This window comes from Pezoporus flaviventris, unplaced genomic scaffold (genome assembly GCF_033815535.1).
Source record: "Pezoporus flaviventris isolate CSIRO_AGI_PZ_B2104156 unplaced genomic scaffold, CSIRO_AGI_Pfla_v1 ptg000013l, whole genome shotgun sequence".
NCBI lineage: Eukaryota > Metazoa > Chordata > Aves > Psittaciformes > Psittacidae > Pezoporus > Pezoporus flaviventris.
The window spans coordinates 20,739,949-20,882,388 of NW_026892561.1; the positions used below are offsets into that span (position 1 = coordinate 20,739,949).

The 142,440-nt window shown below is 42.7% G+C and overlaps 1 protein-coding gene across 4 annotated transcripts; it reads left to right on the plus strand.

Moving 5' to 3' along the window:
- The first annotated feature begins 667 nt into the window (after nucleotides 1-667).
- Nucleotides 668-66,986, plus strand: RGL1 (ral guanine nucleotide dissociation stimulator like 1). Of its 4 annotated transcripts, XM_061452098.1 has the most exons (18): nucleotides 668-758; nucleotides 1,763-1,873; nucleotides 21,383-21,591; nucleotides 32,748-32,825; nucleotides 41,944-42,128; nucleotides 45,278-45,402; nucleotides 46,115-46,330; nucleotides 49,983-50,086; nucleotides 51,225-51,309; nucleotides 53,632-53,721; nucleotides 55,228-55,314; nucleotides 56,053-56,085; nucleotides 57,370-57,491; nucleotides 58,308-58,397; nucleotides 60,488-60,692; nucleotides 62,689-62,925; nucleotides 64,206-64,320; nucleotides 64,982-66,986. In XM_061452098.1, the coding sequence occupies exons 1-18, from the start codon at nucleotides 732-734 to the stop codon at nucleotides 65,167-65,169; spliced, it is 2,307 nt and encodes a 768-aa protein (XP_061308082.1). In that variant the 5' UTR covers nucleotides 668-731; the 3' UTR covers nucleotides 65,170-66,986. The 4 variants fall into 4 exon arrangements, with proteins under 4 accessions (XP_061308082.1, XP_061308083.1, XP_061308084.1 ...); XM_061452099.1 differs by lacking the exon at nucleotides 32,748-32,825; XM_061452100.1 differs by lacking the exon at nucleotides 1,763-1,873 and having other exon boundaries at nucleotides 677-758.
- Nucleotides 66,987-142,440: the final 75,454 nt, after the last annotated feature.

The following is a 142,440-nucleotide window of genomic DNA, read 5'->3' on the forward strand; positions in this document are numbered from 1 at the left end:
ACCACGACAACGTAAAGTACTGCCGCTCACAGCGGTGACGGGCTTTACCATAATGTTTTACTTCCTTGCGTTCAAGCTTGTACTTTTTAATTAAGTTTGGCTTAAACTTCCTGCCTTCTGTGCATTTTGCGTTTCTCTGTGTGCTGGAGCAGTTCAAAATCCGGCAGCAACGGCAGGGAGCCCCCAAAACACGGCCCTCTGCTCTCCGCACCTGCCCCGGCCCCCCGCAGGCACAGGGCACCGCCGCTCACCCCCTGCCGTGCCCGGGCACCAGTCGGTGCGCTGCTGACACAGGGGCGATGGCTGGCGGAGCTGGCAGAAGGCCCTTCCTCCGTGCCGCGTCCCGCTGGAAGCCGCGCAGGATGAGCAGCACCTTGTCCCTCTTGTGGGGACACCGCGAAGGAGGCTAGGTGAACGCCCCACTTCCGCCGGCACCCCGAGGAGCTGCAGCCCCGCTGCGGGTCCCGGCGCCAACTGCTGAATCCGCACTAACTTCTCGGCCGGGCTTGCCCGCGATAAACAGGAAGCCCCTCGGCAAGACCGAGCCGAGGCGTGGCCTGGCCCGGCCGCCCGCCCTCCTGTCTCCCGCGCCGCGGAGCCGAGGGGCCGCCCGGCTCGGCCCGGCCCGGCCCGGCCCGGCCCGGCCTGGCCCGCGGCGGCCGCTGACACGGCGGAGCGGCTGCGGAAAAGCGGCGGCGTGGCCCATCGAGGCGCACGGGAAGGCGTCGAGAATGAAATTGCTGTGGAAAGCTAAAATGGTAACCGGTCGTCCCGTTCCCTCTCCCCTACCCGCGGGGTGCCGGTGCCGGAGGGGCGGCCGGGTGCGTCGCCCGCTGCTTTCCGGAGCTTCGCTGGAAACGCCGTGTGTTAATCGCCTTTCTGCTCTTCCTCGCTTCCGAGTGATGCTTATCTTCGCGAGTACCTCTGTGTGTGTGCACTTACAGAGGATGGAGAGAGGGGTCCAGAGGTGGAAGTTGGTAACCCCTCAGAGAAGCTCAGATGAATGTTTCTGTCCGCCTTGCAGCAGCTTGCGCTCTTTTGTACGGTCAATAATCTAGGAAGTGAGAAGTCATTGCAGCAAATGCTCGGTTAAAGTTTGGAATACTTTCTCCCTCCCCCCCCAGCTTTCTGTTATTTGTGAGTTTTAAAGCCTCGACTCTGGAAAGTTGTCGTTTTTTTGTTTTGTTTTGTTTTTTTTTTGTTTTTGTTTGTAGCTTGAAATAAGAGCTTTTGGAAAAGCAAACCACAAGCGCTTTAGGTCCCTCTTGTCAAAAAAAAAGAAGGGGTTGCTGTATTTTAAATGCTTGTTAGCTTCAAAGTTTAAAGGCTGTCTAAGTAATTCAACAGTTTTAAAAAGCACAATTCCTTCCATAAATGAAAGGCCAAAGAGATTAATTGCTTTAGAAAAGGGAGAAGGGGAGGGAGAAAGAGAGAGGGAAGAGAAGACTGCTAATCAAAGCCAAAGTATTTCCTTAGAAAAGCCTTTATACAACTATTTAAAATATGTGCTAGTCTAGGAAAAACAGTTAAATGGAAAGTCAGGGTGTCTTGATAACACAGAAAAGCACAGCTTGCCATGAATATCTTCAGTATTCCCTCAATCTGAAAGTATCCTGTATTGCTTCGATTGTTCTATTTACTTTGTGCAGCCCATTTTGTGCCCTCAAATCTGCATGAAGCAGTAGAGCACCTGGTATAGATTGTGGTTAGCAGAAGAGGGAAAACGTTCCTTTCTCTTCTTTCTTTCCCCTTTTCCTGGCAGAGCACAATTCAGGACAAGGGTGAACAGGTAGAAGAGGGAGCTGTTTACCATGTCACCCTGAAAAGAGTGCAGATTCAGCAGGCTGCCAACAAAGGAGCAAGATGGCTAGGGGTAAGTAAAGCTGGCACAGTGGCATTTTGGAAGGCTGTTCATGGACTTTGGAGCCTGCTCCAGGGAGCTGAATTCCACATGCTTTGTTAGGATATTAACTTTTAGCACTGACTGCTCTCACTATTTAAAAAAACACCAAACACTGAAGCAGTGAGGAATGAGCTATTGAGGCAGGTGGGGCTCCATAATGCTCGCAAATGGTTTTCCTATAGGAGTCCTTTTTTCAAGAAGGAGTAAGGAAGAGACCTTCACTCTGCCTCTGGAGTTGTTATTGGGGTAGGTCGCAGGAAATGCAGCCAGGAACAGGAGTTCCTCCAAGCCTATGTGCCCTGGAGGAGGCCTATAGAGACTGTATCTCCACATCTTAAATGACTGCTAAGCTTTCAGAACCAGTCCTCAAGCATCAGGTTTCTTGCTCTACTGATGGATGACATAGACTGCTTTTCCTTTGAGTCTTAATCCAGAGAACAGAGAAATACCATGCTCCTTCATAGCTAGTGCTGCCATGTATAGTTAGCCACTGGTTACATGTCAAGAGTGGATTTTAGACGCATGGGTGGTTTTTTTTTTCTTTCTGCTTTCATTTTTTTGGCCACAGCTGAACTTCTGGCTCTGGGTTTGTTCCTACAGAGATTGATTCAAAACATTATTTGTCTCAGGGTTCCTTTAATCCTGTAGCATTGGGTGTATAGCAGAACATACTCTTCCAAACTGTAAACAAATTGCTGTAGAAGGGTGCTTTTAAATACTTTAAAATTTCTGAAAGGGGAAGAGCTGAAAAGTACCAAATCTATCATTAAATATTTTTGTGTTTTCTTAACAGTGATATTATTTGATAACTAACTTTTCTGAGAACTTTGTGGTGTTTTAAAAATAGATTTTGAATGATTGTCCTGTACTGCATGTGACTGCCAGTTGGCTTCTAAACACCTTTACAGTCACATACATTAGAAGGAAGCTTCTGTTTGAGAATTCCATCAGAAAAACATTACAGAAACTTCTAACTTGTTAGAAGTTAGGATCTAGCCTTCTCCTGGACTTGAACAATATGTCAAAAAAGAGGTTTTAGCTTGTTTTGGCTTTTGGTGTTGGTTTTTTTTTTTGTTTGTTTATTTGTTTTCCAACAGTGGCTTCCTAAAGTATGGGTTGAGATATAAATGGTGCCTGGAAGCATCAACATTTTAGGAACATGCAAAACCTCACATTTTCTCTGAGCCTGCTCCTGTTCTCCTTTATGCCCTTCTGAGCCAGATGTGTGATTTCTTTTTCATCTTGCTCAGAGGTCCTAGGTGTTCTGTTCGACTGTATTTTCCTGTGTAACCAGCAGGCCAGGACTTGACTGATCATTGTCCTTGCTGCAGCTTACTTTTTGTTTCTTAATTTTTACCATATGTTAGTCCCTTTTGGCTAAATCAGACTCTTTGGAATCAGGTTCCTGCAGTCTGTCCTGACTGCCCAGACCAAGGCCAGGTTGTCGTGCTGTCTGTATGTTTGGCAGAAGCAGAAAAGCAGTTCCCAAGGAGCTGACAGGCTCTGTACAGAAACCAGGTTGTATTATTGTCTGCTCCAAATGGTGTTTTGTCTGGGGAACTGTTTTGGAGAAAGAAGAAAGATGGGGTGTGCTCCCATTGACTTTGCATGGTGGAAGATACCTGTCAACTACTGGAGACCCACAAAGTAGATACATAGGAGATTTCAGAGGGGACTAAATTACTTTACCTATAGGTGTGTATATAGCTATCAAAAAGAAAGCTTTGGCATCTCATTCAGCTTGCCTTTTGGCTTTGCATAGGCCTTTTCCTCCTGTTCTTTCCTTCAGCTGTGGGCATAATAGTACCATATAGTACTGTAGCTTATTAATGACTTCTTATGGAATATTTTTCTCCTTACTTCCTGGTTCAGGCACAGGTCTCTGCTCCAGGGATATCCCAAGTAGCCGTCTTCAATGTAGTCATCAGCTGGGTAATAGACACTGCACGTAGAACAGGCACTCAAAAATGAAAACTGAGCTTTAAAAAGGAAGCCTTTCCCAATTCCAAATACAGAATGCATAATTAGAAGGGTAACTGGCTTTGTAGCACAGTGTGATGCTCTCAGTTGAGTTTAAACCTCTCATTCCAAGCTGTCAAAGGGTGACAGCTTGACAGTGCATTAATCTTGCAGAGTAATTAACACTTAGTTAAGGCTGTAGGATAATTCTGCAAGGCCACATGGAACTAGAAAGACACAGGCAGCCTCCCTTCCTATAAGGCTGTGCAGAGGCATCTCTTGCTAATGGTAATTATATTAAGTGGAGCAGCAAGAGCTAAGGGAGGCCTCTTGAGTAAAAGTTGCTGGAGACTGCACTGTTCTGTTTTGGCACAGGTTGTGTGTGACTGTTTCAGAATCTCATAGCTAGCCAGTTTATGTATGAAAACTTGCCTTTGGTGTACTTTCAATTTACCTGTGATACAGAGCAATATATGACTTTCTGTGCTATCATTGATCTCCACTGAGAATTCCTCCTATAGCCAGGATGCCTGTCTTTTTAAACTAGGTTTCTTGGATGTTAAAGGTTCTCTCTGGATTCTGGTACCTTAACTATCTTGCTAACATCACCAAATACTATCTTGCTTTATTTTGAAGAAGTAAGTGAAAAGGATAACAAAAGAATCACCTTGCTCTGCAAAAAACCTGGCATTTTCTTTCTGAATGCTAGATCTAGGTCACTTGTTGGGTTAAAGAAGAGTTGGCAAGGAATGTGGCTGTGTGTTGTTGGAAAGCCTGGGAGTAGCAGCATACAGGCTGGACTGAGATGCTGTAAAGGGAATAGCCCTGGAGAAACCATTAGTTCTACAGTTTGGGTTTTGATGGTTTCATTTAAGAAACAGGCTGGAGCATTGCGAGCATGTTAGTCACACTTGTATGTAATCTTGGGAAAGCTAATTAAAAATATGTGTGTAAATGCATGCTTTGAACTTGCATCTTTTACTACTGCTGTAGTAATCTATTTTATAAATAAATAAATAGCTTACTATAGCCAGCACTGTAAGGAGGTATATACCTGTGTGAAGAAATGAGCACAAAGTGATCAGATCATGGCCTATCCCCTCGAAGAAAATGGGATTACCTTGTGTGAAAGGGGTAAATGAATGCTAACTCAGTGTGAAACCTGCTGTTGCTTGTCTTTATGCAGCCAGTGTGTAGTATGTTCTAAACCAGAAGCAAAACCTGTGTGATGTCTTAATGTTATCACCCAGTAATATATTATCAGAGCTTATGTATAAGACCTTTTTTTTTTTTCTCTCCTTTTTTTAACACCAGAAAAAGTGTCCCACTTGTGTTTTAAATGTTATATTCTTAGCAGAATGCTTAGACAGCAGCAAAGCTGCTTTTGTCCACTGGATGTGGACCAGTTTGATAGACCATTCTTTGAGCTTTGGGATGATACTCTAATTATGTTTTATTTGCATACTTTCTATGTCTCCTCATAGTTAACACAGATACATCTAGACCTAATTCCCGAAGGGATGAGCAGCTGACCAGTAGTTACCTCTAAGGAGTAGTCATGCTTTGCCCCTGCAGTCTCCCGGAACCTCTTTTGTCCTTGATTCACCCTCAAAATGCTCTTTTTTCATGTTCAGTGGCCATGCAAGCTCTCAAGAAGTGACCTGTAGTTCTTCATGGGTTGTATGCTAGGATGTAGGTTTACATTTGGGCCTGAATAATAAAGTCTGTGTTATGTTAGAAGAAGAATTCTATGGAGATATATGAGGAGATGTTTTTTTTTTTTCTTTTTTTTTTCTTTTTTTGTTAATGACATTTTAAAGGTATAGTGAGGAATTCTGTGTTTTGGACATAGAAATCCATTTGCTGTTTATGAAATCCCTCTACCTTGACCAGAATGAAATCATGCTTGGGCCTGAATACAGCTGCACTGTAGTCCAGTTCGGCACCATGCCACCAATAATTTAGGGACCGGAAGGAAAGTAAAAACATGTAAGTGAAATGATAATGATCTTACATTCTTACAGCATCTTTCATCCAAATAACCCTGAAAGTGTGGCCACAAATTTTCACATAGACCAACTATGTGAAATATGTTGTAACATAACATAGTACAAAAGTATGATTTGAATGGGGCTTAAAATTCAGCAGCAGTGCTGTTGCCTGGGATTTCATAGAGTTCCCCTTCATCTGGGGAGGTGGGAAAGAGAAGAAGTGATTCTGGTACAATGTGATTTCAAAAAGGCTAGGTTTTGAGGTTGCTGAAGAGTTTGAAGAATTAGAAAAAGGGAGAGATGAATTAGCTGTTGAAGTTGCATGGTTGTATTTATTTAGTGGCTTCATAGTGCTATCACATGGGTATCTTCTCCACACGTGACATGTATACTGCAAGGAGCCGCTGTTTATCAATACACAGCAGCACATTGAAACAATTTAGCACCAGAAGTGGATCAATTAAAAACACCTGGGGAGAAGACCCGGACTTCTGAGAGTCCAGAGATCTGTGGACGCATTCACAAACCATGTGACAGCAGTTGTGAAAGCAAGCCCAAATATTAATCTGTAGTTGGGAAAAAAGTAACACTTAGAATAGAAAATACTATTAAGGAGGTTACAGTAGCACCTCATGGATTCCTGATGCTTGTTCCCTCATCTCAAAGGTAAAAAACTTAGAAAAGGGATTCACAGATAGGAAAGGATTGCCAGCATTTGAAGGCACTGAAAAGGTGAGGACTGTTAAGTCTGTGTCTTGGTGCAGCTAGGGTTGAAGTGCAGGTTTAACATCTGTTAAATACTCATAGGATTGAGGCTTGGTACTGGCATTGAATAGGAGGGTGTAGCGAAGGCATTTAAACCGGAGAGTGGAGAAGGGATGCTTTATCTCCAGGGAGTATTTGGCGCTTTTGGAAGCAAGGGGGATAGGAGAAATGTATAATTTTACGCTGCATGTAATTAACCTGAAGGACTTGCTCCTGGAAGAAGTAATTGAGTCCAACTGAGCCTAGAAGGAGTCAGGAACGATTAGACATTTCTATAAATTATGAGAACAAATGCATTAATACTATATGAGATTTAAAATAAAGGACATGTAACTTTTTGTGATTTAGGTATAAAACATCTGCAGCTGATCAGAGTCTTTTCCTTTAGACTGGTGTGTTACAGCTGTTACTTCTTCACCTTCCTCTATAGCATCTGGCCATTGTTTGAGGGAAAAACTTCTAGTTTAACTTAAAATGACAATTATTAAGTGTTGCTGTTTATAGAGTCCTGGTTTCAATTTGTTTGCAGCAAATACTTAATGAGGCAGAATGGGATTGAACACAGGCACTCATAAAAAGAATCATGAGAGCTTTAATGTCCATAAGATGTCAGGACATTGCGACATAGTATGGGAGTTTGTTGTGGGCCGGTTTTCCAGCAATCCTGTAGTCTGCTCCTGGTCAATGAGAGCTCTGGATGCTCAGATACTGCTTTTTTTTGTGTGTGTGTGAAGCAAACGTTTGTGTCCTCGCTGTTTTAGACTCTGCAAATATAGGAATCATGTGGGTTGTCCTTTGCTTTACCCCATTCAACTTCATAACAGCCACTTTAAAAATAAAGCAGCTAGAACAGAGTATGGTACTCTACATGTGGTCTCATCAGACCTTTTATGCACTGGAAGAATAATGTCCTTTGACTTGCTTTGGTACCCTTTATTTATGCTTTGCAGAATTGTTGGCTTTTTGTTGCTGCTTCCAAGTGTTGTTCTGAATGATTTAATTTTCTGCCTACTCTAACCCGTCAGATCTTTTCTCTGGTCTGTGTGCCATGCTGCGACCTTTGAGGGTAGTACTTTCAACAGACTGTTTTGCTGGCCTCTTATATTTCTCGACATTTAGTTGCAAAAGCCATCTGTTACCCATCAGAGTGTTGCTACCCTTTAGCAGCGTTGGCAATTGAAATAAAACTTTGGCAACCCCTGCATTAGGTGTGAAGCTTTCTGCCATTTTGTGTGGTAGCAGTCACTACCCTTTTGCTCTGTCAGGTTACTGGGTTACAGTCTGATGGAGTTTTTACTTGTTCCTCTTTGCTACCAATTTGTGTCCAAATACCAATTTATGTCCACATTTTTGCAGTCATCTCTGTGTAGCTCAGCCCTGCATCAGTGCAGAAGTTATTGCATACTGCAAGCACCACTGAAACTGGTGGTGGTTGTCCCTTTGTCTCCCATGACTTAAAACGAAATCTTCATTGAGAATAAACTGTTCGATCCAGGTGATATTGAGCACATTAATTATTATGTATAGTGGTCGTGTCATACAAATTTAAGGATAATTATGATACTGGATTTAGAAATGTACAGCAAGTCAGGAGTCCCATGTTCGGTATTCTTTGGCTAGTGACTCACCCTGTAGCTTAAACTGACCAATTTATCTTTTGGGCTTTTCATGTTCTCACCTAATATACTCACTATTCATTTTCAGATCTAGTGATCTGAGGAGCGTAGAAGCAAACTCTTGTGTTTTGACACAAATGTAGAGTATTCAGATCTGTGAGAGAGAAAACTCTTCTGCTCTGCTGGACAAGCAAGAAAAGTTGTAGCAGAGCAAGATCCTCCTGATATGCCCTGTGATTCTGTTATCCAGTCTTCACTGTTGAAATCTGGGAGAGCAATATACTCTGCTGCTTACAGGTGCAGAGACTTGGCTCTTCTAATCCCTTCTGTGAAGAGAAAGGGTGTTGGATGAGACACTAGAGTTTACCTCCTTCCTAAAACATTCCAGCAGGACCCCAAGGATGCACCATGCAGCACGTGGAGAAGCGCCTCTCCTGTGGAATGAGTTGCTGTGCCTGAGTGGATTGCAGTGGCTTTCAAGTTCTTCATGGGTCTCCAGCACGTGGCCTGTGGACTACAGCTAGCAATGCAGCTACTGTGCCACAATGGCACCAGTAAGGTGTAGGCATTTCAAATGCTTTTGCGGAATGATCCTGTTATTCTATTATTTTCTTTCACCTGTTTCCCTTTTATGTTTTTTCCCACCTTTTTGTTCTGAAAGCAGTTTAAAGAATTATTTTCTTTTCCCGTTCCACCCCCTACAGTGCTATGAACAGTTGTCTTTTTCCTTATGAAAGCTCAACCTTTCTCCTAGTCATTAACTCTTTCTTCCTTTCTAGGGAGTCCATGGGCTCTATGTGTAAGTAAAACATGTTTTTATTATAAAGTAGCATTTTATATTGAAAGGTCTCAGAATGATTAAATATGGAATGGCTGACAGCTTTGAGATGTGTTCAGATTATCATAGCTATTGGGCTTTAAACTGGAGATTTGTGATATATTCCATCTATTAGCTTAGACTTCCTGGTATCAGTAGCTCCTTCCAACTCTTAAAAATAAGTGGTCTAGAATTCTGAGTATCTGTATATCCCAAAGCAGAAATAGATTGTCACATGCTTAAAAGTTATCTAGGGTTTTATTTCTTCCTATATATAGTTTATGCCTCACATAAACTTGCATAAAAGCTTGCATGCATTGAATCATATTGAATTTCTCTTTTTGACTCGAATCAAGCACAGAATGTCCTTCAGTTGGTTTATAGTATTCATGTGTATAGAACTCATTAGATGAGGTTCATAATGTCAATGCTTTATTGGTGTTACGATGCAAATGGCAAGTCAGTAGACTACTCAGGATTAACAGTTATCCTCAGTGTGAAAGAGATTAGTTAACTAAATACTCTTGAGGTCCATTTGGAAGTCAGTGTAAATATTACATGCAAATGCAACAAGAAAATTATTATGAAGATAGGCCCACATATCCTTTTTCTGTTTGTTTGGTTTGTAGTAATCTCTGTCTCTACCTGCAGTGCATTTTGTACTTTTAGAGTAGAAATCCTTTAGGGCAGGGATGGTCTTCCATTTTGACATGGCAGCCATTGTGCTGCAGCTGGAAATGTTTCATAAGTAACAATAACGTATTTCATTTGGAAGTCAGATCTTATGCTTTTGCATCCCTCCCATTGAGTGCGTCAGATTGATTTTGGCTGTGCTTTCAGTCTGCTGGCTTCCTGTAGCAAACAAAATGTGAATGAACTCTTGCACACTTACTTAACCGTGAGGCTTGCATTCTTTATGCAGAACCAGTCATTTTGCTCAGAAAACACCAGGTGGCCATAAGGTTAGAACAGGACAGAGAGCAACAAAGTTATGCTGTTAATGGCTGATGAGTAATTAAATAATAACCCCTCATAAAAAATCCCTCAAAACCAACAGCAAAACAAAACCAACAGCAAAACAAAACCAACTTAGGCAGTAAACATGAACAATTTGTTTTATCTTACAGCCTGACGTTTTTTGCTCTTTCTTCCTCCCTTACTTGTAAGCTATACTTATTTTCATTCTCGCTGGATACTTCCACATAATTATGTGTGTGTTTTGATTTGTGTCCATTGACTAAAGATTGAAGTTCAGCTTCAACATAGTATTCTTAAATGTCTGCAGCAGGCTCAGTGCCAACTCACGCAACCTGTGCTACTTTCTGCTCCATCAAAAGAAATGGGTTAATTGCTGGGTGCTGTAGTTACAAGAATGCAGTAATTTGTGTACATATGCAGTATGTTTAGTTGCCATATGCTTATGCAGTTTGTCATAGAACACACAGAATTTGTCATAGAGAATATACCTGTAGAATTAACACAAGGATGTTGCCGTTTAAAGGTGTAGTACATACAGACCTGTTACACGTAGACACTCTATGTGTATGTATACAAGAGAAGAATCCTAAGAGATTCCTAATGAGGTGCCCTGTTATGTCTAGATAATATAGTAGAAATACAGTTTGACCTGAACTACTGATTGAAGTAATATTTTTGGACTCTTTCAGCACTGAAATCAATGTTCACACTGGTAACTTATAATATTAAGTAACATTAGTTTACTATAACTTCATTTTCTACTCGGGCCCCACCCTGGAAAGATCTCTTAGTTTTAAAACAAAGGGTAGTAAAAAGCACAGCCATTGAAATGAAGTTTATAATGCAGCTTAAGTATGTATTCATGCTGTGGTCATGAAAATGGTTACTTACTGCTAAATTCTTTCATTTATGAAAGATTAAAAAATCTTGGCAATAGAGATTGCTCACAATAATCATTATGAAACATGGTACAACATTTCCTGGATATTTTTTCTTCCACAAAAATGCCTTATGTTTCCAGTTCAGTTTATTTTAAAATCTGAATCAGTCTTCTGCAAAATATTTTCTTCTCTGTCAGAACGCATTTAATCTCCTCACACCTACAGTTTTCCAGCTATTTGTACTATTATAATCTTCACTTTTGTGTTGTTTACACTGAGTGCAGTAGAAGTTTACACTGATTTTTCTGAGTCAGTACATTTTTAATTTCTGTGTATTGCCTGATCAAGCTTTACAGTGCAAAAAGAAAGCCAACAATATGATCAGGGTGAATAAAAGCATTTTGGGTTATGTAATGTGCATTCATGCTACTATTATGCAACAGAATAATTACTTGCGGTATCCTTAAATCCATTTTGAGTTCAGCAGTGTTGCCTGCTGTCTCATACAGGACATTCTTTGTTTCTGCTGACTGTGCAGAAAGTGATGATGAGCTCCACAATTAAATTACCTTCCTGGAAGAGGAAGAAAATAGCGTGACTTTTCACAGGAGCAGTATCAGAGTTTTTGACTACCAGCAGCACACATACTGGTGGAAAATGGTCTTTGGGTTTCTAAATAGTCAGTTTTTTCATGTTGACATATAATTTTCATAAAATGATGTGACTCTTGCCATGTTAAATCTGCCTGTTATTTTTAATATCAGTCATCCCTTCTCTTTGCTATACTTGGCATTTAATAAAAAATATCAGCATATTTTGTTTTAGCATTTTTCATGAAATAAGCATGGCAAATGGCTTTGCTGACCAGTGTTTCACAAACAGAATTTGTATAATAACTTTTCTGTGATATTTCTTATTCTAGAGTTGTCATCTTTAGCATTTAGCTTATAAATATGAAGGTAATTGCAGATTTTCAACTTCAGTGCAGTGGTGATGTTATTGGGCTAATACTATAGCAGTATCAAGTGGCATAAAAATTCAGTTGTACTGGAAATAATCCTGTGATGTCTAGCCTTTTGCCAAAGTAATCAAGGGCCATTTAACAATAAGGTGGGGAATGAGGGAGGTGATAGGGGATGCAATATTAAAATTCCAATTATGTAGTTATTTCAGCATAAGTGTTGAGGTGGATGAGATCATGAGATGAGTCTTGGGATAGGGATAAAGCTTTCACTTTCAAGGCAGACTATGAGTTATTTGTGGGCTTGGATGATGACTTTAGCAGCTGTATTTTTTATATCTGGGAGGATATTGATATGGATGGCATGGGGAGAAAGTCCAATGTTGTAGGCCTTTGAAATCTCGATTAGTTTAAATTAGGTGAAAGTATTTTTTTGTAGAGGCCACAGTGTTGTCAGATGTCACTGAATCAGGTAACCTGACTTGTAGCTTATACAGTCTGCCTTGTATAAAGTTCTTTAATATTTGCATACAAAAGGAGTCCTGGAAGGACAAAAAGGAACTAATACGTGCTTTTAGGTCAGCCTAGCTTACTGAAGTGCAGAAGGTAGGTCCTGTGTGTTCATATTTGTTAGAAATGTTCTTAAAGTTGGAAAGTTGACATGGCATTAAGCATTTTTGCCATACTTTCAGAGTTTAGTTAGCTCTTCTGTAGGAGATTTACATACTAATAAGTGAATTCCATTTAGACACTAAGTGAATTCCATTATGTGTATTCAATGCGGCTGTTTACAATACATATCTGTGTGTCATGTTGTTTAACGAAAATCCCACAGTGATTTTTGATAGTGTTTTCAAAGTACTTGTTCATATGTGGGTTTGTACTACTCTTCGCTTGCTGTGTCCTTAGTTGTTGGCTTATGACAGTGTTCTGCCATCGCTGGGTAACAGTACAAAAGCTAAGGCCATGTGAAGGTCTCTTAGGTCTTGTACATTGAACACTCTGGTTTCTCAACCCTATATTACGATCTAGACTGACTGGTACTGTGTTGACACTGGCAGGTGACTCCTCCAAAGATTGTAAGATAGGTGGGGAGGAACTGGGGAGAAGTGTTCGTGTCAGTAAAAGACAGTTTGTTTTCAGGCTTCCAGTAGACCTTAAAAAAAACTGAGCTGGGATCTGGCCTTTTGAGCTGAATGCACGTATTTGTCATGGTTTTAGTTGCCATCTTTAGCTTCCGCTGCCTGCTTTTTGGAACAAAACTGGATTGATTCGGTGGCCCTCTACATCTGAGTCTAATGGACTCAGTGTAGACATGATATTTCTTAGTTTAATAGAGTATGTGTCATCTATAGACTCTGAAGTGCCTTCTAGAGGATGTCAGTATTAACCTTCCCTTCCATAGGTGGAGAATCTGAAGTATATGGAGGTCTCGTATATGGCTCTACCACTTGTGGCTACTATCACTGTGGCTTCAATTTCCAGAGTGCTAAGACTCTCTTGAGCCACTTTTGAGGACCTCCAGGGAGGGACTCTTCCTCCTGCAAGACTGTAATCTGAAGGGCCAAACTCTAACATCTGCAGTTAACAGTTGTTCTGCTTGATCATGCCATGTTTTCAGATAATCATACTTGAAGCTTGCATTCTGTATGTAAATATAGCATTGGCTGTGCTGTGAGCTTGAACATTTAAGTATTCCTCATATGAAAGGCACAGTATACCTATCACTGTATTCTAGTCAGGATTAACTGAGAGCTATTGACTGTTTCAGAGTCAAGTGAAATATCTGATCTGTCTGCCACCTTTTTGTACTGTTTTTCCCTGCTCAGCACCCCTTCCTTTCTCCTTTATGGTTCCTAGTAAATAACTCACGTGGGAACTGTAAGCAGGCTTTGCCACCTATGAATTTCCAGCACAGCCTGGAAGCAGGGATAGTGTGGCAAGGAAGAGAAGATAAGGGTTGTTAGCAGAAACAGTAATTATTAGTTACTGTTTTAGGGGCACAGAACTGCCCCAACTGCCTATTTTCCCCTTTTAGGGACCCTCAATAATCCATACCTGTAAAAGCTTTTGTTAGTTTTGAGTTAATCACTGACTGTTTTATGCAAATCCAAAGACTCTGTGAAGAGCTTTTCCTACATGGAGACACTATGTAACACTTGTCTCTTGTGTAACACTATGTAACATTTGTCTCCAGGAGTCAAAATATTGTTACAAAATGGGCTGATTTTTCTGCCGAAATGGGCAATAAAACCTGCTTCCTTGCCTTCACTTTGGTGCTCTATTAACTTAGCTGTTATTTAGAGTATCTATTTACTACTCAGTTTGGTGATTGGACATTTGGTGTTCTTATGCACTGAAGAGAGGAGGATGCAGAGTTTTACAAAAGTAATTCTTTGGTACAGAAGGGCTTTGGACAGATATTTAATATTGGACATGTTTGCTGGGCTAGAAGAGTGTTTCTAGAAAATGTCATTTGATGATAGCTGTTCGTCAAAAAATGCAAGATACCCGTGGCTGAGCGTCTTACCTGACTTACTGGTTTCTGTTTCTTACTTTTCTGTTTTAAATTAGAAACTAGCTGAAGCTTCAATGTCTGACTAAAACCACAACAAGGAATATTTATACATACTGACGTATATGAAAATAATACATCTCTGGCACGTTTAAGAGAGACCAAGATTGTGGTGAACTGTAGAACTGTGGAGCATGACAAAAATGAGAAGGGCTTAGGTTATCTGATGTTTCAGGTTCCATGAAGAGTAAGTCAGACAAGAGAAGAGGGTGGGAGGGCTTGTCTTGATTTTGTTAAAAGTCTTTCTAGCAAGAGAGGTGAGAGTCAGTATGAGAAAGAGCTGTTTGTAGGTAAGAAGCAATGAAAAGGTAAATGCATAAATCATACAAGATAGATAGAGATGGAGATTTGGGGCTAAGATGTTAGGGCATTGCTGCATAGTGAACTTCTCAGAGGACTTATTCTCATTGAATAATATGGCTACATTCCTTTGCTGCACAGATGCTTCTAAGAACTGGGACAAAGTCAGAGGAAGAATTTGTGTTTCCATGGCTGACCAAGTTCCATTTTTAAGAGCTGAACAATGCCATTTTAATTTAGACCACTTTGAAAATTCAATTTCTTAATGCACCTGCCTAAACTCTTTTAAATACAGGCAGTGGGAAATGATGTGTAAATTCAGCTTCTTTACTTTTGCTTTGATTCATTTAGAGCTAGTCCCAGGTAATTCACTGATATCCAAATGAGTCTAAATTTGCATAACTTCAGAAGGTGTGAGAACGCACAGCTCAGCACCATGGTATGCATGTTGTTTCTCATTTTCTCCCAGAGTGGCTTTAAGTAGCTGCAAGATGCCCGAGTAAACTGAGCAGCAGCATTTGTGTAAGAGGCTTTTGCATTTCCTTTTTTTTATTTTTTATTTCTCTTAACCTCTAAATCTGACCTATAGTTTTTATTACTGCTTGCCAGCTCTTCAGGCAGATACCAGCCAGGCTGTGAGCTGTAAGGATTGATCCTGGAAGCTCTGGATTGCTGCCGAGAGAGGTTATTTATGTTGTAAGAAAGAAAAGGAAAAGGGTGGAAGTTTGGAAATCCAAGAATACCCCTAGTTGTCAGATCATAGGAAAAGTCATAAAGCTGTTCTGGCTTCTGAGATTGGTGCAGTCAACATGCAGAATTCTGATTTTACAGCAGCATCCAAAATGGGGAAATGGGAATTCGCAAAGTGGAGACAGCTCCATAGTGATTTCATTTCCAAGTGTACTGTACAATAAGAGCAGGCACTCTTGCAAAGGCAAGTGTCTATGCTGCCTGGAGTCTGCAGGCTGCAGGAGATGCTACCTCTGCCCACCCAAATCCTGCATTTCAAGCCACCATTTCCTAGACTGGAAATTCTGCTTTAAATTGAGTCCTGTCTCATGCAAGCTGTTTTCCAGGCTGACAGTTCTGCAGAGTGGAGCACAAGGACAGTGATAGGATGCAAGGCTCTTTTAAATACTATCAGCATTGCAAACTGATTGCAAGAGGAAGCATCGATAAGTATAGCTAGGGGCCTTCCCTAGCAATAGTTAAAATACTTCTGACTTCATTTGATAAACTTAGTCCTGTCACTATTTTCTGTGGGGATTTTGCTATGGAATCTGGTTGTTCTTCAAACAATTTTTCTGTTTCATCTGCCCTGCTACTTTCTTTCAGTGATGTGTTACTGCATGTTAAATGAAGGTTTTTCTTCTCTTAGGTATTACATCTGGCATTATAGATGTTTTTATTTCTGGAGCTTTTGAAGTTACTCATTCCATTATTTGATTTATTTTTTTTTCCCTCCCTTCTTTCCCCTTCACCTTCCCAAGGATGAGTGTAGTTAATTAAAGGCTTATGCTAGAGAATAGCGTGTATGGAAGTAATATCCAAATAATGAGGGTAAAATGACAAAAAAATCTAATTCCTATGTTCAGAAGGTTTAAGGTTATTTGCATTTTCACAGTTAGGCAAAGAGTGAAATGAAGCAGTTACTCTTTATTAGAGTACCTTGGTTTTAGTTAATTTATCAGTTACTGCACTTCAGGCAGTTTTATTCCAGCACAGGGTGTCTGTCCCTGAAGTTAATAAAAATAGCTAGAGTGGAAAACTCCACATTTGGAAAAGCTGTAAGTTTCAAGGAAAGTGAAAAGCTTTTGAAGATCTGTCAAAATCAGTAGAAACTGTGTTGCAGAGAGACGAGTTTCACTATCTTGAGAGTACTTTTGCAGAATTCCTGAATAAAACAAGTCTTCAGGAAAGTGGTAATGTTTTAAATGACTAAGCCTGAAGAATATTTGGTATCTCATTTACTTCTTCTTCATCCCAGTTGTTTTCTTTCAGTACTTTATTCCAGTCTGCCTAATGAAAAACTATTGCCTTGGTTTCATTCCACAATTCTTGCTTTCAGAATCTCAAGGGATAATATTTGCATTGGAGAGAAAACACAAGCCAGTGGGTTTTTTTGGTAAAAGCAATAGTTTCAAGTGATATTTATGAAGTAGTGGCTGCAATTCTGTATGTTTCTATTTGGGTAGAAGCCTCCTTTTGTACTGTTCAGAATTTGAACTGTCTTTTTTGTTTTTTTAATCTTGAGTTTCTGCTCCCTCTTGCTAGGATGTATCATTTATTTAGGGGATGGTGGAGTTTCTAATTTATAATCCCATTGAATGTCCCCATGTAGAATTTGTACCTTTGGCCCATGGGGCTGTGGAATGCAGGTCTGTATTTTAGCTTTCAAACTGAGTGAAATACCTGGCAACTTTGGGACGTATACAGGTTCTGCTTTATTTTCCTGTCATTGGTAGGCAAAATGGCCAGAGATAAGCATCTCTTTTCCAGTTTTTGCAGAGAAGAACTGATGGGAAATGGAGATTGGGTATTGAAGGTTGCACATGGTGTCTCACCAGATTCATGAAGGATTGTTGCTTTTACACACCTAGTAACAAGCTATCTTGGTAACGAGCTGCTTGTAATTTAGGGCATGCTTCCTCAAACCCTGTGTTGGTGGCCACTGCAGAGAGAAGATGTCTGTTGGATATTATGCTGATAATCATATCTTTTCCTCATCCTGCAATTGTGTGTGTGGCTATCCTGCACTTTCACAATGCCTTGATGAGTCAGTGAGACTGAGTGTGGATTCGGGAGCCAGCCTGTATAGGGCAGGGTCAGGCTCTTGATTATAACCAGCTTGGAACCAAATTATAGCTCCTTCAGTACAGGGCATCTGCATCTGATGTTGGAGTCAGTTTTGGAGGAACGTTTTAGTCTGGATGTGTTTCAGTCTGCATGGAGCTCTCATGTTTCAGCAAGAGCTGTATATGTGGGTAATGTTTTGTGCTGCACAGCTGCAAGATGATTGTCAGAGTGTGCCCCTTATAAGGTCCAGCATTGCAGAGAATTAGTAAAGATAATAGAATTACCGTAGATCATCAGTACCTGCACAGCCTCAAAAAACAAGGACTTACAAGATTATACCTCACTTCAACCTTTCTACGTTTGCTTTTGAAAGATGCTGTCTATCTGGTTGGAAGGTATTTGCTCATTAGTTACACTTGCAGATTATCAAAGCTATCATCTGTTGCCTGAAAAATCAAAATAATACTGTATAAAAATACGAAATAACTCAGACTCTAAAACGTCGTATCTGTTTATGGTTAGCCTTGTAGAGGACCAAGAAAATCTTACTGAAGCCCTGAGATGTTGGGGTCTGACATCTTTGTTAGACTTCTGGACATGTTGAAGGAGATGAACAGAAGGTGCTGGAGAGCCTTTTCTGTTATTCTGATACACAAAATGGTGTAGAAGTTCTGGTGCCATTAATTGGTACCATGTAACAGTGATCACTGTGTGCCACTGTCAAAGCTTGCAAAGAGCTTTAGGAACATCTTTTGATAGCAGTATTCCTCTGAGAAGCCAGCACAAAAGCAAGCATTAAAACTCGCTTGCCTTTGGGTAGCCTGGTTATGTCAGTGAAGAGATGGCCTCTTGATTAAATCCAGACAGAGCAGTTTCCTGCTAGCATGCTAACTCAGCCCACAATGTCTTATTCTGAAAGTCTGTTATTGACCTCATCTGCCAAGTCCTTTTTCCTTTCAAACTTACAGGCAGAATTGCTAAAATAATACAAACACAAACAATCCCAAAAAATTTCCTAAAATGATTTCTAGCAGTTTAACTGACAAAACTCAGTTTTAGATTTTGAGGGTTTGGGATCGTTTTTTGTTTTGCCCTCTTTAAAAAAAAAAAAAAAAGGCATTTTTTAAACATGCTCTCAGCATGATGTCTTGGGGAAGTTGCAGTGTTGCAATTAATGGAAAATATTGTGCATTTGTCAATCTTGGCAACAGATTCTGCTGTTGTTTGGTACAGTCACGTAAGTGAGTGTTTTTTACACGCACTGAGTAGAATATGGCTGTAAGTCAATACACTGTGAGTGGGCCAATCTGTTGGAAAGAACATTAATAGTTAAGTACAGTGGTGTTGACTTTCTTCCCTGTTTGAAGGTGGTTGTGTTGTCTAACTAGTAATACAAAAGTATATTTTAATTGTAAGATGAAAAGTCAGCAATAAAGTTGTTCTTTTGGTTTTTTTGGTCTTTTTTTTTTTTCCAATCAGGTTTTGCTTAGGGAAAATTTGAGTGGAGAAGATGTATAGTGGTAGTAGCAATATATCCTTTTAGTATTTCTGTAATGGTGGTGTTATATATGTTCCAGATACACCTTTAAGTCAGGTATGTAACAGACTATACACTTCTAAAACAGCTTTCCGATCCGCGGAACAATATTTTGCAAGTTATCCTGGTGAAATTAAATTCTTTTCCTGTGGGGTTGCACTGGGGTAACAGTGGGGTTTGGTGCAGTAGCACTGTGCATTGCCTTGCCTATTTGTAAAAGGCATTAATGGGTTCATGACACAAGGCCAAGTTAGTTTGCGATTTCACAATCAAACAGATGTAAATTAGCAGTGCTTCCAGAATTTGTCTTACATCTTGCACGCAGGCATGTTTTCCCTTTATCAGCTGGTGTGTTTCTGTAGCTGTGGGGTGATCAAGGGTGGGCAACTAGTCTGGGTTAAACTTGACCCAACCAAGTGAAATGAAAGGCTGTGTTCTGGCTTGGCCACTTTCTAAGCCCAGTTTGCTGTAGCAGGTGGGCAGAAAAAGGCCTCTGGGCATGGCTTGTTTCAGTGACTTAACTGAAAAATGTCATTTTACAGTTGACATGTTGCTGCAAATTTCCTAGGACCTTTGCTTACATACTGTGTCTACACTCTTTATGGTCTGTTGACGAGGCCTTGTGTCTTGATCCTACAAGATGTTCCTGCTCTTCCAGGGCTTCCTACAGACACAGAGGCACTTCTCTGCCAAAAAATGCCTGTACCCAGGCCCACTTATTGTTAGAAAATCAAGAATATTGATGGATACTGATATTATTCCTGTTTTTTTCTTTCCCTGTCTAGTTTTTGTTAAATGCAGACAGCAGGTTGCATTTTAATGACTAAGATAGACTGCTGTGTGTTCATACCCAATGCAATTTTATTTCCTGTAGTATTTTTCTACTGATGTATTTAACCTAAAAAGATTCCAGTTGTTTTTTTTTTTTGCCACAGTCTTGAAATATTTCATGATGGTCTGATTTTCCTTTTGCATAATGCCATTAATCCTAGCTAGGTACACGGCTTGCCTTAAAATACCTTCTAAACTCAGTAAATGTGGATACTTCAAAAATATATTTAATTCTTTAAGATGACCTTTCAATAGTTTATTTACATAAATCATAGTGATGTCTGGGGATTGTTGAAAGGGTTTTTCTTTTCTCTCATGTTGCAGACACTTGAATAGGCTTAATCCATTTCCTTCTCTGGAGGAAAAGGCCCTTTTTCTAACTGGAGTTCCACTGGTGCTGGTGATACGCGATTATAGTGATTAAATAGTGATTATTCATGCCACGTATTTGTATCAAAGCAAAACCGCAGATGCATCACAGCACATTTTCCTCAAGCTGATGATGTAGTATGTCAGTCACTAACAGCAACAATGGGAGGGCAACTGCACACCTCCCCCATGCTGCCTATGTAGAGTTCAGCCTTTCCTACATCAGTGGTCTGAAAATGCCTTCCCAGAGGCAACTCAAAAGGTAGAGAGGAATTTTCTGTTAGGCTGCTCTTCTTGATGTTTTCATTTACAGTCCCATATTTAAAGCTTTTTTATCACACCTACTTAACAAATAAGTATTTAAACTACCCACAAAAATCATCTTCTGAACTGCCCTCTGAATAGTGGTAGAATTTAAGGGAATGTTTCCAGCTGCTTCAGACTTAAAGCAGGATGTAAGCGTTCAAGCCAACTGTTTAAAATGCACACACACCCCCAACACCAGACCCTAGATTTGTTGACAAATATTGAACCTACTGGAAACTTTAAGAGAAAATTGAAATGTTATAATGGCAGGTTTGCAAGATGACTTTGGCAAACTCCTTGCAAAAGTATGATGAAGTGTTTCGCATCCAGATGTGTTCATGCCCTTACATTCTGTGTGGTGAGCCAAAGTTGGTATTTTCAGCAAGGGAATCACAAGTGCCGATGCTACAGTTGTGGTCAGTTTTCATGTTTATTCAGAAGTTAAGTGAGACCCTGGATTACCACTGTTGTTCCCTCCAGTAATATTATTCTTTGTGGTATAATGGATATTCTTTTAGATACTAATATATGATAGGATCATAAAATAACTTGATAGCAGTCAGGCTATAAAGTCTTATGTGGAGCATGTCAGAGAAGTATCTTAAAGATAAACTTACTAAAAGTCTCCATTATTTGATAGAGCATTTGGTGTTTGGAGAGCCAAAATAATGTAGTAATTAAAGATGTACTATTCCTCTGAAAAGATGGAATTTAATCTGTGTTTCATTATGAAGGCCTTGTCAGGGATCTGGCTTGTGTCTGATTGTTGTGCTTTGTTTTTTTTTTCGACTTTGTAGGTTGAAGAAGACCAGTTACCTCCAGAACACACTGTCAGCCAGTATGAAACATGCAAGATCAGGGCAATAAAAGCTGGAACTTTGGAGAAACTTGTGGAGAACCTTCTGACAGCTTTTGGGGATAATGATTTTACCTACATCAGTATCTTTCTCTCAACATACAGAGCTTTTGCTTCTGCTAAAGAAGTATTGGAACTTCTCCTTGACAGGTAAGAGCCAGTATAATGAAAACTAAGCCATTGTTTACATGATAGGGGGATGCTGTCAGGAACTCCTTCCATTACAATTAGTGCACATGAACTTAATAACCTGATGGACAGATATCAATAATACTGCAAATTCCACAATTTCCACATAAACATGAAGTGCGTAAAGGCGTGTTGCCCACATCCCAACTCTCATTAAAGCATAGTTGCCAGGTAGAAAGTATGCTGTGTCTGACTGTTAAGAAACCAAACTGGAACTGACACAAGAAATTAATATTGTTTCCTCCTCCCCTCCCCCCCCAAAAAATGACCCAGAATGCATGGGCTGTAAATCCTATAGGAATCTAGAACAGCTGCTTATGTTTTGCTGGATACTGATATTTCCAGACCTAATTCTGCTTTTTGGGGGCTGCTGATTTTGAACAAGGATTGTCCAGCCATAAGCAAGTTTTCACTATACCCTTCTATTACTTCACATGAGCGTGCAGTCATAATTTTTTGAAGATAGCACAAGAACTGCTTAATGTTCCTTAGTACAGAAGAGCAGCATAAGAACTCACAGGTTTTAACCTTGGCTCTCCCCACTAGGCAGATAAGGAACCAAGGTATAGATAAGTTATCTGTGCTCTTCTTTCGTATTTGAAAAGCAGTATAGTACTCCTTGCTTTAAATGAGTGTTTTGTGGCTCAGTTCATAGCAGTGTTGAAATGCCTAGCTGCCAGCCCTGCTGTGGTTGTAGTAATAGCTGTGGTTGCTCAAGTGTAGCAACTTCACAGTCAGGAAAGAACTCAGATGAGGAAAGAGCAGCCATCCTGGTAAGCAGACTGTACAGTGAGGTTTACTACTGTGAGCTTTACCTGTCAGTCCGTACCAATTCAGATGCAGAACAGGAGGAGCAATAAAAATTGCATATATGAAAGAATATAAAAATGTTGAGGAATTCCTTCTTTTGAGCAGGTAATTCTTTCTATGCCTTCAGCTTTGGTTTCTAAATATTTGACATACGTATCTTTGAAGAATAAAATAGGAAAGGACATCAAGTTTGTGTGGATTCTAATAACTTTAGAGAGGAGCTGACTTCCCAGTGACAGTGTGTCATGAGATCTCTTGCTGCCTAAGCACGTTGATTGCCAAAGAGAATCCAAGAGCTGTATGCATATACACAGTGACTTTCAGCCATTAATCTTTCATGTATGATTTATTTTACTTACTTTCATGAAGATGCTGTTTTAAATGGAAAATTCTGAATGACTAGAATTTGCATCTTTTGCAAGGATGCTTTGCCCCAAGCGGCTATTTTTTGTATTGTTCCCCTAATAGTGCAGTTTTTCTTGCTCTGTATTGGTGGGTTGCCAGACTGCTCATTTGTGGTTCTTCTGTGTTAATTGATGTGTATCTGGGGAAATTTTCTTTCTGTAAATTTTCTTTTCTGTGACACCTTGCAGAGAGCTTAAATAATGTGAATCAGTCAGTCAAAGGTGGCTCTGAACAGGATTGTACACAGGAAGCTTTTCAATTAAAGGCGCTTAAGTAGTCTTAAGACAACTAATTCTGTCTTGAAGTGCATTCATATATCCCCTTTAGATTGCCAGGAAGCATATTTATGTGCATTCCTCGACATGGCCAACGTAGTTTTGATTTTTAGCAGTTCCATTCTTACTTCCCTCTTATTGAGGTACCTCAGGAATGCAAACAAATGTCCCACCTGAGACTGCGGCTTCATTTTAAAACTCACTGTCCAAACATGGCTAGAACTTTTTGCAACAGACCCCACCATGAAGACACTCTGCTGTCAACAGATAATAAAGAAAAACAGTGAGAGGAATACACTAGGATGCAAATATTTAGGAGGAGGGAGCATACTGAAGTAAAGCGAGAGTAGGTTTTTAAGTCACAGGGACAGTTTTGGAATTCCACCGAAGTTTTCACATGTCCATATTTTTACACTTTTATATCTGGTTGTTTTTTGCTGTTCTTAGGAGGCAGAAGACTGTTATGCAAAGAGCAATTCATATATCACACTTACGTAATTTGTATGATTATAAAAGATCTGACAAGCAAGTTTAGAATCTAGTATCAAATCTGTTAAGCTGGGTAATCACCAAAGCGCTGTTTCTGGGGAAAAGTATGATTATAAAAGATCTGACAAGGAAGTTTAGAATCTAGTGTCAAATCTGTTAAGCTGGGTAGTCACCAAAGCGCTGTTTCTGGAGAAAAGTTCTTGGTGCTGGAAGCTGTTTTGGGTCCTTGGTGTGGGCTGGCTCTTTCGTTGTTTCAAAGCCCCTGGTCAGGACTAGGAAAGGGGTCTTGTAGCTGTTGGGCTGGTTTATTCTGTGTGTTTCTGCACAGAGGACTTTGTGTGTCCTGTGTATAACAGGATAGGTGGTTATTTCATGTGCAAGTATCTGGAGCTCTTGGTTGCCTCATCTGGTTGGATTCAGTAGGTGCTTGTAGGGATTCACTAGCCATTAAAATGTTCAAACTCTGTTAGGCTGCACTGTCCTAAGGATAATGAAGAAGTCACTTGGGTTTCTTGCTTTTGCCCTGAAATTTGTAGAGTCCTCTAGATAAACTGTTCTGTTTTCTTCCCATATTTTCCCCTAGTAAAAAGGATCATAGCAAGCTAAAAATAGAAATGTACAAAATTAATAAAACATTGAAATTATAAAATCAGATAATCAAAGATCAGGAATTTAAGAGTCGGAGAAACTCAAGATCTTTATGAAATTCATCATGTGCTTTAATTTCTGTATTGTTTTCTTGGAAAGCATGTGTTAATAGGATTATAAAAACAGCCTGAAGAAAGTACTCATTCTCTCAGAATCATTGGTCATGAGACACTTAAACTCTCTGGGCTCCTGTGAAAATGCCAGCTCTGTGCAGTAAAGGTTTCTGTAAATTGTATAGCTGGTGCAATTTAGCTCAATTAACTCTGCAATTAAGTTCTTTATATTTTCATATCTGGGAATTTCATCTGTCATATTACAACTGGATTGCAGCACAACAGAAATGGCAAGTCTGACTTGAGTCTTACATTTTCTTAGGAGTTTATCAGAGGAGAGAAAACCAGCCTTAATTGGAAAACAAATTATGCAGGCAGGACTAACTGAGCTTTGAAATGTTTGAATAAGCCAGTTTAAAAGGGATTTCATTTGAGAATTCAAGCAGGAATTAACAGGAAAATAGGTGTCCTTTTCTAAAGCTGATGTCCTTGTTTTTCACTGCATTCTTGGCTGCTGATTGAGGGAAAGGATCTTGGGCCAGACCTGTGCACTGCTGAGTCCTTGTGGTCTTCAAGAGATCGAGTTCCGTCGTATTGGATTTTGGTAATGTGCTGGCATGGTATAAGCCCTGCTTTAAGGAGGGATATCCTCTTGTGGTTGGCTTTGAAGGTAGGAAGGGAGAACAAGGGAAGTTTGAATACTGCAGTTCTGCTTCAAACAAATAGCCTAAATGATATTTATAGCAGCATTTCAGGTAAGTTTTGGTAGTCCGGTTGTTTAGGACAGCAGCAAGTTTGGAGCATATTTGACTCAAAGTCAGCCCTACCTTCCTGATGTTGCTTTAAAGAGGTGAAAATGTCAGAAGAGGGCAAGAAAGCACAAGGGAAAGGTCTCCACAGAATAGAACTCTCCTTTCTGAGCCCAGTTCTAATCTTAACTGGCTTGTGCGCCTTTCAAAATAAGGTATAATGTCTCCCTCAGCCGAAGGGCACACAGGCTGCCTGACCTTCTCGCCATTACCCCCAGCCTTTTACAATGAATAATAGAATCCACAGGAAATCCTAGGAGGTCACCACTTCCTTCCCCTCTCACAAATCTTAGGAGCAGAGCGTGTAAGAATCCATGGATGTTTCTCTTGGCTTTTTGAATATCATGGATAAGCTAGAATTTTATGACTTGGGACAAAATCTAGATGAAATTTAAGATATAAAAGTTATAATGATTTACACACAGCTGTGGAATATGGGCTTGTGAAGAAAAGCAGATAAGGGAAAATAAAAAAAAATAATTGGATAGTAGTTGAATTTAACCAGTTTAGTTTTCATCTCTACATTAGTACAGAATAAGTAGCATTTTTGCAATATTGGTACTTGTCAATAATAACAGTACAGAGATTTAAGTGGGTGTCAGTGCATAATCTGTGTTTTATAGGTACTTGTATTTTGTTTTCCAGTTAAGAAGTAATGAAAAGGGAATCTGTTTAGAACAAAAGACAAAACAAAACAACAACAAAAAACCTCAAAAAAAGTAAGATTTTGGCATTAGTTGTCAATTTTAGTTTCATGTGAAGAGCTTGAGCCGTTTCTTATTCTCTGTAACTATGGATTATCAAGTAAGGTAGTTGCTATTATGAATGGCAATGCTGAGCTCTTGTTTGGTCCAAGGGACAGCAGTGATGTGGCCAGATCAAAAAAGGCCCTTTGGATTTTTCACAAGTGAGCAGCTCCTTGGCACAAAGTAGGAGAGAACAGCATCTGCATCTCCCAGGTGTAGGATATCTCTTTTGCAGGAATTGACACACTGACATAGGCTCTTTAGAAAAGACAGGCCCGGCAGATGGGGAGGGGTTGTTGCTATTTATGTTAGGAATAGGCTGGAGAGTATGAAACTCTGTCTGGGGTCAGGTGATCAGTCAACAGAGTCTGTGGGTCAGGGTCAAAGGGAGAACAGCAATGGGGGCCATCACTGTGGGGATCTGTTACAGACTGCCTAATCAGGAGGACTCTGTGAATGAAGCACTCTATAGACAGATTGGAACAGCCTCACGCTTGCAGGCCCTTGTCCTCATGGGGGATTCCAACCATCCTGATGTCTTTTGGAGGGACAGTACGGCCCGGCACAAGTAGTCCAGGAGGTTCCTTGATTGTGTGGAAGACAGCTTCCTTCCGCAAGTAATAGAGGAGCCGACAAGGAGAGGTGCCATGCTTGACCTCATGCTCACCAACAGGGAGGGTCTGGTTGGGAATATGATGCACCAGGGCTGCCTTGGCTGTAGCGATCATGAAGTGGTCAAGTTTGAGATCATCAGGACAGTGAGAAAGGGCACGCAGTGTGCTCACTGCCCTGGACTTCAAGAGAGCAGACTTTGGCCTCTTCAGGAACCTGCTTAGTAATGTTCCATGGGATATAGCCCTAGAGGGCAGGGGAGGCCCAAGACTGTTGGATGATATTCAAGGATCACCTGCTACCTACTAGCCAACCGTATCCTGGGCTGCATCAAAAGGATTGTGACCAGCAGGTCGAAGAAGGTGATCCTGCCCCTCTACTCTGCTCTCATGAGACGTCACTTGGAGTATTGTGTGCAGTTCTGGTGTCCTCAACATAAAAAGGACATGGAACTGTTGGAACAAGTCCAGAGGAGGGCCACGAGGATGATCAGGGGGCTGGGGAGCACCTCCCGTATGAAGACAGGCTGAGAAAGTTGGGGCTGTTCAGCCTGGAGAAGAGAAGGCTGCGTGGAGACCTCATAGCAGCCTTCCAGTATCTGAAGGGGGCCTATAGGGATGCTGGAGAGGGACTCTTCACTAGGAACTGTAGTGGTAGGACAAGGGGTAATGGATTAAAATGTAAACAGGGGAAGTTTAGATTGGATATAAGGAGGAAGTTCTTTACTGTGAGGGTGGTGAGGCACTGGAATGGGTTGCCCAGGGAAGTTGTGAATGCTCCATCCCTGGTGGTGTTCAAGGCCAAGTTGGACAGAGCCTTGGGTGAGATGGTTTAGTGTGGGGCGTCCCTGCCCATGGCAGGGGGGCTGAAACACGTGATCTTAAGGTCCTTTTCAAGCCTAACTATTTTATGATTCTGTGACAAACTCCGTCCAAAATTTATGTGTGGAAGCTGGGTAGCCCTGAAGTGCAGTGCATTCAGTTTATTTCGGATTTACTGTGGATACACCCCTTACTGTGAGTGCTGCCGTATTGTCTAATGTATGTATTAGAGATACGCAAATCTAGATTAGACAGTGAGAGTCCTGGGTCTCTTTGGAAATGTGTCCTGGGAAATCTGGATATATTGTACCCTAATTATGTGGGGATATGTGTTGGTCATTTGATGCTTTGTCTGCAGAGTATCGTATCCAAGCAGTGCAAGCATTAAGAGATTAACTATATCTGATGCAGGAAACATTCTGTCTAAATAAGGTGATATGATCTTCCCTGAGTGATAGGGGCAAATAAAAAAGCAGATGCTGTACTTATGAGAAACTGAAGTGTTAAGGCAGAAAAAGTGAACTTTTAAGAGGTTTGAGTAATGCAGAATCATGTTTGTTTTCGTTAAGTCAGCCCATGCTGCGGTGAGGTTTTGTGAAATCTTACGAGCAAAACATATTTGCTGGCATGGGCCTTACTCTGTTAATAAGCTGTAATCTGTCCTGTGAGTGCGTGAGGCTCTGCAGCCATAGGTAGCTCCTAGATGGCCTTTCTGGGCTGCATGCTGTAATCTTCATTTCCTGCATGGCTGCAGAGTAGTTGGTAGTTTTCTCTTTTCCCGTGTGTCTCTTTAGTCTGTCCTACCACACGTTGCTTACATTGCCTTAACTCCTCTTCACGTGACATCAGAAAGCGGGAGGAGGTCCTCCCAAAGCCAAGCACACGTGGCTTTGGTTTTTTCACAATAGGATCGTACAGTTGTGCAGTGCTAGTCCTTGCAGCGTTTTTTACCTCCCACAGCCCATGCTGGTACAGTTATCACAGAAATGCATGATTTCTGAGTAACTTCTAACGCTTCTTGGAGATTGTGAATAAATCTATTTGGTTTTGGGGACGCTGATTGTTTTTTTCTGTCTTTATTTTCTTCCCCCTCCCCCCGGACTTCAAATTAAGCTTGAAGGTTTTGCTTTTATTAAATTTGAGACTGAACCTCTGTTCATTCTTCTGTCTAGATTCAGCCTATAAAGGTTTTCTTTTAACATAGAAGTCAACCTAAACAAAATCTTGGGCGTAAGCTGGTATGTTGAAAAATGAGGGGGATGACTTGTATTTTCAAAGCTATTTAAGAGTAATTGGACATCCGCATCCCTTTAGTATTCATGGAAGTTTGGCATCTAAATGCAGCAGACAGCTTTGAAAACCTGCCAGGTCTTTAACACTGTATGTTCTGATATTTTCTCTTTGTTTTGTGGAAGTGGGCAGTGATATTTAAAAAAAAAAAATCTTGTTGGCATTTTGATGTGAAAACTCTCAATGGAAGTTCCTGAAGAGAGGCAAAGGAGGCCAGCTCTTCCTGCCCCTGGCAGTGAGGGTGCAGCACGATGCACCAGTGCCACTGGGTGTGCTGTGGAATTAACCACTCACAAGTGTAGTGGAAGCCAAAGATGTTTAGTTGTCCAGCTGAGAGCAGAAGCAGGCTAAATTCCTGTCTTATGTCTTTTATTTTGTCCTAGTAATCATGTTCTGTGCAATGACACTTAAAAGTGAGGCTGTGCTGTACTTGGCACAGTTGCAGATAAAGTGGCAACCAGTCCCTATTTCAAGGAGTTTACAGAGGAGGGAGTTGATACTGTTTAATGGGAGATCTAAAGCTGGATAATGACAGCAAAAAAAAAGCAAGTTAGTTTTACATTTACGGTTCATTCCTTTTGCTTGGAGAATGGCTCTATAGAGGGTAAATGGAGGGGGAAATGAAGGTAGAGAGGGAACGTTGAAGGAATGGGTCCTTAGGTAGCAGAGTCACACTTTTTGGAACAGGTGTTTTATATGGCACTTGGCTCACTGTTGCTGTAGTATCTGATCTCTCCCCTGTTGCATATCAGGTGGTTTGTCAACTGAAGAAGTTATTTCATTTCCATTATTCTATGTGTGTATAATTCAGAGTACCTCATGATTCTTGCTGAGTATCTGTACCTCCAAGTTGTTTATTTCAATGCTTACAAGCCTTATTTAGGGCTTTAGGGATTTTGACAAGAACAACCTTTCCGTATTATTTTTGAGCTATTCAAAAAGTATTTTCCTCCCTCTTCTTCCCTTCCCTCTTAAAGAGATGCAGGGATGTGCTTTCTACTGTTTTTTAGTATTTAAATATTCAGTACTGCCCATTACATCCTGGTCCCATTTGCTTAGTCAGTCTTTTTGAGTAGCCTATAACTTTCCAAACACCAAGCAAGGCTGAAAAGTGCTGTGGACTACAGGATCCTTTTGTTTCCCATGTCTCTTTTTGTATGCAAAGCATTCATACAAGGCTGGCTAGTGAATGGCTCTTTGTCCAGGACCTGGTGAGAACAGAGCAGTTGAAGTCTGCAGAAACACTGTTCTTTACATCAGATGTTTCATTAACTCCTCCTAATCTGTATTTAATGACCTGTTGTTCATGCAGAGCTCTTTCGATGAGAGATAGGCAGAGGTTTACATCTGGCAGTATAATGAAGCATTATATACTTCTCCAGTTTTGCACAGAAAAATGACTGCCCTTTATTACTGTTAGGAATTTATATTATAAAAATCAGCATGTATCTCTCTAGTGGCATTTAAATGTAAATGCCTAAAGTTTTTCGAATACGTATTTTATATTTCATACATAACCAGGACAGTGATATTGTGAGTCATTGCAATAAATTTTGGAATTTAAATTTAATTTTTATTCAAAAGCTGAAGCTGTCCTTGCATATTTCTCCCAGCAGGGGGGGAAATGTCTTTTATCTCTTGGCTAAGAGTTATTTTAGTCATCTTACCTAGCAGACAGCAGTGGAGAGTGAAATCCTTGCCCTTTAGCACCAGGACCGGAGCAGCCTTCATAGCATGTAATGTACATTATATCAGCAGCATGTCTCAGTTCTGTCTTGGATGATCTTCACAGGGGAGGTGTCAGCATAATTCTCTAAAAATCCCCTTATGCTCTTTTTGTATTGTCTTGGTAAGGTATGTTACCTCATGTTACAGTATTTGGAAAAGCAGAACAACTTACAGGTCTGCAAGAGCAAATACTGAAACCAGTGGAGTTAAATCTAATAAAAAATAGGTTAAGCTTTACACTGCATCTTAGCAAAGTGTTGGGAATATTGTTCTTAGGAACCCTCTGATTTATTGCATCCTTGCAGTAAAGCAGTAGAAAGTATCTGTTAATTGCATTCACTTTGAATTGCAAATACTAGTAAATTAGCTTTTAGGATATAACTGACAGCCTGGAGAGGCCAGGTAGGATTAAGCAGTGAATTCTGGCATAGCCAAGAATCAGGTATCTATTCGATTTTACAGCTTCAGTAGTGCTGATCCCAGTAAAAGGAGCATGGGCAGGGTGTGAAATTGCTTGGGAGAATGTCGAAGAAAGCACAGAAGGCTATTGATGCACCAAAAAATTTCAGAACAAGATTGACAGCTGTTCTTGTACCAAGCAGTGGTTCCTCTGTGAATGCTCTTGTTGTGATCCACTGTGACCACCAAGGGGTCGAGGTGTTATTCAGCATGTTTAGAAGTGGATTCTTACTTTATTGTCAGTTTAGCTAAGCATATTTTTCTTCAGATGTTGTTTGGATTAGCTCTGTGAAATCTCAGTGGCAAAATGGGTTATCCTGTACATACATCAATTTCCAAGGATGCATTTTAAGAAGCCCTTAAAACTTACTCGCATACAGGGGCTGTCTTACAGGACCAGTAGGATTGTTTCAGGATGACTGAGAAGAATTTGGGCACTTCAAAGCATATGTTTGCAAGTTTTCGTGCATGTTACACTTCCCCCCTCAACAGATAAAATGATGAGATTTCCAAAACAATTGGAACAAATAATTTTTGTTATGTCTACCTACAATGTAGTTGGAGATTCAAGATCTGGTTTTAAATGAGCTGTTTCAGATAATGCAAGTGGTTTTAGCATAGTACTCAAGGCTAAGTAAGCCCAAGCTGACATCCTCATGACTGTGGCTATGTTGCGCCTTTCAGACTTGTTTGCCTTTATTAGTTTGGGTTTACTTTACAGTGCACTCTTATATGCAAACCCTTGATCTTTCTCTGCCTCAGCTTCCCCATCGCAGTGGATATGTCCAACATTAAGACCTTGTAATAAGACTGTTGAAACCTATGTTCTTATTTTGAAGTATTGTGGAGCTCTGAGATTGTTAGCCATAGTAGGGCAGATTATCAATATGAAGGTGGTGGATGGTGGTGCTAAAACTTATTCTTTACAGTTCAGCAAATCTGGTGGCGAGAGCTTGAATTCAGTTACACTGGTTGACTTTCTCTACAGATCTGGGATTCTTACATACGAAGCTTTACTTTAGACTGATATTCTAGAGGAGCATAAAACTACCACATTTTTATCATTTGAAATACTTTGGATGAATTTGTTACAGTTCTCACATGAACCTTCAGGGCGGAAACTGACAGCCCACTATGTTTTCTCTCTCTGATGTTACTAGGATGTTGTAGGACAAATACTTGTTCTCCTGCCTATTCAGATTAATTGCAGGTGCCTGACGCAGTTAGTTGAGCATAGAATGTGTAAATTCAGCTTGCCTTAATCTCTTCTATGTGTAATTGTCCACCTTCATTAAAGCTGCTTCTAAGGAATCATGAAATTATTTATGGAGCTGTATATCTGAAACAATGGGCACTCCCATTGAAAATGAAATACATAATACTGCTTTCAAGGCACATGCGCTTCCTATGAGGTAAGAGATTTTGCTTCGTGCTGTTGGAGTTGAGTCTATGGTTTCCTCTTCCCACTGGCATTTTCACAGTGCCAGGGGCCATTCCCACTCATAACAACTGTATCAGTAGTTTTGGCACAAGTGGGCACCTGCCACCTAGAAGGAATGACAAATACTAGAGAAACAGAAACTGTGTTGGAGAAGGTGGTTGTGTTACAGCCTCACTGCACACTGGAGTATTGCTCTGGGAAAAAATGCAGTGAAAAAAAAGCAGAAAGGGTCTTGGAGCTCTGAGCAAAGAAACTGTTTTGGTTGATTCCTCATGTCTGCAGGCTGCTTTCTCTAAATTAACAAATTAGTTTGAAAGACGCTGGCTGTCTCTCTAAGATTACTTTTTTTCCCCCCTCCAAACTGAAATAATCTTCAAGCTCCTTACTTTTGCCCAACTGTTGGATTCTATATTTGTAGTTTGAGCTAGAAAAGCTTTTTAGCATTTATGATAATTGTATATGAATTATGCTATTTGAGATTTTGCTTTGGTGCAGTAGAGGTTCCTCTAAACACCCATCTCATTTTTTCAGATATGGATCCCTGGAGACCCCAAGCTTTGAAGAAGTTGGAAACAAGAATTCCTCTGAATCCAAAGCAGTTGTCAGGATGTAAGTGTAGTTTTGCCCTGCACAGTGAGCTCTAATTGGGATTTGATATTGGAGGAGGATGTGGGCAGCATAACATTTGTTTCCTTTGAAAATTCTCAGCACTGTTTGCTTGCTTAAACAAGCTTGTGTAAAGGCCAAATATCAGTTGTCTCAAAACATATCCAATATTATAACCCAGAGATCTTTTGATCCTTTGGCCCTCATGCCTTTCATGTCTGAATCTGATACCTGTTACTCAACTACTCATTTATAGAAAGCTCAACAATGAAGTTGTCAGGTGTATGTGCTTTAACAGATCCTGTATAAATGTGAAACTCTTTCTTGCCTTAAAAATTTCCATTGCTCTCAGTTGCTCTGGCTACTTTTGTCTTACAGAGATTAATGGTATCTGGAAAAGAGGTTGGCTTTGTAGTCCTGTTGTGAAACATGTAGTTCAAGTAGTTCATGTTTTGTCTTGTCTGGGATAATTCCAATATAATTGTGTTTACCATCTTTTCTCGTAGAACAGAAACATGACACAATTTTGCTCTTAGTATTATATGACTCGGAGAAATAAGAGGAAAAAGCAAGAAAGCTATGTTCTTTCTTGCCATTAACTCTGTATTCCTCAGAGAAAAATATCGCATGGGGAAGCCTGTGGTCTGTAGCTAGAGATCTGCATTTATCAGACTCCTGTTATGACAGTTCAGATGCTTTAAAAATCCATTTGGGGCATTAGAAATAGGGATGCAATTTAAAGCATTTCCACTGGTTTGACACAAAAAAGAAAACTGCTACAGAAGTTAAAAACAACTGTAGGAAGAGGATTTATGGCTCCTCAAATATCCTTTTTAAAGAAGAGATGGGTTTTTACAAAATCTTAGGGTATGTATGAGAGGAATATCATGTTGTATGTGGTATACTGTAAGCCCACAGATTACTACTTTCTGTATTGAAGTTCTCTGTGCTTCCTGTACTTGTAGTACAGATTTGTGATGAATTTTGAAACAAAAAATGCCTGATGCAAGTTTTTGTTTTGTTTTTTTCATTAATTAGTGTTCTACCTCGTGCTCATGTAGCTCAGAACCTGCAAGTCCTACACTAGGGCTTGAGGACACTTATGGCACAGCCTCATTTGAGAGACTTGTGGGAGCTATCAACCTACCCTGATGTTTCCGAATTCGGGGTCCAAGCCAGCAGTTACTTCTCCCACTTGTTGCAGTGACATATAGTTGTTACTGACCCAACATCATTTCAGCTGTGTTTGAAATTGTGCCTTCTAAGGATCCGTTCTGCCAAGGGGATTTTCTTCTGTTTACTTATACGTCATTCCTGTCAGTTTTGGGCCTCTGGGGTGGCCAAAAAAAGAAAGGTATTTTTTGTCAGGGATCAGGTTTAATTAACTATAATCTAAAATGTCTTTTGGGATTTTTATTGTTATTGTCCTTTTCTTTAAAACTGCATTCAGTAATACACAGCTTAAAGAAAGGAACTGTAATTTTGTAATTTTACAAATACACACAGTTTGGACCTTAGAGTTATGAGTAGGCTCAGAACACCCCCAAAAGATCTCTGAGCTTAAAAATCTCCCTGCCATGCATGGCTTTGCTTTTCTTCTTTTTTTTTTCCTCAGTTATCAGGACCCAGCTTAGCTTCCCATGTTCAGTAGCTTGCTTTCCACAGTTCTTACTGCTTTCAGTCAGTCAGAAAGTTTGTGGTTGTAAGTAAGAGAAGAATAAAACCCAGAAAAGGTGGAATTCCAGTCAGATGTCTGTGTTTCCAGAAATGTGATGCCTTGCCTCTCTTAGTTGTCTGACAAAGAGTAGTAAGGAGTGAGTAACCTGACCCTCTCTCTCCTCCTGTAAGCACTTCTTTTTGCTCTTCCTTGCATTATATAAACAAGATTGCCTGGTGCTGTTTCTCAGTTCTGCATTTTTTTTGTCGAGGTGTGACGGAGTTGCCTCTTTGTCTTAGGTCATCATTGCCTTCGGAGTTCTCTGTGTTTACTACGTGTTTTCTTAGCTTAGACTTCCATTGACTTTGAGAAATATGAGTTTATGGAACACAGGAAGGCATGACAATTCAGAATAAAACCATACATACGTTAAACACAAAAGTTACCAGCATTAAGAATTAGAGAGGTCCATATGATAGTACACATTACATGAACTGTAAAGAATTTGTGCTATGATTCAGTTATGGTTTTGTTTTTAAGTGAGGCTGTATAGCTCAGATGTCTGGTTTGGTACTTGTCACCTGACAAAAAGCAAATAAGGAAAGAAATGAGTGCCAAAAGAAATACTTTCTCTTGCTCGTGTTTGATGTGAAGACTCTACACACCTTACCAGACAGGAGGTACCGGAAACTTCAAAGAGGTAGTTGCATCCAAGAGATCTCAAGCACCTTTACGTATTCTGGGAAGGGGATCAGTAAGCCAGGCAACTAATGCTGTTTGGGGATTTCAGTCCTTCTGAAATGGTTGTGTATACTGCCTACAAGACAGTAAGAAACAATGCTTTACATGATATGACCTGATCACTGTGATCTCTATTCAGAGCAGGAGAGTTCCTCAGTTAACTTTTAACTCCCTGTTTAAAGGTTGAGCTGTCTATGCAGAATGATGTGTGGAATATCTTCTGCCCTATTTTCCCCACTCTACTGAAAGATGGTGTTAATTTTAATCTCTGGGCAATCCACTGCTGGCAGACAACTGTACCCAAAGCACAGACTCCATTAATGTAGCGAGGTGGTATATTAAAGGAACAGAACACTTGTTTCCCAGAAGGTAGGCATTAAAGACATGGCTGGAGCTGGTTGAGGACAGAGAAAGGACCATAAAACCTTCAAAGTACAAAATATTGTAACTGCTTTTACCTTTCGGAAGTCAGTAGCTTCACTGGATACCGAGATGCCTCTGGGTAATGTGAGGGTCTGAAACAATGCTTGCTGAGGCCATGTCACAGAGATGATTTGCCAGGCTTGCAAGACCTGTAGAGCTGATGCAGCACATCATACTTCATGGATAAAAGGTGCTAAGCTTGTTGCCAAGAGTTTTAAAGATTTCTGTAAGGGAAGTTCCCAGAAGTGATTCATTCCTGTTCAGTGTACACAGAAGGATGTTCAGCCTGGCAGGCCAGGCTTGCTTGCAATGTTTGCACTCAGGGAAGACTAGTTGAATGTTGACTGAACCTAGTTACTTGGAGACCTCATACGAAAATACAATAGCATGAACCTGAGATTGTCTGTGGGAGAGGTTTTTCAAGAAGCAGTGTTGTCATATTGGTCCGTGGACTTGGACCATGATTTTTTGTTTGTTTGCTTGCTTTCTAGAGGTCTAACATTTGTACATTTTCTTTAAAAATACTCTTTAGGCATGTTGGTAAATATAATGGGGAGTGGGAAAGTGTGCCATCTCTCCCTGTACATAGAAACAACTCTTGTGTTTGTAGCTAGTGAGAGACTCCACAGCCAGGGCAAAGGCAATGAAAAGGAAATGCTGTGCTGTAAACAGTGAGACATGTTCTGATCTGTTCATTTATATCTCTCCTGATGAAGCCAAAGAAAGATAAGTCCCAATTTAGGTTATATTTCTCACGGGTGCTAAAGAGAAGGTGGTAGAACTGGAAAACTGGTCTCCTGGTTGCAGTATGAAGTTTCAAACGGGGATTTTTTTTTTTTTTTTTTCCCTGTGTATGTTTTATACTTGCCGTACACTTACAGCGCTGTAAAAGAGAGGATTCTTGCTGGAGTTGGACAAGCTGAATGAGAAGAAAAACTAGTTTGCTTAGTACAAAAAGTTAAAGAGCTTTAAGCCCTCAAATCCTTCTCTTCTGCACTCCCAAGCACTGCCATGGCTGAATTCAGGGACTTTTAAATCCTAAATGAGCTTGAGTAACAGTAAAAGTCCTTTCAAGCCTCCTCAAGGAGCATAAGGTTGTGATTTCCTTCTGCTACTGGCTTTGTTTGCTAATTTGGGGTAGGTTGTTGGTACTCTCCCCCAGATGAATGACAGGCCACAGAAATGAATCAAAATACTTGGAGGCTTTTTTGTTGCCTTGAATGTCAGCTCCTAGTTACATCTGCTTTATTATCAAAATGTGGAATTTATTTGTTACTAAAACTTGGAATGTGGCACAATTGAAAACCGCAGACAAAGCAACTCAAACCTGAGCTGAAATCTCCCTGTTTCATTCCACAGCAATTGGGTAAACCAGTTCAAATAAAATTAAGGAACTCTTCAGTTACCACATGGCAGGTCTTGCATGTTTACCTCTCCTCTTCTGCATTAAACCAGCAAACACCAAAACTTTCAGTGTAATACTGCAGCATTTGGAGTTTCTCATAGTGATAAAAAACATTGTCCTATGGTTTCTTGAGCATTTTTGATCTTCCTGAAAGAGAACTTGTATTTTGTTTCCTACTAACATTAATGATCATGCTGGAAAACAAGACTGGAAAACTGTTACAGTCCTGCAGAAATAAAACTGCTCCTGGGCATTGTACTCCAGGAGAACAGACACCAAAGGAATGTGAGACAAATGGAAGAAAATTGGCTGGAAGTTTCTGATGCCTGGGCAATTCATGGTGGAAAGCAGTTAAGATGCATTTGGGAGAGCAACAGTCAGCATTCATTCCAGTAAAACCAATTAAGCTAAAACAACAGAAGAAACCAGTGTGGTTACATGAGAAGTGGAGTCAAACACAGGGCAGTCTAAGCAATGGAAGAGTGGAAGAGTTATGAAAACAATAAGAACTAAGCAAAAAAAGAACAATTAGAACAGCAAAGAAAAATAATGATTGCCATTTCAAAACACAGAACAACCGGCCAACCTGTTCCCTTAGACACTTTATGTGTGTCCCAGCAAATGCCCACCCCTACCTCCCCTGCCCCACATACTATTCAGCCAGTTCTTCCCAAATCAAAAAAAGAGCAGATCATTTGCTGGAGGTCATCAGCATGTTATTTATAGATGGACTGGGCGTAAGAAGCTACCCTTACAACAACTGTTGCTTGCACTTTACATACATTTTACCCCTGTTTCAAAGCTGAAGTTTAACTGCCCATGTTGTTATTTAATGAGCAAAACTTAGAAAATACAGCTGGCTTAATTTAGTCTGTGTGAGCTAGCCTGAAAATTGTTGCATGGACAGTGGAGGAGCAGGAAGAGCTGTCTAAAGATTATTCCATTGATGGTCTTAAGTATGCATTTGGCAAATTACAGGTAGTTTTGTACATGTTCCTGTCTAATTCAATAAGAAACTAGTCATTTAATCTCTCTTTGCAACTGAGGTTGGCCTTATCCTTCTTAATTGTCAAATCTCTCTTCTGTTCTTCTTCTGAAGGAAAGGAAAACTTTATAGCTCATAATCAACCCATGAAAAATGTATTCTGTGATGTTTCTTTCCTGTCTGAGATCTTGGAAGGCTTCTGTTTGTATCTGTCTCTGGGTCTATCAAGTACAGGGAGTTTCTTCTCAAGGGCAGCAAATGTAAAGCTACTACTGCAAGATATGAGCAATTCTCTAGCCTGTTTTCAGAAATCTTACCTCCCTGACACACAAATTAAACAATCAGGCGATAGGAATTCAGTAGGGCACAGTGTAATTTTTTTCTCTTTCCTATTTCCCCTCTTGAATGAAATGATTTTGCTGGCAAAAATCAGTGTCTGTAACAGTTGTGAACTGTTCACCCTGCTCTGGGAAACTGGGTCTGTCTTGAACTCTATTTGTCCTTCAGCTTATGAAAGTGGCCATCAACCAAGCCTGTGGAAACTGAGCTTAGTATAAACAGCACGTGAACAATATTAATAAAAGATCTTATCCTGGGGAGAGGCTCCTTGCAAATCATTTCTGAACTGGTAAATGCTCCTAAGAAAAGAATATAGAGCCTAGTTTTTGGTGGTGGAGCCAGTAGGGATGATGGTGAGCTTATGATATGGGTGGGGAAAAGGGGCATAAGAGCAGGAGTAAGTATTCAATTAGGTCATGCAGCGAGGCACAGTGTTCTGCCTGTGGTGGAAGAGAAATGAAAATACTGTAGGCATAGGACAGTAGTGTTTGTGTAAGTATTGCTGTAACACAGCATTCAGGGTATGTGTGGGACTAGAGTGGATTAAAAATATTAGAGGAGGGTGGAGCGAGAGCTTAGGAGCACTGATGTGAACATGTCTGTTGTGGCCTTTCTTGTACCTTGGGATGTGGAACACTGTTGGCTTTGCTGTGGCAGTCATGGAGCACTGGCTGTTGTGTGACACCTGTCCTGACTGAGTAAAATGGTCTTGAAGCTCCAGATAAAAAGTTTGGCCACCTCTGGCTTAAACTGTGGAACACATACTTGTTGCATTTATGGTATTAGCTTGCCTGAGCAAAGGTGTGAAAATTCAGTCCAAAATGGTTTTCAAATGTGGAAAGAGTATTACAACTTCCACAATCTGTTTCATATTTGCAGTGAAACCTGAAATCTGGAACATGTTTCCATGTTAATTTTTAGTTGTAAATACTTTTTGTAGCACTGAAACTGTAATTCCAGTTTCTCCTGTCAGCAAGCCTACCCAAACAGTTTTACTGACAGATTTCCAAATAGTCTCATTAGAAATTCAAGGTTGCTACAATATTAGGGACAGAAATGGACAAAGAACAGACTAAAATGGATAGGACTTGTAAAATGACATCTCTATGGGATTAAAAGTTAATCGAGTTTTGAGGAAAAAACTAATATGGTTAAGGTGAGACAAGGAGAGTGGGAGAAACTTATTTTAACTCTTTCTTAGCTATTAGTTTATTTTGAATGACATTGAGCAGCTGAGTTAACCAGATATTGCTGTGGTTTCCCTACTTGCAGTACAAACATGCCAGTATTAGTATGCAACTCTGATACGAGAGCTTTCTGGGTTGGCTTTTGGGATCCTCATTGTCTACATGTAAAATCTATGTTCATATTTGAACTCTCTTCGTGATCTCATAAATTGAGGAAAGAGAAGTCCCCCTGTCTTGCTTCTCCCTTTCCATTTTGCAGCTATTAACACAATAGACCCAGAACCACTACATGTGTATTTTTTAGAATTTGAACTTCAAAAGCCAAGTGCCTGATTCTCATGAGCACAGGTGCTCTTTGAGCTGACACACTGGTGTCTTTAACTGGACACTCGTGTTTAGTGGTTTTTACTGACAGCATAGCCTGTTTCTTCTTCTTGTAATATCATTGAATGTATGGAATACTGTTATTGCATGAGGGTCTTGGAAATGGGGGTACTGGAATAGGTATCAGGGAAGGTTTCTGTAGATGTGAAAAATATGTTCATTGGAGGGCTTAGCTCTCACAGCTAGCTACACAGCAGAACAGAAAGCATTTGCAGAAAGAGAGCCTGCTGCAAACTAGGGCTGTTGTCACTTGCTCATCTCGGCTGTTTTTCTGATGGCAGTAGAGCTCATGAAATCTGCTTCTTTATAGAAGGAAAACTGTGTTTTGTAGCAACACGTCTTGTGCCTGCCACAGCATTTGCGACTACTGGCTGGAAGAGATTTGAAATACTGAGATGGTTTCAGTGTCAAAGAGGAAATCTTCAGAACTTCCTTTTCTCAGGGACTTTAGATGTTTATTGTGCCTTCTCTTCTGGAACAAGGGTTTTTTTCCCCTCTCACATTATGTCCTACTCTGAACACCACAGTAGGTTAGCATGAAACAGTGGCCGTGGCCAGCGTGTCATGTTATGTGACTGCACACAAAAGTCCTTTTCCCTTATCTCTTTGTCAGCTCAGGTAAACAAAATCCTCTTTAAAGTGTTTCTTGATATGCCTTCTGTGTCTTCCTAGCCTCTAATTGTGCTGTGGCCAGTGCTGATTGGTGTGCTAAAAATATGCACACTGGGTTACCTGCACATTGCTATGAAGAACCAAAGATCTCACAGCCTTTTCTGCAGCAGAAAAAATAAGTTCCTAATGTTTTTTTAGCCAGGCTTCAATTTTCTTAAAACTTGAAGAAATCAGGTTATTTTTCCAGAGTTCTTTCAGGTTTTTCCACACTTAGTTGAAATTTGTCAACAAAACTTTAAGTTAGTTCTGGAAAACCATAGCATAAATTGTAAGTCTTACTTTCTTACAAAATCAAGTTGAAACAATGAAAAATCCCTGAAAAGATAGGCTTTAAATAAATTCCCATAAGCTTACATTTGTGCAGTATCTAAGAACCAATCTAATAGGTGGGAGTGGATTAAAACCTACATAAACCAGGAAAAGTAGATAAACAAATCACTTCCCTCTGTTTCAGGCAGGGTGGAGACGATGTTGATTCACCAGCTCTGGTTTCCCCTCATTCCACTTAGTCTATAGAATGTCCATGGGCAGTTTTCTGCCATTGGTGACATTTTAGCTTCTGCCATTGGTGACTTTTTAGCTGCATGTGTCTCTAAGAAGGTCTGGGATAACTTTCCTGGATGAAATCCAGCACTCTTGTAACTCCCTAAGCATCCTTTTTCTGCACTGTCAGATACCCTTTTGCATGATATAATCTGACAGCCCCTTCTTGTCTTGGGGCTAAAGATAAAATAAAGCTTCTGCCGCATTTCACCCTAAGGTTAGCAAGACCAGTCTGCCTTCTGGGTTCAGCTTCTTGGTGCTTCAAGCTTGATATTGGGTACTGGCAGCACAGTGCAACCCGTGCTGCACATGTCAGGATTAGGGTTATATCTTTACAGATGAAGCAATCTCAGAGTGTCTGCTTCTCTCCCTGTTCTCTCCCTGTTCTCTGCCTGTCTTCTCCCTCTCCTCTCCCTGTCCTCTCCCTCTCCTCTTCTTTCAATTGCTTTATCTACCATTATTTGATATCCTGAATTTAATTGAAGGGTGTCAATATATCTTAAGTGGATTTGATTCTGCATTCATTTGTGGCTGTAACTGGATCCACTTGTATGGGTGTAAATCAGGAGCAACTTCCCTCAAGTCCCTGGGAAAATCTGGGTGATATCTTAATAAGATTCCATGCATAAAAACAACAGATTCAGTTCGGTACTTAGAAGGTCTTCATTCTGCCTTCACGTAGAATATGAAAGTCTTACAGTTTTTATTGTTATACTAATTACAGATGCGTATGATTGCATCAATACATGCTGTATAGAACCAGTTCTCTGTGTTTTTGCTCTTAGTGCAACAGCATCAATCTTACGAGCCTGGCTCAATCAGTGCTCTGAGGATTTCAGAGAGCCGCCCAACTACCCATGTCTGCTGAAGCTGCTGGATTACCTAAAGAAGAATATATCTGGCTCTGACCCAGAGAGAAGGGCACAGAACCTCTTGGAGCAGTTCCAGAACCAAGAAATGGAAAATGACAGTAAGTTACCTTTCCCTTCTCTCAGAGTGTAAGGTATCACAGGGATTTAGGTGGAGTACATTTCATCAACTCTCATGCTAATTGACAATGTTGTGAGGTGCACCAGTGACCTTTCTCTTAAAAGTAAAACAAAACCAAACAAAACCAAACAAAAAACAACCAACCAACCAACCAACCAAAAAGCACAACAACAACAAAAAAACACAACAAAAAAACCCTCTCTGTCTGACTCTGCAGGTTCTGTGCAGGATGACACTTGTATTGCGTAGGTGCCTATGCCTGTTTATTCTGGGGTATATTGGGAAATCCAGCACTTCTCTAATATTGAGCCAGAGATCTGAGACTGCTGCAGCAGCTAAATGGTTAATTGTCAGTGCACTTCCCATGTCATTGAGATAAAACACACAGCTGCTTTTTGGCTGGTCTTCTGATTTCAATGCACACCCCCCCCCCCCCCAGCACCCCCAGGAAAAGCCCAAATCAACAAAAAGCAAAATATAGAGCTGTGACAAAATACGGCTTGAGTCACAAACCTTGTTGTCATGAAGCTTTTCTTCCTAGTTACCGTCATGTCAAAGGAAGTGTCTGTGGCTGTTTTTTCCTATTTGAGTGGCTGGTATCCAAGGACAGAGGAAAACCTTACGTTATTGGGGGTCAGAATCTACTGAAAGAAGAGTGAACTGTAGTAACACATGTATGCAGGCAACAAGCCTGACATATACCCTTATCCTGGTCAGAAAGCTTCCTGTGACGTAAGCTGAGGAGTCATAGAAGCTCACGTAGTGCGTGAATGAGAACTAGAATCAACTTCCAGCTTTGGTAGAGGGGAATAATTCATGTCATAAAGCATAAAGGGAATGACAGGAAAATAAATATTTCATCCCGTAAAAATCATGTCTGCCGGATGTTCCAGAAATACCATGTGAATGCATACTACTGTGAAATGTCAAATTAATTCAGTCATTAAAATGTACATAAAAAGGAGTGCTATACAGAGCCCAGGCTTTTTCCGTCTTGAAAGCACATAAGTGAACAGGATTGCTAATGTGTGCCTATTGATGTCCTTTCCTGGGTTTGGTTCCCTCATGTCAAAGAAAGCTTACAAGAACTGTATTTGGGTTCCTCTGTTGTTCCAAGCAATCAGAAGTTCCCAGCATCCCTACTTCTGCATTTGTTTCCTCTAAAGCATTCAAATTATGCTATGAATTTACAAATTTGGGTCCTGACCCTGCAGTTTGATTTGTGCCATCAGACCTCCATTCAGTGCTGCCATCTATTCTTCCAGCTTGGGCAATACAAAGCTAGGTGAGCCAGAGACTGCAAATTCAGAAAGGGTGCATGACTGCTGTCAGTGAAGTCAAGCGGGCCACTGGGCTTTGAGAGGGCTAAATAGATCAGAGCTATTTGAAGATGATGAGATACTTGAGTAGAAGAGAATTCCAGCTTCTGGGAGAGTAGGGAAAAGACTGGTTACACAGCCATGAAGAATGAGTGAGAGAGAAAGGAGGAAGAGGCATGAAAAAAGAAAAGGGAAGTCTTGTGTTGCACTCCAGGACCTGGTTTTAAGGGCACTGTGAGGCTTTGAATAGGGTTGCAACTCAGTGATGCAGATTTTCAGTTGAATTTCAAGAGCTGAAAGGAAAATGAGGAGTCACATAGCAAAAAAGAGAGAAAAAAGTGTGACTCTTGTAATGGTTCACTAGAAGTCCATTTAATTATGCATAATGTTATGAAACAGCCACAGAAAAATAATGCTGAAACAGAGGTCTCCCTTTATTGCATTTAGCTCTGTCAATGAGTGGTGCAATTACAATGTGCAGGTGGAAATCTGGATACAGCCTGTAGTTATAAGTTGTTACATCAAAACTGTAGCAATTTACATTCACAATTAGGTTTTGTTGTTACTTAAGGGAGGAAAGAAAAGCAAAGTATTTTGAAAAACAGTGATGAAGTATCACATCATCTGCTTTTGCTGGTTTGATGTCTATTCTGCTTAAACTGGGTATAAAGTATTGCATAAAATACTCTGAAATGCACTGTTGGTTTTGTTTAATGAAATCTCACTAGCAGTAAACTCAGTACCTTTGTCGATAGTCTTCAACCAGTCCATTTTTTTTCCCCTCCCTTCTTATGGAGTTACTGTCACCTTACGGTAAAAGAGATGAGGAAGAGGATTTATTTTTAGGGATTTTCTGTTTGACTTCCTCCCCTACCATGGGAAACAAGGGCACATTTCTTTGTGTTTAATGTGGCTTTGTTCTCAACCTGTGGGAGCCAAAAAGAGATTTGGGAAAAATATGTGAAATTCCTTCCCTTCTGCACTGGATCAAGTACCTCAGTGAGGACAGCTCTCCTCTCCCACCTCTTCACTCCTGCCCAGTGCAAATTTAGAAGCAGCATTCAGCAGAATATTTGTAGGTGCTCACTGTGCTCCCTTTTTCTGGGAAAAATGCCTGGAGAGGGAAGGTGAGGGATGCTGAAATGAACTCTCTTCAATGTAGTCCATGTAGCCACAAGTGGCTCTAAGAAATCTGGTATCTCATAGAATCATAGAATAGAATAGTTAGGGTTGGAAAGGACCTTAAGATCTTAAAGTTCCAACCCCCCTGCCATGGGGAGGGACACCTCACACTAAACCATATCACCCAAGGCCTTGTCCAATCTCCTTTTATTTCCACACATGGGAGATGAAATCTGGATATAAGAGCATTCTTAGTGCAATATTTTGGGGATATAATTGCATACTCATCCATTTACAGTTTGATTATTTATTTTTTTTTTTAGATTATAAGACATAAATATTGAAAAGTAGATTAACAAAATTCTGCAATGTTAATAAGGAATTGGGGTGGTGGTGATGAAGTTTTTTCTTTTGGAGGAATGTTTAACAAATGGGAAAAGCCACTTCTCTGCTAAGAGACTCTAAATATCTGAATTCTTTCTAACTGTTTCTTTATCTTCCAGCTTTTCTTTGCCAGTTCAATCTTAGGGTCATCATCTTTCTCACTAAACTATGCAGCACAGTGTTGCATTTGCATCAGGCTGGAGTGTTCTGCTATAATATGTGCAGTGATGTCTTAAACAAACACCTGCTTTAATTCACTGTTTGCTGTATAAATTTACCAAGTCATGTTTTCCGTCCTGGACAGATGAGTTCCATAACACTTCCTCCAGTAACCAGTGTGATGAGGAACAGCTGGAGATCTGCAGTCCAGAAGAATTCTCTTCTTTCCAAGAGTACCTTGTGGCAGAACAGTTGACATACATGGATGCAGTATGTAGAGCATACGTACTACTTGAAATGCTGGTGGAAATAGGGCTGGGCTTCTAAATTTTGTTTATTTATTTATTTATTTTTAAGTTTTGCATCAATGTAAGAATAGTGTTCCAGAACAGGTCTGTTGTTGGGACACAGAACACACCTCTGCTTGGTTATCCAAACTTGCTTTCTTCATTGAGCTCTTTCCTTTAGTCCTTTGGGTTTTTGTTGTTGTTGTTTTGTTTGGTTTTGTTGCTGTTTTTGTTGTTGGCTGTTTTTGGTGTTTTAGGTTTTTTTAAGTGTGAAATTACACTGTACAGCCTTTTTTGCAAAGTTTAATATTTGGCACCTGAGAAATAGCACATTTTGGCTATATTGCTGCCTGGCCTGAAGATGTATAGGTACTCTCAATTGTAGTGCTCTGATTTGGTTTGTCTGTATCAAACTCCTTCAAATTATCATCTTGTAAAAAAATTTCCCCTTTGGTTGTGCAACCGATATAAAGGTGTCTCTTCTTTTCCCCGGACTATTTAGCTGACAAGTTAGGGCATCAAGCCTATAAAGAATATGCCAAAGTATGTATTTTAAACTAAGTGAAAACAACTATTTACCCTTTATTACCATATTATATTTATATCCAATATGTACTGTAAACACGCATTTCTTCTTGTGGACAGCAGAGATCTTTGAGAATCATGCTGGCTTAGGCACCTCTGTTTCACTCTAGGAACTCTTCAAGAAAGTTGTGCCCCACCACTGCTTGGGATGCATCTGGTCTCAAAGGGATAAGGAAGAAAACAAGCACGTGGCACCTACCATCAGAGCTACTATCTCTCAGTTCAACGCAGTTACCAACTGTGTTGTCAGCACTATCCTGAATAGCAAGGAACTCAAAACACAGCAAAGAGCCAAGATCATGGAGAAGTGGATTCGTATTGCACATGTAAGGCATTTGTTCTAGACTGTTTAATCTTGTGCTGGGTGCCTTGGATTGAGGCAGTTGGAAGGGGAGAAGAAGGTTGTATGCATTGGCCCCAGGCCAGTGAACATCTTGGCTCTGATTCTTTATGGTTTTGACTGACTTTCTTTGTAATAGCAGATGAAGTATTGCCCTTCTCTCCTTAGTTCCTTCCCCATCCTGGGAAGAGGGCTGTTGCTTGTATCTTGACAATGTTGGGAGTGCTACTTGAAGGGTGTCAGATACTGTGTCTTGCAGATGGGAAGTGCCATGTACTTGATAATGTAACATTTATGGTAAGATAAGTATGAATTCAACCAGTTCACTTCCCTAGGAAGAAAATACTGCTCGTATCAGTGAAAGCAATTAAGGGATGGTTGGTATCATCCAAAGGTTAGACTTGCTTTCAGAAGAAAGTTTAACAAGAATGGAGTAGGACTGGCAGTGGTGCAGGCAGTAGCCGGATTCGGAATAAGCTTTGCGCTTATCCGCGTCTGGCCATTCATGGTTGGTCAATGAGCATCATGCTCCCTCTCCTGCATCTGAACACCACGTGGGCTGAAATCAGACATGGTGGGAGATACATCAGATATATGTGGGGGGCCATGTCAGAGGCCTTACAGAAGTCCAGATGACATCAGTAGCTCTTCCCTTGTCCACTGAAGGCCACTAGATTGTTCAGGCAGGACTTGTGCTTGATGAAGCCATTTTGGCTGTCTCCAATCACTTCCCTGTCCTCTCTCTGCCTTAATATAGTATCTAGGAGGATCCTGTAGCAGACTGCATGTTTGTTAATCTTTGCGTGAAAGGGTTTTGTGTGCCCTTTTCTACATAACTCTGGTTTGCTTAGATTTTGTCTTTAATATCTTACTGTAATGTTTTTAACTCCCCTCAGAGCACTGGGAAGCTGGCAGTAAGCTCGATCTCTCTTTTTGAAGAGAACATTTAAAGCACTTTTATATGAATACATATTGACTTTTATTTTAAGAATCACATGGATTCTTTCCGAGATATACAAAATAAGCAGTCATAAAAAGCTCAAGGCAAATAGAGGTTTTCCAACCTTGACAATGCACTTCTATGCTTCCAGAGGGGCAGTATTGTTAGTCCTGGCACCTAAGCTCTGGCGACTGCATGGTTGAGGAAACTGGTATGAGGAAATAGACTTTCACCTCTTTTGGCACTTACACCAACTTATGTTATCATCTGATGGCTGCTTTATAAGCCATGTGAATGGATTATGAAGTTTGATTCTGTTTTTCTGTGTGCAGATCTTTAAACTGCAGATGATAATAGCTAAAGCAGGCTTTATGGGCGGCCTGGGCCACAGCCTGGGCAGATGAGTACGAAGCAGCCTTCTGCTCATCATGGGGCAGCAGGGAGGCCTGGGGAAGCCAGGAGAGGCATCACTCTCATCATATGTGTTCTGTGGATGGTGAACTTCGTTCTCCACCTCTACTGATTCAGTACTTCTCCCTTTACTTAATTCATGCACATAGTGAAATACGCCAGTCTTAGCTAAGCACATGAAAATGCATGTGCATGCTCTACAAAATAACTGCATATGTAGAATAGCTGGTTATATATAACATCTATACTTAGCTGTCCACTTCTGAAGCAACTTGCTTGCTTTTTGCATGCAAATGAGTGTTTTGAATAGTTAGGAGCCTGAATTAGAAAATAAGCCACTCATTAGTGTGCAGTTACACGCTGACAACTAACTGTAACTTAGCAGCATGGAGTTCCACATTTGTTACTGTTAGTGACTTTTGGATCCAGTTTCTTGGTTTAAAGATAAACTGAGTAATTTCTCTAACTGCCAGCCCTCCAGACCTCTCCAGTCTAGCCAGATCTAAGGTTCCTGAGCAGAAGCAGCCAATCTCACTCACACAACATTTTCTTTAAAAATAACTGAAATAATTAGGATCTTGTTATGCTTCATTTTTTAAAATCAAAGTTGCTTCTGCACAGGATTCTTTCTGGTATTGCTCTTGTGAAGGACACAGCATGAAACAGTTATTCAAACCAGTCTTAAAAATACTTCTTCTATACATATGAAAACTTGCCGAAGTTTAGTCTGCAATCAGTTAAATTACTGAGAACACAAAATCCAATACTGAATTCTTAATGTGTTTTAAATTATGCAACAGGCAGTTAAGTCAAGATGATTCCAAATTGAATCTTCCAGTCCATACTCCTGTTGTATTTGGAATAAAAGAAATGCTGAAAATTTGTGCCTGTTCATGTTCTTTCCAGCCTGAATTTCAAGTTGAACATAAAAAAAGGATCTCATTCTTAAATGTGTCAGTCTCTGAGGAAGAGCTGTTATGTGGCTTCTTTGTCACCAGTCCATGCAAGAATAGCTTTCAGATCTTGTGCGTCCTACCGCATGATCTTGAACTTGGCCTTTATCTAGCCAAACTGCATATCTACCTCAAGTGCTGTCTGCCCAGTCAGTCTTCTTAAGCCACACTATAAATGTGGCCTTCTAAGTTGCAGAAATACTTTTTTATTTTCTTTCCCTTAGGTAAATAAATGAGAGTAAATGTACGTGTCTTAATTGTTCAGTCAGTCTAAATGCAACTCATGAACAGAGTTGCTGATACAGTAAGGTCTGACTTTTGTTTATGCTAAGGTTGCTTTACATTTGTTCAGTCCAATGAAGGAAACAAATCATGTCAATTTTCACTATAAGGATCCTTTACATAATCAGCATTATCTGTGTTATAATCAGCCCCATAAAAATTTGCAGAAGCAAGAATTGTAGTTTGAGTACATTCTCATCTACATGCAACAGTCAAATTGGCAGGTGTTTTGTCTGCTTAATGCGCATGCACAGTGTTTGTGAGAGCTTGTATTTGCAAGAGTTCCTTAAGTCATTGGTGCCCATGCTCTAGTTCATGGGTCACCAGCAGATTGCCAGGAAGGCACCAATAGATTGCCTTGAAAAGTCCAAGGCCAGACTTTCTCCCTTCTCCTTGCTTCGATCTGCTTTACCAGGAATCTGCTGGGGTTTTGAGAGTTAAGCTTTTCAGTATCCTTTTCCATCAAAGCTTTTGCCACAGAGAAGCTGCATAAGAGTTGTCAATGAACCAGCCTCTCGGCTGACATTTGATCGCAACTCTGGAGAGGCTGGAAAGGTTTTTCTCTTTAGCTGTGTATGTACTTGAATAACAGGCTATTCCTGTGCAGGTCTTTATTTATAATTGACAGGTGGATGATTGAGGGTAACATTCTAAATACCACATATGAAGAGGCAAAGCCTGCTTCTTCCCCTAAAGGGTAAAAGGGATTGGTAACTCTAAAGAGCTTTCTAAGAGGTGTAACATTTGTGCTTTTTAGCTCTGCTTCATGGACTGGGTTCCCCTTTTATTGTTACTAGGAGAACTGAAAGCTGTACCACTAAGATGTCACCACAAGTACATGCAAGTGAGGAAAACACGATAAAAGTGCCAAAGACTGAAAGTATTTTGTGGCTGGAGGAGGGAGTGATATTTTTGATGCTCAATATTTGCACTGCTGCCTGCTTAGATGTGAGAATGTGTAGCAAGCATGACACCAGTCAAACAGAAGAGCATAAATGTATTTGTAATGCTGACATTTAATGCTCCCATGTTTCTAATGGCTTCTTTCACAGGAATGTAGGATCCTGAAGAATTTTTCCTCCTTAAGGGCCATCATTTCAGCTTTGCAGTCCAACTCCATCTATCGGCTGAAGAAGACCTGGGTATGCATTCCAAAGTAAGCCTCTCGCTCTGCTCCTATGGCCAGTCCCAAACAAAGGCAAAAAGCTCATTGTTCTTTCTTTTCATCTTGTTCTTCTTAGCCTTCCTATTCTGCTCCTTTATGGACATCTGTTCTGTTAGAACTTTTCACTCCTGTGGGGCTCAGACCCCGTTTCTTGGGTCTGACTGCTGTGAGCTCTCTTACATATCGAGAGGACAACTTGCTCTTGGGGATAATGGGTCTGTTCTGTCCTTTATGGCTTATTGGATCTTCCAAAACCTCTTCCAAAAAACTGTGGTACCAGCTACTTGACCAGATCCTGCACACTGCTCTCAGATGGTCGGCAAAAGAGCCCCATGATACTTTTCTATTGTCTTCTTTCCCATGAAGCTGGAGGAGGTCCAGGTTGCTACAGCCCTCACTAATCCTCTCCTGGTCCAGACCTGTCCTTAAATATATCGCCAAACAACAAAATCCAAACATGTATTAAAGACAATACTTTGTACCTGGGAGTACCTGGCATATTTACTGCATGCCAGACAGACACCAGAAATCTCCTTGTAGGAAAGATGGTGTTCTGCTCATTCAGTTTGAGAGGAATAGATTTCTTTTCTTTGCCTTTGATAAACAAAGGAAGATGTCACTGCCAGGCAGTAGAGTTCTGCAGTTCTCCTAGAGAGGTGGATCTTTTTTTCCATTGCCCTGTGTTGCTGTTCCTGGTCAAAAAATTGCCATCTTGTAAACATACTGTTGGACAATAGAAAGGGACTTGTTCACTTAAATTCTTCTAGCTTTATAGAGTGCATGGAATAGGGCAAAACCGAAGTATGTAGGATACCTCAGACAGCTTTCTGTCCCTTGTATCCATTGACATCCTTTCTTACAGCAGCCTCATAGCCTGCAGTGTAATTGAAAACCCTGCTCAGGATCTGCGTACCTATGGTATTTCTAAGTGATGCTGTCAAATAAGACCCAACTTTACTGGGAGCACCAGGAAGGATCCTAGTAGACGTGCAGCATCTCACTGGATGCTGTTTGGTTGTGTTATCTTTCTATATGCCCAACTGTAAATGGTTAGTGAGAAAAAAACAGTGATCTGATCTATTTAGAGTGCTTACTAATGACTCAAATTATTTACTTTTTTCCTGTACAGGGACATAATGCTGATGTTTGAAGAGCTGGGTGGTATCTTCTCAGACCATGACAATTATCTGACAACCAGGGAACTACTGATGAAGGTGAGAATTAGCCAAGTTGCAAGGCTTATGATCTCAGTTAAAGCTGAGGTTAATGTTTTTTCTAACCAGCTGCCAAGGCTCGTCTCCTCCTGAACTACTGTATGTGGTGCTTCAGGGGAGACAGGTCCATGAGACCTGTGCTTTTCTGTTGGGCTCAGAGGTGATTTCATTGTTCCTGAAAAAAAACTACACTAGCATTACCCTGTTGAGCTTGAATACCCACAAGCAGCAGGCTGCAGCAGCACAGATTCAGTGGGGACTTGTTCACAAGACAGCAGGTCAGGATCACTTGGAGCCCTTCAAGTTGAATGTCACACTGCTGTAGTTTGGTAAGGCTCCTTTGGGTGTGGTGAGGTCTAGCTCCAGAATAGCTCTATGTGCTGTATTGCACCTGCAACAGCGCTGGAGCCACAGACAGAGTGAAGAGGTGCTGCGTGATGTAGTTTTGCTGAAGAGGGTTACAGGTTAGCGCTTTGGGTTTATGCTGCTCTGTCTAGAGAGATAAGCCTCTCTCTGTGTACCTCTTAGTAGACCTGGAAAGGCTCAGGTTTGCCTTGGTGAGTGCAGAGCGGCTCCAGATGAGATCCTCAACTGGGCTGCACCACTGTGCTGCTTTTGACTTCACTGGAGCACTGCCACTGAACTTCAGCTAAAGGAATGAAAGCAAGATGTTTATCCATCTATTCTGTAGCTTTCTCGGGCCTAGAAAACGGCACAAGGAATTTTGAAGGAACAGGCTTCCTGCTGTTGTGTGTGGCCAGATGGGCAGCAAAGCAGGCTCTCTCTGAAAGTTTGACTTGTATGCTCTCCTGGGTGAACCCCAAGTTCAGGAGCTTGAAAGGAGTGAGGAAGAACAGCAGGGAAAGGTTATATTCTGTAGAAAACTGAGGAATTCTTGCAGCGGTATTTTCTGTTTGCATAAAAAAGTTTCCAGAACCTGGCTAATCAGTTTACTTTTTGGCAGTTGTATCCAGTCATTCTGGCATTTGTACCTTACCCCCTTGCCTCAGTATCTGAAACACTGTGTTTTGCTCAGGAAGGATGGGTGAACACATTCAAACCTGTCAATCTGTTTTGTTTACCATGAATTATCCACCTCTGTCACTAAATTTTAAAGCAGGTAAGATATTTTGAAAATAGTGAGAGGGGAAAAATTCCACAGAATAGCTACAACCTCTCTCCTACTTCTTGCCTTGGACCGCTTTGTAACGATTGGAGGGTTCATGTCCACTGAATCCTTAAAGCCTTTGTTTCATTTCACTATAAATAATCTCTCTAGGGAAGCTGTGTTTGACCTTGCCTATCCATCCTCCAAATCTAAATGCAGAGCAGATAAAATGCCATATGAGACAGGTCAGCTGGCACGGAGAGGGAGCACTGTCTTCTCCCCAAACAACAGCTCTGCTGCTGGCTGCAGTTTTAGCTTCTGTGCCTGCCTGCTGGCTTCTGCTAGAGAATCTCGAGTTTACCTTTCAAGTATCCTGAAGATATTGAAACAACACTTCTTGTTCACTTGCTCCTGTGTTTTAGCCAAGGAAGGAAATACAGTTTGAGTGATCTGTTCAGTAACTGTGACTGAGAGAACTAAGCATTGTAATGAGAAGCTCTTTACAAGTGCAGACTGTTGTTTTATGCCTCTTAAAAAGACACTGATAATGATTCATGCCCTATCTACCTTACCACTGGAAAAAAATAACAGTAACTCCCAGCATCCCTTATGGATCCAAGGAAATAAAGGCTACAGGTATATTGTGAAATACCTCATCCATTCATAAGAAAGCTTATATTGCGGAGATAAAAACCTATTACTTTAGTTTCCTGTGTGTTTCTGGATTAGTAAATAAGCTACAGGGGGTAGTTGCTGGATCTCTATGTCGCGGCATAAGAAAAACAACAAAGCCTTACATAAGATAGAGATGTTTACTTGTAGTACTCCTGATTAGGAAATTTAACCAAAGTCCTGGGGTCAGGAGTTTCAGGATAGAGTTCAGAGAAGCATCTAGACACCTGAAGTATATGTAAGCTGCTCTGATTTGAACTCTTGGGAGATTTTCAACAGCACTTAGCTTTGGTCTGAGTAGAGCCATTTTGCAAAAAAAAATCCCTTATAGTCATCCTGTGGGATTTTGTTGAAAATACCCAATCAGTGTATGAGCCCCAGAAAATTAGCACACGTATACACACATGAAGCTGCACAGAAAATGTTTTTGCTGGCCTGGCTTGCCTTGTTAAATGTATTTGCAATTGTTTTACACAAATGTAGTTGCCAGCTTACCACTTAGCTCCTCCATTAATTGCCTTTAATTCCCTTTTAACTCACAGGAAGGAACATCCAAATTTGCGAATCTGGACAGCAGTGTGAAAGAAAATCAGAAAAGGACACAGAGGCGACTGCAACTTCAAAAAGATATGGTGTGTTTGGAGTCCTTTTTGACCTGGTAACATGATTAACCCTAATTGGTGAATTATAGAAGCAGCAAAATCTAGAAAAGTATTTAACAAAGTGAATGATCTCTACTTAATACTCGTGAATATGCCTTCTGTCAAGAAAAACAATCATATCAATGCTACTGATTAGCTGATACAAAGCAAGTGAACCAAAAGGTTTAGACTGAGTATGTAGTCAAATTGTTTGTCCCTGTAGATATATGCCAGAAGCTGTACTGCCCTCATGCTGTGGATCATATTAAGCAAGTAATACGATGTGTGTGTACATATAAATGCAGAGAGAGAGAGAGGTGATCCCACACATGCATCCATTTTTCTGGGTATACAAACAATTACAAAGTGGGATTCATGCTGCACCCAGCTCAAACTGTTGTGGTCTAAGCTGACTTGTGACAGGAATGGCTTTTAGCGCAACCCAGCTGTCCTTTTACTTCAGCATCACCAGCCTGTGTACTGAAATGCTGGAGGAAATGGATATACAAAGCATCATCATTGGCAATGCATTCAGTGATCTGATGCTGCAAATGCTAAAAGATTGCAGGATTTGGTGGAGGTATGCAGGGGCCACTTTATGTTTCCTGTTGCCAGTCTTCCCCTGCAAGAGTTAAGTGGGTATATGGACTTGCTTTTCCCGTTCACACTTGAAAATGCTTAACATCCCAGCCTGTTCTTTGAGATGGACACTGAGCCAGGAGTTTGGCCTTAGTTTCAAGTTTTCAGATTTACTAAGCCTGTCATATAAAAAAAAGTAATAAATGATTGATGAATATAAACATGAGTTCCTAAGTTCCAACTCTCTTGTTTCTATCCTACAAGAAAGAATTCCATTAACTATTCTTGTTAACCCTTAGAGAGAAACACAATGAAAGCCATGCAGTAAAATACATAATGTAAATACTAAAATTCTTGTGATAAAGAAAATCAGCTGTGGCCAGAACAGAAAGCTTTTTACTTTTAAACAAGCTCATGAATCTTCTGCCATACTAGCTTGAAAATTGCACAGAGTTTTACAGAGATTGCTTTGTAAAACACATCTGGTTTCCAGTCTGTTGGTGAAAATGGCTTTCGTCTTGAAGTTGGCAAAGATTTAAAATAACAGGGGGAGAGAAATCTGGAATGCTTCTGGAGGCAAAAGTACTGAATATGATATTCTATTTGTTTGGAAAAAAAAATGGATCGTGTTGGATGGTACAAACAAGCATTTTGTTCACAAGTTAAGAAACAGCCTGAACTGCACAATTGCCAGCAGCCCAGAAAGTTTAAAATTTAAGTAATTAAAATGCAGGGAGGTTGGAACTAGATGATCTTAAGGTCCTTTCCAACCCTAACTATTCTATGATTCTAAAATATAATTTGTAAGACCACTGTTTAAGCAGAGTACTTGTACTTCATTTTTTTATACAGGAGAATTCTAGCATTTTAATTATTACCACTTGTCAGTCAATCCAACATTGCTCTGATCATTTGCAGGGAGTAATGCAAGGCACAGTTCCTTACCTTGGGACCTTCCTCACTGATCTCATCATGCTTGACACAGCCCTTCCGGACTATGTTGAGGTAATTTGGCATGATTTTTTGAATCCTCCCTGCCTTCCCACCACTGTGTGTGTCTGTTCCCCTATCTTCTACTGGGAAGGAGTATGCAGTTTTATTAGCAACAAGAATCTTGAGTGCAGATATCTCAAGGGAAAAGCTTAGCATTGTATTTTGTCTTGTTTCCCTGTTAGAAAACGTGAAGACAGTAGGTTTTCCATTATTCTGTTTTATTTTCTGAAAACATTTTAGGTATAATGATTTCTGTGAATAACTGGTAAAATACACAGAATGACAAATTCAGCTCTTCAGACCGATCAGTGAAGTGCTTCAGTATTGACTCAGACTTGTCACTCTTGGCAGTTCCCTTCTGTCCATGCTTTGTGTTCAGTTGGTGAACTCACTGAGGAACACTGCTAAACTCAAAGCCCAGCCAAAAGCCAAATTTGTTTCTTGCATTCAAAATACTGCTAGTGTTCTTCAGACCTGATCTCAACACAGCTTTTAGGAGCACTCTTGTGCTTTTCCTTTTGGGCAGACTGCCATTTAGGCCATGAGGACAGATATCCTTTGGAGACTCAGATGAGTGCTGTGGTTTATACCAGGTATGAAAACAGCTATTTTTAGAAGGTGCTTACTCAGGGCAGGTCTTTTGTGCTTTACATGTGCTTTACATTAGCTTTGCTACTTCTTCCTGTTTGTGATGAAATTCAACTGAGCATGTGCTCTTCTTTTCTGATTCCTTCTCTTTCCTTCTAACAGGGTGGCCTGATAAATTTTGAGAAGAGACGAAGGGTAAGCTGAGCATTCTGTGATTTTTAGTTTAGTGATGCCCTCTTCTAGGGTGAGGCCATTTGTCTTTGCTCAGGCATATACAACAGCTGTTAATTTTAATTCAAGTTCATGAGGAAAGAATAGATCCCAGAAATGCTGTGAGCCTCTGCCAGACTGTGTGTGTGGCAGGGGGTGGTGCAGGAAGAGAGCCTACTTTTTAGATGTGAGCAACAGGGGAAGAGGGGCTCAGGCCACTTACTTCCATGGGATTTACATCTGTGACATAAGACTATGTGTTGAATAAGACCTGGTGGCATGAGAACTTTGCATTCCAGAAGTTTGTAAATATCTTCCTTCTGCTGCAGTTAACTATTTGTAGGTAAAAGTCTGCAGAGAATGAACTAGGTACACAGGACTGAGAAATAAACACTGTCTTTCCTTTCAGCCTCATCCTTGTTGGTCAGATAGATAATGCTATGTAGGAGTAAAGGTACTAAGGTTGCATTTGTCTAAACTAAGTCCTGCCAAATCTTCCTTCTGGGGTCTGAAAGGAGACTTGGATTTGGCAGTGATGGAGCCATTTCCTTCCCTTAACTGCTTCCAGTTCTACAGGCCACTTCTTGGACTTGCCTTGTATGTACAGCTAAATAGCTCAGGATGCTAATAATGCAATACAGGTGCTTCTCCACGGCCATCAGTCCAGCTTCATACAAACCAGTGGCAAAGCTCAGCTCCATACCTACATCCTGATTCTATAACCTCCTCTAACACAAGGGAGTTTTAAGGGTTATTTTGGCAAAGTGTGCATGCGCATTCTAGTCACCCGTATTAAGGGTAGCATTTTACATTCGTCTGGTGCAAGTTTGAGCGCACAACGTGCAAAGTTGAGGAGGATCAGATTCTGCTTTCATCCCAGGCACCTCTAATTATTATCCTTGCTTGGTGCCTGAGAACCACTGAAGTTCAGAATATGATTCTTCTCTCAGAGCTGGTCTGGCCAGCACGGGGGTGAGAGGGCAGGTTAGTCTGAAGAATTTATGACCTTTGCTACTCTTGTTCCTAGAGGAACCACCAGCAGTGCTGCTGTTTGGAGGGTTTGCACCAGCATTACACTTCAGTTGGTACTTGGGAAAGGACTTCACTGTTTGAAAAACCCATTCTTGAAATTATCACTCAGCTAAAACTGAACTTCAGGTCAAACTAAATTTGTCCTGGTGCTTTTGGTCTCTGTGTTTATTATATGAATGAATTTTGCTTTATCTTGTTTTCTACTTAGAATTTATTTTTGATTATGTATTTTCGTAGGAATTTGAAGTAATTGCCCAAATAAAGCTCCTGCAATCTGCATGTAACAGCTATTGCATGGCACCAGACCAAAAATTCATCCGGTGGTTCAGAAGGCAGCAGCATTTAACTGACAAGGAGAGGTAGGTTAAGTCCTACTGGTGAAGCAGGCTTTTCTTACTCCACACCCACCTGCAAATAGGTTATGTCAGCCTTTAGTTATCCTCCTAAAGGAACTTGTATATACTGCTGCTCTGGGAGAGTGAAAATGTATCTGCCTTCTGCTAAGCAGCTGTAGAAAACCTGTTGAACACTTAGCAGGGTTTAGTTTTGAAATTGGATATCAGACCTGACTTTAAAGTATGATAATCTGTTGGGTCTAGGCTGCCTGTATGCCCAGACACATGCTCAGACATTGATCCTGAGGGATGTCAAGATGCAGTCACTGAGCCTCCAGCTGGTGGATGCAGGCAGCAGGTAGCCACGGCCACACAGAGCTCACTGAATGCTTGCCAGATAAATGTCTCCCCAGGCATTTGGGGTGGGTTTTGCAGCCCTGCTGAGTTCTGTGCTCCTGCACGTGCTGCTAGGCCAATCTGAGACAATTTACTTACGCATTTTAATATCTCCACTATGTAGATGAATGCCCCTCTGCTGCACTAAGAGTGTAAGCATAGATACATACTGCATTGTACTGAGTCATGCTAAAAAACTATGTCAGCTTATCCATGATGAACATAATCCAAAAAATGCACTAGTTGTTAAAACTATTCTAAAGAAGTGAAATATCCCCTTCACTGTGGTAAAATGTACACACAGCTATGTTCCTCTCCGTGGAATTGCAGCCCATGAAGTAGGAATACCTGAAGGTTTCTCGAATTTCTTGAATGTTGCTACTTTGAGAACTCTAACTAATAGTCTTGCCTTTAAAAATTAACCCAGTGGCTTCTGTTCTGCAGTTACGACCTTTCACGTGAGGTTGAAGCAGCTGCTGACACCAGCACCACATCACCAAAATCTCGAAAAAGCATGGTGAAGAGGTTCAGTCTGTGAGTATAATGGAGGAAAGGGCATTTGGTGTTTTATCTATTCAGCTTATATTAACACAAGTAGTACTCATTTCACCAGCTGAAAAACCTGTCTGGGGATCCAGAGCACTGAATTGCTTCAAGAAGACACCATCAGCTAGAAATGCAAACTTCTGAAGCTCTCCCTGTCTGTTATAAGTAATCATGAGGATTATTAATGATAAAAGAGATTAGAAACAAGCAAGCCTTTCTAAGCTGTCAGAAAAAGGAACAATTTTAGTGCTAGTTTATAAATTCAGTATCTATTGTGTAATAACTTCCCTGAACACAGTAGCAAAACAAAGTAAAGGAGAATGACGTCTGGCCTATTATTAGTCTAGTTTGCTATACACATGCAAAAAATTCCTTGCAGGGTTTTAATATGAAAACTGAGGTTAACAAAAAGGCATTTGATAAGGGAAACAATCTGCCTAACTACCTTTAAATTAAAGAAGGAAAAAAGAATCATGGGGATGTGGTCCAATTTTGTCTTATACTACAGAGATTCAAACAGAAGATGGCTGGAGAACAGGGGCATACAGCTAAACAGACATGGGAAACAATAGACGAGCAAGAATTCAGGGAAAGGTGCAGGGAATGAAAGCAGAGATCAAGGACTGATGTAAAAATATCTTCAAGGTGAGAAATTTGAACCTGATGTGAGAGGACATATGAAGGGACTCCCATGTATCAGCAGCATAATCAAGATGAGGGGAAAAACGATGAAGTTGACTGCACTACCATCTCTTAACTGGCCTTTCCTGCTTGGCTCTTGTATGTAGTTTCCTCAGAACAGTCAGTTGCTGTTCACTTCATATCAGCGCTACTGCAGTTAGGGTCTGAAAGAGGAATAGATGTTTTCAATCTAGAGTTGTCTTGAGTTCTGATGCACACACAAAAAAAATTCCAGAAAGCTGTTCAGAAAGTGTTTCAATGAGTCAGTCTGAGTTGGTGATAGGACAATATGACCTTTGAAGATGACAGTGCCTGAACTCTTGGTGACCTGTCATTTGCGTCTCCCTTGGCCTGTGCCTAAACTGTGCGCAGGAGGTGTTGCTGGAGACCATAGGCTTTATTCTTTCGTTTCTGATTGTGTTTCAGTGCTTTGTTGTCATTTACCATACTGAGTTTGTTTGCACTGTGCAGTATTTGTCTAAAGAGTTGTTTCATCTGCACTCTGAATGTGTTTTTATGCAAATCAATACTGTAGAAAAGGCTGGCATAATTCATCCCAGGAACAGAGAGTGACACCTGTCTAAATTGTCTTAAACCATTAACTGCGTGCTGACTAACAACTAATTTACCTTGCTTCTCTACTTAACATATTATACAAGTTTGTTTCCTTCGACACTCCTTTAAATTTATTTGAGCTGCATTTAGAAGTGAGTCTCAGAGAGAGTGAGCAAGCCTGTAATTTACTCTTTCTTGTGATCTCCTTGTCTACATCTCCATTCAGACTCTTAGAGAAACTGGTAACTGTGGCTCTTTTATTGAGTGAAAAATTTGCAGCAGGGATGAATTTGCCTTTTGAAACCTTTGCCTGGTGTATGGCCAGGCATTACCTTTCATGCACTGTTTCAGTCACTCATGGTGACTGAGTAGGTCTTGAGCTGCCTTGTGTACACAGTCCTGTACTGCTTCCTTGTGTACGCAGTCCTGGCCTGCTGTCAGGGTGTGACAGCAGTGCAGGATTGCATAAGGTGGAGCCAGCTGCCATGCCTCAAACTTGCCCCTCATCCCGTGTTTTGTGAACACATCAGATTTACCATCAATCATTTCCTAGCAAATGAGTCTGAAAATCTAACAGTCCAAAGAGGAGCCTTGTTTGTGACAGCGGGACATTAGCTATGATTTTGGCCTTGCAGCTGGTAGGTGTGCTAGGTCAAGAAGGTATTGTGTTAGTGTATAACAAGCTCTCTTGACAAACTGTCTAAACAACATAGAGGAAATGAAAACAACAGGACAGTCGAGATAGGAAGACAAAACAATACATGAACCAAGTGACAGCTTTGCTTAGCCCAGCTCTGTCATGCTTTCGCTTACTGGCTTTTACGCTTTGTTTTCTATACTAGACTGTTTCTAGGCTCTGAGATGATTGCCCATAGCACACCCATCAAAGAGCAGCCCAAATCTACCCCAGGTGGGAGCTCTGGTGAAAGCACAGACTCGGCCAGTGTTTCATCATGTGAGTTTAACCACTCTGAAGCTGAAGACGTCTGCATCGGTCCCGTAGACACTCCTGACACTCTTGACACTCCTCATAAGACTCAGAAAAAGGTACAGTCTGGGCCTGTTGCCAGCAACATATAAATATAAAAAAAATTATAAATATATCAATATATATAAACATATATAAATAGCATGTAAGAGACTGTTGACACACAGGCAGGCCCTAGACGTTTTCCCAAGCCTGTTGGTCTTGGCTAGAGCATTGCTTTTAGTGGAATGGAGAGACTCTAGAAATAGATGTGTAAAAATGGAAGCAATGCAGTCAGGATTTTTGCACAATCCTTTCTATGTTGCTGAGATATGAGGCAGACTGAAGTTCTCCTTCCCTGAAACCACATGTTCTTGTGCTTGGCAGTGTTCTTTGCTTAGGTGAGACCGTAGAGAAGCACAAAATGAATTTTTCTTTCAGTCTCTAACTCTCCATTTTGAGAGGGATGGGGCAGGTTAGTGACAGTTCTGCCTTCGAGCCTGGAGTGAGGAGCCTGAGCATCGCACTCGCTTATGGCACATTAGCAGTGAAATGGACAAGTCCCCACAAACAAAACCAAATGAAACAGGAGATGGGATCAGCTGAAGTAGTAAGATCACCAGCCAGTCACTGTCTCCTTGAATATCTCAGGCTTGATGACTTATTCTGCTGTCAGCAGCCTGCTTTTGTGTCCATCCTCAACCAGCTGTAGCTGGAAAAGGAAGTTCAGCTTTGGCAGCAGCTGTGTGCTCACAAAGCTCAGCTGCAGTAAGGCTGTGTCTCCACTCTGGGAAAGGTGTCTTCTAGGTGTGGAAGCATGTGTGCATTGGTAACTGCCTAATCCTGGCGAAGACAGAGCAGCTGCAGTTGCCCAAGTGACAGGTCAGGGTTGACTAACCTTGTGGGTTTGACCTCCTGTGAGCTGCCCCTGCCAAGATGAACACCTTGCCTTGACTCAGGTTAATTTCACTTGGAAAGTCAGTACGCAGTATGGAGCTGCTGCACCTCCTCCTGCACACCAGCTCACTCTTAGCACATGCAGCCAATGTCTTACACAAAGTCACTGAACCAGGGCGCCTGGAATCCATCCCATTTTGCAGAGAAGGCAAAGCCCTGCACCCTGGCAGCTGGGACATGCAATGGCAAAGTGAGTGTAAGGCTGAAGCTGTGTTTGTGCTGAGAGCAGGTAGGTCGGGTGTGCGCTGTGACCATCCAGAGAGAAACTATACAGGCAGGAAAATGGCAGAAGGGATCTGATAAGGGGAGCCACAGAGACATCTTTCCTACACACACTGCCCTTTTGAACTAAACTCTGTTAAGTGTATTGTTGAATCCCTTTTCACGGATGTTTTTTTTGAGGAGAGTTATTTTGGGTTTAGCTGATGGATATTTTAAATTACATTGTACTAAACGTTCTTAAATCAAATTAAGCAAAAATCCAAGGCACTGGCATCCATAATCTTTTTAAACTGTTTAGCTGGAACAGTTGTTAATGTTGGTTTTGATAAGCAAGTTGGGAAATGGAAGATCCTCTCAGCAGTTCTTGAATAAGGCCAAGGAAGAGAATGGCCAAGCCCTGAGCCGGGGGGGGGGGGGGGGGGGGGAAGGAGGAAGGAAGGAATGAAGAAAGGAAGGGGCAAATTAAGGAGAGACTATTCAAGGAGAAATGGCAGAGGCAGACAGGGAGGTGTGCGTGCATCTTCTCTCCTGTAAAGGCTACAGCCTGGCGCAGGAGCAGTGATGCCCATGACTCCCTCTGTTCTTTCCCAGCCGGGGTTGCCTACAACCTGATTCTGTTTATCTGCTGCCACCTCCTGGCACTTCTGAAGCAAGAGCAAGCAGTGCACAGTGTCCAGCGCACCGAATTGGAAATCAGTGTTCATTAAAATGGTGAAAAGAATCAAATGAAGTTCACTTTTTCTGAGGCAAGGAATGCCACTGCCAGTCTGCTGGGCAGAATGCAGATGACTGAGGTTTTCTATATACCTTCTGCTTTCTCAAGTTCTTCCTCCAGAATTACTCATGCAGACAGAAAAGATGTCTGGCTTGTGACAGTGTTTTTCTTTCTTTGTGTAGCTCTCTAAATCCTCCACCTCCAGTTCCATCAGCTATTCTATGCATGCATCTCCCTTGGGGGTGGCATCTGTAATCTCAGCTCCTGCCGTGCTGTTCTCCAGTGACAAGTGCTCTAACTCTGTGACACCTGTTACCTCAAAAGAACTGTCTCCTGTTTACAACCAGCAGAATAAAGATATGTGCGTCATCCGAATCAGCACAGAAGACAGCAATGGCAATATGTACAAGAGTATCCTGGTGAGTGGTGTGGAACAGCAAAATGCTGTTAGTGTAGATGATGTCCTCATCCAGGGCTTAAACAAATGGTGCTTTTAGTTTTTAAAGCACCTGTTCACTGAGCTGACTAATCAAAACTGCCTTGCAAGGGAAAATTACAAACATTACAATTCAAAATATGTGGAGCAGAGTATGAGAGGTTTGGAAATAGCATCTTTGTGGAAGTTACGGTCTTGAAATTAAAGCTTGTGCTTTATCAACAAGTTCAAACCGAAGCATTCTGATCAAGGACAGTATTTGAAGCTCCTGTCTTTCTGCAAGTGCTAGATGCTTTAGCTCTGAATTTGTGTGCGAGTTTTGACACAAGACACCACGTGCCAAGCTGCTCCACAGCTTTCCCTAGGAGATGGTTTCTGGAAATAGGGAGCTGTACACGGGGAATCTGACAAGCCCTTTAATTACTCATCTTCTCTCTGTGGCAAAGGTTGCCAGATCAGCAGCAACCAGTTTCCATTTTGGAAAGGTGCTTCCCTTGATGCTGCTTCCACAGAAGGGTTCTAGCAGTGGTGGGCCAGTTGCATGCAGGTCTGTGTGGGACCATGGGCAACGTGACTCACCTGTACTGTACACGATCTCTGAAGTTAATCCTGATGGAGACTCAGCTGCTGAACAAATGCTTTTGGTCACTTGGGGCCTGTGGGAGAGATGTAACAAACACAGAGGGATCGTTCTTAGCACTTTTTAGCTACCTTACAAATTTAGTGGTCTGATGTCTCCAAATTGCAGAGATGGTCCCCGCAAGCCTGACAAATATGGTTACTGGCAAGACCAATCTTCCTTCTGACTGCATAAGCCTCTGAAGGGAGCCCAGTGTCTGATCAGGATGCACAGTGCTTCCACAGCAGACAATAAACCCAATTAACAGGCCAAAAATCTTTGCAGGATGTCAAAGTATTTCGGACAGGAGACTGCAGATTAATTGATGTCTGCAAACCACAGATGGCACAGCTATTTAAGTGGACTTTTTATGGCTAGGAGAGAGCAGCATCTCATCTCTCAAAGTGTTTGCTCTGTGATTGACTACTGCTTCTTCTAATAGAGTATCTGTCACCTTAAACAAAAAACCCACCACTACCACCAAATGTCAGTACCTAGTACTTTGTTACTGACCTATCATTTTTTCAGTTCTCTGAGTGTTTCCTAAGACCAAGAAGTTTGCAGAAAGGCAGGCCTTTGCTAATTGCCAAATTGTTATGTAGCACAAACAAGCAGAAGTTCTCATTGCAACTCTGTCTTTTCAGATAACTAACCAAGACAAAACTCCTGCTGTTCTCCAGAGAGCTCTGTTAAAGCATAACCTGGAATCTGATGCAGCTGAGGACTATGAGCTTGTACAGGTCATCTCTGAGGATAAAGGTGGGGAATCAGAGCTCTGCTACTGCTCAAAAGGTTCTGCTGGATTTTGAAGGAAAGTGTAAAATGTGAAGCAATGTTAGAAATGCCATGGAATGTCACAGCTGGCAGTGAGACTAATTGCCAGGGATACACAGGGATGATTTATTATGACAGCCAGCACATTGCTTCATACAGGCAGAGCACACTTGTGGGTTGCCAGATAAACATTTGTATGTGCACTGTGACTGCAGAGCTCTTGACTGAATGGCAGCTGCTTTCTGTCCCTGAGCACAGCCAGCCACCAGGGTCAGGTGGCAGGGTGCAAACTCCCCAGGGATCAGGGCAGGCCCAGATCCTACGGATGTTATCAGGACATGCAAACAGAGCTCTGAGCACAGTGTCCTCTTGGAGTGGCTGCCAGGTCCTCTGCCAGGCTGGCCATGGCCTGGATTTGTCCTCTATCTCCTGTCCTCTGCAACCCTGCTCCCCTTCTTTGTGGGGCAGCTGCTGTGGGTGCCATCTGATGCAGCTTTGGCTGAAGAGGCACAGCAGAACAAGAAAAGGGGCCCAGTACTACCTGGCTGTGTACACTCAATCTTTTCACCCGGTCCCTGTTCTCTTGCAGCTTTCCTTTTATGTGCAGTACTACAAATCAACACTTGCTCTGGTTCCTCTTTTGCAGAGCTGGTGATCCCAGACAATGCCAATGTGTTTTATGCTATGAACAGCCACGTGAACTTTGATTTTGTCCTGCGGAAAAAACCTTCTGTCAACATGGATTTGAAAATGAGGAGCCACTGCAATCTAACACTCCCGAGAACTGCCAAACAGGGGTGTTGGAGCAATAGGCTCAGCAAAATTACACTGTGAGGAAGGCAAGGCCACATGGAGAACTGGCTGAGGCTTTTCCCTTTGCTACCATCCAGTATTACAGAAAAACAGCAGATGGATTTGTCAGTATTCAACTTTGAAAACAGAAGACCTACAGCCAGCGAGGTGTCTTTTCTCCCTTGCAGCCTTATATGGACAGACAGATGTGGATTTACAGGACAGTAGGGACTGGAATTTTTTGTTGTTGTTTTGTTTTGCACATTAGCCTGGGAAGGTGAGAGCCCCAGTTAAAGGGGAAAACAGGACTGCAACATTGGTCTAAGGAACATGACACAAGCCAACTGTTTTTGTGAGAAAGCATTTTACTTTGTGCCAGTATTACACAGAAGAAAGTCTAAACTTATTTTTATAAAATTGGAGAAGAAAACTCTCAGTACAGTTGTGCTGGAACTAAGGAGGAGGTCCCAGCCAGCTTCCAGCTGACTGATGGCAGCACTAATTTGCAGAAGGTGTGGGTGAGCTGAGTGCCAGTGGCAGTTGCTGCCTCCAGGAAGCATTTGAATTTACCAAAAATCAGGATGGGTACTCATCACTGGGGACAGCAGAAACTGCAAGCATGTGTATGACTCTCTCATGCAGCTGGCACTTTTCTTTTTGCACTTGTTCTGCACCAGAAAATTGCCTATTTTGGATTTTTTTTCCCCAGAGAATTTTAATAAAACAGGCTGCACTTGCTTTTGGATGAATGTCATTGTTTGTTCATGAACAAGGCAAAAACAAATGCTACTTGTTGGGATTTAGGTCTTGTCTTAATGCCACTGCAGGGTGGTTCCCCTTTTACTTTGCTAACCCACTGAACAGAAATCAATGCCTTTTGTATGTACCCTTAAATGACTGATGTATCTCTTTTTTAATGTGCAATCACTCTTCAAGAGCAAAACTTTTAACTCACATTTTCATTCATGAGGGGACACTACATGACCTTTTATTTTAAAAGTGAGTATTGAGATAGCCAGGTTTTAAGCATTACCCCAACCAGTGATTTTTATATACTTGCAGCATTATTATGCATAATCTACAGGCACCTCCCTTGCTCTTTATATGCATCTATTAAATGAATTTCCACTGGAAAATTCCAGCTGGAATAGAGAATTTAATCATCTGTTCTCTGTGAAACTTTAAGTAACAATTTCTGAATCTTTCCCCAGAACACTGGCTTCCTTGAAGTCATAGAGATTTTGTTTTTAAAAACCGTAAATAAGACATCGGATTGTAAGCAGCCCTGATGGAAAAGGCTATCTTTGAGATACATTAGTATTAGTTAAAACAGATTCAAATACTGCATTTTATCCATGCCTGGGCTTTGTTTCCTTCCAGTTGCGTAGCATCAGTTTTCAAAACTGGGCTCAGGTTACATTCTTTGCATCAGGGTCAATGATGCAAACATCATGATCACACATGATCGTTAAATGTTTTACACAACTATAAGGTTTGTCACTTCTGTTTACAAGTCACACCATGTAGGTCCTGGTCTGAATAGTTTAAGAATTCCAATTTAGGTTTTATTGAGACAGTGAAGGTAGTGAGTTTGTAACTGAGCCTTAACCTCTGCCCAGAGTTAGGGCAAAATTACAACAGTTCAGTTTTCTTTGCATTTCAGTGTAAGCATCATTGATGTCTGTACAGTATCATTTCTAAAGTAAAGTATTGCTCACTCAAAGGTGTATGTCTGTGTTAAGGTGAAAGATGAACGTCCTTGATTTTAAAATTACACTTTCCATAAGGTTATATATGAAAAATGTTTTTTAATTGCTTTCCTGCAATCTTTATACATAAGTATTAAACCTTTTTCCACTAGTATTTGCCTTGAGTTAGTCTATGTTCTTACCTTAGATTTTCTTACTGCATGTCAGGTTGGGGGGGCTTTGTTTTTTTGGTGTTGTTTGGGGCTTTGTTTAACGCCTCACACCACCTCTGTCACTCTGTTGGAACTTCTTACAGCTACCACAGCTCATCTTCCCTGCTCCCTTGAGGACTTGAAACTCCACATTTCCTGCATGCCCTGTAGGTGTAACCCTTCAGCTATGACCCTCCTTCAGCATTTCTTTCATTTTCAACATCACACCCAGTAACAAGGTATGGACTGGTTGTAACATCGCCAGCATTACTGGCATGCATCTTCTTTAAATTCCTGCAGTTTTTTATGAGGGTGGCTTCTGTGTTTCAACAACAGTGGGGCTAGAAACGGTTGTCCAAGTAAACCAGTGTTGTGATTTAAGCCCAGCCAGTAACTCAGAACCACACAGCTGCTCGCTCATTTCCCTCCTACTTCCTCCCCCAGCTCCCAGAAGGATGCGGAAGAGAATCGGAAGAATGGAAATCCCATGGGTTGAGATAAGAACAGTCCAGTAACTAAGTTACTACTGCTACCACCAATAATAATAATGATAAGGGAAAGAACAACGGGAGAGAATACAATTGCTCACCTCCTGTTGACTGATACCCAGCCCGACTCGAGCAGCCATCTGGGCCTTCCAGTTAACTCCCCCCAGTTTATATACTGGGCATGATGTGCTGTGGTATGGAATGCCCCTTTGGCTAGTTTGGGTCAGGTGTCCTGTCTGGGTCAGGTGTCCTGTCTCTGCTTCCTCCCAGCTTCCTTTCCTCTCTGGCAGAGCATGAGACTGAGAAAGTCCTTGATCGGAGTAAACATTACTGAGCAACAACTGAAAACATTGGTGTTATCAACCCTGTTCCCAGTCAAAACCACAGCACTGCACCAGCTACTGAGGAGAAAAATGTCTGCTACTGCTGAACCCAGGACAATCAGTCTCACCTCCACTACCCATCGAGTTGCAGCAGTTTATCATGAGCTCTATGTAAGCCAGGTGCATGCTGCAAGACGGCAATGAGCTTGAGAGCTAAAGGTAAGTGTCAGGGTACTCTGTGGGAAATGGCTAGAAGCTCAGCAGCAGAGAGAACCCAGGTCCTCTAGGACCTCAAGGAGTGGGAAGACAGTAACAATAAATTCCTTACTTCATCAAATCCCATCTTGTCGGGCTGCTTTGGGAGGAACAGAGACATACTGAGAGAGTTCAATGGGAGGACGATCGACTGAAAGAGAGGAGACTAGCAGGGCTAGTTTGTACTGTGCACTGAACATTACAGGAAAATCCCAGAGAGAGACACCAGAAAGGAGAAAAGATACTTTCAAAAAGAGGTCATAATATGACATCCTTCCACTCAAAAGCTTTTGCAGCTGCTTGTTCAAGGAGCTGAATCTGAAGGTGAGAAAACAGAGAACATGCAAAGTCTCTCCTTAGAGCAGATGCCTTTGCAAGAGAGAGACCCACCCACTGCTTAGCTTGTTCACTGGCAGTGTCCCAGCAACCTGTGATCAGCAGAATGCTGTTCCCTTCTGCACTGACAGAGGGTTTGCTCACGATCAGCTATAACTGCAGCAGCACTGGGCCTGATGTCACATCAGGCAGCACACTCAAAAACTACATCCAGAGAAGCCAAGGGAAAGTATTTTGTTGTTTTTCATTGAGCTCTGGTAACATCTTTTATTATTTAACCACAATCTGAAAGCCACTTTTTTTTCAAAGCCTTTCATTTTCTTTTCTTTTTTTTTAATTTTAGTTTTAATGAAATAAGCACAACCACCCCCATCCCACTAGGAAATTAATGAAAAGCAGACACCACATGAATGAGTCAACAAAGCAGGTATTAGTCCCCCTAATCCTTGGTATTTTTAGCAGAGCAGAATTGTCTGCATTAATGCCCCCAGTGTTTCTACCACTTGAAGTTCTGCAGTAAATAGCAGGCTACAATACTTGCCAAGACACATTCAGCTGCAATTTAGGTAGATGGCATAATAAAAAATACTACCTGCTGACATTCATGGATTTGGCACTGACCTCATCAACTAACCTTACCTGGCTCACTGAGCTCTGTTCTTATCTTCTGCTGGCTTAAAACACAATTGATCTGTACAGATTCGCACCACTATTTCTTTTCCTTCTGGGATAAAAGCTGTTTTAGAATGGTAAAGCTACCTTAAAATGGGGAGGTGGACTTGTTCTTGGGCTCTGTAATCAAGTAAAGCATTGCTACCAGGGACAGAAAAGGTATAGCCAGTTGTGTAATGATCAGCCTTTGTCAGGCAGTGATGAGCATTCACAGCTATGCCCTAAACCCACAGCCACATTTAGGCAACTTCTATTTCCCCCAGGGCCCTGTGAGCAGACCTTCCTGCTGGCTGGCTCCAGTTCTTCAGAGCCTCAGGCTGAAAGGAAGCTCAGGACATCTGGCTGGCTAAATGCTATCTTGCATAGAGTGCAAGGGGCCCTACAGAGCCCAGCCACACTGAGATTTTGGTCTGAGTCAGTACTCCCACCACAGGCCACATCCTCCCAGCAGAGGTGGGATGGTCTCTTCGGAGCATCACAAAACAGTTGCTTTGAGCAGTAGATCCACTGTGGAAAATCCATGGTTTGACCCGAGGCGTTTTCCCATCTCTGAACTTGGATGTCATCCTTTTACCCTGGGTGACAAAACTCAGCCCAGGACAACAATCTGAGCAGATCAGTGGGCCAGGGTGTTGAAGCAAAGCCTTTGATGTCATGGGTCAATCCTGGGAAAAGCTAAAGTGCTCCAGGATGGAAGGGGAAAATGATGGATTTCAATCCCTAACGTATTTCTTACACAGATGGGGCTAACGCAGTGCAGTTACCACACTCACTGGATGCTGTGTTTCTGGGAGAGCTGTCAGAGGGAACAAGTGGGGCAAGTAGATTGGAGGGAGCCTGCTTTGCTAGCCAGGCTTGAACTTCAGTTCTCCTCTGGAGCCAATATTTCCGTGTCCTGACCATGAAAGTCAGGACCCCACCTCACCTCTGCCTCCCAAGGCTCCAGTTTCAGCTCTTGCTGCCTCTGCCATTTGTCTCTCTGATTTGATGCCCCTCATGCTCTCATAGCTGAGTTTTAAAATGCCTTGCTTAGTCAGCCAAGACAATGCCATCTTTTTCAGTACTGTCAAGAACTTCACACCAGAAACATACCTAAAGGAAAGCTACAGACATCTGGTGTCTGCTGTGCTGGTCTGGAAATGGTGGGAAAGGCAGTTTTCTCAGCCCGTCTCTTCTGCAGAAGCAACTGCCAAATCCAACCAGCTACACTGCTGCACCTTCTCTCTGCTTGCCTGAGGGACAGCCCTTCTTGCTCACCTTAACTTTGCCTCCTTTACGAACAGCACAGGTAACACCGAATGCGCATCACTCGGAGGACCCACAAGCCATTTTTCTCCACTACTTCACTTCAGTAAGTCAGAAAACCACTCATGAAGCTCCCACAGCCAGGGGTAAGTAAAGCCAGCACAGTGACATTTGGGAAGGCTGCTCCTGGACTGACTGCGGAGCCTGCTCCAACGAGCAGAATTCTACGTACTTTGTTTGGATGTTAACTTTCAGCACTGGCTGCTCTCGCTATTTAAAAACCACCAAAACACTGAAGTTGTCTGCCTGGATCACCCGGAACATCTCCTTGTCTTGACTCCTCCTCTTGTCTTGAGGCGTAAAAAAGATTTAACCAGTTGTGGCCATGGATCAGATGATTCTTAGTGCAGAAATAAGGATCTTAGGTTATGGCCTGAGAAGCTGAACATCTAACAGTTATTTCAGGCTGTGCCATGGGTTATTTTCTCCTGTTGGGAACAGTTCTCAGGTCTCCCAAACAAACAGTCATGGTATTTTGACTAATGAAGGGATCTCAAAAGTTAGGAGAAAGTTCCTCAAAGCTTGAACGAATACAGGTTTGGGTATTTTAGTTTTGTATTGCTTTCTCAGGCGGATGAGAAATTAAGGGTCTGCATTTCTGCAGGAGTTACAGCTCCATACTGCTTTTCAAAGGTGTATTTTAAAGCACACTCAGACTGCTTCAGCGGAGAGTAAAATAAGCTTAAAAGCATATGTGCTGAATGCGGCATGCTGCTGAGCACCTTCACCTGTGTCAGGCCAAGTCCCCAGCTGATGTAAAATGTTCTCGCTTCCCTGGAATCAGTGGCACTGTGGCAGTATAAGCCAGATCTTCAGGAAGTGGCTGTAACTTTCATTATTATTTAGTTATGTTTGTATATTTTCTTTGGGATCAAAGACAAGAATCTAAGAACTTGGTTTGATGTAGTATCCAGGTTGGTATTTTAAACTATTATATATCTGCCCTGAGATTTTTATCGTATCAATTTCTTGCAGAGTTCCATGACATGGAACAATACTGTGCTGAAACCAAAGTCAAGAAATACACGCATTTTCTGTCCTGCATACAGATAGTGCTTAGGACCTCTGCTTCCCATGTTTTCAGAAGTACACAGAGTTTTAATCAGGTCAGAGTAGAACTGAAATCTGTTTTCTGTGGGGGGCACCACTGGTCGTGGAAGCTCTGGGTTGCTGCCAAGAGAGGTTATTTATTTCGTAAGAAGGGAAAGGAAAAGGGTGGAGGTTTGGAAATCCAGGAATATCCCTAGCTGTCCGACCATAGGAAAAGTCATAAAGCTGTTCTGGCTTCTGAGATCGGTGCAGTCAACAGGCAGAATTCTGATTTTTCAGCAGCATCCAAAAACAGGAAATGTGAAGGCCTATGCTAGAGAGCCTGTGTGTGTAAGGAAGCAATATCCAGATAATAAGGATAAAATGACGGAAAAATCTCATTCCTGTTTTCAGAAGGTTTAAGGTTATTTGCATTTTCACAGTTAGGCAAAGAGTGAAATGAAGCAGTTACTCTTTATTAGAGTACCTTGGTTTTAGTTAATTTATCAGTTACTGCACTTCAGGCAGTTTTATTCCAGCACAGGGTGTCTGTCCCTGAAGTTAATAAAAATAGCTAGAGTGGAAAACTCCCCGTCTGGAAAAGCTGTAAGTTTTGCAAGGATGCTTTGCCCCAAGCGGCTATTTTCAGTATTGTTCCCCTAATAGTGCAGTTTTTCTTGCTCTGTATTGGTGGGTTGCCAGACTGCTCATTTGTGGTTCTTCTGTGTTAATTGATGTGTATCTGGGGAAATTTTCTTTCTGTAAATTTTCTTTTCTGTGACACCTTGCAGAGAGCTTAAATAATGTGAATCAGTCAGTCAAAGGTGGCTCTGAACAGGATTGTACACAGGAAGCTTTTCAATTAAAGGCGCTTAAGTAGTCTTAAGACAACTAATTCTGTCTTGAAGTGCATTCACATATCCCCTTTAGATTGCCAGGAAGCATATTTATGTGCATTCCTCGACATGGCCAACGTAGTTTTAATTTTTAGCAGTTCCATTCTTACTTCCCTCTTATTGAGGTACCTCAGGAATGCAAACAAACATCCCACCTGAGACTGCGGCTTCATTTTAAAACTCACTGTCCAAACATGCCTAGAACTTTTTGCAACAGACCCCACCATGAAGACACTCTGCTGTCTGTTTTTTCAGATATGGATGCCTGGATATTCAAACCCTTGAACAACTTGACAATGGGAGTTCCTATGAAAGGGAAGCAGTCCTCTATACGTAAGTGTAGTTTTGCCCTGTAAGCTGTATTCAGGATTCAGTATTCAAGGAGGATGTGGTCTTATTCCTGAGGTAGCACAACGTCTGATGAGTTTATCCGATGCAGCACAGCTGATCATTTTTCTAAGATTGTTATTATTTTGAAAAGGAAAATGCCTGGTGTAAGGTTTTGGTTTGTTTTTTTTTCCCTTTCTTCATTAATTAGTGTTCCACCTTGTGCCCATATAGGAAGTCCTATAGTAGGGCTTGAGGACACTTATGGCACAGCCTCATTTGAGAGACTTGTGGGAGCTATCAACCTACCCTGATGTTTCCGAATTCGGGGTCCAAGCCAGCAGTTACTTCTCCCACTTGTTGCAGTGACATATAGTTGTTACTGACCCAACATCATTTCAGCTGTGTTTGAAATTGTGCCTTCTAAGGATCCGTTCTGCCAAGGGGATTTTCTTCTGTTTACTTATACGTCATTCCTGTCAGTTTTGGGCCTCTGGGGTGGCCAAAAAAAGAAAGGTATTTTTTGTCAGGGATCAGGTTTAATTAACTATAATCTAAAATGTCTTTTGGGATTTTTATTGTTATTGTCCTTTTCTTTAAAACTGCATTCAGTAATACACAGCTTAAAGAAAGGAACTGTAATTTTGTAATTTTACAAATACACACAGTTTGGACCTTAGAGTTATGAGTAGGCTCAGAACACCCCCAAAAGATCTCTGAGCTTAAAAATCTCCCTGCCATGCATGGCTTTGCTTTTCTTCTTTTTTTTTTCCTCAGTTATCAGGACCCAGCTTAGCTTCCCATGTTCAGTAGCTTGCTTTCCACAGTTCTTACTGCTTTCAGTCAGTCAGAAAGTTTGTGGTTGTAAGTAAGAGAAGAATAAAACCCAGAAAAGGTGGAATTCCAGTCAGATGTCTGTGTTTCCAGAAATGTGATGCCTTGCCTCTCTTAGTTGTCTGACAAAGAGTAGTAAGGAGTGAGTAACCTGACCCTCTCTCTCCTCCTGTAAGCACTTCTTTTTGCTCTTCCTTGCATTATATAAACAAGATTGCCTGGTGCTGTTTCTCAGTTCTGCATTTTTTTTTGTCGAGGTGTGACGGAGTTGCCTCTTTGTCTTAGGTCATCATTGCCTTCGGAGTTCTCTGTGTTTACTACGTGTTTTCTTAGCTTAGACTTCTTTTGATTTTCAAAAAGAAGAGTTTGAGGAACAAGTCCCCTCACTCTCATCGTGCCCCACTTGCCTGTCGCCTCCCTCCTCGTCATCCATGGACTTCTTAGATGACTTCGACGGGGATATGTTATAATTGGTATGACAGAAACATGGTGGGATGGCTCCTATGGCTATAGTGTTGGAATGGAAGGTTAAAGGCTCTTTAAAAAAGACAGGCCTGGCAGGCGGGGCAGAGGAGTTGCTCTTTGGGTCAGTTGCTATTTATGTCTGTGATAGGCTGGAGAGTGTGGAACTCTGTCTGGGGACAGGTGATCAGTCAACAGAGTTTGTGGGTCAGGGTCAAAGGGAGAACAGCAATGGGGGGCATCACTGTGGGGATCTGTTACAGACTGCCTGATCAGGAGGACTCTGTGAATGAAGCGCTCTATAGACAGATAGGAACAACCTCACGCTTGCAGGCCCTTGTCCTCATGGGGGATTTCAACCATGCTGATACCTGTTGGAGGGACAGTAAGGCCCAGCGCAAGCAATCCAGGAGGTTCCTTGATTGTGTGGAAGGCAACTTCCTCCTGCAAGTAATAGAGGAGCCGACACGGAGAGGTGCCATGCTTGACCTCGTGCTCACCAACAGGGAGGGTCTGATTGGGAATGTGATGCGCCAGGGCTGCCTTGGCTGTAGTGATCATGAAGTGGTCAAATTTGAGATCATCAGGACAGTGAGAAAGGGCACGCAGTGTGCTCACTGCCCTGTATTTCAAGAGAGCAGACTTTGGCCTCTTCAGGATCCTGCTTAGTAACGTTCCTAGAGGGCAGGGGGGCCCAAGACTCTTGATTGATATTCACGGATCACCTGCTACAAGCTCAGGAGTGTTGCATCCCAACTAGAAGGAAGTGCAGCAGGAGGGACAGGAGACCTCCTTGGATGGATAAGGAGCTGCTGAGGAAAGAGGGAAAAACCGAGGCTTATGAATGGTGGAAGCAAGGACAGGCAGCCTGGGAAGTATACAGAGATGTTGTCTGGAAAGCTAGGGACCAGGTGAAGAAAGCTAAGGCCCAGTTGGAATTAAACTTGGCTAGGGATGTGAAAGATAACCGGAAGAGATCCTATAGGTACATTGTGAACAAAACTAGGGACAATGTGGGCCCTCTCCGGAAGCTATTGGGAGAACTGGCTACCCTGGATTTGGGAAGTCTGAGGTTCTTAATGACTTCTTTCCCTCAGTCTTCACTTGCAGATGCTCTGGCCACACTACCCAAGTCTTGCAAGGCTGATGCAGGGACTGACTTGCAGATGCTCTGGCCACACTACCCAAGTCTTGCAAGGCTGATGCAGGGACTGTGAGAATGAAGACCTTAGGCCCACAGTAGGAGAGAAGCAGGTTTGAAACCATGTTAAGAACCTGAACATGAACGAGCGCATGGGACCTGATGAACTCAATCGCAAGTTTGCCCATGACACCAAGCTGTGTGGTTCAGTTGATACACTTAAGGGAAGGAATGCCATCCAGAGGCACCTTGACATGCTTGTGAGGTGGGCTGATGCCAACCTTATGAAGTTCAACCAAGCCAAGGGCAAGGTCCTGCACCTGGTTCGGAGCAATCCCAGGACACTTACAGAGTGGGCAGAGAAGAGATTCAGAGCAGCCCTGCAGAGAAGGATTTGGGGATGTTGGTTGATGAGAAAATGAACATGAGCTGGCTGCAGTGTGCGCTCGCAGCCCAGAAAGCCAACTGTATCCTGGGTTGTATCAAAAGGAGTGTGACCAGCAGGTCGAAGGAGGTGATACTGTCTCTCTGCTCTTCTGAGACCTCACCTGGAGTATTGTGTGCAGTTCTGGTGTCCTCAACATGAAAAGGACATGGAACTGTTGGAACAAGTCCAGAGGAGGGCCATGAGGATGATCAGGGGACTGGAGCATCTCCTGTATGAAGACAGGCTGAGAAAGTGGGGCTGTTCAGACTGGAGAAGAGAAGGCTGTGTGGAGACCTCATAGCAGCCTTCCAGTATCTGAAGGGGGCCTATAGGGATGCTGGGGAGGGACTCTTCATTAGGGACCGCAGTGATAGGACAAGGGGTAATGGGTTTAAACAGGGGAAGTTCAGGTTGGATATAAGGAAGAAGTTCTTTGCTGTGATGGTGGTGAGGCACTGGAATGGGTTGCCCAGGGAAGTTGTGAATGCTCCATACCTGGCAGTGCTCAAGACCAGGCTGGACAGAGCCTTGGGTGAGATGGTTTAGTGTGAGGTGTCCCTGCCCATGGCAGGGGGGTTGGAACCACGTGATCTTAAGGTCCTTTCTTCTCGTCGTACTCGTCCACATCCACCCGGGGGAACCGCGCCGACGACACCGTGCGCTACGCCACGCCCAACGCGCGGGCCCCGGACCCGCGCCTGGCACAGTCGCGCAGAGGCAGGGGCTTCCCGGCCGCAGTGCGAGGGCATGCGCGAGGCGGTGGGCGCGGCTGCGTGTGAGGCGATCTGCCATTGGTCGGCTGCCCGCCGCGAGTTCTCTGAGGGTGCGTTCTGCTGCGGTTGTGGCGGTTGCCGGCCTCACCGCCGCGGCTGTCGACAGACTCGGTCCGCCCTCGATGCGGGCCTGCGGCGGAACATGTCGTGGAGGAGGAGGTGGTTCCCTAACTGCCGTCGTGCTTTCAGGCGGGTACGAGCCAAACAGGACCCCGAGACCCTCGCATAGTCCCGGTGGGAAGGCACGAAGCGGGGGTCGCACAACGTAGGGCCAACATGGCTGATGGGTTGCTATGAGGTGTAAAAACCAAATAACGTTGGCTTGATGTTTCTGGCCAGAAGACAGTAATCACCCCGCTATTACAGCACAGGTGGCTTCTTGCGATAAAGCACAACTACAGACTGGGCAGAGGCTGGATTGAGAGCAGCTCTGAGGAGCAGGACTTGGGGGGGTTGGTTGCCGAGATGCTCCACATGAGCCGGCGGTGTGTGCTTGCAGGCTGCAGCCAGCAAGGCAGCCGTGTGCTGGGCTGCACCAGAGGGGGGGTCGAGGGAGGGGATTCTCCCCCTCTGCTCTGCTCTCCTGATACCCCACCTGCAGGACTGCGTTCGGCTCTGGGGCCCCCAGCACAGTAATTCAACTGAGTTGTATCTTTTCTACATTTTAGGACAGGGAGGGAGGGAAGCACTGCATTGTATCATTGATGCAAGTCATGAAAAAGTGCAAGGGCAGCTAATGTCAGAGGCAGAGAGTGGTTTTTGGTTGTCCCAACTAATGTCCCGGTATGCTGATTCATAGCCTGACTGTGTAATAATCTTCAGTTCAAGTGAGGGTATGAAGTTTTTGACGGTGTAGGTAGTTAAATCAACATAGACGTGTGTGTATGGAGATTAGGAGGATTTGGGCAGTTGAATTTTATACTTTCATCCCTTGCAAGTCAATGCAAATCCTTGCAAACATTTTCTTTTTAGATTTCAACCTAGAGAAAAATATCAACTGCAGAATAAATCTTAAAAACATTCTAAGGTAAATCTTGTTGCATACAAACACACTCATTGCAGCAGGGACTTTAGGGATAGGGCATGGGGCAATGGGTTTAAACTTGAGCAGTGGAAGTTCAGGTTAGATACAAGTAAGAAGTTCTTTAATGTGAGGGTGGTGAGACACTGGAAGAAGTTGCCCATAGAAGCGGTAAATGATCCATCCGTGGCAATGCCCTTGATTTCTTTCTTTCCCCTTTGCCTGCAGTGCGTAACTGTGGATGAGGATGAAGAGGAGGCTCCTAGCACAGAAACAGCATCACTTGGGGTAAGTAAAGCCGGCCCAGTGGCATTTTGGAAGGCTGCTCATGGACTGCGGACAACTGGAGTTGTCTGCCTGGATCATCTGAGAGACCTCTCTCCTTCTGTTGACTCCTCCTCTTTTCTTGATGCGTAAAAAGGATCGCCTTCACCTTTGTCAGGCCAAGTCCACAGCTGATATAAAATGTCCTCACTTCTTTGGAATTGGTGCCGCTTTGGCAGTTTGAGCCAGATCTTCAGGAAGTGGCTATAACTTTCATTAGCATTTGGTTAGGTTTCCCTTATTTCTTTGGGATCAAAGGCAAGAACTTGTTTTGGTGTAGTATCCAGGTTGGTATTTTAAACTATTCTTTAAGTGCCCTGAGATTCTTCTCATCTGTGTTTCTTGTGAAGTTCCATGACGGGGAGCAATGCAGCAGTGCTGAAACCAAAGACAGTAGTAGCCCAAGGCAACGGGAAAACAAGATTGTTTTTCATGTCTTTGCTCTGAGCTGAACTGAAAATGTTGTTGTGTTACGCTAGTGGGAAGCCTTTGCTGGCTTGGCTTAACAGCATTGTGATCTGGGAACAGAGAATCTCACAGAGTGCCCATCTGCCCATCCCAGCATGCAAGAATTTGGTTTAGATGTGGCTGAGAAATCTGTCCATGGTGTTCGTCTCCAGCATCCAGAAGACGTGTCCTATATGACTGGCATTCACCAGGCTGCTTGACATGAGGTCTAGGAATTTCTGAGTCTTTTGAAGTACGTCCCACAATAGACGGGGACATAGTTTGCAAGTTTAACGTGTCATTTAGAATAGAAAGAAAAAGCAAAACCCCAAACGCCAAGGGACAAATAAGATCAACTATGATAGTAATACAAGGATTTATAATCGATTTATCCCTGTTACTTTAATGACCTTTTGGAGGTTGAGAGTGTTGTGTTTATGCACAGTGTTCAGAAATGGCAGACTTTGTTTTGGGATTCTCACTTCAGAAGGTTGCTTTACACAAATTTTCCTCATGGTTTAAATGAAAGTAATGTTATAAAGGAAAAAAGTGGTGGGAGAGCAAGTTCTGAGGGATCTTCAAAGTGAATTTTAAATACCTGTATGAGAAAGAAAGTCCTCCTTCCTTCCTTCCTCCCTCCCTCCCTTCCTGTCACTCTCTCTTTCTTCCTTCCTTCCTTTTTCTTTCCTTCTTTCTTTCTTTTTCTTTCTTTCCTTTTTCTTTCTTTTTTTCTTTCTTTGTTTCTTTCGTTCTTTCTTTAATTCTTTCTTATCTTTTTCTTTTCTTCTTTTTTCTTTTCTCTTTTCTTTTCTTTTCTTTTCTTTTCTTTTCTTTTCTTTTCTTTTCTTTTCTTTTCTTTTCTTCTTTTCTTTTCTTTCCTTTCCTTTCCTTTCCTTTTCCCCTTCCCTTCCCTTCCCTTCCCTTTTTTCTTTTCCTTTTCTGTTTTCTTTTCTTTTCCTTTCTTTTCTCTTCTCTTCTCTTCTCTTCTCTTCTCTTCTCTTCTCTTCTCTTCTCTTCTCTTCTCTTCTCTTCTCTTCTCTTCTCTTCTTTTCCTTTCTCTTCTCTTCTTTTTTCTCTCCTCTTCTTTTTTCTCTCCTCTCCTCTCCTCTCCTCTCCTCTCCTCTCCTCTCCTCTCCTCTCCTCTCCTCTTCTCTCCTCTCCTCTCCTCTTTCTCTCTTCTCCCTTCCCTTCCCTTCCCTTCCCTTCCCTTCCCTTCCCTTCCCTTCCCTTCTCTTTTCCCTTCCCTTCCCTTCCCTTCCCTTCCCTTCCCTTCCCTTCCCTTCCCTTCCCTTCCCTTCCCTTCCCTTCCCTTCTCTTTTCCCTTCCCTTCCCTTCCCTTCCCTTCCCTTCCCTTCCCTTCCCTTCCCTTCCCTTCCCTTCTCTTTTCCCTTCCCTTCCCTTCCCTTCCCTTCCCTTCCCTTCCCTTCTCTTTTCCCTTCCCTTCCCTTCCCTTCCCTTCCCTTCCCTTCCCTTCCCTTCCCTTCTCTTTTCCCTTCCCTTCCCTTCCCTTCCCTTCCCTTCCCTTCCCTTCCCTTCCCTTCCCTTCTCTTTTCCCTTCCCTTCCCTTCCCTTCCCCTCCCCTCCCCTCCCTTCTCTTTTCTCTCAAAATGTGGCACTTTGACTGCCCTGGAGGATAGGAATATGGGCTTTGGAAAGCTCAGATTTTGCAGTAGGTGAAAGACAAGAGTTCTAAAACCATAAAGGGGAAAAGAATGGAGATGATTTAGGCTGGTAAAAGCAATTGTGGCTATAGTCATTTCTCTTGCTCTATATAATCATTTTAACGTGAAATTTCACTCTTTTTCTAACACAGGTGGCTCCGGTCCCTGCAGGCCCGCGGCGAAGGAGGTGGTTCCCTAACTGCCGTCGTGCTTTCAGGCGGGTACGAGCCAAACAGGACCCCGAAACCCTTGCATAGTCCCGGTGGGGAGGCACGAAGCGGGGGTCGCACGACATAGGGCCAGCATGGCTGATGGGTTGCTATGAGGTGTAAAAACCAAATAACGTTGGCTTGGTGTTTCTGGCCAGAAGACAGTAATCACCCCGCTATTACAGCACAGGTGGCTTCTTGCGATAGTGTTAGTTGACATTTAAAATCAATTCCAAGAACAGATACAGGCTCCCAAGCACAACTACAGACTGGGCAGAGGCTGGATTGAGAGCAGCTCTGAGGAGCAGGACTTGGGGGGGTTGGTTGCCGAGAAGCTCCACATGAGCCGGCGGTGTGTGCTTGCAGGCTGCAGCCAGCAAGGCAGCCGTGTGCTGGGCTGCACCAGAGGGGGGGTCGAGGGAGGGGATTCTCCCCCTCTGCTCTGCTCTCCTGATACCCCACCTGCAGGACTGCGTTCGCCTCTGGGGCCCCCAGCACGAAAGGGACATGGACCTGCTCGAGCAAGTCCAGAGGAGGCCACAAAGATTATGCTGGAGCAACTCTTGGAAGGAAACAGGCTGAGAGCGTTCAGGTTGTTCAGCCTGGAGAAGGGAAGGCTCAGGGGAGACCTTATGGCAGCTTCCCGTGCCTAAGGAGACCGGCAAGAAATCTGGAGAGGGGCTTTTGACAAGGGCATGTACTGATAGGACTAGGGGGAGTGGTTTCAAACTGCAAGACGGCAGAGTTAGATGAAATATTACAAAGAAATTCTTCACTGTGAGGGTGGTGAGGGACTGTCACAGCTGCCCAGAGAAGCTGTGGATGCCCCATCCCTGGCAGTGTTCGAGGCCAGGTTTTATGGGGCTTGGAGCAATCTGGTCTAGTGGAAGGTGTCTCTGCCCGTGGCAGGGGGCTGGAACGGGGTAAGATTTAAGTTACCTTCCAACCCAAACCGTTCTAGGATTCTATGGTTTGTCAGAAAGGGCAGAATGAATAAGGAGGGAATGAAGACGTAAGAAGGAAGGAAAAAAATTGACTGCTACTGCTAAACCCAGGACAGTAACCATGCCACTGGTTGTGAGTGGCTGGCACTGCATCCATCGAACATCACTGAGCAGCTTCCTTATCTGTGTAATGATCATATCTGATTGTTATGTTTCGCAAAAGGGAGAGAAATATAATGGACACTGAAAACAAATGTATTGCTATCCATATTTCAAAACTACCTTTCTGCTTTCTTCAAACAGTTCCTGGATTTCACCTTGGAATCCATATGTCTACCAGGAAGTTTGAGAAGAAGAAGGAGAGTCTCACCAGAGACATGCCATCAGGAGGTAAGTCACTGGTGTACAGACTGTTGTACTTGACTGAGGGATATTTTAGAGGCGGAGGAGATAAAAACAAACAGAAAAGCAATGCAAAAAACCAAGCCCCACCCTCCCCACGCCTGGATTTTATGGCACTGCACTTGAAAAATGCCCTTTCTAAATTAGGGATGTCTGTGTTGAAGGCTGTGGTACTAATAAAACCCCCAAATTTTATTGTTTGAGTGGTATGTATGATAAAAACCCATCATACATACGGGTTGCGGTGGGATATTTCTTTACAATTCTTGTTAATCTAAAGTGTGCTTAAAAGCAAGCTGTGAAGTAGGAGTCTCATTTAATGATACCTACCACAGTAGCAGAGCTAGAAGAGGGTAATAAAATCTTTGTTGGATTGTGTGAAATCAGATAGAATGAATGTAGCATTAAAGAAAAGGAGAGGTGCATAGATAAGCTGAATTCCTGCTTCACTTCAATTATTTCCCTTTACATCTAAGGAGAAAAAAAAAAAAGACAAATCTGCCTTACAATTACTTGAGCACTAGGAAAAAGGTAAAGGCAGTAGCCCAAGGCAACTGGCAAATGAGATTCTGGAACAGATGATGGTTAGCAGAAGAGGGAAAATATTCGTTCCCCTCCCTCCTCTCCCTCCCTCCCCTCCCTCCCCTCCCTCCCTGCCCGCCTCTTTTCCTGCCTCCCTCCGTCCCTCCCTTCCTGCCTTCCTTCCTACCTGCCTTTCTGCCTTCCATCCTGCCCTCCTTCCTGCCTTTCATCCTGCCCTCCTTCCTGCCTCCCTGCTTCACTCCGTCCATCAGTCTGTTCCTCCCTCCCTCCCTTTTTCTTTTTTCCTTTCCTTTTCCTTTCCTTCTTTCCTTTCCTTTACTTTTTTCTTTTCTCTTATTTATTTCTCTTCTTTCTCTTCTTTCTCTTCTCTTCTCTTCTCTTCTCTTCTCTTCTCTTCTCTTCTCTTCTCTTCTCTTCTCTTCTCTTCTCTTCTCTTCTCTTCTCTTCTCTTCTCTTCTCTTCTCTTCTCTTCTCTTCTCTTCTCTTCTCTTCTCTTCTCTTCTCTTCTCTTCTCTTCTCTTCTCTTCTCTTCTCTTCTCTTTTCCCTTCCCTTCCCTTCCCTTCTCTTTTCCCTTCCCTTCCCTTCCCTTCCCTTCCCTTCCCTTCCCTTCCCTTCCCTTCCCTTCCCTTCCCTTCCCTTTTTTTTTTCTGTTTTCTTTTCTTTTCCTTTCTTTTCTCTTCTCTTCTTTTCCTTTCTCTTCTCTTCTTTTTTCTCTCTCCTCTCCTCTCCTCTCCTCTCCTCTCCTCTCCTCTCCTCTCCTCTCCTCTCCTCTCCTCTCCTCTCCTCTCCTCTCCTCTCCTCTCCTCTCCTCTCCTCTCCTCTCCTCTCCTCTCCTCTCCTCTCCTCTCTTCTCCCTTCCCTTCCCTTCCCTTCCCTTCCCTTCCCTTCCCTTCCCTTCCCTTCCCTTCCCTTCCCTTCCCTTCCCTCCCCTCCCCTTCCCCCCTCCCCTCCCCTTCCCTTTTCTTTTTCCTTTTCTCCTTTGTTTTATTTTTTCTTTCTTTAACCATAGTCAACAGAGATTTCTACTGTTCAAGCATACTGTAGCAGGGGAAGAAAAAGCATACGTGTGATGTATCTGTAAGCAAAGCAAAACAAAACAGGGCAAAAGAAAAAAAGAAACTCATGTTTGTAAATGGAAAGTTTGAAGAGCTATATAATCAAATAGATAATTGTCTGCTTATGGAAACTGAAGCTTGATTTCCTTCTTTCCTCTTTGCCCGCAGAGCTCAATTGAGGAGGAGGTTGAACAGGACACTCTTTCCAATGCCACCTCTCATTCAGTTTGTGACGTGGTGATTTTGGTATGGAAAGCACAGCTTGCCAAGAGTACCTTCAGTGTTCCCTCAATCTAAAAGTATCCTGTATTGCTTCAATCGTTCTATTTACTTTGTGCAGACCATTTTCTGCCCTCAGCTCTGCACCAAGCAGTAGAGCACCTGGTATAGATTGTGGTTAGCAGAGGAGGGAAAACGTTCCTTTCTCTTACTTTTCTTTCTTTCCCCTTTTTTTGGCAGAGCACCGGTGAGGAGGAAGACAGCGCTGTTCCCAATGTCCTCTTTGCGAAACGGCAGATTCCTTTCAATCCTGATAAACAAGCACCATTGCCAGGGGTAAGTAAAGCTGGCAGAGTGGCATTTTGGAGAGCTGCTTATGGACTTCAGAGCCTGCTCCAGGAATAAACAGCAACAAGACATCATTCCAACGCTTCCCCCCCGCCCCCCCTTAATTGTTTCTTTTTTTTCATCATAAGAATTTTAACGTTACATAAAATTACAACCACTGAACAGAAAAAGACTTTCCCTAGTACTGTAATGATACTGCTTTATAAAAGCTGACTAATTTTTGTATTTGGTAATTCAACTGAGTTGTTGTATCTTTTCTACATTTTGGGACAGGGAGGGAGGGAAGCGCTGCATTGTATCATTGATGCAAGTCATGAAAAAGTGCAAGGGCAGCTAATGCCAGAGACAGAGAGTGGTTTTTGGTTGTCCCAACCAATGTTACATGTCCCGGTATGCTGATTCATAGCCTGACTCTGTAATAATCTTCAGTTCAAGTGAGGGTATGAAGTTTTTGACAGTGTAGGTAGTTAAATCAACAGAGACATATGTGTATGGAGATTAGGAGGGTTTGGGCAGTTGAATTTTATACTTCCATCCCTTGCAAGTCAATGCAAATCCTTGCAAACATTTTCTTTTTAAATTTCAACCTAGAGAAAAATATCAACTGCAGAATAAATCTTAAAAACATTCTAAGGTAAATCTTGTTGCATACGAACACACTCATTTCAGCAGGGACTTTAGGGATAGGGCATGGAGCAATGGGTTTAAACTTGAGCAGTGGAAGTTCAGGTTAGATACAAGTAAGAAGTTCTTTAATGTGAGGGTGGTGAGACACTGGAAGAAGTTGCCCATAGAAGCGGTAAATGATCCATCCGTGGCAGTGCCCTTGATTTCCTTCTTTCCCCTTTGCCTGCAGTGCGTAATTGTGGATGAGGATGAAGAGGAGGCTCCTAGCAAAGAAACAGCACCACCAGGGGTAAGTGAAGCCGGCCCAGTGGCATTTTGGAAGGTTGCTTATGGACTGCGGACAACTGGAGTTGTCTGCCTGGATCATCTGAGAGACCTCTCTCCTTCTGTTGACTCCTCCTCTTTTCTTGATGCGTAAAAAGGATCGCCTTCGCCTTTGTCAGGCCAAGTCCGCAGCTGATATAAAATGTCCTCACTTCTTTGGAATCGGTGCCGCTGTGGCAGTTTGAGCCAGATCTTCAGGAAGTGGCTATAACTTTCATTAGCATTTGGTTAGGTTTCCCTTATTTCTTTGGGATCAAAGGCAAGAACTTGTTTTGGTGATATTTTAAACTATTCTTTAAGTGCCCTGAGATTCTTCTCATCTGTGTTTCTTGTGAAGTTCCATGACAGGGAGCAATGCAGCAGTGCTGAAACCAAAGCCAGTAGTAGCCCAAGGCAACGGGAAAACGAGATTGTTTTTCATGTCTTTGCTCTGAGCTGAACTGAAAATGTTGTTGTGTTACGCTAGTGGGAAGCCTTTGCTGGCTTGGCTTAACAGCATTGTGATCTGGGAACAGAGAATCTCACAGAGTGCCCATCTGCCCATCCCAGTGTGCAAGAATTTGGTTTAGATGTGGCTGAGAAATCTGTCCATGGTGTTCGTCTCCAGCATCCGGAAGACGTGTCCTATATGACTGGCATTCACCAGGCTGCTTGACATGAGGTCTAGGAATTTCTGAGTCTTTTGAAGTACGTCCCACAATAGACGGGGACATAGTTTGCAAATTTAACGTGGGTCATTTAGACTAGAAAGAGAAAGCAAAACCCCAAACGCCAAGGGACAAATAAGATCAACTATGATAGTAATACAAGGATTTATAATCGATTTATCCCTGTTACTTTAATGACCTTTTGGAGGTTGAGAGTGTTGTGTTTATGCACAATGTTCAGAAATGGCAGACTTTGTTTTGGGATTCTCACTTCAGAAGGTTGCTTTGCACAGATTTTCCTCATGTTTTAAATGTAAGCGATGGAGTCAGTTTTGGACATTTTAATTGTGACCTCCAACATAGATAATGCTACTGAAACTGTGATTCCTAGGATTGGTTGTAGGAACAGCATTTCAACTGGAAGTTCATTTAGTCTTTCTGCAAACTCTGTATGCATGGAGTGAATGAGTCAAACTTAAGACGTGCCATCTGATTATAACTCAGTGGGTGGGAGGGACACAGTCCTTAGGCTTTGAACTACTTAGATACAAATGCAGAGCTAGGTGGCAGAACTCTGCTCAGAGGTACAGGAGGGCCCAGGTAGAGTGAGAAGTATTCCGGGTATCCTGACTAATGGAGAGTGCGACATAATTGTTAAGGCCAGAGTCTTCTGGGGAGTGCCTGGCTTAAAGGACCCCAGAGTGTTACAGACTTCTAGGGGAGGGGGAAAAAATTCTTTTTCAAAGGACTATTGAAAAAGAGCCTAGAAGCAAAACTAAGGAGAATAAAATCCTCCTAGTCAACAGAGATGTCTCCTGTGTCAGCATACTGTAGCAGGGCCAGAAAAGGCATGCGTGCAATATATCTGTAACGAAAGCAAAACGAAACAGAGCAGAAAGGACAAAGAAAGTTATGATTGTAAATGGGAAGTTTGGAGAGCTATTTAATCAAATAGTTAATTGTCTTGTTATGGAAACTGAAGCTTGCTAGGGACGAACGTGAACTATGGCAAGGAATTTGGGAATGAGGAGAAGGATCGAGTAGCTACTAGCCAAAAGAAAACTAACGAACTTGTAAATGTACAGAAAGTAAAACGCTTCTTATGGAGAATTAGCCTGTTAATGGGGACGAGAGAACAATCGGGGAAAGCAAGGCTTTTGCTAAATCAACCCAATGTGTGCTTGTGCACGACCAATCCAATGATTACACCTTCCACAACTGCAAAAATAAAAGAAAAAAAAGGTCTGCAATTCAGAGAGGGCAATCTTTTGAGTGACACTTGCATGTGACAGCCCCTTGAGTCACAAGTCAGGAAGAGGGCTTTCTTGTCCTTAATTCAGCTGATGCAAACCAAATGACCCATTTATAGCACAATGTCTATAAGGTGTTATTTTTGCTCCTGTCTGTTGGACCTAATTTCTGATGCAGTCTAGAAGCTGTGGCAGAAAACTCAGTGGTTACAATAGTGATAATACTAAATGGAAATGTGTGTGTGTGTGTGTGTGTAAAAGGTGGGAAAATCAGTCCTTTCATTGAGAAAATCGGTAAGCTCCATCTCTCTGTCTTCTCCTTTCTGTGCATGTTTGCCTATTCCTCTGTGAAGAAGTCATAAGATAAAGGAACAGAGACCCATTGTTTACAAACAGAGCAAAGTCAACAGGAGAAGCAACTTCCACTTCATTAATACCCCACTATCCCCCAACACAGTCTTGTTTGAAGCACTGTGCAGTCCCTGAGTGCTTTGGGCACTGCCTTTTCTTGACCTGTTCTAGCTGTTTTGTATCATCTTTAAACAAACAAATTACTGAAAAACATTACCTTGTGAGATTGTAGATACCTTTTCTTCTTCTTTCTTTTTTTCCTTTCTTTCTTGGAGTTGTGCTTGAATTATCATGAAAGACTAGTAACCTCATGCAGCTTGTCAGCAGTTCCGCTCTAACTGCATGCTAAACTTCCAGCTGAGCAAGATGTGGGCTGTGCTGGTGCAGGGTCTGCCGCAGGAACCAAGCCTCCATATGGCTGAAGTCACCAGCTTGTCCTGGAGCCTTGCTGTATGCCAAGGCCAGCTCCATTTGACCGTGTCCCGGGAGAACTGATGGGGAGTCGTTGTGCTCTTCAACCTCGGAAGCTTCTGGAGATCTCCCTTCCCACCGTTTTTCATTGAGTTTGTGACATGATGATTTTGGTATGGAAAGCACAGCTTGCCAAGAGTACCTTCAGTGTTCCCTCAATCTAAAAGTATCCTGTATTGCTTCAATCGTTCTATTTACTTTGTGCAGACCATTTTCTTCCCTCAGCTCTGCACCAAGCAGTAGAGCCCCTGGTATAGATTGTGGTTAGCAGAGGAGGGAAAGCATTCCTTTTTCTTACTTTTCTTTCTTTCCCCTTTTCCTGGCAGAGCACCAGTGAAGAGGGAAACAGAACTGTTCCCCGCGTCATCTTTGTGAAACCGGCGATTCCTACTGATACTGAGAAACAAGCACAATTGTTAGAGGTAAGTAAAGCTGGCAGAGTGGCATTTTGGAGAGCTGCTTATGGACTTCAGAGCCTGCTCCAGGAATAAACAGCAACAAGACATCATTCCAACGCTTCCCCCCCCCCCCCCAGTTGTTTCTTTTTTCCATCATAAGAATTTTAACTTTACATAAAATTACAACCACTGAACAGAAAAAGACTTTCCTTAGTGCTGTAATGCAGCGCTTCCCTCCCTTCCTGTCCCAAAATGTAGAAAAGATGCAACAACTCAGTTGAATTACCAAATACAAAAATTAGTCAGCTAATATTGCATGCATGCAATATATCTGTAACGAAAGCAAAACGAAACAGAGCAGAAAGGACAAAGAAAGTTATGATTGTAAATGGGAAGTTTGGAGAGCTATTTAATCAAATAGTTAATTGTCTTGTTATGGAAACTGAAGCTTGCTAGGGAAGAACGTGAACTATGGCAAGGAATTTGGGAATGAGGAGAAGGATCGAGTAGCTACTAGCCAAAAGAAAACTAACGAACTTGTAAATGTACGGAAAGTAAAACGCTTCTTATGGAGAATCAGCCTGTTAATGGGGACGAGAGAACAATCGGGGAAAACAAGACTTTTGCTAAATCAACCCAATGTGTGTTTGTGCACGACCAATCCAATGATTACACCTTCCACAGCTGCAAAAATAAAAGAACAAAAAGGTCTGCAATTCAGAGAGGGCAATCTTTTGAGTGACACTTGCATGTGACAGCCCCTTGAGTCACAAGTCAGGAAGAGGGCTTTCTTGTCCTTAATTCAGCTGATGCAAACCAAATGACCCATTTAGAGCACAATGTCCATAAGGTGTTATTTTTGCTCCTGTCTGTTGGACCTAATTTCTGATGCAGTCTAGAAGCTGTGGCAGAAAACTCAGTGGTTACAATAGTGATAATACTAAATAGAAATGTGTGTGTGTGTGTGTGTGTGTGTGTGTGTAAAAGGTGGGAAAATCAGTCCTTTCATTGAGAAAATCGGTAAGCTCCATCTCTCTGTCTTCTGCTTTCTGTGCATGTTTGCCTATTCCTCAGTGAAGAAGTCATAAGATAAAGGAACAGAGTCCCATTGTTTACAAACAGAGCAAAGTCAACAGGAGAAGCAACTTCCGCTTCATTAATACCCCACTATCCCCCAGCACAGTCTTGTTTGAAGCACTGTGCAGTCCCTGAGTGCTTTGGGCACTGCCTCTTCTTGACCTGTTCTAGCTGTTTTGTATCATCTTTAAACAAACAAATTACTGAAAAACATTACCTTGTGAGATTGTAGATACCTTTTCTTCTTCTTTCTTTTTTTTCTTTCTTTCTTGGAGTTGTGCTTGAATTATCATGAAAGACTAGTAACCTCATGCAGCTTGTCGGCAGTTCCGCTCTAACTGCATGCTAAACTTCCAGCTGAGCAAGATGTGGGCTGTGCTGGTGCAGGGTCTGCCGCAGGAACCAAGCCTCCATATGGCTGAAGTCACCAGCTTGTCCTGGAGCCTTCCTGTATGCCAAGGCCAGCTCTATTTTACCATGTCCCGGGAGAACTGATGGGGAGTCGTTGTGCTCTTCAACCTCGGAAGCTTCTGGAGATCTCCCTTCCCACCGTTTTTCATTGAGTTTGTGACATGATGATTTTGGTATGGAAAGCACAGCTTGCCAAGAGTACCTTCAGTGTTCCCTCAATCTAAAAGTATCCTGTATTGCTTCAATCGTTCTATTTACTTTGTGCAGACCATTTTCTTCCCTCAGCTCTGCACCAAGCAGTAGAGCACCTGGTATAGATTGTGGTTAGCAGAGGGGGGAAAATGTTCCTTTCTCTTACTTTTCCTTCTTTCCCCTTTTTTTGGCAGAGCACCGGTGAGAAGGGAATCAGAACTGTTCCGTATGGCATGATTGTGAAACCGCTGTTTCGTATCGATCCTGAGGAAAAAGCGCCATTGCCAGGGGTAAGTAAAGCTGGCAGAATGGCATTTTGGAGAGCTGCTTATGGACTTCAGAGCCTGCTCCAGGAATAAACAGAAGCAAGACATCATTCCAACGCTTCCCAACCCCCCCTTAATTGTTTCTTTTTTTTCATCATAAGAATTTTAACGTTACATAAAATTACAACCACTGAACAGAAAAAGACTTTCCCTAGTACTGTAATGATACTGCTTTATAAAAGCTGACTAATTTTTGTATTTGGTAATTCAACTGAGTTGTTGTATCTTTTCTACATTTTTGGGACAGGGAGGGAGGGAAGCGCTGCATTGTATCATTGATGCAAGTCATGAAAAAGTGCAAGGGCAGCTAATGTCAGAGGCAGAGAGTGGTTTTTGGTTGTCCCAACCAATGTTACATGTCCCGGTATGCTGATTCATAGCCCGACCGTGTAATAATCTTCAGTTCAAGTGAGGGTATGAAGTTTTTGACGGTGTAGGTAGTTAAATCAACATAGACGTGTGTGTATGGAGATTAGGAGGATTTGGGCAGTTGAATTTTATACTTTCATCCCTTGCAAGTCAATGCAAATCCTTGCAAACATTTTCTTTTTAAATTTCAACCTAGAGAAAAATATCAACTGCAGAATAAATCTGAAAAACATTCTAAGGTAAATCTTGTTGCATACGAACACACTCGTTTCAGCAGGGACTTTAGGGATAGGGCATGGGGCAATGGGTTTAAACTTGAGCAGTGGAAGTTCAGGTTAGATACAAGTAAGAAGTTCTTTAATGTGAGGGTGGTGAGACACTGGAAGAAGTTGCCCATAGAAGCGGTAAATGATCCATCCGTGGCAGTGCCCTTGATTTCTTTCTTTCCCCTTTGCCTGCAGAGCTCAGTTGAGAAGAACGATGAAGAGGAGGCTCCTAGCAAAGAAACAACACCACCAGGGGTAAGTAAAGCCGGCCCAGTGGCATTTTGGAAGGCTGCTCATGAACTGCGGACAACGGGAGATGTCTGCCTGGATCATCTGAGAGACCTCTCTCCTTCTGTTGACTCCTCCTCTTTTCTTGATGCGTAAAAAGGATCGCCTTCGCCTTTGTCAGGCCAAGTCCACAGCTGATATAAAATGTCCTCACTTCTTTGGAATCGGTGCCACTGTGGCAGTTGGAGCCAGATCTTCAGGAAGTGGCTATAACTTTCATTAGCATTTGGTTAGGTTTCCCTAATTTCTTTGGGATCAAAGGCAAGAACTTGTTTTGGTGTAGTATCCAGGTTGGTATTTTAAACTATTCTTTAAGTGCCCTGAGATTCTTCTCATCTGTGTTTCTTGTGAAGTTCCATGCCAGGGAGCAATGCAGCAGTGCTGAAACCAAAGCCAGTAGTAGCCCAAGGCAACGGGAAAACGAGATTGTTTTTCATGTCTTTGCTCTGAGCTGAACTGAAAATGTTGTTGTGTTACGCTGGTGGGAAGCCTTTGCTGGCTTGGCTTAACAGCATTGTGATCTGGGAGCAGAGAATCTCACAGAGTGCCCATCTGCCCATCCCAGTGTGCAAGAATTTGGTTTAGATGTGGCTGAGAAATCTGTCCATGGTGTTCGTCTCCAGCATTCGGAAGACTTGTCCTATATGACTGGCATTCACCCGGCTGCTTGATATGAGGTCTAGGAATTTCTGAGTCTTTTGAAGTACGTCCCACAATAGACGGGGACATAGTTTGCAAGTTTAACGTGGGTCATTTAGACTAGAAAGAGAAAGCAAAACCCCAAACGCCAAGGGACAAATAAGATCAACTATGATAGTAATACAAGGATTTATAATCGATTTATCCCTGTTACTTTAATGACCTTTTGGAGGTTGAGAGTGTTGTGTTTATGCACAATGTTCAGAAATGGCAGACTTTGTTTTGGGATTCTCACTTCAGAAGGTTGCTTTACGCAGATTTTCCTCATGGTTTAAATGTAAGCGATGGAGTCAGTTTTGGACATTTTAATTGTGACCTCCAACATAGATAATGCTACTGAAACTGTGATTCCTAGGATTGGTTGTAGGAACAGCATTTCAACTGGAAGTTCATTTAGTCTTTCTGCAAACTCTGTATGCATGGAGTGAATGAGTCAAACTTAAGACGTGCCATCTGATTATAACTCAGTGGGTGGGAGGGACACAGTCCTTAGGCTTTGAACTACTTAGATACAAATACAGAGCTAGGTGGCAGAACTCTGCTCAGAGGTACAGGAGGGCCCAGGTAGAGTGAGAAGTATTCCGGGTATCCTGACTAATAGAGAGTGCGACATAATTGTTAAGGCCAGAGTCTTCTGGGGAGTGCCTGGCTTAAAGGACCCCAGAGTGTTACAGACTTCTAGGGGAGGGGGAAAAAAATTCTTTTTCAAAGGACTATTGAAAAAGAGCCTAGAAGCAAAACTAAGGAGAATAAAATCCTCCTAGTCAACAGAGATGTCTCCTGTGTCAGCATACTGTAGCAGGGCCAGAAAAGGCATGCGTGCAATATATCTGTAACGAAAGCAAAACGAAACAGAGCAGAAAGGACAAAGAAAGTTATGATTGTAAATGGGAAGTTTGGAGAGCTATTTAATCAAATAGTTAATTGTCTTGTTTTGGAAACTGAAGCTTGCTAGGGAAGAACGTGAACTATGGCAAGGAATTTGGGAATGAGGAGAAGGATCGAGTAGCTACTAGCCAAAAGAAAACTAACGAACTTGTAAATGTACAGAAAGTAAAACGCTTCTTATGGAGAATCAGCCTGTTAATGGGGACGAGAGAACAATCGGGGAAAACAAGACTTTTGCTAAATCAACCCAATGTGTGTTTGTGCACGACCAATCCAATGATTACACCTTCCACAGGTGTAAAAATAAAAGAAAAAAAAGGTCTGCAATTCAGAGAGGGCAATCTTTTGAGTGACACTTGCATGTGACAGCCCCTTGAGTCACAAGTCAGGAAGAGGGCTTTCTTGTCCTTAATTCAGCTGATGCAAACCAAATGACCCATTTAGAGCACAATGTCCATAAGGTGTTATTTTTGCTCCTGTCTGTTGGACCTAATTTCTGATGCAGTCTAGAAGCTGTGGCAGAAAACTCAGTGGTTACAATAGTGATAATACTAAATGGAAATGTGTGTGTGTGTGTGTGTGTGTAAAAGGTGGGAAAATCAGTCCTTTCATTGAGAAAATCGGTAAGCTCCATCTCTCTGTCTTCTGCTTTCTGTGCATGTTTGCCTATTCCTCAGTGAAGAAGTCATAAGATAAAGGAACAGAGTCCCATTGTTTACAAACAGAGCAAAGTCAACAGGAGAAGCAACTTCCACTTCATTAATACCCCGCTATCCCCCAACACAGTCCTGTTTGAAGCACTGTGCAGTCCCTGAGTGCTTTGGGCACTGCCTTTTCTTGACCTGTTCTAGCTGTTTTGTATCATCTTTAAACAAATTACTGAAAAACATAACCTTGTGAGATTGTAGATACCTTTTCTTCTTCTTTCTTTTTTCCTTTCTTTCTTGGAGTTGTGCTTGAATTATCATGAAAGACTAGTAACCTCAAGCAGCTTGTCGGCAGTTCCACTCTAACTGCATGCTAAACTTCCAGCTGAGCAAGATGTGGGCTGTGCTGGTGCAGGGTCTGCCGCAGGAACCAAGCCTCCATATGGCTGAAGTCACCAGCTTGTCCTGGAGCCTTGCTGTATGCCAAGGCCAGCTCCATTTGACTGTGTCCCGGGAGAACTGATGGGGAGTCGTTGTGCTCTTCAACCTCGGAAGCTTCTGGAGATCTCCCTTCCCACCGTTTTTCATTGAGTTTGTGACATGATGATTTTGGTATGGAAAGCACAGCTTGCCAAGAGTACCTTCAGTGTTCCCTCAATCTAAAAGTATCCTGTATTGCTTCAATCGTTCTATTTACTTTGTGCAGACCATTTTCTTCCCTCAGCTCTGCACCAAGCAGTAGAGCCCCTGGTATAGATTGTGGTTAGCAGAGGAGGGAAAACGTTCCTTTCTCTTACTTTTCTTTCTTTCCCCTTTTCCTGGCAGAGCACCAGTGAAGAGGGAAACAGACCTGTTCCCCAAGTCCTCTTTGCGAAACGGCAGATTCCTATCGATCCTGAGGAACAAGCACCATTGCCAGGGGTAAGTAAAGCTGGCAGAGTGGCATTTTGGAGAGCTGCTTATGGACTTCAGAGCCTGCTCCAGGAATAAACAGCAACAAGACATCATTCCAACGCTTCCCTCCCAACCCCCCCTTAATTGTTTCTTTTTTTCCATCATAAGAATTTTAACGTTACATAAAATTACAACCACTGAACAGAAAAAGACTTTCCCTAGTACTGTAATGATACTGCTTTATAAAAGCTGACTAATTTTTGTATTTGGTAATTCAACTCAGTTGTATCTTTTCTACATTTTGGGACAGGGAGGGAGGGAAGCGCTGCATTGTATCATTGATGCAAGTCATGAAAAAGTGCAAGGGCAGCTAATGTCAGAGGCAGAGAGTGGTTTTTGGTTGTCCCAACCAATGTTACATGTCCCGGTATGCTGATTCATAGCCCGACTCTGTAATAATCTTCAGTTCAAGTGAGGGTATGAAGTTTTTGACGGTGTAGGTAGTTAAATCAACATAGACGTGTGTGTATGGAGGTTAGGAGGATTTGGACAGTTGAATTTTATACTTTCATCCCTTGCAAGTCAATGCAAATCCTTGCAAACATTTTCTTTTTAAATTTCAACCTAGAGAAAAATATCAACTGCAGAATAAATCTGAAAAACATACTAAGGTAAATCTTGTTGCATACGAACACACTCGTTTCAGCAGGGACTTTAGGGATAGGGCATGGGGCAATGGGTTTAAACTTGAGCAGTGGAAGTTCAGGTTAGATACAAGTAAGAAGTTCTTTAATGTGAGGGTGGTGAGACACTGGGAGAAGTGTCCCATAGAAGTAGTAAATGATCCATCCGTGGCAGTGCCCTTGATTTCCTTCTTTCCCCTTTCCCTGCAGAGCTCAATTGAGAAGAACGATGAAGAGGAGGCTCCTAGCAAAGAAACAGCACCACCAAAGGTAAGTGAAGCCGGCCCAGTGGCATTTTGGAAGGCTGCTCATGGACTGCGGACAACTGAAGTTGTCTGCCTGGATCATCTGAGAGACCTCTGTCCTTCTGTTGACTCCTCCTCTTTTCTTGATGCATAAGAAGGATCGCCTTCGCCTTTGTCAGGCCAAGTCCGCAGCTGATATAAAATGTCCTCACTTCTTTGGAATCGGTGCCGCTGTGGCAGTTTGAGCCAGATCTTCAGGAAGTGGCTATAGCTTTCATTAGCATTTGGTTAGGTTTCCCTAATTTCTTTGGGATCAAAGGCAAGAACTTGTTTTGGTGATATTTTAAAGTATTCTTTAAGTGCCCTGAGATTCTTCTCATCTGTGTTTCTTGTGAAGTTCCATGCCAGGGAGCAATGCAGCAGTGCTGAAACCAAAGCCAGTAGTAGCCCAAGGCAACGGGAAAACGAGATTGTTTTTCATGTCTTTGCTCTGAGCTGAACTGAAAATGTTGTTGTGTTACGCTGGTGGGAAGCCTTTGCTGGCTTGGCTTAACAGCATTGTGATCTGGGAGCAGAGAATCTCACAGAGTGCCCATCTGCCCATCCCAGTGTGCAAGAATTTGGTTTAGATGTGGCTGAGAAATCTGTCCATGGTGTTCGTCTCCAGCATCCGGAAGACCTGTCCTATATGACTGGCATTCACCCGGCTGCTTGACATGAGGTCTAGGAATTTCTGAGTCTTTTGAAGTACGTCCCACAATAGACGGGGACATAGTTTGCAAGTTTAACGTGGGTCATTTAGACTAGAAAGAAAAAGCAAAACCCCAAATGCCAAGGGACAAATAAGATCAACTATGATAGTAATACAAGGATTTATAATCGATTTATCCCTGTTACTTTAATGACCTTTTGGAGGTTGAGAGTGTTGTGTTTATGCACAATGTTCAGAAATGGCAGACTTTGTTTTGGGATTCTCACTTCAGGAGGTTGCTTTACGCAGATTTTCCTCATGGTTTAAATGAAGGCGATGTTATAAAGGAAACAAGTGGTGGGAGAGCAAGTTCTGAGGGATCTTCAAAGTGAATATTAAATACCTGTATGAGAAAGAAAGTCCTCCTTCCTTCCTTCCTCCCTGCCTTCCTTTCACTGTCTCTTTCTTTCTTCCTTCCTTTTTCTTTCTTTCTCTTTTTCTTTCTTTCTTTCTTTTCCTCTCTTTCCTTTTTTTTTTCTTTCTTTCTCTTTTTCTTCCTGTCTTTCTTTTTTTCTTTCTTTGTTTCTTTCGTTCTTTCTTTAGTTATTTTTTTTCCTCTTTTCTTTTCTTTTCTTTTCTTTTTTTTTTTTTCTTTCTTTTCTTTTTTCTCTCAAAATGTGGCACTTTGACTGGCCTGGAGGATAGGAATATTGGCTTTGGAAAACTCAGATTTTGCAGTAGGTGAAAGACAAGAGTTCTAAAACCATGAAGGGGAAAAGATTGGTGATGATTTAGGCTGGTAAAAGCAATTGTGGCTATAGTCATTTCTCTTGCTCTATATAATCATTTTAACGTCAAATTTCACTCTTTTTCTAACACAGGGCCCGCGACAAAGGAGGTGGTTCCCTAACTGCAGTCATGCTTTCGGGCAGGTACGAGCCAAAGAGGACCCCGAGAGCCTCGCATAGTCCCGGTGGGGAGGCACGAAGCGGGGGTCGCACAACTTAGGGCCAACATGGCTGATGGGTTGCTATGAGGTGTAAAAATCAAATAACGTTGGCTTGATGTTTCTGGCCAGAAGACAGTAATCACCCCGCTATTACAGCACAGGTGGCTTCTTGCGATAGTGTTAGTTGGCATTTAACATCCATCCCAAGAACAGATACAGGCTCCCAAGCACAACTACAGACTGGGCAGAGGCTGGATTGAGAGCAGCTCTGAGGAGCAGGACTTGGGGGGGTTGGTTGCCGAGAAGCTCCACATGAGCCGGCGGTGTGTGCTTGCAGGCTGCAGCCAGCAAGGCAGCCGTGTGCTGGGCTGCACCAGAGGGGGGGTCGAGGGAGGGGATTCTCCCCCTCTGCTCTGCTCTCCTGATACCCCACCTGCAGGACTGCGTTCGGCTCTGGGGCCCCCAGCACGAAAGGGACATAGACCTGCTCGAGCAAGTCCAGAGGAGGCCACAAAGATTATGCTGGAGCAACTCTTGGAAGGAAACAGGCTGAGAGCGTTCAGGTTGTTCAGCCTGGAGAAGGGAAGGCTCCGGGGAGACCTTTTGGCAGCTTCCCGTGCCTAAGGAGACCAGCAAGAAATCTGGAGAGGGGCTTTTGACAAGGGCATGTACTGATAGGACAAGGGGGAGTGGTTTCAAACTGCAAGACGGCAGAGTTAGATGAAATATTACAAAGAAATTCTTCACTGTGAGGGTGGTGAGGGACTGTCACAGCTGCCCAGAGAAGCTGTGGATACCCCATCCCTGGCAGTGTTCGAGGCCAGGTTTGATGGGGCTTGGAGCAGTCAGGTCTAGTGGAAGGTGTCTCTGCCCGTGGCAGGGGGCTGGAACGGGGTAAGATTTAAGTTACCTTCCAACCCAAACCGTTCTAGGATTCTATGGTTTGTCAGAAAGGGCAGAATGAGTAAGGAAGGAGTGAAGAAGCAAGAAGGAAGGAAGTAAGAATGAGTAAGTTCCTCATTTAAGGAAGATTTTCTAAAAGAGCACCGTCTGTGTTGTTGACCTAGGTGGATTCTAGGTTGTCAGCAGTGGATTCTAGAGCAGTTCTACCTCTCTTACATTGTGAGATTCTCAGAAGAATGTTTGAGTTTCCAGGTGGGATCTGAAGTGAAGGGTGTGTGATGTCGCACTGGGAAGCAGCCCCTGTGTTTTTTACTCGGATACATAATAGTTGTGACCACAGGAAGAGTAAAAAAGTAACAGGAACACTGGCCTCTGCCAGATTAACCATTGTGCTTATTCCTGATTGATGTTACCTGGGAAGGACCACCTGTTTCCCATGGGGAGTGACATGTTCTTGACTTTAGTTCCCCATTCTTCACGACCTGTGGTATAATAACGAATGTATTGAATCACAAAGTGAAAACAGTGCTCAAAACGATAGGAAGGTTTTTTGCTGCTGCAAGTTACAGTCGGGCTGTGTAGACCTGTGCTATCTACGTTATCCTCTTAGATATTTCTTACTATTAGAAAGTTACACAGCTTTGTGAGGTTGCTCTAGGGCAGCAGCCCTAGGGACAAAGTACACACACAAACTCACGCATATCGTTGTGTCCGTAATTCCCCCTGTTATAAAGGAAACAAGTGGTGGGAGAGCAAGTTCTGAGGGATCTTCAAAGTGAGTATTAAATACCTGAATGAGAAAGAAAGTCCTCCTTCCTTCCTCCCTCCCTCTGTCCCTCCCTTCCTGTCCCTCTCTCTTTCTTTCTTTCCTTTCCTTCCTTCCTTCCTTTCTTTCTTTCTTTCTTTCTTCCTTCCTTTTTTTCTTTTCCTTCCTTCCTTCCTTCCTTCGTCCCTCCCTTCCTGTCCCCCTTCCTTCCTTCCTTTCCTTCCTTTCCTTCCTTTCCTTCCTTTCCTTCCTCCTTCCCCTTTCTTTCCCTTTCTTTTCTTTCTGTGAAAATGTGGCACTTTGACTGGTCTGGAGGATAGGAATATTGGGCTTTGGAAAGCTCAGATTTTGCAATAGGTGAAAGACAAGCGTTCTAAAACCATAAAGGGGAAAAGATTGGAGATGATTTAGGCTGGTAAAAGCAATTGTGGCTCCCCTAGCAAAAAATGCTTTCTAGCTTAGTGGTTTACGCCACTGCAATAGCAATACTTCCTCTAACGTCAGGGAAAGCAGAAATTTAAGGGCGCTAGGAAGAGAGCTTGGGTGCATGCAACTGTCGTGGTTTAAATCCAACCAGCCAGGGGGTTCACTCACTCCCCCCCTTTCCTCCCTCTTTCTTTCCTCCCCCCCCCAGCTCAAGGAGGGATGGGGAGGGGATGAAAAGAATGTAACTCCCACAGGTTGAGGTAAGAACAGTCCAGTTACCTGGACTTAACTCCCAGTTACCTCCCTGGGCATGATGTTCTACGTTATGGAATACCTCTTTGGCTAGCCTGGGTCAGGTGTCCTGTCTCTGCTTCCTCCCGGTTTGCTCTCCTCCCTGGCAGACCATGAGCCTCACAATGTCCTTTGTCAGAGTAAACATTACCGAGCAGCAACTAAAAACATCGCTGTTATCAGCACTGTTCCCACGCTGAAAGTCAAAACACAATGCTGCACCAGCTACCAAGGAGGAGAAAAACTGACTGCTACTGCTAAACCCAGGACAGTAACCATGCCACTGGTTTTGAGTGGCTGGCACTGCATCCATCGAACATCACTGAGCAGCTTCCTTATCTGTGTAATGATCATATCTGGTTGTTATGTTTGACAAAAGGGAGAGAGATATAATGGACACTGAAAACAAATGTATTGCTATCCACATTTCAAAACTACCTTTCTGCTTTCTTCAAACAGTTCCTGGATTTCACCTTGGAATCCATATGTCTACCAGGAAGTTTGAGAAGAAGAAGGAGAGTCTCACCAGAGACAGGCCAGCAGGAGGTAAGTCACTGGTGTACAGACTGTTGTACTTGACTGTGGGATATTTTAGAGGTGGAGGAGATAAAAACAAAACAGAAAAGCAATTCAAAACACCAAGCCCCACCCTCCCCACGCCTGGATTTTATGGCACTGCACTTGAAAAATGCCCTTTCTAAATTAGGGATGTCTGTGTTGAAGGCTGTGGTACTAATAAAACCCCAAATTTTAATTGTTTGAGTGGTATGTATGATAAAAACCCATCATAAATACGGGTTGCGGAGGGGTATTTCTTTACAATTCTTGTTAATCTAAAGTGTGTTCAAAAGCAAGCTGTGAAGTAGGAGTCTCCTTTAATGGTACCTACCACAGTAGCAGAGCTAGAAGAGGGTAATAAAATCTTTGTTGGATTGTGTGAAATCAGATAGAATGAATGTAGCATTAAAGAAAAGGAGAGGTGCATAGATAAGCTGAATTCCTGCTTCACTTCAATTATTTCCCTTTACATCTAAGGAAGAGGGAAAAAAAAAGACAAATCTGCCTTACGATTACTTGAGCACTAGGAAAAAGGTAAAGGCAGTAGCCCAAGGCAACTGGCAAATGAGATTCTGGAACAGATGATGGTTAGCAGAAGAGGGAAAATATTCTTTCCCCTCCCTCCCCTCCTTTCCTCCCTCCCCTCCCTCCCTGCCCGCCTCTTTTCCTGCCTCCCTCCCTGCCTTCCGTCCTCCCTTCCTGCCTGCCTGCCTCTCTCCATCCATCACTCCGTTCCTCCCTCCCTCCCTTTTTCTTTTTTCCTTTTCTTTTCTTTTCTTTTCTTTTCTTTTCTTTTCTTTTCTTTTCTTTTCTTTTCTTTTCTTTTCTTTTCTTTTCTTTTCTTTTCTTTTCTTTTCTTTTCTTTTCTTTTCTTTTCTTTTCTTTTCCTTTCCTTTTCTTTTTTCTTTTCTCTTTCCTTTCCTTTCTCTTTTCTTTCCTTTTCCTTTCCTTTCTCTTTTCCTTTCTTTTCTTTTTTCTTTTTTCTCTTTTCTTTTTCTTTTCTTTTCACCACTAGGGGTAAGTAAAGCCCACCCAGTGGCATTTTGGAAGGCTGCTCATGGACTGTGGACAACTGAAGGTCTAGGAAAAAAAAAACCCAAACGCCAAAGGACAAATAAGATCAACTATGATAGTAATACAAGGATTTATAATCGATTTATCCCTGTTACTTTAATGACCTTTTGGAGGTTGAGAGTGTTGTGTTTATGCACAATGTTCAGAAATGGCAGACTTTGTTTGGGGATTCTCACTTCAGAAGGTTGCTTTACACAGATTTTCCTCATGGTTTAAATGTAAGCGATGGAGTCAGTTTTGGACATTTTAATTGTGACCTCCAACATAGATAATGCTACTGAAAATGTGATTCCTAGGATTGGTTGTAGGAACAGCATTTCAACTGGAAGTTCATTTAGTCTTTCTGCAAACTCTGTATGCATGGAGTGAATGAGTCAAACTTAAGACGTGCCATCTGATTATAACTCAGTGGGTGGGAGGGACACAGTCCTTAGGCTTTGAACTACTTAGATACAAATACAGAGCTAGGTGGCAGAACTCTGCTCAGAGGTACAGGAGGGCCCAGGTAGAGTGAGAAGTATTCCGGGTATCCTGACTAATAGAGAGTGCGACATAATTGTTAAGGCCAGAGTCTTCTGGGGAGTGCCTGGCTTAAAGGACCCCAGAGTGTTACAGACTTCTAGGGGAGGGGGAAAAAATTCTTTTTCAAAGGACTATTGAAAAAGAGCCTAGAAGCAAAACTAAGGAGAATAAAATCCTCCTAGTCAACAGAGATGTCTCCTGTGTCAGCATACTGTAGCAGGGCCAGAAAAGGCATGCGTGCAATATATCTGTAACGAAAGCAAAACGAAACAAAGCAGAAAGGACAAAGAAAGTTATGATTGTAAATGGGAAGTTTGGAGAGCTATTTAATCAAATAGTTAATTGTCTTGTTATGGAAACTGAAGCTTGCTAGGGAAGAACGTGAACTATGGCAAGGAATTTGGGAATGAGGAGAAGGATCGAGTAGCTACTAGCCAAAAGAAAACTAACGAACTTGTAAATGTACGGAAAGTAAAGCGCTTCTTATGGAGAATCAGCCTGTTAATGGGGACGAGAGAACAATCGGGGAAAGCAAGGCTTTTGCTAAATCAACCCAATGTGTGTTTGTGCACGACCAATCCAATGATTACACCTTCCACAGGTGCAAAAATAAAAGAACAAAAAGGTCTGCAATTCAGAGAGGGCAATCTTTTGAGTGACACTTGCATGTGACAGCCCCTTGAGTCACAAGTCAGGAAGAGGGCTTTCTTGTCCTTAATTCAGCTGATGCAAACCAAATGACCCATTTATAGCACAATGTCTATAAGGTGTTTTTTTTGCTCCTGTCTGTTGGACCTAATTTCTGATGCAGTCTAGAAGCTGTGGCAGAAAACTCAGTGGTTACAATAGTGATAATACTAAATGGAAATGTGTGTGTGTGTGTGTGTGTGTAAAAGGTGGGAAAATCAGTCCTTTCATTGAGAAAATCGGTAAGCTCCATCTCTCTGTCTTCTCCTTTCTGTGCATGTTTGCCTATTCCTCTGTGAAGAAGTCATAAGATAAAGGAACAGAGTCCCATTGTTTACAAACAGAGCAAAGTCAACAGGAGAAGCAACTTCCACTTCATTCATAACCCGCTATCCCCCAACACAGTCTTGTTTGAAGCACTGTGCAGTCCCTGAGTGCTTTGGGCACTGCCTCTTCTTGACCTGTTCTAGCTGTTTTGTATCATCTTTAAACAAACAAATTTCTGAAAAACATTACCTTGTGAGATTGTAGATACCTTTTCTTCTTCTTTTTTTTCTTTCTTTCTTGGAGTTGTGTTTGAATTATCATGAAAGACTAGTAACCTCATGCAGCTTGTCAGCAGTTCCGCTCTAACTGCATGCTAAACTTCCAGCTGAGCAAGATGTGGGCTGTGCTGGTGCAGGGTCTGCCGCAGGAACCAAGCCTCCATATGGCTGAAGTCACCAGCTTGTCCTGGAGCCTTCCTGTATGCCAAGGCCAGCTCCATTTGACCGTGTCCCGGGAGAACTGATGGGGAGTCGTTGTGCTCTTCAACCTCGGAAGCTTCTGGAGATCTCCCTTCCCACCGTTTTTCATTGAGTTTGTGACATGATGATTTTGGTATAGAAAGCACAGCTTGCCAAGAGTACCTTCAGTGTTCCCTCAATCTAAAAGTATCCTGTATTGCTTCAATCGTTCTATTTACTTTGTGCAGACCATTTTCTGCCCTCAGCTCTGCACCAAGCAGTAGAGCACCTGGTATAGATTGTGGTTAGCAGAAGAGGGAAAACGTTCCTTTCTCTTACTTTTCTTTCTTTCCCCTTTTTTTGGCAGAGCACCGGTGAGGAGGGAAACAGACCTGTTCCCTACCACCTCTTTGTGAAACGGCAGATTCCTATCGATCCTGAGGAACAAGCACCATTGCCAGGGGTAAGTAAAGCTGGCAGAGTGGCATTTTGGAGAGCTGCTTATGGACTTCAGAGCCTGCTCCAGGAATAAACAGCAACAAGACATCATTCCAACGCTTCCCTCCCAACCCCCCCTTAATTGTTTCTTTTTTTTCATCATAAGAATTTTAACGTTACATAAAATTACAACCACTGAACAGAAAAAGACTTTCCCTAGTACTGTAATGATACTGCTTTATAAAAGCTGACTAATTTTTGTATTTGGTAATTCAACTCAGTTGTATCTTTTCTACATTTTGGGACAGGGAGGGAGGGAAGCGCTGCATTGTATCATTGATGCAAGTCATGAAAAAGTGCAAGGGCAGCTAATGTCAGAGGCAGAGAGTGGTTTTTGGTTGTCCCAACCAATGTTACATGTCCCGGTCTGCTGATTCGTAGACTGGCTGTGTAATAATCTTCAGTTCAAGTGAGGGTATGAAGTTTTTGACAGTGTAGGTAGTTAAATCAACATAGACGTGTGTGTATGGAGATTAGGAGGATTTGGGCAGTTGAATTTTATACTTTCATCCCTTGCAAGTCAATGCAAATCCTTGCAAACATTTTCTTTTTAAATTTCAACCTAGAGAAAAATATCAACTGCAGAATAAATCTGAAAAACATTCTAAGGTAAATCTTGTTGCATACGAACACACTCATTTCAGCAGGGACTTTAGGGATAGGGCATGGGGCAATGGGTTTAAACTTGAGCAGTGGAAGTTCAGGTTAGATACAAGTAAGAAGTTCTTTAATGTGAGGGTGGTGAGACACTGGAAGAAGTTGCCCATAGAAGCGGTAAATGATCCATCCGTGGCAGTGCCCTTGATTTCTTTCTTTCCCCTTTGCCTGCAGTGCGTAATTGTGGATGAGGATGAAGAGGAGGCTCCTAGCACAGAAACAGCATCACTTGGGGTAAGTAAAGCCGGCCCAGTGGCATTTTGGAAGGCTGCTCATGGACTGCGGACAACGGAAGTTGTCTGCCTGGATCATCTGAGAGACCTTTCTCCTTCTGTTGACTCCTCCTCTTTTCCTGATGCATAAAAAGGATCGCCTTCGCCTTTGTCAGGCCAAGTCCACAGCTGATATAAAATGTCCTCACTTCTTTGGAATCGGTGCCGCTGTGGCAGTTTGAGCCAGATCTTCAGGAAGTGGCTATAGCTTTCATTAGCATTTGGTTAGGTTTCCCTAATTTCTTTGGGATCAAAGGCAAGAACTTGTTTTGGTGTAGCATCCAGGTTGGTATTTTAAACTATTCTTTAAGTGCCCTGAGATTCTTCTCATCTGTGTTTCTTGTGAAGTTCCATGCCAGGGAGCAATGCAGCAGTGCTGAAACCAAAGCCAGTAGTAGCCCAAGGCAACGGGAAAACGAGATTGTTTTTCATGTCTTTGCTCTGAGCTGACCTGAAAATGTTGCTGTGTTATGCTGGTGGGAAGCCTTTGCTGGCTTGGCTTGACAGCATTGTGATCTGGGAGCAGAGAATCTCACAGAGTGCCCATCTGCCCATCCCAGTGTGCAAGAATTTGGTTTAGACGTGGCTGAGAAATCTGTCCATGGTGTTCGTCTCCAGCATCCAGAAGACGTGTCCTATATGACTGGCATTCACCCGGCTGCTTGACATGAGGTCTAGGAATTTCTGAGTCTTTTGAAGTACGTCCCACAATAGACGGGGACATAGTTTGCAAGTTTAACGTGGGTCATTTAGACTAGAAAGAAAAAGCAAAACCCCAAATGCCAAGGGACAAATAAGATCAACTATGATAGTAATACAAGGATTTATAATCGATTTATCCCTGTTACTTTAATGACCTTTTGGAGGTTGAGAGTGTTGTGTTTATGCACAATGTTCAGAAATGGCAGACTTTGTTTTGGGATTCTCACTTCAGGAGGTTGCTTTACGCAGATTTTCCTCATGGTTTAAATGTAAGCGATGGAGTCAGTTTTGGACATTTTAATTGTGACCTCCAACATAGATAATGCTACTGAAAATGTGATTCCTAGGATTGGTTGTAGGAACAGCATTTCAACTGGAAGTTCATTTAGTCTTTCTGCAAACTCTGTATGCATGGAGTGAATGAGTCAAACTTAAGACGTGCCATCTGATTATAACTCAGTGGGTGGGAGGGACACAGTCCTTAGGCTTTGAACTACTTAGATACAAATACAAAGCTAGGTGGCAGAACTCTGCTCAGAGGTACAGGAGGGCCCAGGTAGAGTGAGAAGTATTCCGGGTATCCTGACTAATAGAGAGTGCGACATAATTGTTAAGGCCAGAGTCTTCTGGGGAGTGCCTGGCTTAAAGGACCCCAGAGTGTTACAGACTTCTAGGGGAGGGGGAAAAATTTCTTTTTCAAAGGACTATTGAAAAAGAGCCTAGAAGCAAAACTAAGGAGAATAAAATCCTCCTAGTCAACAGAGATGTCTCCTGTGTCAGCATACTGTAGCAGGGCCAGAAAAGGCATGCGTGCAATATATCTGTAACGAAAGCAAAACGAAACAGAGCAGAAAGGAAAAAGAAAGTTATGATTGTAAATGGGAAGTTTGGAGAGCTATTTAATCAAATAGTTAATTGTCTTGTTATGGAAACTGAAGCTTGCTAGGGAAGAACGTGAACTATGGCAAGGAATTTGGGAATGAGGAGAAGGATCGAGTAGCTACTAGCCAAAAGAAAACTAACGAACTTGTAAATGTACGGAAAGTAAAACGCTTCTTATGGAGAATCAGCCTGTTAATGGGGACGAGAGAACAATCGGGGAAAGCAAGGCTTTTGCTAAATCAACCCAATGTGTGTCTGTGCACGACCAATCCAATGATTACACCTTCCACAGCTGCAAAAATAAAAGAACAAAAAGGTCTGCAATTCAGAGAGGGCAGTCTTTTGAGTGACACTTGCATGTGACAGCCCCTTGAGTCATAAGTCAGGAAGAGGGCTTTCTTGTCCTTAATTCAGCTGATGCAAACCAAATGACCCATTTATAGCACAATGTCTATAAGGTGTTATTTTTGCTCCTGTCTGTTGGACCTAATTTCTGATGCAGTCTAGAAGCTGTGGCAGAAAACTCAGTGGTTACAATAGTGATAATACTAAATGGAAATGTGTGTGTGTGTGTGTGTGTGTGTGTGTGTAAAAGGTGGGAAAATCAGTCCTTTCATTGAGAAAATCGGTAAGCTCCATCTCTCTGTCTTCTCCTTTCTGTGCATGTTTGCCTATTCCTGTGTGAAGAAGTCATAAGATAAAGGAACAGATTTTGTTTACAAACAGAGCAAAGTCAACAGGAGAAGCAACTTCCACTTCATTCATACCCCGCTATCCCCCAACACAGTCTTGTTTGAAGCACTGTGCAGTCCCTGAGTGCTTTGGACACTGCCTGTTCTTGACCTGTTCTAGCTGTTTTGTATCATCTTTAAACAAACAAATTACTGAAAAACATTACCTTGTGAGATTGTAGATACCTTTTCTTCTTCTTTCTTTTTTTTCTTTCTTTCTTGGAGTTGTGTTTGAATTATCATGAAAGACTAGTAACCTCATGCAGCTTGTCGGCAGTTCCGCTCTAACTGCATGCTAAACTTCCAGCTGAGCAAGATGTGGGCTGTGCTGGTGCAGGGTCTGCCGCAGGAACCAAGCCTCCATATGGCTGAAGTCACCAGCTTGTCCTGGAGCCTTGCTGTATGCCAAGGCCAGCTCCATTTGACCGTGTCCCGGGAGAACTGATGGGGAGTCATTGTGCTCTTAAACCTCGGAAGCTTCTGGAGATCTCCCTTCCCACCGTTTTTCATTGAGTTTGTGACATGATGAATTTTGGTATGGAAAGCACAGCTTGCCAAGAGTACCTTCAGTGTTCCCTCAATCTAAAAGTATCCTGTATTGCTTCAATCGTTCTATTTACTTTGTGCAGACCATTTTCTGCCCTCAGCTCTGCACCAAGCAGTAGAGCCCCTGGTATAGATTGTGGTTAGCAGAGGAGGGAAAACGTTCCTTTCTCTTACTTTTCTTTCTTTCCCCTTTTCCTGGCAGAGCACCAGTGAAGAGGGAAACAGAACTGTTCCCCGTGTCATCTTTGTGAAACCGGCGATTCCTACTGATACTGAGAAACAAGCACAATTGTTAGAGGTAAGTAAAGCTGGCAGAGTGGCATTTTGGAGAGCTGCTTATGGACTTCAGAGCCTGCTCCAGGAATAAACAGCAACAAGACATCATTCCAACGCTTCCCCCCCCCCCCCCCCAGTTGTTTCTTTTTTCCATCATAAGAATTTTAACTTTACATAAAATTACAACCACTGAACAGAAAAAGACTTTTCCTTGTGCTGTAATGCAGCGCTTCCCTCCCTCCCTGTCCCAAAATGTAGAAAAGATGCAACAACTCAGTTGAATTACCAAATACAAAAATTAGTCAGCTAATATTGCGTGCGTGCAATATATCTGTAACGAAAGCAAAACAAAACAGAGCAGAAAGGACAAAGAAAGTTATGATAGTAAATGGGAAGTTTGGAGAGCTATTTAATCAAATAGTTAATTGTCTTGTTATGGAAACTGAAGCTTGCTAGGGAAGAACGTGAACTATGGCAAGGAATTTGGGAATGAGGAGAAGGATCGAGTAGCTACTAGCCAAAAGAAAACTAACGAACTTGTAAATGTACGGAAAGTAAAACGCTTCTTATGGAGAATCAGCCTGTTAATGGGGACGAGAGAACAATCGGGGAAAACAAGACTTTTGCTAAATCAACCCAATGTGTGTCTGTGCATGACCAATCCAATGATTACACCTTCCACAGGTGCAAAAATAAAAGAAAATAAAGGTCTGCAATTCAGAGAGGGCAATCTTTTGAGTGACACTTGCATGTGACAGCCCCTTGAGTCACAAATCAGGAAGAGGGCTTTCTTGTCCTTAATTCAGCTGATGCAAACCAGATGACCCATTTAGAGCACAATGTCCATAAGGTGTTATTTTTGCTCCTGTCTGTTGGACCTAATTTCTGATGCAGTCTAGAAGCTGTGGTAGAAAACTCGGTGGTTACAATAGTGATAATACTAAATGGAAATGTGTGTGTGTGTGTCTGTGTGTCTGTGTGTGTGTGTGTGTAAAAGGTGGGAAAATCAGTCCTTTCATTGAGAAAATCGGTAAGCTCCATCTCTCTGTCTTCTGCTTTCTGTGCATGTTTGCCTATTCCTCTTGGAAGAAGTCATAAGATAAAGGAACAGAGTCCCATTGTTTACAAACAGAGCAAAGAAAACAGGAGAAGCAACTTCCACTTCATTCATAACCCGCTATCCCCCAACACAGTCTTGTTTGAAGCACTGTGCAGTCCCTGAGTGCTTTGGGCACTGCCTCTTCTTGACCTGTTCTAGCTGTTTTGTATCATCTTTAAACAAACAAATTACTGAAAAACATTACTTTCTGAGATTGTAGATACCTTTTCTTCTTCTTTCTTTTTCTTTCTTTCTTTCTTGGAGTTGTGCTTGAATTATCATGAAAGACTAGTAACCTCATGCAGCTTGTCGGCAGTTCCGCTCTAACTGCATGCTAAACTTCCAGCTGAGCAAGATGTGGGCTGTGCTGGTGCAGGGTCTGCCGCAGGAACCAAGCCTCCATATGGCTGAAGTCACCAGCTTGTCCTGGAGCCTTGCTGTATGCCAAGGCCAGCTCTATTTTACCGTGTCCCAGGAGAACTGATGGGGAGTCGTTGTGCTCTTCAACCTCGGAAGCTTCTGGAGATCTCCCTTCCCACCGTTTTTCATTGAGTTTGTGACATGATGATTTTGGTATGGAAAGCACAGCTTGCCAAGAGTACCTTCAGTGTTCCCTCAATCTAAAAGTATCCTGTATTGCTTCAATCGTTCTATTTACTTTGTGCAGACCATTTTCTTCCCTCAGCTCTGCACCAAGCAGTAGAGCCCCTGGTATAGATTGTGGTTAGCAGAGGAGGGAAAACGTTCCTTTCTCTTACTTTTCTTTCTTTCCCCTTTTTCTGGCAGAACACCGGTGAGAAGGGAATCAGAACTGTTCCGCATGGCATGATTGTGAAACCGCTGTTTCGTATCGATCCTGAGGAAAAAGCGCCATTGCCAGGGGTAAGTAAAGCTGGCAGAGTGGCATTTTGGAGAGCTGCTTATGGACTTCAGAGCCTGCTCCAGGAATAAACAGCAACAAGACATCATTCCAACGCGATAGTGTTAGTTGACATTTAACATCCATCCCAAGAACAGATACAGGCTCCCAAGCACAACTGCAGACTGGGCAGAGGCTGGATTGAGAGCAGCTCTGAGGAGCAGGACTTGGGGGGGTTGGTTGCCGAGAAGCTCGACATGAGCCGGCGGTGTGTGCTTGCAGGCTGCAGCCAGCAAGGCAGCCGTGTGCTGGGCTGCACCAGAGGGGGGGTCGAGGGAGGGGATTCTCCCCTTCTGCTCTGCTCTCCTGATACCCCACCTGCAGGACTGCGTTCGGCTCTGGGGCCCCCAGCACGAAAGGGACATAGACCTGCTCGAGCAAGTCCAGAGGAGGCCACAAAGATTATGCTGGAGCAACTCTTGGAAGGAAACAGGCTGAGAGCGTTCAGGTTGTTCAGCCTGGAGAAGGGAAGGCTCCGGGGAGACCTTTTGGCAGCTTCCCGTGCCTAAGGAGACCAGCAAGAAATCTGGAGAGGGGCTTTTGACAAGGGCATGTACTGATAGGACTAGGGGGAGTGGTTTCAAACTGCAAGACGGCAGAGTTAGATGAAATATTACAAAGAAATTCTTCACTGTGAGGGTGGTGAGGGACTGTCACAGCTGCCCAGAGAAGCTGTGGATACCCCATCCCTGGCAGTGTTTGAGGCCAGGTTTGATGGGGCTTGGAGCAGTCAGGTCTAGTGGAAGGTGTCTCTGCCCGTGGCAGGGGGCTGGAACGGGGTAAGATTTAAGTTACCTTCCAACCCAAACCGTTCTAGGATTCTATGGTTTGTCAGAAAGGGCAGAATGAGTAAGGAAGGAGTGAAGAAGCAAGAAGGAAGGAAGTAAGAATGAGTAAGTTCCTCATTTAAGGAAGATTTTCTAAAAGAGCACCGTCTGTGTTGTTGACCTAGGTGGATTCTAGGTTGTCAGCAGTGGATTCTAGAGCAGTTCTACCTCTCTTACATTGTGAGATTCTCAGAAGAATGTTTGAGTTTCCAGGTGGGATCTGAAGTGAAGGGTGTGTGATGTCGCACTGGGAAGCAGCCCCTGTGTTTTTTACTCGGATACATAATAGTTGTGACCACAGGAAGAGTAAAAAAGTAACAGGAACACTGGCCTCTGCCAGATTAACCATTGTGCTTATTCCTGATTGATGTTACCTGGGAAGGACCACCTGTTCCCCATGGGGAGTGACATGTTCTTGACTTTAGTTCCCCATTCTTCACGACCTGTGGTATAATAACGAATGTATTGAATCACAAAGTGAAAACAGTGCTCAAAACGATAGGAAGGTTTTTTGCTGCTGCAAGTTACAGTCGGGCTGTGTAGACCTGTGCTATCTACATTATCCTCTTAGATATTTCTTACTATTAGAAAGTTACACAGCTTTGTGAGGTTGCTCTAGGGCAGCAGCCCTAGGGACAAAGTACACACACAAACTCACGCATATCGTTGTGTCCGTAATTCCCCCTGTTATAAAGGAAACAAGTGGTGGGAGAGCAAGTTCTGAGGGATCTTCAAAGTGAATATTAAATACCTGAATGAGAAAGAAAGTCCTCCTTCCTTCCTCCCTCCCTCTGTCCCTCCCTTCCTGTCCCTCTCTCTTTCTTTCTTTCCTTTCCTTCCTTCCTTTCTTGCTTTCTTTCTTCCTTCCTTTTTTTCTTTTCCTTCCTTCCTTCCTTCCTTCGTCCCTCCCTTCCTGTCCCCCTTCCTTCCTTCCTTTCCTTCCTTTCCTTCCTTTCCTTCCTCTCCTTCCTCCTTCCCCTTTCTTTCCCTTTCTTTTCTTTCTGTGAAAATGTGGCACTTTGACTGGTCTGGAGGATAGGAATATTGGGCTTTGGAAAGCTCAGATTTTGCAATAGGTGAAAGACAAGCGTTCTAAAACCATAAAGGGGAAAAGATTGGAGATGATTTAGGCTGGTAAAAGCAATTGTGGCTCCCCTAGCAAAAAATGCTTTCTAGCTTAGTGGTTTACGCCACTGCAATAGCAATACTTCCTCTAACGTCAGGGAAAGCAGAAATTTAAGGGCGCTAGGAAGAGAGCTTGGGTGCATGCAACTGTCGTGGTTTAAATCCAACCAGCCAGGGGGTTCACTCACTCCCCCCCTTTCCTCCCTCTTTCTTTCCTCCCCCCCCCCCCACTCCTGGAGGGATGGGGAGGAGATCAAAAGAACGCCAAGGGACAAATAAGATCAACTATGATAGTAATACAAGGATTTATAATCGGTTTATCCCTGTTACTTCAATGACCTTTTGGAGGTTGAGAGTGTTGTGTTTGATGTTTGATGGTTTTGGTATGGAAAGCACAGCTTGCCAAGAGTACCTTCAGTGTTCCCTCAATCTAAAAGTATCCTGTATTGCTTCAATCGTTCTATTTACTTTGTGCAGACCATTTTCTGCCCTCAGCTCTGCACCAAGCAGTAGAGCCCCTGGTATAGATTGTGGTTAGCAGAGGAGGGAAAACGTCCCTTTCTCTTACTTTTCTTTCTTTCCCCTTTTCCTGGCAGAGCACCAGTGAGGAGGGAAACAGACCTGTTCCCGACGTCCTCTTTGCGAAACGGCAGATTCCTTTCAATCCTGAGGAACAAGCACCATTGCCAGGGGTAAGTAAAGCTGGCAGAGTGGCATTTTGGAGAGCTGCTTATGGACTTCAGAGCCTGCTCCAGGAATAAACAGCAACAAGACATCATTCCAACGCTTCCCCCCCGCCCCCCCCTTAATTGTTTCTTTTTTTTCATCATAAGAATTTTAACGTTACATAAAATTACAACCACTGAACAGAAAAAGACTTTCCCTAGTACTGTAATGATACTGCTTTATAAAAGCTGACTAATTTTTGTATTTGGTAATTCAACTGAGTTGTTGTATCTTTTCTACATTTTGGGTCGGGGAGGGAGGGAAGCGCTGCATTGTATCATTGATGCAAGTCATGAAAAAGTGCAAGGGCAGCTAATGTCAGAGGCAGAGAGTGGTTTTTGGTTGTCCCAACCAATGTTACATGTCCCGGTATGCTGATTCATAGCCTGACTCTGTAATAATCTTCAGTTCAAGTGAGGGTATGAAGTTTTTGACGGTGTAGGTAGTTAAATCAACATAGACACGTGTGTATGGAGATTAGGAGGGTTTGGGCAGTTGAATTTTATACTTTCATCCCTTGCAAGTCAATGCAAATCCTTGCAAACATTTTCTTTTTAAATTTCAACCTAGAGAAAAATATCAACTGCAGAATAAATCTGAAAAACATTCTAAGGTAAATCTTGTTGCATACAAACACACTCGTTTCAGCAGGGACTTTAGGGATAGGGCATGGGGCAATGGGTTTAAACTTGAGCAGTGGAAGTTCAGGTTAGATACAAGTAAGAAGTTCTTTAATGTGAGGGTGGTGAGACACTGGAAGAAGTTGCCCATAGAAGCGGTAAATGATCCATCCGTGGCAGTGCCCTTGATTTCTTTCTTTCCCCTTTGCCTGCAGTGCGTAATTGTGGATGAGGATGAAGAGGAGGCTCCTAGCACAGAAACAGCATCACTTGGGGTAAGTAAAGCCGGCCCAGTGGCATTTTGGAAGGCTGCTCATGGACTGCGGACAACGGAAGTTGTCTGCCTGGATCATCTGAGAGACCTCTCTCCTTCTGTTGACTCCTCCTCTTTTCTTGATGCGTAAAAAGGATCGCCTTCGCCTTTGTCAGGCCAAGTCCACAGCTGATATAAAATGTCCTCACTTCTTTGGAATCGGTGCCGCTGTGGCAGTTTGAGCCGGATCTTCAGGAAGTGGCTATAGCTTTCATTAGCATTTGGTTAGGTTTCCCTAATTTCTTTGGGATCAAAGGCAAGAACTTGTTTTGGTGTAGCATCCAGGTTGGTATTTTAAACTATTCTTTAAGTGCCCTGAGATTCTTCTCATCTGTGTTTCTTGTGAAGTTCTATGACAGGGAGCAGTGCAGCAGTGCTGAAACCAAAGCCAGTAGTAGCCCAAGGCAACGGGAAAACGAGATTGTTTTTCATGTCTTTGCTCTGAGCTGAGCTGAAAATGTTGCTGTGTTACGCTAGTGGGAAGCCTTTGCTGGCTTGGCTTAACAGCATTGTGATCTGGGAGCAGAGAATCTCACAGAGTGCCCATCTGCCCATCCCAGTGTGCAAGAATTTGGTTTAGATGTGGCTGAGAAATCTGTCCATGGTGTTCGTCTCCAGCATTCGGTAGACATGTCCTATATGACTGGCATTCACCCGGCTGCTTGACATGAGGTCTAGGAATTTCTGAGTCTTTTGAAGTACGTCCCACAATAGACGGGGACATAGTTTGCAAGTTTAACGTGGGTCATTTAGACTAGAAAGAAAAAGCAAAACCCCAAACGCCAAGGGACAAATAAGATCAACTATGATAGTAATACAAGGATTTATAATCGATTTATCCCTGTTACTTTAATGACCTTTTGGAGGTTGAGAGTGTTGTGTTTATGCACAATGTTCAGGAATGGCAGACTTTGTTTTGGGATTCTCACTTCAGAAGGTTGCTTTACGCAGATTTTCCTCATGGTTTAAATGTAAGCGATGTTATAAAGGAAACAAGTGGTGGGAGAGCAAGTTCTGAGGGATCTTCAAAGTGAATATTAAATACCTGTATGAGAAAGAAAGTCCTCCTTCCTTCCTTCCTCCCTCCCTTCCTGTCACTCTCTCTTTCTTTCTTCCTTCCTTCCTTTTTCTTTCTCTTTTTCTTTCTTTCTTTCTTTTTTACTTTCTTTCCTTCTTTCTTTCTTTCTTTGTTTCTTTCGTTCTTTTTCCTTCTTTCTCTTTTTCTTTCTTTCTTTTTTTTGTTCTTTCTTTAGTTCTTTCTTTTTCTTTTCTTTTCTTTTCTTTTCTTTTCTTTTCTTTTCTTTTCTTTTCTTTTCTTGGGATAGGGAATGGGGCAATGGGTTTAAACTTGAGCAGTGGAAGTTCAGGTTAGATACAAGTAAGAAGTTCTTTAATGTGAGGTTGGTGAGACACAGGGAGAAGTTGCCCAAAGAAGCGGTAAATGATCCATCCGTGGCAGGGCCCTTGATTTCTTTCTTTCCCCTTTGCCTGCAGTGCGTAATTGTGGATGAGGATGAAGAGGAGGCTCCTAGCAAAGAAACAGCATCACTTGGGGTAAGTAAAGCCGGCCCAGTGGCATTTTGGAAGGCTGCTCATGGACTGCGGACAACGGAAGTTGTCTGCCTGGATCATCTGAGAGACCTCTCTCCTTCTGTTGACTCCTCCTCTTTTCTTGATGCGTAAAAAGGATTGCCTTCGCCTTTGTCAGGCCAAGTCCACAGCTGATATAAAATGTCCTCACTTCTTTGGAATCGGTGCCGCTGTGGCAGTTTGAGCCAGATCTTCAGGAAGTGGCTATAGCTTTCATTAGCATTTGGTTAGGTTTCCCTAATTTCTTTGGGATCAAAGGCAAGAACTTGTTTTGGTGTAGTATCCAGGTTGGTATTTTAAACTATTTTTTAAGTGCCCTGAGATTCTTCTCATCTGTGTTTCTTGTGAAGTTCCATGACGGGGAGCAATGCAGCAGTGCTGAAACCAAAGCCAGTAGTAGCCCAAGGCAACGGGAAAACGAGATTGTTTTTCATGTCTTTGCTCTGAGCTGAACTGAAAATGTTGTTGTGTTACGCTAGTGGGAAGCCTTTGCTGGCTTGGCTTAACAGCATTGTGATCTGGGAGCAGAGAATCTCACAGAGTGCCCATCTGCCCATCCCAGTGTGCAAGAATTTGGTTTAGATGTGGCTGAGAAATCTGTCCATGGTGTTCGTCTCCAGCATCCGGAAGACGTGTCCTATATGACTGGCATTCACCCGGCTGCTTGACATGAGGTCTAGGAATTTCTGAGTCTTTTGAAGTACGTCCCACAATAGACGGGGACATAGTTTGCAAGTTTAACGTGGGTCATTTAAACTAGAAAGAAAAAGCAAAACCCCAAACGCCAAGGGACAAATAAGATCAACTATGATAGTAATACAAGGATTTATAATCGATTTATCCCTGTTACTTTAATGACCTTTTGGAGGTTGAGAGTGTTGTGTTTATGCGCAATGTTCAGAAATTGCAGACTTTGTTTTGGGATTCTCACTTCAGAAAGTTGCTTTACGCAGATTTTCCTCATGGTTTAAATGTAAGCGATGGAGTCAGTTTTGGACATTTTAATTGTGACCTCCAACATAGATAATGCTACTGAAACTGTGATTCCTAGGATTGGTTGTAGGAACAGCATTTCAACTGGAAGTTCATTTAGTCTTTCTGCAAACTCTGTATGCATGGAGTGAATGAGTCAAACTTAAGACGTGCCATCTGATTATAACTCAGTGGGTGGGTGGGACACAGTCCTTAGGCTTTGAACTTCTTAGATACAAATACAGAGCTAGGTGGCAGAACTCTGCTCAGAGGTACAGGAGGGCCCAGGTAGAGTGAGAAGTATTCCGGGTATCCTGACTAATAGAGAGTGCGACATAATTGTTAAGGCCAGAGTCTTCTGGGGAGTGCCTGGCTTAAAGGACCCCAGAGTGTTACAGACTTCTTGGGGAGGGGGAAAAAATTCTTTTTCAACGGACTATTGAAAAAGAGCCTAGAAGCAAAACTAAGGAGAATAAAATCCTCCTAGTCAACAGAGATGTCTCCTGTGTCAGCATACTGTAGCAGGGCCAGAAAAGGCATGCGTGCAATATATCTGTAACGAAAGCAAAACGAAACAGAGCAGAAAGGAAAAAGAAAGTTATGATTGTAAATGGGAAGTTTGGAGAGCTATTTAATCAAATAGTTAATTGTCTTGTTATGGAAACTGAAGCTTGCTAGGGAAGAACGTGAACTATGGCAAGGAATTTGGGAATGAGGAGAAGGATCGAGTAGCTACTAGCCAAAAGAAAACTAACGAACTTGTAAATGTACGGAAAGTAAAACGCTTCTTATGGAGAATCAGCCTGTTAATGGGGACGAGAGAACAATCGGGGAAAACAAGACTTTTGCTAAATCAACCCAATGTGTGTCTGTGCATGACCAATCCAATGATTACACCTTCCACAGCTGCAAAAATAAAAGAACAAAAAGGTCTGCAATTCAGAGAGGGCAATCTTTTGAGTGACACTTGCATGTGACAGCCCCTTGAGTCACAAGTCAGGAAGAGGTCTTTCTTGTCCTTAATTCAGCTGATGCAAACCAAATGGCCCATTTAGAGCACAATGTCCATAAGGTGTTATTTTTGCTCCTGTCTGTTGGACCTAATTTCTGATGCAGTCTAGAAGCTGTGGCAGAAAACTCAGTGGTTACAATAGTGATAATACTAAATGGAAATGTGTGTGTGTGTGTGTGTGTGTAAAAGGTGGGAAAATCAGTCCTTTCATTGAGAAAATCGGTAAGCTCCATCTCTCTGTCTTCTCCTTTCTGTGCATGTTTGCCTATTCCTCTGTGAAGAAGTCATAAGATAAAGGAACAGATTTTGTTTACAAACAGAGCAAAGTCAACAGGAGAAGCAACTTCCACTTCATTAATACCCCACTATCCCCCAACACAGTCTTGTTTGAAGCACTGTGCAGTCCCTGAGTGCTTTGGACACTGCCTCTTCTTGACCTGTTCTAGCTGTTTTGTATCATCTTTAAACAAACAAATTACTGAAAAACATTACCTTGTGAGATTGTAGATACCTTTTCTTCTTCTTTCTTTTTTTTCTTTCTTTCTTGGAGTTGTGCTTGAATTATCATGAAAGACTAGTAACCTCATGCAGCTTGTCGGCAGTTCCGCTCTAACTGCATGCTAAACTTCCAGCTGAGCAAGATGTGGGCTGTGCTGGTGCAGGGTCTGCCGCAGGAACCAAGCCTCCATATGGCTGAAGTCACCAGCTTGTCCTGGAGCCTTGCTGTATGCCAAGGCCAGCTCCATTTGACTGTGTCCCGGGAGAACTGATGGGGAGTCGTTGTGCTCTTCAACCTCGGAAGTTTCTGGAGATCTCCGTTCCCACCATTTTTCATTGAGTTTGTGACATGATGATTTTGGTATGGAAAGCACAGCTTGCCAAGAGTACCTTCAGTGTTCCCTCAATCTAAAAGTATCCTGTATTGCTTCAATCGTTCTATTTACTTTGTGCAGACCATTTTCTGCCCTCAGCTCTGCACCAAGCAGTAGAGCACCTGGTATAAATTGTGGTTAGCAGGGGAGGGAAAACGTTCCTTTCTCTTACTTTTCTTTCTTTCCTCTTTTCCTGGCAGAGCACCAGTGAGGAGGGAGACAGACCTGTTCCCGACGTCCTCTTTGTGAGACGGAATATTCCTTTCGATCCTGAGAAACAAGCACCATTGACAGAGGTAAGTAAAGCTGGCAGAGTGGCATTTTGGAGAGCTGCTTATGGACTTCAGAGCCTGCTCCAGGAATAAACAGCAACAAGACATCATTCCAACGCTTCCCCCCCCCAATTGTTTCTTTTTTTTTCATCATAAGAATTTTAACGTTACATAAAATTACAACCACTGAACAGAAAAAGACTTTCCCTAGTACTGTAATGATACTGCTTTATAAAAGCTGACTAATTTTTGTATTTGGTAATTCAACTGAGTTGTTGTATCTTTTCTACATTTTGGGTCAGGGAGGGAGGGAAGCGCTGCATTGTATCATTGATGCAAGTCATGAAAAAGTGCAAGGGCAGCTAATGTCAGAGGCAGAGAGTGGTTTTTGGTTGTCCCAACCAATGTTACATGTCCCGGTCTGCTGATTCGTAGACTGGCTGTGTAATAATCTTCAGTTCAAGTGAGGGTATGAAGTTTTTGACAGTGTAGGTAGTTAAATCAACATAGACATGTGTGTATGGAGATTAGGAGGATTTGGGCAGTTGAATTTTATACTTTCATCCCTTGCAAGTCAATGTAAATCCTTGCAAACATTTTCTTTTTAAATTTCAACCTAGAGAAAAATATCAACTGCAGAATAAATCTGAAAAACATTCTAAGGTAAATCTTGTTGCACACGAACACACTCGTTTCAGCAGGGACTTTAGGGATAGGGCATGGGGCAATGGGTTTAAACTTGAGCAGTGGAAGTTCAGGTTAGATACAAGTAAGAAGTTCTTTAATGTGAGGGTGATGAGACACTGGAAGAAGTTGCCCGTAGAAGCGGTAAATGATCCATCCGTGGCAGTGCCCTTGATTTCTTTCTTTCCCCTTTGCCTGCAGATCTTAATTCTGGAAGACGTTGAAGAGGAGGATCCTAGCACAGAAACAGAACCACCAGGGGTAAGTAAAGCCGGCCCAGTGGCATTTTGGAAGGCTGCTCATGGACTGCGGACAACGGAAGTTGTCTGCCTGGATCATCTGAGAGACCTCTCTCCTTCTGTTGACTCCTCCTCTTTTCCTGATGCGAAAAAGGATCGCCTTCGCCTTTGTCAGGCCAAGTCCACAGCTGATATAAAATGTCCTCACTTCTTTGGAATCGGTGCCACTGTGGCAGTTTGAGCCAGATCTTCAGGAAGTGGCTATAACTTTCATTAGCATTTGGTTAGGTTTCCCTAATTTCTTTGGGATCAAAGGCAAGAACTTGTTTTGGTGATATTTTAAAGTATTCTTTAAGTGCCCTGAGATTCTTCTCATCTGTGTTTCTTGTGAAGTTCCATGCCAGGGAGCAATGCAGCAGTGCTGAAACCAAAGCCAGTAGTAGCCCAAGGCAACGGGAAAACGAGATTGTTTTTCATGTCTTTGCTCTGAGCTGAACTGAAAATGTTGCTGTGTTACGCTAGTGGGAAGCCTTTGCTGGCTTGGCTTAACAGCATTGTGATCTGGGAGCAGAGAATCTCACAGAGTGCCCATCTGCCCATCCCAGTGTGCAAGAATTTGGTTTAGATGTGGCTGAGAAATCTGTCCATGGTGTTCGTCTCCAGCATCCGGAAGACGTGTCCTATATGACTGGCATTCACCAGGCTGCTTGACATGAGGTCTAGGAATTTCTGAGTCTTTTGAAGTACGTCCCACAATAGACGGGGACATAGTTTGCAAGTTTAACGTGGGTCATTTAGACTAGAAAGAAAAAGCAAAACCTCAAACGCCAAGGGACAAATAAGATCAACTATGATAGTAATACAAGGATTTATAATCGATTTATCCCTGTTACTTTAATGACCTTTTGGAGGTTGAGAGTGTTGTGTTTATGCACAATGTTCAGAAATGGCAGACTTTGTTGTGGGATTCTCACTTCAGAAGGTTGCTTTACGCAGATTTTCCTCATGGTTTAAATGAAAGCAATGTTATAAAGGAAACAAGTGGTGGGAGAGCAAGTTCTGAGGGATCTTCAAAGTGAATATTAAATACCTGTATGAGAAAGAAAGTTCTCCTTCCTTCCTTCCTTCCTCCCTTCCTGTCACGCTGTCTTTCTTTCTTCCTTCCTTCCTTCCTTTTTCTTTCTTTCTCTTTTTCTTTCCTTCTTTCTTTTTCTTTCCTTTTCTTTTTCTTTCCTTTTCTTTCTTTCTTTTTCTTTCTTTCTTTCCTTTTTCTTTCTTTCTTTGTTTCTTTCTTTGTTTCTTTCGTTCTTTCTTTAGTTCTTTCCTTTTTCTCTTTTCTTTTCTTTTCTTTTCTTTTCTTTTCTTTTCTTTTCTTTTCTTTTCTTTTCTTTTCTTTTCTTTTCTTTTCTTTTCTTTTCTCTCAAAATGTGGCACTTTGACTGCCCTGGAGGATAGGAATATGGGCTTTGGAAAGCTCAGATTTTGCAGTAGGTGAAAGACAAGAGTTCTAAAACCATAAAGGGGAAAAGAATGGAGATGATTTAGGCTGGTAAAAGCGATTGTGGCTATAGTCATTTCTCTTGCTCTATATAATCATTTTAATGTGAAATTTCACTCTTTTTCTAACACAGGGCCCGCGGCGAAGGAGGTGGTTCCCTAACTGCAGTCGTGCTTTTGGGCAGGTACGAGCCAAAGAGGACCCCGAGAGCCTCGCATAGTCCCGGTGGGGAGGCACGAAGCGGGGGTCGCACAACGTAGGGCCAACATGGCTGATGGGTTGCTATGAGGTGTAAAAACCAAATAACGTTGGCTTGATGTTTCTGGCCAGACGACAGTAATCACCCCGCTATTACAGCACAGGTGGCTTCTTGCGATAGTGTTAGTTGACATTTAACATCCATCCCAAGAACAGATACAGGCTCCCAAGCACAACTACAGACTGGGCAGAGGCTGGATTGAGAGCAGCTCTGAGGAGCAGGACTTGGGGGGGTTGGTTGCCGAGATGCTCCACATGAGCCGGCGGTGTGTGCTTGCAGGCTGCAGCCAGCAAGGCAGCCGTGTGCTGGGCTGCACCAGAGGGGGGGTCGAGGGAGGGGATTCTCCCCCTCTGCTCTGCTCTCCTGATACCCCACCTGCAGGACTGCGTTCGGCTCTGGGGCCCCCAGCACGAAAGGGACATAGACCTGCTCGAGCAAGTCCAGAGGAGGCCACAAAGATTATGCTGGAGCAACTCTTGGAAGGAAACAGGCTGAGAGCGTTCAGGTTGTTCAGCCTGGAGAAGGGAAGGCTCCGGGGAGACCTTTTGGCAGCTTCCCGTGCCTAAGGAGACCAGCAAGAAATCTGGAGAGGGGCTTTTGACAAGGGCATGTACTGATAGGACTAGGGGGAGTGGTTTCAAACTGCAAGACGGCAGAGTTAGCTGAAATATTACAAAGAAATTCTTCACTGTGAGGGTGGTGAGGGACTGTCACAGCTGCCCAGAGAAGCTGTGGATACCCCATCCCTGGCAGTGTTTGAGGCCAGGTTTGGTGGGGCTTGGAGCAGTCAGGTCTAGTGGAAGGTGTCTCTGCCCGTGGCAGGGGCCTGGAACGGGGTAAGATTTAAGTTACCTTCCAACCCAAACCGTTCTAGGATTCTATGGTTTGTCAGAAAGGGCAGAATGAGTAAGGAAGGAATGAAGAAGCAAGAAGGAAGGAAGTAAGAATGAGTAAGTTCCTCATTTAAGGAAGATTTTCTAAAAGGGCACCGTCTGTGTTGTTGACCTAGGTGGATTCTAGGTTGTCAGCAGTGGATTCTAGAGCAGTTCTACCTCTCTTACATTGTGAGATTCTCAGAAGAATGTTTGAGTTTCCAGGTGGGATCTGAAGTGAAGGGTGTGTGATGTCACACTGGGAAGCAGCCCCTGTGTTTTTTACTCGGATACATAATAGTTGTGACCACAGGAAGAGTAAAAAAGTAACAGGAACACTGGCCTCTGCCAGATTAACCATTGTGCTTATTCCTGATTGATGTTACCTGGGAAGGACCACCTGTTTCCCATGGGGAGTGACATGTTCTTGACTTTAGTTCCCCATTCTTCACGACCTGTGGTATAATAACGAATGTATTGAATCACAAAGTGAAAACAGTGCTCAAAACGATAGGAAGGTTTTTTGCTGCTGCAAGTTACAGTCGGGCTGTGTAGACCTGTGCTATCTACATTATCCTCTTAGATATTTCTTACTATTAGAAAGTTACACAGCTTTGTGAGGTTGCTCTAGGGCAGCAGCCCTAGGGACAAAGTACACACACAAACTCACGCATATCGTTGTGTCCGTAATTCCCCCTGTTATAAAGGAAACAAGTGGTGGGAGAGCAAGTTCTGAGGGATCTTCAAAGTGAATATTAAATACCTGAATGAGAAAGAAAGTCCTCCTTCCTTCCTCCCTCCCTCTGTCCCTCCCTTCCTGTCCCTCTCTCTTTCTTTCTTTCCTTTCCTTCCTTCCTTTCTTGCTTTCTCTCTTCCTTCCTTTTTCTCTTTTCCTTCCTTCCTTCCTTCCTTCGTCCCTCCCTTCCTGTCCCCCTTCCTTCCTTCCTTTCCTTCCTTTCCTTCCTTTCCTTCCTCCTTCCCCTTTCTTTCCCTTTCTTTTCTTTTCTTTCTGTGAAAATGTGGCACTTTGACTGGTCTGGAGGATAGGAATATTGGGCTTTGGAAAGCTCAGATTTTGCAATAGGTGAAAGACAAGCGTTCTAAAACCATAAAGGGGAAAAGATTGGAGATGATTTAGGCTGGTAAAAGCAATTGTGGCTCCCCTAGCAAAAAATGCTTTCTAGCTTAGTGGTTTACGCCACTGCAATAGCAATACTTCCTCTAACGTCAGGGAAAGCAGAAATTTAAGGGCGCTAGGAAGAGAGCTTGGGTGCATGCAACTGTCGTGGTTTAAATCCAACCAGCCAGGGGGTTCACTCACTCCCCCCCTTTCCTCCCTCTTTCTTTCCTCCCCCCCCCCCCCACTCCTGGAGGGATGGGGAGGAGATCAAAAGAACGCCAAGGGACAAATAAGATCAACTATGATAGTAATACAAGGATTTATAATCGGTTTATCCCTGTTACTTCAATGACCTTTTGGAGGTTGAGAGTGTTGTGTTTGATGTTTGATGGTTTTGGTATGGAAAGCACAGCTTGCCAAGAGTACCTTCAGTGTTCCCTCAATCTAAAAGTATCCTGTATTGCTTCAATCGTTCTATTTACTTTGTGCAGACCATTTTCTGCCCTCAGCTCTGCACCAAGCAGTAGAGCCCCTGGTATAGATTGTGGTTAGCAGAGGAGGGAAAACGTCCCTTTCTCTTACTTTTCTTTCTTTCCCCTTTTCCTGGCAGAGCACCAGTGAGGAGGGAAACAGACCTGTTCCCGACGTCCTCTTTGCGAAACGGCAGATTCCTTTCAATCCTGAGGAACAAGCACCATTGCCAGGGGTAAGTAAAGCTGGCAGAGTGGCATTTTGGAGAGCTGCTTATGGACTTCAGAGCCTGCTCCAGGAATAAACAGCAACAAGACATCATTCCAACGCTTCCCCCCCGCCCCCCCTTAATTGTTTCTTTTTTTTCATCATAAGAATTTTAACGTTACATAAAATTACAACCACTGAACAGAAAAAGACTTTCCCTAGTACTGTAATGATACTGCTTTATAAAAGCTGACTAATTTTTGTATTTGGTAATTCAACTGAGTTGTTGTATCTTTTCTACATTTTGGGTCAGGGAGGGAGGGAAGCGCTGCATTGTATCATTGATGCAAGTCATGAAAAAGTGCAAGGGCAGCTAATGTCAGAGGCAGAGAGTGGTTTTTGGTTGTCCCAACCAATGTTACATGTCCCGGTATGCTGATTCATAGCCTGACTCTGTAATAATCTTCAGTTCAAGTGAGGGTATGAAGTTTTTGACGGTGTAGGTAGTTAAATCAACATAGACGTGTGTGTATGGAGATTAGGAGGGTTTGGGCAGTTGAATTTTATACTTTCATCCCTTGCAAGTCAATGCAAATCCTTGCAAACATTTTCTTTTTAAATTTCAACCTAGAGAAAAATATCAACTGCAGAATAAATCTGAAAAACATTCTAAGGTAAATCTTGTTGCATACGAACACACTCGTTTCAGCAGGGACTTTAGGGATAGGGCATGGGGCAATGGGTTTAAACTTGAGCAGTGGAAGTTCAGGTTAGATACAAGTAAGAAGTTCTTTAATGTGAGGGTGGTGAGACACTGGAAGAAGTTGCCCATAGAAGCGGTAAATGATCCATCCGTGGCAGGGCCCTTGATTTCTTTCTTTCCCCTTTGCCTGCAGTGCGTAATTGTGGATGAGGATGAAGAGGAGGCTCCTAGCACAGAAACAGCATCACTTGGGGTAAGTAAAGCCGGCCCAGTGGCATTTTGGAAGGCTGCTCATGGACTGCGGACAACGGAAGTTGTCTGCCTGGATCATCTGAGAGACCTCTCTCCTTCTGTTGACTCCTCCTCTTTTCTTGATGCGTAAAAAGGATCGCCTTCGCCTTTGTCAGGCCAAGTCCACAGCTGATATAAAATGTCCTCACTTCTTTGGAATCGGTGCCGCTGTGGCAGTTTGAGCCGGATCTTCAGGAAGTGGCTATAGCTTTCATTAGCATTTGGTTAGGTTTCCCTAATTTCTTTGGGATCAAAGGCAAGAACTTGTTTTGGTGTAGCATCCAGGTTGGTATTTTAAACTATTCTTTAAGTGCCCTGAGATTCTTCTCATCTGTGTTTCTTGTGAAGTTCCATGACAGGGAGCAGTGCAGCAGTGCTGAAACCAAAGCCAGTAGTAGCCCAAGGCAACGGGAAAACGAGATTGTTTTTCATGTCTTTGCTCTGAGCTGAGCTGAAAATGTTGCTGTGTTACGCTAGTGGGAAGCCTTTGCTGGCTTGGCTTAACAGCATTGTGATCTGGGAGCAGAGAATCTCACAGAGTGCCCATCTGCCCATCCCAGTGTGCAAGAATTTGGTTTAGATGTGGCTGAGAAATCTGTCCATGGTGTTCGTCTCCAGCATTCGGTAGACATGTCCTATATGACTGGCATTCTCCCGGCTGCTTGACATGAGGTCTAGGAATTTCTGAGTCTTTTGAAGTACGTCCCACAATAGACGGGGACATAGTTTGCAAGTTTAACGTGGGTCATTTAGACTAGAAAGAAAAAGCAAAACCCCAAACGCCAAGGGACAAATAAGATCAACTATGATAGTAATACAAGGATTTATAATCGATTTATCCCTGTTACTTTAATGACCTTTTGGAGGTTGAGAGTGTTGTGTTTATGCACAATGTTCAGGAATGGCAGACTTTGTTTTGGGATTCTCACTTCAGAAGGTTGCTTTACGCAGATTTTCCTCATGGTTTAAATGTAAGCGATGTTATAAAGGAAACAAGTGGTGGGAGAGCAAGTTCTGAGGGATCTTCAAAGTGAATATTAAATACCTGTATGAGAAAGAAAGTCCTCCTTCCTTCCTTCCTCCCTCCCTTCCTGTCACTCTCTCTTTCTTTCTTCCTTCCTTCCTTTTTCTTTCTCTTTTTCTTTCTTTCTTTCTTTTTCTTTCTTTTTCTTTCTTTTTTCTTTCTTTCTTTCTTTTTTACTTTCTTTCCTTCTTTCTTTCTTTCTTTGTTTCTTTCGTTCTTTTTCCTTCTTTCTCTTTTTCTTTCTTTCTTTTTTTTTGTTCTTTCTTTAGTTCTTTCTTTTTCTTTTCTTTTCTTTTCTTTTCTTTTCTTTTCTTTTCTTTTCTTTTCTTTTCTTTTCTTTTCTTTTCTTTTCTTGGGATAGGGAATGGGGCAATGGGTTTAAACTTGAGCAGTGGAAGTTCAGGTTAGATACAAGTAAGAAGTTCTTTAATGTGAGGTTGGTGAGACACAGGGAGAAGTTGCCCATAGAAGCGGTAAATGATCCATCCGTGGCAGGGCCCTTGATTTCTTTCTTTCCCCTTTGCCTGCAGTGCGTAATTGTGGATGAGGATGAAGAGGAGTCTCCTAGCACAGAAACAGCATCACTTGGGGTAAGTAAAGCCGGCCCAGTGGCATTTTGGAAGGCTGCTCATGGACTGCGGACAACGGAAGTTGTCTGCCTGGATCATCTGAGAGACCTCTCTCCTTCTGATGACTCCTCCTCTTTTCTTGATGCGTAAAAAGGATCGCCTTCGCCTTTGTCAGGCCAAGTCCGCAGCTGATATAAAATGTCCTCACTTCTTTGGAATCGGTGCCGCTGTGGCAGTTTGAGCCAGATCTTCAGGAAGTGGCTATAGCTTTCATTAGCATTTGGTTAGGTTTCCCTAATTTCTTTGGGATCAAAGGCAAGAACTTGTTTTGGTGTAGTATCCAGGTTGGTATTTTAAACTATTTTTTAAGTGCCCTGTGATTCTTCTCATCTGTGTTTCTTGTGAAGTTCCATGACAGGGAGCAATGCAGCAGTGCTGAAACCAAAGACAGTAGTAGCCCAAGGCAACGGGAAAACGAGATTGTTTTTCATGTCTTTGCTCTGAGCTGAACTGAAAATGTTGCTGTGTTACGCTAGTGGGAAGCCTTTGCTGGCTTGGCTTAACAGCATTGTGATCTGGGAGCAGAGAATCTCACAGAGTGCCCATCTGCCCATCCCAGTGTGCAAGAATTTGGTTTAGATGTGGCTGAGAAATCTGTCCATGGTGTTCGTCTCCAGCATCCGGAAGACATGTCCTATATGACTGGCATTCACCAGGCTGCTTGACATGAGGTCTAGGAATTTCTGAGTCTTTTGAAGTACGTCCCACAATAGACGGGGACATAGTTTGCAAGTTTAACGTGGGTCATTTAAACTAGAAAGAAAAAGCAAAACCCCAAACGCCAAGGGACAAATAAGATCAACTATGATAGTAATACAAGGATTTATAATCGATTTATCCCTGTTACTTTAATGACCTTTTGGAGGTTGAGAGTGTTGTGTTTATGCACAATGTTCAGAAATGGCAGACTTTGTTTTGGGATTCTCACTTCAGAAGGTTGCTTTACGCAGATTTTCCTCATTTTTTAAATGTAAGCGATGGAGTCAGTTTTGGACATTTTAATTGTGACCTCCAACATAGATAATGCTACTGAAACTGTGATTCCTAGGATTGGTTGTAGGAACAGCATTTCAACTGGAAGTTCATTTAGTCTTTCTGCAAACTCTGTATGCATGGAGTGAATGAGTCAAACTTAAGACGTGCCATCTGATTATAACTCAGTGGGTGGGTGGGACACAGTCCTTAGGCTTTGAACTTCTTAGATACAAATACAGAGCTAGGTGGCAGAACTCTGCTCAGAGGTACAGGAGGGCCCAGGTAGAGTGAGAAGTATTCCGGGTATCCTGACTAATAGAGAGTGCGACATAATTGTTAAGGCCAGAGTCTTCTGGGGAGTGCCTGGCTTAAAGGACCCCAGAGTGTTACAGACTTCTAGGGGAGGGGGAAAAAATTCTTTTTCAAAGGACTATTGAAAAAGAGCCTAGAAGCAAAACTAAGGAGAATAAAATCCTCCTAGTCAACAGAGATGTCTCCTGTGTCAGCATACTGTAGCAGGGCCAGAAACGGCATGCGTGCAATATATCTGTAACGAAAGCAAAACGAAACAGAGCAGAAAGGAAAAAGAAAGTTATGATTGTAAATGGGAAGTTTGGAGAGCTATTTAATCAAATAGTTAATTGTCTTGTTATGGAAACTGAAGCTTGCTAGGGAAGAACGTGAACTATGGCAAGGAATTTGGGAATGAGGAGAAGGATCGAGTAGCTACTAGCCAAAAGAAAACTAACGAACTTGTAAATGTACGGAAAGTAAAACGCTTCTTATGGAGAATCAGCCTGTTAATGGGGACGAGAGAACAATCGGGGAAAACAAGACTTTTGCTAAATCAACCCAATGTGTGTCTGTGCATGACCAATCCAATGATTACACCTTCCACAGCTGCAAAAATAAAAGAACAAAAAGGTCTGCAATTCAGAGAGGGCAATCTTTTGAGTGACACTTGCATGTGACAGCCCCTTGAGTCACAAGTCAGGAAGAGGGCTTTCTTGTCCTTAATTCAGCTGATGCAAACCAAATGACCCATTTAGAGCACAATGTCCATAAGGTGTTATTTTTGCTCCTGTCTGTTGGACCTAATTTCTGATGCAGTCTAGAAGCTGTGGCAGAAAACTCAGTGGTTACAATAGTGATAATACTAAATGGAAATGTGTGTGTGTGTGTGTGTGTGTAAAAGGTGGGAAAATCAGTCCTTTCATTGAGAAAATCGGTAAGCTCCATCTCTCTGTCTTCTCCTTTCTGTGCATGTTTGCCTATTCCTCTGTGAAGAAGTCATAAGATAAAGGAACAGAGTCCCATTGTTTACAAACAGAGCAAAGTCAACAGGAGAAGCAACTTCCACTTCATTAATACCCCGCTATCCCCCAACACAATCTTGTTTCAAGCACTGTGCACTGTGCAGTCCCTGAGTGCTTTGGACACTGCCTGTTCTTGACCTGTTCTAGCTGTTTTGTATCATCTTTAAACAAACAAATTTCTGAAAAACATTACCTTGTGAGATTGTAGATACCTTTTCTTCTTCTTTCTTTTTTTTCTTTCTTTCTTGGAGTTGTGCTTGAATTATCATGAAAGACTAGTAACCTCATGCAGCTTGTCGGCAGTTCCGCTCTAACTGCATGCTAAACTTCCAGCTGAGCAAGATGTGGGCTGTGCTGGTGCAGGGTCTGCCACAGGAACCAAGCCTCCATATGGCTGAAGTCACCAGCTTGTCCTGGAGCCTTGCTGTATGCCAAGGCCAGCTCCATTTGACTGTGTCCCGGGAGAACTGATGGGGAGTCGTTGTGCTCTTCAACCTCGGAAGTTTCTGGAGATCTCCGTTCCCACCATTTTTCATTGAGTTTGTGACATGATGATTTTGGTATGGAAAGCACAGCTTGCCAAGAGTACCTTCAGTGTTCCCTCAATCTAAAAGTATCCTGTATTGCTTCAATCGTTCTATTTACTTTGTGCAGACCATTTTCTTCCCTCAGCTCTGCACCAAGCAGTAGAGCACCTGGTATAAATTGTGGTTAGCAGGGGAGGGAAAACGTTCCTTTCTCTTACTTTTCTTTCTTTCCCCTTTTCCTGGCAGAGCACCAGTGAGGAGGGAGACAGACCTGTTCCCGACGTCCTCTTTGTGAGACGGAATATTCCTTTCGATCCTGAGAAACAAGCACCATTGACAGAGGTAAGTAAAGCTGGCAGAGTGGCATTTTGGAGAGCTGCTTATGGACTTCAGAGCCTGCTCCAGGAATAAACAGCAACAAGACATCATTCCAACGCTTCCCCCCCCCAATTGTTTCTTTTTTTTTCATCATAAGAATTTTAACGTTACATAAAATTACAACCACTGAACAGAAAAAGACTTTCCCTAGTACTGTAATGATACTGCTTTATAAAAGCTGACTAATTTTTGTATTTGGTAATTCAACTGAGTTGTTGTATCTTTTCTACATTTTGGGACAGGGAGGGAGGGAAGCGCTGCATTGTATCATTGATGCAAGTCATGAAAAAGTGCAAGGGCAGCTAATGTCAGAGGCAGAGAGTGGTTTTTGGTTGTCCCAACCAATGTTACATGTCCCGGTCTGCTGATTCGTAGACTGGCTGTGTAATAATCTTCAGTTCAAGTGAGGGTATGAAGTTTTTGACAGTGTAGGTAGTTAAATCAACATAGACGTGTGTGTATGGAGATTAGGAGGATTTGGGCAGTTGAATTTTATACTTTCATCCCTTGCAAGTCAATGCAAATCCTTGCAAACATTTTCTTTTTAAATTTCAACCTAGAGAAAAATATCAACTGCAGAATAAATCTTGAAAACATTCTAAGGTAAATCTTGTTGCACACGAACACACTCGTTTCAGCAGGGACTTTAGGGATAGGGCATGGGGCAATGGGTTTAAACTTGAGCAGTGGAAGTTCAGGTTAGATACAAGTAAGAAGTTCTTTAATGTGAGGGTGATGAGACACTGGAAGAAGTTGCCCGTAGAAGCGGTAAATGATCCATCCGTGGCAGTGCCCTTGATTTCTTTCTTTCCCCTTTGCCTGCAGATCTTAATTCTGGAAGACGTTGAAGAGGAGGATCCTAGCACAGAAACAGAACCACCAGGGGTAAGTAAAGCCGGCCCAGTGGCATTTTGGAAGGCTGCTCATGGACTGCGGACAACGGAAGTTGTCTGCCTGGATCATCTGAGAGACCTCTCTCCTTCTGTTGACTCCTCCTCTTTTCCTGATGCGAAAAAGGATCGCCTTCGCCTTTGTCAGGCCAAGTCCACAGCTGATATAAAATGTCCTCACTTCTTTGGAATCGGTGCCACTGTGGCAGTTTGAGCCAGATCTTCAGGAAGTGGCTATAACTTTCATTAGCATTTGGTTAGGTTTCCCTAATTTCTTTGGGATCAAAGGCAAGAACTTGTTTTGGTGATATTTTAAAGTATTCTTTAAGTGCCCTGAGATTCTTCTCATCTGTGTTTCTTGTGAAGTTCCATGCCAGGGAGCAATGCAGCAGTGCTGAAACCAAAGCCAGTAGTAGCCCAAGGCAACGGGAAAACGAGATTGTTTTTCATGTCTTTGCTCTGAGCTGAACTGAAAATGTTGCTGTGTTACGCTAGTGGGAAGCCTTTGCTGGCTTGGCTTAACAGCATTGTGATCTGGGAGCAGAGAATCTCACAGAGTGCCCATCTGCCCATCCCAGTGTGCAAGAATTTGGTTTAGATGTGGCTGAGAAATCTGTCCATGGTGTTCGTCTCCAGCATCCGGAAGACGTGTCCTATATGACTGGCATTCACCAGGCTGCTTGACATGAGGTCTAGGAATTTCTGAGTCTTTTGAAGTACGTCCCACAATAGACGGGGACATAGTTTGCAAGTTTAACGTGGGTCATTTAGACTAGAAAGAAAAAGCAAAACCTCAAACGCCAAGGGACAAATAAGATCAACTATGATAGTAATACAAGGATTTATAATCGATTTATCCCTGTTACTTTAATGACCTTTTGGAGGTTGAGAGTGTTGTGTTTATGCACAATGTTCAGAAATGGCAGACTTTGTTGTGGGATTCTCACTTCAGAAGGTTGCTTTACGCAGATTTTCCTCATGGTTTAAATGAAAGCTATGTTATAAAGGAAACAAGTGGTGGGAGAGCAAGTTCTGAGGGATCTTCAAAGTGAATATTAAATACCTGTATGAGAAAGAAAGTTCTCCTTCCTTCCTTCCTTCCTCCCTTCCTGTCACGCTGTCTTTCTTTCTTCCTTCCTTCCTTCCTTTTTCTTTCTTTCTCTTTTTCTTTCCTTCTTTCTTTTTCTTTCCTTTTCTTTTTCTTTCCTTTTCTTTCTTTCTTTTTCTTTCTTTCTTTCCTTTTTCTTTCTTTCTTTGTTTCTTTCTTTGTTTCTTTCGTTCTTTCTTTAGTTCTTTCCTTTTTCTCTTTTCTTTTCTTTTCTTTTCTTTTCTTTTCTTTTCTTTTCTTTTCTTTTCTTTTCTTTTCTTTTCTTTTCTTTTCTTTTCTCTCAAAATGTGGCACTTTGACTGCCCTGGAGGATAGGAATATGGGCTTTGGAAAGCTCAGATTTTGCAGTAGGTGAAAGACAAGAGTTCTAAAACCATAAAGGGGAAAAGAATGGAGATGATTTAGGCTGGTAAAAGCGATTGTGGCTATAGTCATTTCTCTTGCTCTATATAATCATTTTAATGTGAAATTTCACTCTTTTTCTAACACAGGGCCCGCGGCGAAGGAGGTGGTTCCCTAACTGCAGTCGTGCTTTTGGGCAGGTACGAGCCAAAGAGGACCCCGAGAGCCTCGCATAGTCCCGGTGGGGAGGCACGAAGCGGGGGTCGCACAACGTAGGGCCAACATGGCTGATGGGTTGCTATGAGGTGTAAAAACCAAATAACGTTGGCTTGATGTTTCTGGCCAGACGACAGTAATCACCCCGCTATTACAGCACAGGTGGCTTCTTGCGATAGTGTTAGTTGACATTTAACATCCATCCCAAGAACAGATACAGGCTCCCAAGCACAACTACAGACTGGGCAGAGGCTGGATTGAGAGCAGCTCTGAGGAGCAGGACTTGGGGGGGTTGGTTGCCGAGATGCTCCACATGAGCCGGCGGTGTGTGCTTGCAGGCTGCAGCCAGCAAGGCAGCCGTGTGCTGGGCTGCACCAGAGGGGGGGTCGAGGGAGGGGATTCTCCCCCTCTGCTCTGCTCTCCTGATACCCCACCTGCAGGACTGCGTTCGGCTCTGGGGCCCCCAGCACGAAAGGGACATAGACCTGCTCGAGCAAGTCCAGAGGAGGCCACAAAGATTATGCTGGAGCAACTCTTGGAAGGAAACAGGCTGAGAGCGTTCAGGTTGTTCAGCCTGGAGAAGGGAAGGCTCCGGGGAGACCTTTTGGCAGCTTCCCGTGCCTAAGGAGACCAGCAAGAAATCTGGAGAGGGGCTTTTGACAAGGGCATGTACTGATAGGACTAGGGGGAGTGGTTTCAAACTGCAAGACGGCAGAGTTAGCTGAAATATTACAAAGAAATTCTTCACTGTGAGGGTGGTGAGGGACTGTCACAGCTGCCCAGAGAAGCTGTGGATACCCCATCCCTGGCAGTGTTTGAGGCCAGGTTTGGTGGGGCTTGGAGCAGTCAGGTCTAGTGGAAGGTGTCTCTGCCCGTGGCAGGGGCCTGGAACGGGGTAAGATTTAAGTTACCTTCCAACCCAAACCGTTCTAGGATTCTATGGTTTGTCAGAAAGGGCAGAATGAGTAAGGAAGGAATGAAGAAGCAAGAAGGAAGGAAGTAAGAATGAGTAAGTTCCTCATTTAAGGAAGATTTTCTAAAAGGGCACCGTCTGTGTTGTTGACCTAGGTGGATTCTAGGTTGTCAGCAGTGGATTCTAGAGCAGTTCTACCTCTCTTACATTGTGAGATTCTCAGAAGAATGTTTGAGTTTCCAGGTGGGATCTGAAGTGAAGGGTGTGTGATGTCACACTGGGAAGCAGCCCCTGTGTTTTTTACTCGGATACATAATAGTTGTGACCACAGGAAGAGTAAAAAAGTAACAGGAACACTGGCCTCTGCCAGATTAACCATTGTGCTTATTCCTGATTGATGTTACCTGGGAAGGACCACCTGTTTCCCATGGGGAGTGACATGTTCTTGACTTTAGTTCCCCATTCTTCACGACCTGTGGTATAATAACGAATGTATTGAATCACAAAGTGAAAACAGTGCTCAAAACGATAGGAAGGTTTTTTGCTGCTGCAAGTTACAGTCGGGCTGTGTAGACCTGTGCTATCTACATTATCCTCTTAGATATTTCTTACTATTAGAAAGTTACACAGCTTTGTGAGGTTGCTCTAGGGCAGCAGCCCTAGGGACAAAGTACACACACAAACTCACGCATATCGTTGTGTCCGTAATTCCCCCTGTTATAAAGGAAACAAGTGGTGGGAGAGCAAGTTCTGAGGGATCTTCAAAGTGAATATTAAATACCTGAATGAGAAAGAAAGTCCTCCTTCCTTCCTCCCTCCCTCTGTCCCTCCCTTCCTGTCCCTCTCTCTTTCTTTCTTTCCTTTCCTTCCTTCCTTTCTTGCTTTCTCTCTTCCTTCCTTTTTCTCTTTTCCTTCCTTCCTTCCTTCCTTCGTCCCTCCCTTCCTGTCCCCCTTCCTTCCTTCCTTTCCTTCCTTTCCTTCCTTTCCTTCCTCCTTCCCCTTTCTTTCCCTTTCTTTTCTTTTCTTTCTGTGAAAATGTGGCACTTTGACTGGTCTGGAGGATAGGAATATTGGGCTTTGGAAAGCTCAGATTTTGCAATAGGTGAAAGACAAGCGTTCTAAAACCATAAAGGGGAAAAGATTGGAGATGATTTAGGCTGGTAAAAGCAATTGTGGCTCCCCTAGCAAAAAATGCTTTCTAGCTTAGTGGTTTACGCCACTGCAATAGCAATACTTCCTCTAACGTCAGGGAAAGCAGAAATTTAAGGGCGCTAGGAAGAGAGCTTGGGTGCATGCAACTGTCGTGGTTTAAATCCAACCAGCCAGGGGGTTCACTCACTCCCCCCCTTTCCTCCCTCTTTCTTTCCTCCCCCCCCCCCCACTCCTGGAGGGATGGGGAGGAGATCAAAAGAACGCCAAGGGACAAATAAGATCAACTATGATAGTAATACAAGGATTTATAATCGGTTTATCCCTGTTACTTCAATGACCTTTTGGAGGTTGAGAGTGTTGTGTTTGATGTTTGATGGTTTTGGTATGGAAAGCACAGCTTGCCAAGAGTACCTTCAGTGTTCCCTCAATCTAAAAGTATCCTGTATTGCTTCAATCGTTCTATTTACTTTGTGCAGACCATTTTCTGCCCTCAGCTCTGCACCAAGCAGTAGAGCCCCTGGTATAGATTGTGGTTAGCAGAGGAGGGAAAACGTCCCTTTCTCTTACTTTTCTTTCTTTCCCCTTTTCCTGGCAGAGCACCAGTGAGGAGGGAAACAGACCTGTTCCCGACGTCCTCTTTGCGAAACGGCAGATTCCTTTCAATCCTGAGGAACAAGCACCATTGCCAGGGGTAAGTAAAGCTGGCAGAGTGGCATTTTGGAGAGCTGCTTATGGACTTCAGAGCCTGCTCCAGGAATAAACAGCAACAAGACATCATTCCAACGCTTCCCCCCCGCCCCCCCTTAATTGTTTCTTTTTTTTCATCATAAGAATTTTAACGTTACATAAAATTACAACCACTGAACAGAAAAAGACTTTCCCTAGTACTGTAATGATACTGCTTTATAAAAGCTGACTAATTTTTGTATTTGGTAATTCAACTGAGTTGTTGTATCTTTTCTACATTTTGGGTCAGGGAGGGAGGGAAGCGCTGCATTGTATCATTGATGCAAGTCATGAAAAAGTGCAAGGGCAGCTAATGTCAGAGGCAGAGAGTGGTTTTTGGTTGTCCCAACCAATGTTACATGTCCCGGTATGCTGATTCATAGCCTGACTCTGTAATAATCTTCAGTTCAAGTGAGGGTATGAAGTTTTTGACGGTGTAGGTAGTTAAATCAACATAGACGTGTGTGTATGGAGATTAGGAGGGTTTGGGCAGTTGAATTTTATACTTTCATCCCTTGCAAGTCAATGCAAATCCTTGCAAACATTTTCTTTTTAAATTTCAACCTAGAGAAAAATATCAACTGCAGAATAAATCTGAAAAACATTCTAAGGTAAATCTTGTTGCATACGAACACACTCGTTTCAGCAGGGACTTTAGGGATAGGGCATGGGGCAATGGGTTTAAACTTGAGCAGTGGAAGTTCAGGTTAGATACAAGTAAGAAGTTCTTTAATGTGAGGGTGGTGAGACACTGGAAGAAGTTGCCCATAGAAGCGGTAAATGATCCATCCGTGGCAGGGCCCTTGATTTCTTTCTTTCCCCTTTGCCTGCAGTGCGTAATTGTGGATGAGGATGAAGAGGAGGCTCCTAGCACAGAAACAGCATCACTTGGGGTAAGTAAAGCCGGCCCAGTGGCATTTTGGAAGGCTGCTCATGGACTGCGGACAACGGAAGTTGTCTGCCTGGATCATCTGAGAGACCTCTCTCCTTCTGTTGACTCCTCCTCTTTTCTTGATGCGTAAAAAGGATCGCCTTCGCCTTTGTCAGGCCAAGTCCACAGCTGATATAAAATGTCCTCACTTCTTTGGAATCGGTGCCGCTGTGGCAGTTTGAGCCGGATCTTCAGGAAGTGGCTATAGCTTTCATTAGCATTTGGTTAGGTTTCCCTAATTTCTTTGGGATCAAAGGCAAGAACTTGTTTTGGTGTAGCATCCAGGTTGGTATTTTAAACTATTCTTTAAGTGCCCTGAGATTCTTCTCATCTGTGTTTCTTGTGAAGTTCCATGACAGGGAGCAGTGCAGCAGTGCTGAAACCAAAGCCAGTAGTAGCCCAAGGCAACGGGAAAACGAGATTGTTTTTCATGTCTTTGCTCTGAGCTGAGCTGAAAATGTTGCTGTGTTACGCTAGTGGGAAGCCTTTGCTGGCTTGGCTTAACAGCATTGTGATCTGGGAGCAGAGAATCTCACAGAGTGCCCATCTGCCCATCCCAGTGTGCAAGAATTTGGTTTAGATGTGGCTGAGAAATCTGTCCATGGTGTTCGTCTCCAGCATTCGGTAGACATGTCCTATATGACTGGCATTCTCCCGGCTGCTTGACATGAGGTCTAGGAATTTCTGAGTCTTTTGAAGTACGTCCCACAATAGACGGGGACATAGTTTGCAAGTTTAACGTGGGTCATTTAGACTAGAAAGAAAAAGCAAAACCCCAAACGCCAAGGGACAAATAAGATCAACTATGATAGTAATACAAGGATTTATAATCGATTTATCCCTGTTACTTTAATGACCTTTTGGAGGTTGAGAGTGTTGTGTTTATGCACAATGTTCAGGAATGGCAGACTTTGTTTTGGGATTCTCACTTCAGAAGGTTGCTTTACGCAGATTTTCCTCATGGTTTAAATGTAAGCGATGTTATAAAGGAAACAAGTGGTGGGAGAGCAAGTTCTGAGGGATCTTCAAAGTGAATATTAAATACCTGTATGAGAAAGAAAGTCCTCCTTCCTTCCTTCCTCCCTCCCTTCCTGTCACTCTCTCTTTCTTTCTTCCTTCCTTCCTTTTTCTTTCTCTTTTTCTTTCTTTCTTTCTTTTTCTTTCTTTTTCTTTCTTTTTTCTTTCTTTCTTTCTTTTTTACTTTCTTTCCTTCTTTCTTTCTTTCTTTGTTTCTTTCGTTCTTTTTCCTTCTTTCTCTTTTTCTTTCTTTCTTTTTTTTTGTTCTTTCTTTAGTTCTTTCTTTTTCTTTTCTTTTCTTTTCTTTTCTTTTCTTTTCTTTTCTTTTCTTTTCTTTTCTTTTCTTTTCTTTTCTTTTCTTGGGATAGGGAATGGGGCAATGGGTTTAAACTTGAGCAGTGGAACTTCAGGTTAGATACAAGTAAGAAGTTCTTTAATGTGAGGGTGGTGAGACACAGGGAGAAGTTGCCCATAGAAGCGGTAAATGATCCATCCGTGGCAGGGCCCTTGATTTCTTTCTTTCCCCTTTGCCTGCAGTGCGTAATTGTGGATGAGGATGAAGAGGAGGCTCCTAGCAAAGAAACAGCATCACTTGGGGTAAGTAAAGCCGGCCCAGTGGCATTTTGGAAGGCTGCTCATGGACTGCGGACAACGGAAGTTGTCTGCCTGGATCATCTGAGAGACCTCTCTCCTTCTGTTGACTCCTCCTCTTTTCTTGATGCGTAAAAAGGATTGCCTTCGCCTTTGTCAGGCCAAGTCCGCAGCTGATATAAAATGTCCTCACTTCTTTGGAATCGGTGCCGCTGTGGCAGTTTGAGCCCGATCTTCAGGAAGTGGCTATAGCTTTCATTAGCATTTGGTTAGGTTTCCCTAATTTCTTTGGGATCAAAGGCAAGAACTTGTTTTGGTGTAGTATCCAGGTTGGTATTTTAAACTACTCTTTAAGTGCCCTGAGATTCTTCTCATCTGTGTTTCTTGTGAAGTTCCATGACAGGGAGCAATGCAGCAGTGCTGAAACCAAAGCCAGTAGTAGCCCAAGGCAACGGGAAAACGAGATTGTTTTTCATGTCTTTGCTCTGAGCTGAACTGAAAATGTTGCTGTGTTACGCTAGTGGGAAGCCTTTGCTGGCTTGGCTTAACAGCATTGTGATCTGGGAGCAGAGAATCTCACAGAGTGCCCATCTGCCCATCCCAATGTGCAAGAATTTGGTTTAGATGTGGCTGAGAAATCTGTCCATGGTGTTCGTCTCCAGCATTCGGAAGACCTGTCCTATATGACTGGCATTCACCAGGCTGCTTGACATGAGGTCTAGGAATTTCTGAGTCTTTTGAAGTACGTCCCACAATAGACAGGGACATAGTTTGCAAGTTTAACGTGGGTCATTTAGACTAGAAAGAAAAAGCAAAACCCCAAACGCCAAGGGACAAATAAGATCAACTATGATAGTAATACAAGGATTTATAATCGATTTATCCCTGTTACTTTAATGACCTTTTGGAGGTTGAGAGTGTTGTGTTTATGCACAATGTTCAGAAATGGCAGACTTTGTTTTGGGATTCTCACTTCAGAAGGTTGCTTTACGCAGATTTTCCTCATGGTTTAAATGTAAGTGATGGAGTCAGTTTTGGACATTTTAATTGTGACCTCCAACATAGATAATGCTACTGAAAATGTGATTCCTAGGATTGGTTGTAGGAACAGCATTTCAACTGGAAGTTCATTTAGTCTTTCTGCAAACTCTGTATGCATGGAGTGAATGAGTCAAACTTAAGACGTGCCATCTGATTATAACTCAGTGGGTGGGTGGGACACAGTCCTTAGGCTTTGAACTTCTTAGATACAAATACAGAGCTAGGTGGCAGAACTCTGCTCAGAGGTACAGGAGGGCCCAGGTAGAGTGAGAAGTATTCCGGGTATCCTGACTAATAGAGAGTGCGATGTAATTGTTAAGGCCAGAGTCTTCTGGGGAGTGCCTGGCTTAAAGGACCCCAGAGTGTTACAGACTTCTAGGGGAGGGGGAAAAATTTCTTTTTCAAAGGACTATTGAAAAAGAGCCTAGAAGCAAAACTAAGGAGAATAAAATCCTCCTAGTCAACAGAGATGTCTCCTGTGTCAGCATACTGTAGCAGGGCCAGAAAAGGCATGCGTGCAATATATCTGTAACGAAAGCAAAACGAAACAGAGCAGAAAGAACATACGAACATACTCATTTCTGCAGGGACTTTAGGGATAGTGCATGGGGCAATGGGTTTAAGCTTGAGCAGTGGAAGTTCAGGTTAGATATAAGTAAGAAGTTCTTTATAAAACAGAGCAGAAAGGAAAATGAAATTTATGTTTGCAAATGGGAAGTTTGGAGAGGTAGTTAATCAAATAGTTAATTTTCTTGTTATGGAAACTGAAGCTTGATTTGTTTCTTTCTCTTTTTGCTGCAGAGCTGTGTTGAGAACCTGCTGTGACCATCTCAAGGAAAAAACACTCCTCAACCAATACTGCAGTTGAAAGCTATCATAAATAGTATAGGGTAGAGTAGAGTAGCATAGGACAGGATAGGATAGTTAGATTGTATTTTCAAAAGCCCTCGGCAAGACACAGATCTTAAGGAGCCCTCATTGAAAAGCCTTCGATTTACATTAATATTAGTAATGTACGTTACGATTCTATAAGAGGGTATACATGGTTTCACACTTCAATTAGTATAGTTTATATTATTAGTACAGTATATGCTAGTATATGTTTACACTACTATAAGGTTTACCACTTCTATTTTCAACATGTACCTCCTAGTCCAAATAGTTCAAGAATACCAATTCAGGGTATTTTTGAGAGGGTAAAGATAGTGTGATTCCATAGTTTACACTTTCCATTACGTTACATATGAAAAAGATGTTTTTAAATGCTTTCCTGCAGTCTTTATACATAAGTTTTAAATGTTTTTCCACTGTTATTTGCCTTGAGTTTTTCTATGTTCTTACCTTAGATTTTCTTACTGCATGTCAGGTTGGGGGGTTTTGTTTGTTTGGTGTTGTCTGGGGCTTTGTTTAATGCCTCACACCACCTCCGTCACTCTGTTGGAACTTCTTCCAGCTACCACAGCTCATCTTCCCTGCTCCCTTGGGGACCTGAAACGCCACATTTCAGCTGTTACACCCTGCAGGTGTAACCCTTCAGCTATGACCCTCCTTTAGCATTGCTTTCATTTTCAACATCACACCCAGTAACAAGGTATGGACTGCTTGTAACACCGCCAGCATTACTGGCATGCATCTTCTTTAAATTCCTGCAGTTTTTTATGAGGGTAGCTTCTGTGTTTCTACAACAGTGGGGCTAGAAACGGTTGTCCAAGTAAACCAGTCTCACCTACGTTACCCATCGAGTCACAGCAGCTTATCATGAGCTCTGTGTAGTCCAGTTGCGTGCTGCAAGAGTGCAATGAGCTTGTTGAGAGCTAAACGTCAGGAAAGCAAAAAACATCCCAGTGCATCAGCCGTGCACACCAACCTGCTACTTCTCTGGAATATTTTGTGCTGTTTTTCAAGCTTGCAGTTTAATGATTTCTGCTGTAGCTAACTGGGCATCTGAGATTATACACAAATTTTACAACTGCTTCTTCATGAAATTATTCTCTTTTGGTGCAGTGAATGATTTCTACAGCAAGTTAATAAATATAAAATGGTTTTGAGTGTTTGCATTTTTTCCCCATTGACCCCATCATGGCATTTTCCCCTCCTGGCCTCACAGCCATTACTTTGTTGGGTTTTTTTCCCCTACCCTGCCCACAATACTAAGGGTTGGAGTTTACACAGCACAGCTGCTTATTCTACCTCTTAGCACAGTCCCTCTTCCCCTCAGACCTCTCATACAGCTGACCTGCCAGTCACAAGTCACTTCAGCACTAGGGGAGACTCCTAAAACTGCCAAAGTCACACCAAGCCCCTGAACCATGGCAGTTGCCTTTGCCAGGACTTTTCACAACGACTGTCAGCTGCCTTTCATGTTACAACAGCAAAGCCAAGAAGAATGATTACACTGAATTTAAACTGCCTGTTGCTTTTTTCCTAGGGATACAAAACAAACCAACACAACCTTACTCAATTTCCTTCAGGATAAATACAATCTATCTGTGATCTAGGAATTCCATATTGCCATACTGAGAGTACACCACCACTTGTCCTTTTCTAAACAAGGGCAAAGACAGAGTTATCAGATTACAAGCACTCTTACTGCAGATAATCATTTTTGGGGCCTGTCACCATAACCTTTCTTGGAAACAAGCTGCTTTGTCATCTGGCTTGTTACTTAGACTCTGTGAAACCTGTTGCTAGCTTCCACTGCTCTATCACCAGACTCATTGGGGTAGGCACTTGCTGGGTGTTTATTCCATCAGCTGGGGGCTCCTGGGTTTCAGCTCTCATGCTCCTCAGCAGAGCAAAAACCCCATACCAAAAGGAGGGGGGGAAGGAGGAAAAGGAGCCCTCTGTGCATCATGAAGCAGCCTGGCAAATTCTTACTTTCCCCTTAAGTTCTGCTAACAGAAACTCATTTTCAAGGTGTCTGAGCAAGTGTGTGACTACACACAGCACAAGGCGCCTTCACATTTGGGCTGCAGGTGCTAAACCTGCAGGAGGCTCCGAGGGGACACCCCTTCCATGCCTGTGCTGCACCATACCCCAGGCCAGCGCAGTCCCTGCCCTGCGCACAGCAAACAGCATCTCCACCAGAGCCCAGAGACTGGTTCAAGCCTGAGCTCCTCCTTGCCCTCAGTTCTGAAGTCCATTATGTGAGTTAAAAACAACAAACAAACAATCAAAAAAGCAAACCCCCCAAAACTCCAACCACGGAAAGTGGAAAAATAATGGACAAATACAGACATTTTAGTTGGCTCCTACTTTTCCAAAACACAATTAATTCCAAGTAGGGCAAAACCTGGGCAACACCAGGCAAGGAACTAAAAACACAGACAGGGTAAAATAGCAGGTGGAACCACTGGCCATCCGCCACGTCTTGCATATGAAAACTCTCTCTGTATGTGCACACAGGTATGCAGATAGGTAGAAAAACAAGCAGCTAGATGGGGGCCATATCTGCTCTGAAACTGACATATTCATTTAATTCAGGTATTCTTTAGCTGTGTCCTTCCTCCCCTGAAACCGCCATCATGCCCCTTGTACCGCTCACTCCCAGAGTCAACAAGAAGAAAAAAAACACGCACACAAAGAAACCCCAAAGCAACCAACCCACCTCAATGCTGTTGTCAAGATGCTTTTAATAAACTGCTACTGCTCTACTTCAGGAAATCAAAGTCAATGAAACTCAGCCTCCCCGAGCTTCCAAACCAGTTCCGTGACAGCATCACTTCCTGAGAGCAAGGCTGTTGAGGACCATCTTAAGAACAACAATGCGGCTGCACACGCGAGGCTAACCAGAAAGTGCTGGTGTAAGCAGACCAAGGAGAAAAATAATGTTAGTTCCTCACAGACTGTTTCAAACAGGAAGTTCTGCGAGCAGAAGATGTCTTGTGCTTAATTGCTATGTAGTCATAAAGAGAAACACAGTCTGTAAGAGCGATGATTGCTTAAGCAATAACATAGGTTGCTACATCTAAAGCACGTATCAGCTAGAAACAATAACAAGGAAATGGTTGTGAAAAATGGTGATTGAATAACCTGTAGAGGATTATTTGTGCAGCAGGGTTTTATTGTTTGTCATAACACCCTTGTGAGTTTAAAGTATACAATCAAGCGACTTTGTTAACTAAACCATTCTGTTACCTCCATGGAGTCCATGACATCATATACCACACAGGGCATTGGGCAGCTCCAGCCCACACGAGGCGACGGGGCGGGTGTGTCCAAACAGCAGCTTTACCTGTTGGTCAGTGCCAGTCGCATCCAGCCTTAGGCACCTGCCACCACCACATTGGCAGGATGTGCTTTAAGGCCCGGATAGCCTGGTGGCACCGGTACAGAAGGCTGTGCAAGTGATGCAGAGACCTTTTTTACCTTTTATTCTTTGAATGAGTTACATTAAGCTTAAAAAAGCCCTTTTTGTGTTTTCCTTTTAATCATTTCCTGCATGGCCAGTACAGCGGTGCTCCCTACCTCCCTGGGGAAGAGACCAAAGGGCAGCTGTCAGCCTGTGTCACAGACCAGATCCCTGGCCCGCAGGCACCCGGGCATGGTGAGCAGCTCTGGGAGTGGTGATGGCATGCTCACCCCCTACGGTGTCAAGTACCTTCCCTCTCCAGCCCCGAGCACAAAGCAGGGAGCACTGTGAGAAGCACCAGGGGGTTTTCAGCCAAGATGTTCATGGAGAAACTGCTTCAATGACTTCACGAAAGGCCACAAGAGGAAGGGCTGCTAAAACCAGAGCTCTGGCTGACACAGGCAAATCAGCTCCCATGGCTGGGATAAGGGAGAGGCCTCTCTACCAGACACAGAGCTGGGTCTATTACAGAAGAAAAAGCACATGAGGGTGGAAGAGATACGTGTATGAGCAATGTCTATGAACACAGCAAGGAGCCTTAACATGGAGAGGCAGCCACAGTACTGGATCGGAGAAATGACTCCGGGCCAAAGGAGCTCTCCCACCCATGCTGGCTCATCCCTCCTGTTCTGACAGACTCAGATGCACATGCACGTTACCATGTGCTGTGCCAAGCTGAGGCCCTGCTTCTCTCACACACCCTTCTCACCACACCTCCAGCAGCTGTCAGCCTTCAAACAGCATTACTAAAGGCTTGGGGAAACAGCTACACTGCAAAATAAACTGCCGGGACCCAGGCCTCAATCCCAAGGGAAGCATGATGCGATGGACCAATTTAGTAACATCATGCTCATATTCACGTTGACACCTGACAACATGCTGGATGCTTACCAGTTCACAGAAGTCCTGCTTCTGAAGGCTATACCAAGCTTCTCACCAACATC

What these genes read in the sequence shown, in the direction of transcription:
- RGL1 (XM_061452098.1), top strand. Translation starts at nt 732, where the DNA reads ATGAAATTGCTGTGGAAAGCTAAAATG. An exon ending in TGCTGTGGAAAGCTAAAATG is followed by an intron (nt 759 to 1,762) that starts GTAACCGGTCGT and finishes TTTTCCTGGCAG; the next exon opens with AGCACAATTCAGGACAAGGG. An exon ending in TTGGAACTTCTCCTTGACAG is followed by an intron (nt 21,592 to 32,747) that starts GTAAGAGCCAGT and finishes TCATTTTTTCAG; the next exon opens with ATATGGATCCCTGGAGACCC.